General features: G+C 42.8%; 5 protein-coding genes across 7 annotated transcripts; 2 read left to right on the plus strand and 3 right to left on the minus strand.

The window, feature by feature from the left end:
• The first annotated feature begins 1,326 nt into the window (after positions 1-1,326).
• ENOSF1 (enolase superfamily member 1) lies at positions 1,327-24,717 on the plus strand. Of its 3 annotated transcripts, XM_081252041.1 has the most exons (16): positions 1,330-1,540; positions 5,138-5,246; positions 9,462-9,577; positions 11,275-11,361; positions 11,712-11,738; positions 13,694-13,766; positions 13,876-13,914; positions 14,344-14,426; positions 15,209-15,243; positions 17,480-17,567; positions 19,071-19,205; positions 20,032-20,073; positions 20,881-21,010; positions 21,251-21,350; positions 22,945-23,026; positions 23,640-24,717. In XM_081252041.1, exons 1-16 carry the CDS (start codon positions 1,457-1,459, stop codon positions 23,739-23,741), a joined length of 1,332 nt encoding a protein of 443 aa, XP_081108167.1. In that variant the 5' UTR covers positions 1,330-1,456; the 3' UTR covers positions 23,742-24,717. The 3 variants fall into 3 exon arrangements, with proteins under 3 accessions (XP_081108166.1, XP_081108167.1, XP_081108168.1); XM_081252040.1 differs by having other exon boundaries at positions 1,327-1,540; positions 22,945-24,717; XM_081252042.1 differs by lacking the exon at positions 1,330-1,540 and adding an exon at positions 1,553-2,139 and having other exon boundaries at positions 22,945-24,717.
• A 101-nt stretch (positions 24,718-24,818) lies between these two features.
• TYMS (thymidylate synthetase) lies at positions 24,819-36,858 on the minus strand. The gene is made up of 7 exons (XM_081252043.1): positions 36,548-36,858; positions 34,658-34,731; positions 32,103-32,277; positions 29,180-29,281; positions 28,271-28,446; positions 27,439-27,510; positions 24,819-25,228 (listed from the first exon to the last, which is right to left on the minus strand). The coding sequence occupies exons 1-7, from the start codon at positions 36,756-36,758 to the stop codon at positions 25,091-25,093; spliced, it is 948 nt and encodes a 315-aa protein (XP_081108169.1). The 5' UTR covers positions 36,759-36,858; the 3' UTR covers positions 24,819-25,090.
• A 9,222-nt stretch (positions 36,859-46,080) lies between these two features.
• Positions 46,081-72,674, minus strand: CLUL1 (clusterin like 1; the record flags this gene model as incomplete). Its single annotated transcript, XM_081252336.1, has 7 exons — positions 46,081-46,269; positions 50,807-51,021; positions 59,661-59,798; positions 63,719-64,151; positions 66,068-66,235; positions 71,258-71,406; positions 72,569-72,674. The coding sequence occupies 7 exons, from the start codon at positions 72,672-72,674 to the stop codon at positions 46,081-46,083; spliced, it is 1,398 nt and encodes a 465-aa protein (XP_081108462.1).
• Positions 72,675-78,968: 6,294 nt separating this feature from the next.
• Positions 78,969-86,086, plus strand: LOC308626725 (endothelial differentiation-related factor 1-like; the record flags this gene model as incomplete). Its single annotated transcript, XM_081252130.1, has 2 exons — positions 78,969-78,976; positions 85,488-86,086. 2 exons carry the CDS (start codon positions 78,969-78,971, stop codon positions 86,038-86,040), a joined length of 561 nt encoding a protein of 186 aa, XP_081108256.1. The 3' UTR covers positions 86,041-86,086.
• Positions 86,087-105,187: 19,101 nt separating this feature from the next.
• Positions 105,188-105,706, minus strand: CETN1 (centrin 1; the record flags this gene model as incomplete). The annotated part of the gene is made up of 1 exon (XM_081252619.1): positions 105,188-105,706. One exon carries the CDS (start codon positions 105,704-105,706, stop codon positions 105,188-105,190), a length of 519 nt encoding a protein of 172 aa, XP_081108745.1.
• Positions 105,707-144,179: the final 38,473 nt, after the last annotated feature.

Raw genomic sequence — 144,179 nt, forward strand, 5'->3', positions numbered from 1 at the left:
AATAAATTGAGCATATATTCCAGCCACACACCCCCAACCCCCAAAATCAAGAAAGCAAAAAATAGGGGTGAACAAATAGGTAACACAATTAAGTGTTAATAAATGTTGATCCGTATGTAAAATTATCTCTATCTAAATGGCAAAGTGGGTAGGACAGGGAAAAGAAGGGCTATTTCCTATTAACATTTGAATTTCAGGCTTCCCTTGGAAATTGTGAAGATGCAGCAATCCGGGCTCTAATTCCCACAGGGCCACAATCGGCTGGAGCTAACTGGCTGCCCCTTAGCTGCAGAGACTGCCTCTTGCCTCACGCCACCCACCCCCCAAACTTTTGCTTCCTGGTGTCCACCCAGCCTCTGTAGGCGTTTGAGTTAACCATCTCAGTCTTTAGCCAAAGGAATTCATTCAGCGGGGTTTTTGCATCCTTGAGCAGCAGAGGTGACCTGGGTATCCCTGAAAACATCCTTGCCATACCAACAGGAACATATATTAATGGAATATCTATACAGCACTGCTTCCCAAACATTTAATTTTCAAAGCAGTCCCCAGAAGTAGGAACTGAAAGGTGGCCTGCTGTACTATAAGGCAAGGGGTCAGTGACCCCCGCCCCCCAAAATGGTATAAAAACTTACATGGGCACATTGGAGGGGGCGGTGTCCATAGCCTTCACCATGCTGTCAGGGGGATCCTATAGCTCTGAACCCCAGAGTCCCTGCAACCCAGAGGACAGAGCCCTGGGTTTGCAGCTAGAACTCTCAGCCACTTAACTAGCTTTGTGGCCTTGGGCAAGTCTCTTAAATCAATCTCTCCGAATCCCCATTCCTTCACCAATAAAGTGGACATGACCTGCCTACCTAGTAGGGTTGGGCGGATAAGAGGTCATGTATTTAAAGCACTCTGCATCAGCAAGGGTGTAATAAATGGTGACCCGCCTCTAAATTTATCAGGTGGTAAACAGGCTGAGGTCACTTAAAAGACCCTTAGGATCTTCTAGCCCAAGGCTGTCCTGGCTGACCTTCCGACTGAGGGCAGGCGCTGAGCTGACCCGAATCTGCTGCTAGGTGATGTACTCTGACTGGACTCGCACTCTCGGGCACTGCTCCCGGTAAGGTCACTTTTCATGTTTCTACTCTGGGCGGAGCAGGGTCCTGCGGGGTCAGGTCACTTTTCATGTTTCTACTCTGGGCGGAGCAGGGTCCTGCGGGGTCGCCGACGCGGAGTGAGGTGGGTGGAGAACCCGAACGAGTCCGCCTGTGGTGCAGCTCCCCCAGTACGGGGCGGAAACTTGGAGTCATGGGACCCTGAACTGGGCTGGCCACTCCAGTCGGGCCAAGTTCGCCAAGTTCTCGAGCGTGGCCACGCCCCCCGGGCCACGCGGCCAATCAGCGCCCACCGCACACACACACACCCGCCTCTGTGTGTCCCGCAGAGTTGGCAGCCCCGGGGTGCGGGCGATATGGTGCACGGCAAGATCTCTCGGCTCTCGGTCCGCGACGTGCGCTTCCCCACGTCGCTCGGGCGCCACGGCTCGGACGCTATGGTAAGCGCTGCCTAACCGCCGGAACCCTCCTGCCCCTCCGACGCTGGGCCCTTTAGGCTCGGGGCACCCCACGGGCCCCAGGAAGGTTCCCAACCTTGGAACCGTTGCTTTTGTAAGTGGAGAGGTCGGGAAGGGGAATGAAGGTATCTAGAGACTCTCCACCCTCCTAGGTTTTTTTCTTTTTTCTTACTGTTCCTTTGCTGACGTTTAGTATTTACTGTTTTTACATTTACAATTCTCATTTTGCTGGAAATGCGAATTGTATTTGCAAAACGATGTTGTTAGGTTCCCACCAGTGAAACCCTAAAACACAGGGCTAACTTCTCAACCAGAAGGAGACCAGGAAGCCCCGGGCAGGGTGTTTTAGGTGGTGATCCTGTTTCCGCCACAGCTTGCTGTGTAACCTGGAAAATCTCCTAACCCAAGAGGCCCATCTGCGAAGTGAAGGAGTCACAGTCTGGCTGGAAAACCAGACGAACAAATTCGCAGTAACTGGGTTGTGTGAGAGGGGGCTCTCATGAAATTACCTGAAAACATGATTATAGAGGATGTGTCACATAAAGAGTCAAGTAGATGTCAGCCTTTGGAGATGCAGTAAAGTAAGCACTGAAGGGCATTTTTACTCCCTGAGAGTGTTAGCGGGACAGCCCACGCCGCCACCACCTTCTAGTGCAGTGGTTCCCAAATATGAGTCCTGTGCAGGGTCTCCTCCAGGCCTGTCCCCACTGGATCCTCACTGCCCCTCCCGGCCCACTCACACATGGCACACTGGAAAAACAAAGTTGCAGGGTCTGTAATGAATGTGTGAAACATCCATGTTAGGATAATGATTATCTGTTACTTGTATGGAGGCAGGGGAATGGGTACCCAAGGACTTTCATTCACACTGTAAAGTTTTGCCTCTTAAGCTGGGTGGAGGGCACCCTGATGTTTATTACATTCCCTAGGCTCTTTGTGTACCTGAAATGACCTCTTGTTAAAAAGTGCTAAAGTTACTTAAAGAATGTCCTTTATTCTGAGATTAGGTTCTTCCTGCTTTTAAAAACCCTTATTTGTCCTTTCTTATATGATGTTATGGTAAATGACAAAAAACACCCACTGGGCAATCCTTTGTGGATCTCCAAACAAATGTTTGAAATTTTACTGACTCGTAAAATTCAAATACCTGATCATGTGCTATCGCCTCTGCCTCTCTGAGGTGTAGCAGCTGTGGGGAAACCACACAATCTCTCCAGGCCTGGGTTTTCTCATCTGTAAAATGGGTATAACAGTGTCTGCTTTATACATGTAAATGAGATGTGTGTAGAGAGCCTGACACAGAGAAGGCTGGCAATAACTGGCTGTAATTACTGTTTACATATGAAGAAACTGAAGCAGAAGAGTGCTGACCTCCACTTTTCTCTTCTTTGAATTTGTGAAGTGTTAAGGTTACTGGCTTACCGTGGAATAATTTAGGAAATGGAATTTGTCTCTGGCCTGAGTGGTTTATGACCTCTGGGTCAGGAGAGAGTATTATCTGACAGCTGTATTTTTTTTGTATTAGTTTCTGCTTTATAACAAAGTGAATCAGTCATACATATACATCTGTTCCCACATCCCTTCCCTCATGCATCTCCCTCCCTCCCACCCTCCCCACTGACAGCTGTATTGCAAGCTCATAAATACTGAAGTATTATCTCCCACAGATATGGTGTGTGTTGTACGCTGATTTCCAAGTGCCTTCCTTTTATTTTATTTATTTATTTATTTATTTATTTGGCCACCCCGAGGCATGCAGGATCTTAGGAGATCTAACTCGTGCCCCGTGCAGTGGAAGCACAGAGTCCTAACCACTGGACCACCAGGGAACTCCCCCCAAGTGCCTTCTTAATTGCAAGTCTGCTTGTCAGTCCTCAGCAGTACTGCCATGACTCTGAGGATTGCTCCCCGCACCCTCACTGCACGCAGCACTCAGCAATTCACCTCCCTCAGCACTTAGCAGAGCGAGCCTTCCTGATCACAAGTAGGGTATTTTCATGAAGGAGCCCTGAAACTGTTCCCCATATTTGTTCAAGCAGTGGGTTCCAGTTACGAGTTCTTACCAGCCTTTTAAGAAACGTGGAGCCCTCGGGCCTGCGGTGCTCTTAGCAGCGCTTATCCAGGAGCTCACTACGGTTCCAGAGAGCCCAGCTCCAGCTGAGCCTGCCACTTCCCAGCCAGACTTTTTTTTTCTTTTCCATTATACTTTATATTAGATATTGAATGTAGTTCCTTCTGCTATACAGTAAATACTTCTTGTTTATCTATTTTATATATAGTAGTTTGTATATGTTAATTCTAAACTCCTAATTTATCCCTACCCGCCTTCTCCTTTGGTAAGCATAAGTTTGTTGTCTATGTCTGTGACACTGTTTCTGTTTTGTAAAGTCCATTTGTGTGTCATATTTTAGATTCCACATATAAGTGATATCGTATGGTATTTGTCTTTCTCTGTCTGACTGACTTCACTTAGTGTGATAATCTCTAGGTCCATCCATGTTGCTGCAAATGACATTACTTCAGTCTTTTTTACAGCTGAGTAATATTCCATTGTATATATGTACCACATCTTCTTTATCCATTCATCTGTCAATGGAGACTTCGTTTGCTTCCCTGTCTTGTCCCAGCCATACTTTTCCTCTCCATTCCCCGTTGTCTGCTGAGCTCCCTGGAGCTGCTGTCCAGACCACTCTCTCCCGCCTCTGCCACCCAGTCCTGTGCCACTGTGTCGCCACAAAGACTGAAGACTAATGCGCCCTTGGCCCCACCTCTGCGCATCAGCCTCCAGCCATCCCTCTCATCTTTCCCTTTATTCTGTAAGGCGTGTCCTTCTCCAGAACTGACTTACGCCTGTGTCCCCATACCCACCTTTCCTGACTGCCAGGGCCTGTTCCCTTTTCATTTTAAGTCTCTCCTTTTCTAGTGGCCCCTCTCCATCCCACATGGACAGGGCTTCCCACTTTGGAATAGTCTTTACTTGGCCCTTACACCTCTCCACCCCGTTTCTGTCCCTTCCCCACCAAACCCTAGATTACTGGCCCATGCCTGTTGCCTCCATCCCATACATCTACTTCCTCCTTAACCTGAAGTCGACCTGTGTCTCCTTCCTTCTCTTGGAACTGCCCTTTCTATTTCTGCTTCCAGTGTCCTTCACCCTGGTCTACATTTCTTGCTGTCTGCTGCCCACCCCTCCCTCGCTGACCACTTGCCTTTCTGGCTGCTCCTTCCTATACTGACCACCTTCTTCCCTTTCAAGGCTCAGGCCTCAATGCCTTTCCTGTCTCATCACACACTCCCATTAAGACCCCCTCTGTGTTCATGGCTTCAGTGACCATTTTTATGCCAAAGACTCCCAGATCTCATTCCTGGATCTTCACTCTCACCTCAAGTCCAGCTGCCATCCTTCAGGAGGACATTCCTTTTGTCCATTCAGAGCTCCTGTGTTTCCTTTGGGGAACATGAACAGTCCCCTCTGGTGGGAACTCTTGTTGGTGTTTTCTGTTCTTACGTGATGTCATTCCCGGGTTTATTTGGGGATTTCTCACGTTTGCGGATTTGGGGGGAGCATTTCCCCTGCAGCACACAGACCCTGATTACTCAGCTGCCTACGTTGTCTTGGAGACGGATGCGGAAGATGGACTCAAGGGCTACGGAATCACCTTCACTCTGGGGAAAGGCACTGAAGTTGGTGAGTTGAACATCCCTTGAGGTTCCAGAATGCTTAAGTTTCATTTACATTCCAGTTCTGACCTTATTTTCCTCCGTATTTACACTGCTTGAAGTGAGTAAAAACAATGTTTGACGTTTTATTTCATTGGGATAAATTTTTAAATAGCAGAATTTGACTTATCTCCTTGTAGTCGTCCATAGACTGCAGGTGAATCCTTGAATCTCAGCAGATTTCTCTGCAGAGCTTTGAGGACCTGAACTGCGTGAGTGAGTGAGGGACATGACGTAGGCAGGCATACATTCACAGAACAAGGCTTATTGTTGTGTGCACAGAGTCTACTTGCTTTTTTGAATATTCCACACCGAGTTGGTTTCAAGTTCACTGCTCTTCTGGGCAGAAAAGGCTGTAGGTCCTGCCCAGTTTCAGAACTCTCATCTGGAAGAGCAGATAGTGAAGAATGCACATTGAGCCATGAGTAGGCTTGTCTTTTCTCGGAGCTGGACGAGGGCTCGGCAGTCTTGAGCGTCCACATTTTTGGAGATAAGGAAACTGAGGCCCAGACAGCTGCTCGGTTAGTCCTGACTGCCTGAAGTGCTCTCTCCCCGGAATATTTACATACAAATTATTTGCTTGTTTTTTCTTTTAAATGCATAATTGTTTTTTTTTTAATGCACGCACAGTGTACAAAATTCAATATGTACAAAAAGAAGACCTCTGACAGATCAATTCCAATGGCTCATTAGGAGCTGAAGCTGAATTATGATAGGTTGAAAGGTGAGGGTCCAGGAAGGGAGGAAATAGATTCTCTAACTTTGGTGGTGATGCGATACCTCCCTCATGGATATTTGTACTGTCAGCCCTTGCCTAGTTGTAGAAGAAAAGTCTTGACCCACTGAACGATTTTAGTATCATCGAGCAGATAAAAGGTTGTGTGTGTGTGTGTGTGTGTGTGTGTGTGTGTGTGTGTGTGTGTGTGTGTGAGAGAGAGAGAGAGAGAGAGAGAGAGAGAGAGAGAGAGAGAGAGAGAGACAAGGGAATCTTTCTTGAGCGTTATGTGGATGCCATCAGGCTGTTCCAGCTCCTCCCAGGGCTGCCATCCAGTCATCCTTCAGCTGGGCCTTCCGCAGACGCCTCCTGTGTGCTATGCACTCTACCAGGCACTGCAGAAATGACTTTACAAACAGAGAGAAAGGGGACAGAGTCCCACGTACAAGGAGAAGGAAAGCACAAACTTCTCAGGGAGACAGACATAAAAGAATCAATAGTGCAGTGCGAGAAGGACTGGTTTTTTTTTTTTTTTTTTTTGAGTACAAGCTACACGGAAAGAAGTTTAGTTCATTGCCCAGGAGGGTCAGGACGTCTTCAGAGCAGTGGTGAGGTTTTGAGATGAGCCTTGAGGGGTAACTAGGAATTGGCTGGGCAGAAGGAGGCACCTCGGCAATGATTCCCTGACCCCCTCCCCCTAAGTCAACCATTCACTGTTGATGTTTTCCCCCAGGCAGTGACCGCTGACCCCCACAGGTTGCTGAGCTGTGTATCAGCTTCTCCTGCAACTTTAATTCTCTGGTGTAAGTTGAGCACTTTATGAAGCTGCTTTCTCCAGCTATACAGGGCGGCCCCCAAAGTTTGTACAAAACTCAGCAAGCTTACAAAATGTGTTCTGGGACAAGCCATAACAACCACTCTCTGTTAACAGCCAGGACCTGGAACTGGGCCTGCAGCGGAGGGATGCTGCACTGTCACGTGGTCCCTGGGACAGATGTGTTGCTGAGTTCACTGTGTGGGGACCTCCCTGACCCCTCCCCTCCCCTCCCCTCCCCACACTGTCCCAATGGATGCCTCGAGCAGGAGAAATCAATTTCCATCTCTCTGTGCCTGGAACAAATGGCTCTTTTGTGGTGATGGAGGTGGCTTCCGCCTGTTTCAGACCACAGCATGACGGAACCCATTTTAATTTTAACCTTGTTGCATTTTTCAGGTGACTCACTGCCACTGCCGTCTCACTGAACGTGTTATGTGGTGTTCAAATTAAAGTTGAAAAAAATTCCATTAGCTCATCACGGTTCTTCTGCAGCCTTTATCAGCCTACTTACCTAATCATCTTTTATGATCCAAGAAAACAGAAAGAAAACAATGCTTTCCTCATTACTGTGAAGAAAGCGCCTATATGTGAGACAGCGGGGAAAGTTATGGTTGATTTTTTATGTATAAATGAGACCAATATAGTTTATTTTAATAGGAAAAGAAAAAGAGGTGAAAAAAGCATAATTTTTAAAGAGAAAAAATGGTCATAAGGGTTCTTGCCAGCATGAGAGTTCAGACCCACGGTCCTCCATAGCCTTTACTGACTTGTCCCTCCTGGGCAGGAGGTGCCAGGAAATGAGTCCTGGACAGATGTAGTCACAGGAGAGAACAACCCTGGCCTCAGTCAGCATGGAGCTGCCTTCAAGGCCGAGTGTTTCCAGACGGATTTCCCACCCATCGCTTCAGACGTGCACACCTGAAGTAGACTTCTCCACACTGGAGTCAGACCACCACCACCCAGATTTCTGTGGAAGGCACCAAATTTTAGTAAACATCCTGCAGTGGCCTCAGTTTGAGCGAGGAGAATCCACATCCTCTAGATGAATGTATTAGTGTTGCTTGCGCTTCTCTTAGAGCTGTGAGAGATGAGCCCATCCTCAACATTTGTTAAATGTGTTTGCTTTGTGATGCAAACAGCCCATGGTTTTCAGCAACCATCTATCTCAGTAGAACAGAGGTTTGATGCAGATAATGATACGGACTCTCTGAGTCGCTGACTTACTCTTCAGATGTCTTTAATCCAAGAGCACCAGCCATCAAGGAGTGAGGAACCCTCTGTCTTCTTACAGTTCTAGGGAATGAGCACCTGAACTGGAATCAGTCTGCATTCCATTAACAAAAGCCCTAGAGAACACGGAAGGTGTGGATCAGCCCTAAATGCTCTATGTGAGAGCCAGTGCGAATTATCTGAGGGCTGCGTCACACAGAGGCCAAGCAGATCCTAAGAACATGTTTTAATACTTTCAAAACATCTTTCTCCTAAGATCTGACTGATAGTAAAACTGTGCCTCTACAACTACCCTGTGAAGTGATGTGAGAATTTTAATATTGAAGCAGTGGCTATACCAAACAAAAGTTGATCAAAATTTTTTATAATAAATTCATTGCTTTAGGGCTAAGTTGATGACTTGGTTTGATTATTTTGGCCATTTACACATAGACTGAGTGTTTTATAGACTGAGCAAAGGATAGAAGGATCTTTCCCATACAGTTTGTTACTTTACTTGTTCATCTGACATAACACAATGGAGTCTTTTTAAAGTAGAACACCAGGGCTTCCCTGGTGGCGCAGTGGTTGAGAGTCCGCCTGCTGATGCAGGGGACATGGGTTCGTGCCCCGGTCCGGGAAGATCCCACATGCCGCGGAGCGGCTGGGCCCGTGAGCCATGGCCGCTGAGCCTGCGCGTCCAGAGCCTGTGCTCCACAGTGGGAGAGGCCACAACAGTGAGAGGCCCGCGTACCGCAAAAAAAAAAAAAAAAAAAAGAAAAGAAAAGATAAATAAATAAATAAATAAAGTAGAACACCAAAAATAAGTTATTGATGGTAATGCTGACCCAAATGAAGATTAACTTTGAAATTAGTTATGAAAAATGTAGTCTATCACAAGTCAGTGGTAAGAAATTTAATGTTTATGAAAAATGTTTTCATGTAGTTTAACATTTTACATGTAAGTATTAAGCTAATTGCAAATACATTTCATTTTTAATAGAGTTATGCTGTGAATTCAAGATACTTTCTATACTTGACAATGATGAAAAGGCATTTTTTAAAAGAATTCTATAAGAGTCTTATTCCTTAGGAACAATGAATTAGCAAGGTTTGGTTTTGAAGCTGACATATGGACACTTTACAAAGTGAACAGGAAAATGATTTGGGAACATGATTTAAACTTTCAGATTATGGCTCTGTCAATCAAAATGGGTTTGCTCTTTTCAGAAATTAAGCTCAGTATATAGATTAACAGCTATTCTATTGTGTGCTATTAGTTATGACAACCATAGAAGACATATTTGGGGCAATTTTTAAAGGCATGTACCTTTTGTATTTAAAATTATTTTCATTAATGCCCACATTAGATTGTTTGTGGTGCTTGCATGTCTTAATTTATTTACACCAAAACTAAACAAGAATTAAATCCCCTTTAATAGTTGTCTGTGCTGTGAACGCCCTGGCCCCCCACCTGCTTAACAAGGACCTCAGGGACATTGTTGGTGATTTCAGAGGCTTCTACAGACAGCTCACGAGCGACGGGCAGCTCAGATGGGTAAGGGACCTGTTTTGTAAAACACTTCTATAAATAACTCAGGTCTTATGTCCTTTGATTGCAGCATTTGTGAAAATAGAGACAGGTTTACAGTTTTAAGGTAAAACATTTTATTCAGATAAATTAGGGCTTGAGCCATTTGGGCAATCAGTATTTTGAGGTAATCTGTTCCTTTCTGTAAGACTTGAATCTGGACATATTTGGATCCTGAGAGCTATCTCTGCCCTTATGGACCTCATCTCTGCTCCCTGGATGGGGAGAAGTAGTCTAGACCCTCTAGAGGATAAAGTGCTGAATGGGCAACCTTTTTAAGGGAGACATAATATGAGTAGAATTGAAGTTGTGGGAGGCGGTTTTATTAAGGACAAACGTAAGAGAAGAGCAAAGGTTAAGAAGAGAAAGACCAGAGCACCTTTATGTGTCTAGGGCTATATTTGAACCCTAAGTTCAAAGCATGAAGAAAATGAGGTTTTAGAGAGAGGACTTTATCACAGTAAGGTCAGTCTAGCAGCCAAGACCTTGCCGATGTCTCCTGACATCAGCTCTGTCTTTTCCTAAGTGCTCAGTCTCCTGTCCATGCACAGAGAAAGGCACATTGTCCACATTGCCTCGAATTTCATTCTTAACTTCTGCCAACCAAGTGAAACTTGCTTTTAAAGCATCCCTTCGAAGGAGTTCCCACTGGTCAAATCTGGGACAATTCAAGCATCAAAAGAAGTGTGGTGGTGATGTTTACCAGTCACTGAATAACCTAAGACTCCGTGAGTCTGTTCAGATAGCAAACAACCAACCAACAAGGGAAACTTCGTCATTACAATCAAATACACACTAATATAACAGGAATGGTAACATTAGAAAACCACCATATTACAACCATACCTGTAATTGATTGAGGTAAGAATCACCAATGGATGCTAAAACTTGGGGGCAATATTAATCTCCTTACTTAGAAAGGGAAATGGTAACCACACAGTGGGGAAGCCTAAAGGATACTGCTTACCCAAGTGCTAAAAGATAATAGCCCTAACAAAAAAATGTGGTGGCAACGTTGCAACCTAATCATGATGGGGCTGCAGACCAACCCAGATGGAGGAACACTGTGTAAGTCAACTGGCCTGTACTCTTTGAGAATATTGATATCATTTTTAAAAAGAAGAAAACTTGCTCCAGATAAAGAGAGACTAAAGTGAAATGTCAGCTAAGTGCAATATGTAAATACAAGAAAGTACATTATCGGGACAATTGGTGAAATTTGATTATGGACTGTCTTTGTAGGTAATAGTATTCTATCAATGTTATATTCCCTGAATTTGATCCTTGTTCTTTGGTCATGTAAGAGAATGTCCTTGTTTTTAGGAGCTACATTCTGAAGTATTTAGGGTTAAAGGGGCATGATATTTGCAACTTACTCTCAAATTACTCAGTGAAATAAGTTTATATTATATATTTTATTTTTCTGTACATATGTGTATATGTGTGTATATATGTATATGCAAAGAGAGAGAGAGAGAAATATATAGAAGTTCTTTGTACTATTCTTGCAAATCTTCTATAGGTTAGAAACTATTGAAAAAGAGCTTACCCTCTAAGTGAGTTTCCATCGCTGCCTTTTAATTCATGAAACATGTCCCTGGCTAGAAGACCTAAATATCTTTTTCTTTTCTAAGAAGTGCTGGTGTGTTTTGCTTCCTAACCAGATCGGTCCCGAGAAGGGTGTGGTGCATCTGGCCACGGCGGCCGTTCTCAATGCCGTGTGGGACCTGTGGGCCAAGCAGGAGGGAAAGGTAATCCTCCAGACAGCACCTCTGTGACCCTGCAGCACAAACACTTCCTCTACGAGCAAAGGCAACCGCACAGCAGGCTCCCAAGTGACATACGGAGAATTGTTCGATTATTCGTCTCCGCTGAGAGGTACTGGCCACAGTCAGGTTGTTGTTGGAGGTTAGAAAGGGCTGAGCAAGAAGGGGCGGCAGAGACGAGGGGCTGGGAGGCAGCATGAGCCGATGGGCAGGCAGGCAGGTGTTAGTCTGATAGTGGGAATTTGCCACTAGTGCATTTACTGTCAGAAAACAAGTGGGTACTTCACACGTTTTGGGTACTTCACACATTTTACAAATCTTTTCTTTTCTTCAAGCCTCTGTGGAAGTTACTTGTTGACATGGTAAGTAAATTCTTTAATATTCTCATTGTTTCTGTAAATGAAATGGATTTCATGGATTACTTGCCTTTTGATAATCAGTAAATACATTCAGCACTGTCTCTGGATCAATCACTGTGGTGCTGATCAAACAAAACCCAGTAAAGTCTAATATTCTTTTTATTTTTTGGCTGTGTCGGGTCTTTAGTTGTGGCACGCGGGATCTTTGCCACGTGCGGGCTCTTCGTTGTGGCGTGTGGGTCTTTTCTCTCTCCAGTTGTGGCGTGCGGGCTTCTCTCTAGTTGTGGCTCGCGGGCTCCAGAGCGCGTGGGCTCAGTAGTTGTGGCGCACGGGCTTAGTTGCCCAACTAGGGATTAAACCCGCGTCCCCTTCATTGAAGGATGGATTCTATACCACTGGACCACCAGGGAAGTCCCAAGTCTAATATTCTTTTTCTGGTATTTGAAGTAACAAAGAGCTGTGCTCATGCAGGCAGGGAGGTCCGATGGTCCCGCCTCCCCCACTGTGGCACTTGCTTCCACATGTAATACAAATTCTTGAGTTTCCGTTTCCTAACTGTGAAAAGGGGATAATCATAACTTCTCTAGAAACTCCATAGAATTGGTTTAAAGGCAATTGAGAAAAGTGCTTTACAAACTCTGATGAGCAAGATGTTATTATTAAAATATTATCTGGTCACTTTGACTCCAAGAGTAAATGGCAGATCAGACTCTTGAGCAAGGAGCCCACGGTGAATTCTAAAGATGTGCCCCTGCCGTTTCCTTTCTCCTTGACCTGTTGATATCAGGGATGAGCACCTGGCTGCCAAGGAGGAAAAAACTCTGGGCAGGTTAAGGGGAGTGAACTTCAGACCCAGGCAGACCTGGCTTTGAATCTGGACTCCACCACTTCCTGGCTGTGTGACCTTGAGCATGCCACTTAACCTCTCTGAGCATCATCTTGCTCGGGGCGATGCCTTAGATGGTTGCTGAAAATCTGGTGGTTAACAAACGAAGGTCCTGGGACTTCCCTGGTGGTGCAGTGGTTAAGAATCCACCTGCCAGTACAGGGGACACGGGTTCGAGCCCTAGTCCAGGAAGATCCCACATGCCGCAGAGCAACTAAGCCTGTGTGCCACAACTACTGAGCCTGCACTCTGGAGCCCACGAGCCACAACTACTGAGCCCGTGTGCCCTAGAGCCCGTGCTCTGCAACAAGAGAAACCACCGCAATGAGAAGCGTGCGCACCGCAACAAAGAACGGCCCCCACTCGCCGCAGCTAGAGAAAGCCCGCACCCAGCAACAAAGACCCAACGCAGCCAAAAATAAAATAAATAAATTTACTAAAAAAAAGAAAAAGAAAAAACAAAGAACCATGGCCTTGAAGACTGTTGGGCCGGCAGACATTGTCTCTTCTCTGGAGGAAAGCGAAAATGAGAGGCTGTAACATCATCTCTCTGACATGGTTGCGGGTGGCATGGGGACGCCATCTGAAGGGGAAGGACGTGGACCTCTTGAGCCACCTGCAGGCTCAAGGTTGGCCTCTCAGAGGGGTGCTGGAGGTGGCCCCCAGAACTGAATGATTTGGGGCCACTAGGAAGGTGCCTGAAATCCCACCTGTGGACTTTTCATTCTTTTGGATCCTGTTCCCTGTTTCAATGCCAGTGGTCTTAAAAGAAGCAGAATCTCAGCATTGAGAGCTTTTATGATACTTAAGGGTTACAGTGGAGTACTATTGGTCACAGTACAACCTGCTTCCAAACTGGCTGACTTAGATTGGGGTGGGGGGGTCTCGCCAGAGACCCAGCCGAGAATGTGGGCCTCCCCAGTGAGGCCAAAGCCCCGACTTCGGGGAGGGAGGAGAAGGGGACCCAAAGGTCCTTTCCTGGACAGAATAAGCCCATGTCCAGCAGATTCTTAGAAACATAATCCACTTGTGAATTGATGTGGGCCTTTCCTACCTGCTGTCTTGCTGCCAGGACCCCAGGAAGCTGGTATCCTGCCTAGATTTTAGGTACATCACCGACGTCCTGACAGAGGAGGAAGCCTATGGTGAGTCATCCCCAGGAACTGGGAGCTTTCTGGTCCATTCTTATATGGAAGCAATGGGGCCGAGTGCTTTGTTGTCTAAAAGAGTGATAATGCTTTTTATTTTTTCCAGAAATCCTGCAGAAAGGTCAAGTTGGGAAAAAAGAGCGAGGTGGGTTGTGAGGAAATTCTCTTCATTATTTTTGCTATCATTGTGCACTTTTGAGTGTCCCCGTCCTTGAGTGTCCAGGGGCTCGCATCATCCCCCTGCAGCAGGCCCACGGACAGACGGTTGAGTCTAGATGCAGCGGCCTCCTGGTGTGACCTCTTAGGTTAGAGTTCACTTTGGCCACTGCTGGGAGCAAGGCTGGTTTTAGGGTTACACCACACGCCACGGGCAAGGCCTTGGCCAGCAGGACGTCCCAGGGGGTATCCCAGGCCCTGGGTGCGACATCCTTGGGATCCGCACCGCCTCCGGGTGCCTGTGCAGGGCGGGCAGGAGAACAGCTGGATTCCCTGTGGGCAGCGCCTTAGCCACGGGCAAGTCTAAAGCTGAAGGTCCCGCAAACACAAAATGTTGACGAGCGTCGTGTTTCCACAGAAGAGCAAATGCTGGTGCACGGCTACCCCGCCTACACAACATCGTGCGCCTGGCTGGGCTACTCGGACGCCACACTGAAGCAGGTGGGTGCTTGAACCTGGTTTTCTAGACAGGCTTTCTGGAGAGACGTCATGTTTTCCTCTTAGCCTTTCTGAATCGTTAGAGATCCCAGGCCTCGCCCTGGAGGTCCTTGGACGTGAGCAAAAGGAAAGCCGTTTCCGTTGTGGACGCTGGGCCCGTGAGCTGGTGAGCCCCACCTTGGCCCTGGAGGGGGAAGCTGATTCCCGGGCAGAGGCAGCAGCGTGACGTGGTGCCATGTGAGCCCTAACCGTGCTCCGCCTCGGCGTCCTCACTGCGAAGTGGGGAAATACTAGCTGTCCGGGGGCGGGGGTTGGTTGTGAGGATTCCGATGAATGCTGCCGTGGTGTGATGCTCGCAGCACATGGTGGCACCTGGTGGGCGGTCAGCGCCTGCCTGCTTGACTGCCCTTTCCCATCACCCCGCGCTCACCTGCCGCTGAGAGCGAGAGGGAGGGGAGACTAGCTTCCGTTCGTTACTCTTTTATCCACTCATTCTGTGGATGCCACAGAACATCCTGGCTTTAAAAAGAGGGACAGAAATGCTCCATTCCCCAAGCAGGAATGTTGTGACCATTAACGAAATGGTTCCCATAGAGATGAGGAAAGGAAGTCACCAAGCGGTCATGCTCTGTTGGCTAAGCTGTTTCTGCTCTGAATTTCAACACATGGTGGTTCTTCTGGTTCACGGTACAGCCGTAGCGTTTGTGGAGCCCAGTCAGAGGTGGCCACGGTGCTGCTTAGACTTAGGGGTGTGGGTGGTGATGGCTCTGCTTCTCTCCCCACAGCTCTGCAGCGAGGCGCTGGAGGACGGCTGGACCAGGTAACTTATTTGGGTGAACTTGACTCTCCAGTTAGCGAGAGAGGCTGGTCGGTTGAGAGGAGCCAGGATCCAAAGGTACCAAGGAGGCCAGGATTCGCCCAGAGCAGTCTGGTGTGTAAGGACACACCAGGGAAATTTCAGCTGAAGCTCTTTCTCCAAAGACGAGCTCTGAGTCTAGTTAGAATCCTGGAACATCAGAGTTGAAAGAGATCATTGATTTCCAGCCCCGATCTAGAAATCTACTCTTTACTATAGTAACAAGCATTGATTCAGCTTCTACGTGAAAACCTCCAGAGGCAGCGAGCTTGTAGGGCACTTGTGCATTGTTGGAAGGCTCTGAGTGTTAGAAGAGCTTCAGTGTAGCGGACCCTTTGCTTCCCTGTAACTTCCAGCCACAGGTCGCAATAATTCTCTTCGGAGTTCTTCTCCCAAGAGCCTGGTCCCCCTCTTCCCCAGGCCACCTCCTCTCCAGACTAAGCCTCTGCCTTCTCTTCTGTCCTTCTCCTGCGTGGTTATGGACCCCTGGGCATCCTGGGGTTTCCTTGGGGTAAACTACAGTGGGCAGTGGCCCCGAATCCCGAAGCTGTGCAGGACACAGGGACTATCACCTTTTAATCTGGTCACTGAGCCCATCCGTGCGGCTCAAGGTAGACATTGTGCCTGTGAGCCGTCACCAGGCTCTCTGGGCAAGTCTGGCCACCCGCCTCCTGCCACTCCAGGTGTGGTCTGTGGAGCAGCAGCACTAGCGTGCCCTGCTGCTGCTCACGGTAGATTTAGAAAACCATTTGTATAGGTTGCTTAATAAGTAAGGACCAAAAACAAGATCTCCCATCAACTTTAAAAAACAAGTGCAGATGGGCTTCCCTGGTGGCGCAGTGGTTGAGGATCTGCCTGCCAATGCAGGGGACACGGGTTCGAGCCCTGGTCTGGGAAGATCCCACATGCCGCGGAGCAACTAGGCCTGTGAGCCACAACTACTGAGCCTGCGCGTCTGGAGCCTGTGCTCCAACAAGAGAGGCCGCAATAGTGAGAGGCCCGCGCACCGCGCTGAAGAGTGGCCCCCGCGTGCCGCAATTAGAGAAAGCCCTTGCACAGAAACGAAGACCCAACACAGCCAAAAATAAAATAAAATAAAATAATTTAAAAAAACAAACAAACAAAAAAAAAAACAAGTGCAGAATCTTGGGCCTCACCCCAGACCTGCTGCATCAGAATCTGCATTCTAACAAGATCCCTGGGTGATCTGCGTACCCCGTGAGCTTCGAGAGGCACTGAACTCTGAATCCTCAGCTAAGTAAAGGGTTGGGGACTGAGAACTTGATGGAGGCAGCATGAAGCAGTGGAAAGAGGCTTGGTATGTGGGGGATTTGGAATCAACAGTATGCCTTTTCCCTTCATCTCCTGCAGTGCCTGCCTGCTGTGTGACCATGAGCACATTGTTCAACCTCTCTGAACCTCATTTTCTCTATATAAAATGGGAATAATAATATCTCATGGTTCTCCTCAAAGTTGCTGTCTCTGAAAAGGACCAGCACAGCTGGGATTGGTAGCAGGTGCTCAGTAAGTGCTGGCACCTTCCCTCCCTCCATGTACCCAGGAAAGGCTGGAGCAGACACCGCTAGGAGTCAGAGAAGGCCAAGGAGAGATTCCTAGGCCCCTGAGCATGGGAAGCCCAGCATCCAGAAGCTAAGGCTTCCACCCAGGATAGAAAGGTCATCTTTAGTGTGTTTGGTGCTGAGCGCAGGGGAGAGAATGGCACAGGCTGTGAGAGGGGCTTTTTTGTCAGCACAGAGGGTGGGTGTTGTGGAGAGGAGGACCTTGGGCCATCCTGCCTCCAAAGCAGCAGACTGGCGTCCGTGTGTAGGACAGAGAGGCTGGTGAGTGAGGGAGAGGATGCCAGCTCACCCGCCAAGTCTGACTATGCCTTTTCTGTTCTTAACTCCTCTTCATGGCACAGCAAAAACTCAGTTAATGTTATTAAAGATCTAGCTGCTCCGTCCATTGCTGGACTTCAGGACAGCAGGTAATTTAGAGTTACCCGATACTGAGTAAAAAGATACACTTACAGGGTTATTTTTGAGTGGCTTGTCTGAAGATTGATTGGGAAAGGGCAAGAGTTTACTGGAAAATGTGACCTGTGAATTATTGACAGAAACAGTCACTTCTGCAGAAAAGCCACGTATCTTTGCCAAGTCAGGGGACAGATCTAAGTTACGAGACCAAACTTATTTTATAGGTTTAAGGTAAAAGTTGGTGCTGATCTCCAGGATGACATCCGTAGATGCCGACTCATCAGAAACATGATCGGCCCTGAGAAGACGCTGGTAAATAACCTCCCTGCCACTGAGAAGTAAGCAGCTGTATTTGAGAAGCCTTGTCTAGGGCCAAAATACAACTTGTTTCAAGCAAGGATTAAAGAACATTGGGAATTTTAACACCGTATGTCAGAAGTACAGCTTTGAGCTCTTGGAGCAGGCAAATTGTTTAAAAAAACAAAAAAAAAACCCAAAAAACTGAGGGGGCTGATGGATAGGTTTTTTTTCTGCAGAACTAATTCAGTAAGATCAGGTTTAGGGATTGTTCCTTTGTGCTAGGACAGATGCGCCTGAGCAAACAGGTCTCCCATTGGCGACCCCGGTATGTCAATCATTCAACCCTCCTTCTTAAATCCGCCAACCCGCCTTCAGGTAGGTGGGTCTCAGGGAGCCATTGCTCAAGAAATGCTGGAACTTTTGCCGAGGCAAATGTTAAGGATCAGTCATTCCTATGTATTTTTATAAAACATTTCTTCCTATGTGTAAAATATTTTCATAAAATAGTCACAGTAAGATGTTTTTATATCTTTTTGGAGGCATGTTTCATATATTAAAATAGAAGTTTTGAGTCCTGGACCTAAGATCAAAAGTCCCATTATTTATACATGAATTAATGCTACTTTTGTCTTGCGAGGTCATTCTCATCTAAATAATTTATGACAGGAATAGATTCTGGGCACTGTCCTCTGGTTCCTACAGAGTCCCACAAGGGACCTCTTATCACTCAGCACATTCTACTAAAGAAATCCATCTCTGTGTCTGGCTTCTCCAAGTGTGATGATATCGGGGATGGAGAGGCCCTTTCTTGTCTCTGCACACCCAGCACCTGGCTTCCTGGCAGTCTCACTGCACACACAGGGCCCAGGCCTTAGGCCCAGGCCTTAAGAGTGAGAGGCCTGGATTTGAACTCACCATTTACTTATCGTCCTTGAGCAAGTTAATTCTCTGCGTATCAGTTTTCTTGTCTGTAAGATGGGTTAATGTAAACTGCCTCATAGAGTTCTTATATTAAATGGGACAAAATCCATTAAATGCCTAGCGGAGTAGATGCCTAGTTAATGGTAAGAGTTTGGGTTATTTATTATTGTGCCAAACACACAGTAGGCAATAGCCAATAAGTGACTATTGAACAAACTCGGTATTAACTGTGCATGATTCAGAATGTGATAAAACAGTTCCTACAAATGATGAACCCTGCAAGACAAATGTATTTGGGTGGTTTCTAAATGTAGATCAGGCTGGAGCTCCAGGGCCAGCGAGCACTTCTGGGCCCAGGCCAGGGCACTTCTGGACCTCACAGTGGCTCCCCGAGTGACTTGCATCTCCTCTGAGACAGTACCTGGAGCCAGAGTTCATCTTGGTGGCTGCTCTCGGGCTCCTTTTGTTATGGGTGTGTGCTGGGCCCCAGCAGTCAGGGGCACCGAGTGACAGCGTTTCCTCCTGGGAGCCACAGCCTGCAGCAAGGTCAGCAGCGGGCACACCTCCCCATGAAGGGTCCCTCCGTCCTTTCAGATGATGGATGCCAACCAGCGCTGGGATGTTCCCGAAGCCGTGGAGTGGATGGCAAAGCTGGCAGAGTTCAAGCCCCTGTGGATTGAGGAGCCCACCTCCCCTGATGATATTCTGGGGCATGCCACCATTTCCAAGGTAAAAAACCTGCTGCTACTGCTAGAGTGGTGGTCACAGATCCTAAGATTCCTGGGCTTATTCCCTTTCACAGTTCTATTTATTTTAGAGAAACTAAATTGCTACAAGTTGAAAGGCTACCAGCAATCCAAAGGTTAACAGACCTGATTCCCATACTTTGTAAATACAGAAATCTGACTGATACTCAAATATTTTACTCACCCAGATTGAAACAAAGTGTAGATTCCTCTGGCTGATTCACAAGCAAAGGTTTGCTTAGCTAATGTCAAGGTCAGGCCTCCCCATGAGAAGGCTGCCCATCCGTTTCCACAGAGCCCTTGAACCAGGGCGCTTCCTGGGCAAACTCACCTGAATTCGGGCCGGCTTCTCTCCCTTTCATATGTAAGAATATGTGAGAAATATCCTGTCTCTCAGGGAGAGTCTCCCATTAGCCGGATTCACAGCACAGCTCTATAAGCCAGAGCGCCAGGTGGGTCACTCATAAGGAGAAAGTGTAACTTCTGGGAGCCCTATATTTTTGCATCCTGACAGAGCAAGCTCCATGAGCAGCCCTATTTAAACCAAAGGCTGCCGGATGGGTGAGAAATCAGGGAGGAACTGGTTGTGGGATGGAACACGTGCTGGGGTCAGACAAGAGATGGCCCAGTGCACCCCCCACCCCCTCTACCACCTTCTGCGGCTCCTTAAACTTCACACGGCTCGACGGCAGGGCTGTTTCAACCTTCTTCAGCTCTAAATAGCTGAAGAGCTCTAAATATTTTTAAACATTAGGAGTCTCAGTTCAAAAACTTAGGCAAATAACATCAGGTTGCCTTATATTTCACAGGCACTGGTCCCCCTGGGAATTGGCGTTGCCGCCGGAGAACAGGTAAGAGATGTCTCCTCAGGGTCAGCACACACTGGCCACCGACTGGGGACACTGGCATATGCTAGGCTACATCACCTCTGTTGTTCTGAGTTGGGAGATTTTCTTAATCTTAGAAATTGGGTCACCTTAGACCACTTCATAGTCTGGAGTAACATATATATATAGTAAAGAGCTTGCATGTTCTTCTACAATTCCTATGACTAAGGTCATTTATCTTTTTCAAAGTAGCTCATCGGAATTTACAAGGCAGCAATTTAAAGCTGCAGGGGCCTAATAAGCACCATGTGGTTTTAAGAAAGCCAGCTTCCAAACTGGGTAAACATGATAGCGTTCCCTTTTTGTGCTTATAAACGAAGCATAAGCGCCTGCCAAAGCCCGCGGCAGGCGGCCCACGAGCGGAGCTGTGTGAGGGAACAGATTCTCGGCTTTCCCAGCAAAAGGAGCAGCGCCGTTCTGCCACGCTTCTGTTTCGTCGCCCGCGCCACCTGCTCATCGCCATCCCCTTATTTCATCCTGATGCTTCATCTCCCACTTAGAGGTGGTGGTTATGCACTGATAGGTGGCGAGTGGTGTGACTTTTACATGACACACACATGGTTCCGCCAGCAAATCTGTAACAAAGTGATCAGAAGGTCCCCGCCTGGCCTGTCAGGGCTCACCTCATGCCAAGTGAGAACAAAAAATGAATACAGTCTGGGCTTCCAGGAGGCCACCGATGAGAGACTCAGAATGGGCGCAGTGCCAGGTGTATAGATCCTGAAGGCCGAGGCTGACTCTTCTGTTGGTGTATTTTAATTCTATTTCCAGTGCCACAATAGAGTGATATTTAAGCAACTCCTACAGGCAAAAGCCCTGCAGTTTCTCCAGATCGACAGCTGCAGGCTGGGAAGTGTCAACGAGAACCTCTCAGTGCTGCTGATGGCCAAAAAGTTTGACAGTAAGGGCACCGCGGGGTCACGGACCAAACACCATTTCCCTGCCTGGTTCCCTCTGGAGTTCCCCATTTTGACTTTTTTCTAACTCTCATTTAGGCTTAATCAGGGAATCTCTGATGATTTTCATTCCTAAATATTAATAATTTGATCACCTGCGGGCAACAAGCAAAGCCGCAGGTTCTCCTTCACTTCTCCCTCGCTGCCCTACTTGGCACTCAGTGGGAATCTGTCTTCACTTTTAGTTCCTGTGTGCCCGCATGCTGGTGGAGTTGGCCTCTGTGAACTGGTGCAGCACCTGATTATATTTGACTTCCTATCAGTCTCTGCAAGCCTCACAGACAGGTCGGTGATGTGGCATTAACTTCAGTACTGTCTCTCAATCCAAGCCAGACCCCTGGCCACTGGCACATCCCGCAACTCAAAGGCAGTTTGAGACCCACTACTGCATAGTCTTTTTTCTTCTAGAGGGTGGTTTCCTGGTAGCTGACTTACTGTTTTCTAGGTACATAAGGGGGGGTGGGGAGAGTCTGCAACCAAATGGAAACCAGAAACAGCTCCTGTTTCTGACTTTCTAAAGCCCCGCTTTCATCGTATGTATTCTCTCTGCTTCTGTCCAATTTCTTCCCAACACTGGAGTCTTCAGGATCTGGCTGCATCTTTTAGTTCCATCTGATTTCTCAACATGCGCCAGGTGAGCTTTAAATTAGGACAGTCTCCTTCCAGTCACCTGCAGACATACGAGTTTATTATGCCTTTCTTTCCTCCAAGAATTAAATGCGATAGCGCAGTAAGATCACTAGGGGTATACAGTGAAAGCATGAGGACACGCGCGGGAAAGGTGAACATCAAGTTCAGGATTGAGAAGTGGTACCTGTGAGGGTCTACAGGGACTTCAACTATAAAGTAATGGTTCTTTCTGCAGCTGGGTATTTAAACCTGAGATATTTTAAACTAGAAAAACGAACACTCCTAGGTTATTCTGCTTTTGCCCCCTCATTTCAGTTCCTTAAAGCAGGACTAAGGGAGGGGCTCCAACCAACCTTGACAGGGTCCTGCAAAGTTTTGAGGAATGCAAAAAAGAGGGTCAGCTCTGACCCACTGGACACTATGCCCACCCATGAGTGGGTGAGAACCTCATACCACCCCCTGAAAGCAGACCTCACTGCTTGGGAATGCCACCATGCAGGAGGGACAGCCACCAGACACAGATGCTGTGTGCTGTCACCTGCTTTGTAACCCTGTGTGTGGAGCACCGCTTCCCTGTTCATTCTTCAGGGCCCACTGTCCTCTCCCAAGGGGCCGGTTCTTCATCTGTAGCCTGTTCTTTATAGATTATACACAGTACATATTATAGTCAACAACTTGGTATCTACGGCTATTGAAACCACAAGGCCCCCTCTTACCAGTTCCTTTGTGTCCCCAGCACTGGACACAGGGCCTGCTCATCTCAGCTGTTCATTAACCAATGGCTGAAGTAAGGCACTAGAATTAGGTCAGTTGCCCCAAGTCACAAAACTAGACAGTAGCTGACACCAAATTTGAACAGATTGGCCTGATCCTAAAACCTGTGTTCTTCTAAATCATTTGTGTAGCTGGAAGGGACCTCATTTGGTGACTTTAATCTGTTCACCTTTTGGCTAGAGGCACCCAAATAATCCCAGATACATCTAAGTCTAAATTGATGCCTTTTGGTTCACAAAACCTTAAGTTAAAAGATACTTCACAGTTCATTTCATCCAAGCCCCCACACTGCTTTACCTTACAGAGAAGAACCTGAAGTCCAGAGGCTGAGGGACTTACATAGAAATACATGGTATCAGCCAAGCCTTGGCAGAGTCCACCCTTTCTTAGTGGTGCTTGCCCCTTTGCCCTAACAGCACCACATGAACTATCTAACCGAAGGCATTGTTACCCCAACCCGATTCCTTCCTCCCAGGATGTGTGAACACGTCGACCACCTGCACGAGCACTTCAAGTACCCCGTGATAATCAAGGCAGCTTCCTACATGCCTCCTAAGGTGAGTTTGGCCAGGGAGGCCCCCCAAGAGGAGGCGCTGCCAGCCCTGCCCTACTCTTCTCAGGAGCTAGACCCCAGAGCACAAAGCTTTGTCTCCTTCAAGTCTGTTTTCAATATCTAGAAACAAATGGCTCTTTAGTTAGTCAAATTCCCCAGGCCTGAAGGTCAGGATGCCCCTGACAAGGATTCTCTCAGGCCAGCCTTTCCTCACCAGCTGGACCTGAAAACATGCACTCCTTGGGCCCTTCCTGCCCCAAACTAAACTAAACTAAAAAGAAAAACCCGGCACCATCTAGCAAGTTAGTGAAAGGTTTTGACTGCAGTTGTGTTATCTGTGCCATTTATCCCTCTGTTCAAGAGATTGGGGCTCATTTTCACCAACAGAGGTTGAACCATCAAAGGAAGTGTGAATAGTTAACTAATCCTGAGAAGCAGCCAATACAGTGCGTCCCTCGCCCCCATTTCAAACAACCTGCAAACTTATTTTTAAAATATTAATTCAGTTGCCTCTGGCTTTGATTTAAAAGCATTTCTAGGAACAGCAGAAATAAGTAAAATAAATGACTTTTGTTCTAGGTGGTTATTAACATGATTCCATTTTTTGTCTTTGATAGGATGCTGGTTATTCAACAGAAATGAAGGAGGAATCTGTAAAGAAACACCAGTATCCAGATGGTGAAGTTTGGGAGAAGCTCCTTGCTGCTCAAGGGAATTAGAGCTGAATGCTTAACAGCTTTTGCTTTAAGTGAAAAGGCTTAAAATTTCTTGGGTATGGTTTTACAAAAACAGAAAAAAAAATTCATCCTACCAATCAGAACAAGTTCAGCTGAAAGTCATACTAACCTCAGGCATCATTACTTGATCCTTTCAGCAAAAAACACATTCTCCTATGTAATCTTTAAACAAAAGTAGATCCAACTGTCTCAAAGTCCAGGAAGATGTTAAAATTTCTATCACGTGCTGGTACCTAGACATTAAACTTTGAAAATAAGCAGCCATGTTGGAATAATTCCTTAATCTTTTAAAAAACACACTTGTCATAAATTAGCATAATAAAACAGTCGTGCAGCACTATGGGGTATCTGATATGCAGCAAAGGTAAAAACATTTCACTGATCAGCCCTGAGGTGGTTTAGCATCTTTCTCTTGCTCAGTCTAAGCACGTTATTAGAGAATTCACACCATGCTGAAGCTAATGAGGGTAAAGGGATATTTCATAGACTATTTTTATAACCCTTAAAGCCTTTATCCCAAATAATCATTGTATTTTAATGATAAAATGCAGCTAGAATTAGATGAATCATAGAAAAATAGGGTGAAATATAGCTTGGTCAGCATTTCTAAAATATACCTTACCCATCTAAGCAGCATCCAAAAGAGAACACAGCATAGGTATGTTAAATCTGTTTTAGGCAGGAACTGAGCAGATAAATGGCAACATGGAATTAAAAAAAACAAAACAAAACATGAATGCAGAACATTACAGCAAGATATAAAACAAATATAACTATATGTTCATAACCACACTAGAGGGTTCAGTTAAATCTGTTTTAGGCAAGAACTGAGCAGATAAATGGCAACATGGAATTAAAAAAAACAAAACAAAACATGAATCCAGAACATTACAGCAAGATATAAAACAAATATAACTATATGTTCATAACCACACTAGGCATTATCATGACTGATGGTGTTATCCAGCTCGCTCCAAGTTGGGGCAATAGTTATACATAATTCTTGAAGTTCACTGACCATTTTCATAAAAACATTATGAAGTTTGAATTAAGAGTATATAAATTTTCTCTTTCCTGTCTTTATTCACAATCTCTACATTTACACACATCCTTAGTGAGTTACCCTAACTCCAGGTCTTTTACTACTAAGAGAACCAGCACAGTTCTATTTGCCAGTGGTAACATCCTTAAAAGTTAATGAATAATAACTGATAGATCACCAACAGGTTTTGACCTAGTTCCTTGGTTTTGACCTAGTTCCTTCTCCTTTAGAGCAAAATGAACTTTCACCTAGGTGTAAATATCCTTCAAACAACTCCTTCAAAAGCACTCTAAACAGCCATTTCCATTTTAATGGTCGGGTGAGGATTGTAGCCTTCAATCTTAAAGTCTTCAGCCTTGAAGTCATCAATTTTCTCAACGTTTCGAAGGATTTTGAGCTTGGGGAAAGGCCTTGGTTCTCGCTGAAGCTAGAAACAACATAAGGCCATTATTTTGCCAGATCCATACAACCTGCTTTAATTTTGCTCCCTGTGTCCCTTCATGAAACAAATAACAGTATTTTACCAATAAAGTATCAATATTATTTTGCAGGGTTGGAATACCACAGATACCTTGTCCCTGGTTATTCAATGCTGCTGACCAATTCTCTCGCCCACGTGGAGAGTGAAGGGTGTTCAGTAGAATCACATGGTGTCAGGAGCCTTGGTGGCTCACCAGGTTTAAGTTCTTATAATCGACTGCTCTTGGTAAATTTGTTAAAGACAGGGCCTAGTCTTTTACTTTAATAAAAAGTAGCTACAGAATGGTTACTTGAGTCCCTGGAACCCTAGCCCAACCGTCCCTGGCAGAAAGGGCAAAGAAGATGACACGTGTTGACAACTAACAGAAAGGGATGCAAGCCAGGACTCCTGGGATGAACAGACAGCAGCAATGAGGACATGGACACAGGTCACGACCACATAGTATTCCGTCCAGCATGGCTGGAGCAGACTGCCAGAGAGGAGCATCTGGATGAGCCCTGGGTCACCCTCTAATCACAGCAGCCAAGCTCCTCAAAGACTTGCCAAACCCAGACCTAATCCAGAAGGGGCTAAAGGTTTTTGATTTGAATTTTTTTCCTCGAGGTTCATTAAGCACACTCATATTTTTATTGCCATCTTAAATCATCCTTTGTTGGAAATACATAAGACATGACACCATAAAATGCCTAGAAGAGAACATAGGTAAAATATTCTGACATAAATTGTATCAATGTTCTTAGGTCAGTCTCCCAAAGCAATGGAAATAAAAACAAAAATAAACAAATGGGACATAAACTAACTACAAGCTTTTGCATAGCAAAGGAAACCATAAACAAAACCAAAAGGCATTTCTCCACAGAAGAAACACAGCCAATAGGCACATGAAAAGATGCTCAACATCGCTGGTTATTATAGAAATGCAAATCAAAACTAAAATGAAGTACTACCTCACACCAGTTAGAATGGCCCTCATTAAAAAGTCTACAAATAACAAATGCTGGAGAGGGTGTGGAGAAAAGGGAAACCTCCTACACTGTTGGTGGGAATGTAAGTTGGTGCAGCCACGGTGGAAAATATGGAGGTTCCTCAGAAAATGGAAAATAATATTACCATATAATCCAGCAATCCCACTCCTGGGCATATATCCAGACAAAACTGTAATTCAAGGATACATGCACCTCTATGTTCACAGCAGCACTATTCACAATAGCCAAGACATGGAAACAAGCTAAATGTCGATGGACAGATGAATGGATAAAGAAGATGTGGTACATATATACAATGGAATACTACTCAGCCATAAAAAAGAATGAAATAATGCCACTTGCAGCAACATGGATGCAACTGGAGATTATCATACTAAGTGAAGTCAGAAAGGGAAAGGCAAATACCATGAGATATCACTCATATGTAAAATCTAAAATGACAGAAATGAACCTATCTATGAAACAGAAACACGAACACACAATAGACTGGTGGTTGCCAAGGTGGGGAAGGGGTGGGAGTTCAGGATTAGCAGATGCAAACTAGTATATATAAATGAATAAACAAGGTCTACTGTATAGTACAGAGAACTATATTCAATATCCTATGAAACCATAATGGAAAAGAATATGAAAAAAATGTATATACATGTACAACTGAGTCTGCTGTACAACAGTAATTAATAAAACACTGTAAATCAACTATAGTTCAATTAAAAAAACAACAACAAAAAACATCCAAAAAACAAATCCTTTGTTGGCTGCTGTAACTTATGGAAGTGAACACAGACTTTTCAAAGTTCAGACCTAAGTACTGTATGTTAGCATAAAACTAAGGGAACATATTTGCATTTAAACACTCTTCCAAGTAAAAGAATGAATTAAAATGCCACCTCTGGGAAGGTCCTAAACTTTCTGGTCCAAAGATGGCTCCTCCTCTCTGGTACTAGTACTTAATACCTCACAGCACGTGTCATGTAAAGTGTCTGTGGCCATTGAGGCCTGTCTCCCTTGTCCCTGCCTGCCCACCACCACCCGCAAACCTGGAAGCAGGTCCTCTTATCTCTGTCACAGCACCGAGGAGAACACTTATTACAGGAGGGATGTTTTCCATATCGACCTTTTATCAAGAGAAGGTACCAAACCCCAAAGTGTGACAGTTACATTTCTTACCTGAATTTTCAGCGGCTCAATGTGATTCAGGTAAATGTGTGCATCTCCCAAAGTGTGTACAAAGTCACCTGGCTAAACCCCACGGGAGAAAGCAGAACAGTAAATGCTTTAGTCTGAATTCCTTTAAAACACATCATGTAAAAACACATGATACACAGTATGCAGACATCCCAAAGCTTTTCATAAGGAATTTAACCAGCGTCAATTTTGAGAAAAGTTGATTCATCAAAGTTATAATAAATAACCTATACGATCCTGTTAGTTTATACAGAGCAAAAGGACAGGAAAGCTCCGAGGAGGTTACAGAGTAAGCCAGTTAGTTCCTCATTTACATCTATCACATTTAAAGACTAATTGGAGACGAAATTCTCTGCAATGAGTTTTCCACGTTACAGGATCTAAGAGCTCAGTGCTTGGGACTTCCCTGGTGGCACAGTGGTTAAGAATCTGCCCACCAATGCAGGGGACACAGGTTTGAGCCTTGGTCTGGGAAGATCCCACATGCTGTGGAGCAACTAAGCCCGTGTGCCACAACTACTGAGCCTGCGCTCTAGAGCCTGCGCGCCACAACTACTGTGCCCACGTGCCACAACTACTGAAGCCCATGAGCCTAGAGCCCGTGCTCCACAAAAGAGAAGCCACCGCAATGAGAAGCCCACGCACCGCAACAAAGAGTAGCCTCTGCTCACCCCAACTAGAGAAAGCCTGTGCGCAGCAACGAAGACCCAATGCAGCCAAAAATAAATAAATAAACTAATTTAAAAAAATCATTAAAAATAAGAGCTCAGTGCTTTAGGCTGGCAAAAGCCGTTCCTCCCCGAGAGGAGCCCACCTTCAGGCCCGTGATGTGTGCGATCATGTAGGTGAGCAGGGCGTAGCTGGCGATGTTGAAGGGCACACCCAGGCCCATGTCTCCTGACCTCTGGTACAGCTGGCAGGACAGCTCATCGTTCACCACGTAGAACTGGCAAAGGGCGTGGCACGGGGGTAGCGCCATGAGAGAGAGATCTGAGGAGCCGGCAGAGGAAAGTCAGGAGGGGCAGTGGTTTTAAAGAACACAGCTCTAGGCAAAGTGAAACAGAACCAACTCATACAGCGGAGATGGTGAGAAAGAGCCACTGGGCCAGCGACCCCCGTGACCCTCACTGACCGTTCCAACCCCAGGGATGGCATAAGGTCGACGACAGAGACCTGTCCATCAGCGTGAGACTTCTGTGGATGCACGCTGACAACTGAAGCCATGCTCTTCCATCCGAGCTGAAATGAATTACTTGTGCTACCACCATGGCACCAAACCACAAGTATAGGAGGAATGAATTCATTTGCAGGGGCCACAGGATATTGGCCACTCAGGCACACCCTCCTGTATTCAAAATCTCTATCATAAATGCAAATATTCCACTCTGGGTATTTACTACACCTTGGTAGAGTTTAGTTTTACAATATAATTATTTAAAATATTCATAATAGTGAGGGGGAGGTGATCTGAAATTCCATCTGCCCCAATTAAAAATGTTAAAATTTTCATGTGTATTTTTATAGGCAATTTAAAGCCCATAAAATACAAATTTCATCTGGGCCCAACCTCACCCTCTGAAGGTGAAAATGGGACCACGTGCGACATGGCCAGGGTCACAGGGGCAGCCGGGCAGCCTGGAGCAGTTCCCAGGACCACCTCCCACCCACTGCCTCTGCAGGAGGTACCGTTAAGACATGGCAGGGTGACTGGGACGAAATCAACCTTTTGGATTCCAAGCACACAGGATGATTCTTCTGTCGTCAGGGTTGGTTTTGATTGTGTCAATCACTTTTTGCAGTTGATCTACTCCTTGATCTGAATAATCTGCAGAATTGGCAAAAAGAGAGAACACCTCACACGTGAATCACAGCATCCCATGAGAGGGTCTCAGAGGTCATCGACCACACTGTCCTCCCACAGCCTCCCCTGGCCCACAGTTACACGATAGCCAATGAACAATACAAATGTCTTATATTTCGTCGGGTTATATTGAGTCTTGGCTCCTAGGTCTGTCCTCTGGAACCATAACAATGTCTATTTCTTTCCTTTTTTTTTTTTTTTTTTTTTTTTTTTGCAGTATGCGGGCCTCTCACTGTTGTGGCCTCTCCCGTTGCGGAGCACAGGCTCCGGACGCGCAGGCTCATAGGCCATGGCTCACGGGCCTAGCCGCTCCACGGCATGTGGGATCTTCCCGGACCGGGGTACAAACCCGTGTCCCCTGCATCGGCAGGCGGACTCTCAACCACTGCGCCACCAGGGAAGCCCAACAATGTCTATTTCTTACCTACTTAAGAGTCCTTTAAATACTTGGCCGTGGTGCCCCTCCTCCCCCTTCTCCTATCGCTAACCTTCTTCAGCCTCAACAATCTGTTTCTTCCAGTGGTCCCCACAGGACGTAGTCTCTATACCATCAACCAATCTTGTCATGCTCCACTGCCAGGCACAGGGCTGGATCTTCACTAATTTACCCTACCATACACGGTTCAACTAACAGAGGATGAGAATTCCTTTTTGTCATCTAGACACTATCCTTCCAACACTCCCACCTAAAATTACAATTTAACAGCCAAATACCTACTGACTGTAAATATCAGGAAACCTCTAATTATTATACCACCTTATACTTTTGTCCCATTTCTGGTCTCTGGACTTTTAAGTCCCTGTCTCCTTCTGAAATGAACTGGAAGCCGAGATGTGCAGAGCTTCACACCCCTCTGGTTAAACTTCCACTTATTGGAGTCAGACTATCCTCAAGTCCAGTAGTTCTAAATTTGGGGAAGAAAGTCCTATCACCATCACAGTTCCAGAAAAGTAATATCAAAGATTTAAAAAAAGAAGAACTGGGCTTCCCTGGTGGCGCAGTGGTTGAGAGTCCGCCTGCCGATGCAGGGGACACGGGTTCGAGCCCTGGTCTGGGAAGATCCCACATGCCGTGGAGCGGCTGGGCCTGTGAGCCATGGCTGCTGAGCCTGCGCGTCTGGAGCCTGTGCTCCTTAACAAGAGAGGCCGCGACAGTGAGAGGCCCACGTACCGCAATGAAGAGTGGCCCCCGCTTGCCCCAACTAGAGAAAGCCCTCGCACAGAAACGAAGACCCAACACAGCCAAAAATAAATAAATAAATAAATAAATTTTAAAAAAAAAAAATAAATAAAAAAAGAAGAACTGTGAAAGAACAGTTCTGTATCTTAATTGTGGTGGTGGTTACATAAATCTACAGGTGCTAAAATTGCACACAAATTTATAAAGCTGGAGAAATCTGGTAAGTGCTGTGGGTTTTACAAATGTTAATTTATGTGAGAGGTTACACTTTTTTGGGCAATTTCCTGTGAACCTATAATTTTTTCAGGGTAAAAATTCAAAACAAAACAAAACAAAAACTCTTGTACTGAAATCCAACAGCTAAGCATTCATACAACTCTAAACTAAAGCCATAATTTCATCAGGTCCCTCAAGGAAGAATAAATAATTGAACACGAGGCAAGATTTAAGGCACAATTAAGCCAGGGATGTAGCCTCACATCCTGAGGATGTCCTAGGACAGAGGCTACATTCCAACAACAGAAAGACCATTCACCTGCAGAGAAATTGTTTGGCCCACAGAGCATTTTTTTTGGTGTGTGGCAAAATTTACATAACATTAAGTTCACCATTTTAACCATTTTAAAGTGTGCAGTCGGTGGCGTTAAGTACATTCCCAATGTTGTGCAACCATCACCACTATCCATTCTAAATCTTCATTTTCCCAAACTGAAATTCTGTACCCATTAAACAACTCCCCATCCACTTTTGGTCTCTGTGAATTTGCCTATTTCAGGTTGGCATGGCATTTTGAACTTACCAAAGTTGCCACCATTCCAAAGACTTAGGCTTTTATTGAAAAACCCAACAACATCAGGCCCAAATCCCTCCAGCTGGCTAGAGCTGAGGTGTGACTGTCCCCTTTAGGTGGCACATGCTTTCCAGGTAACTGGTTTTTGCCCAGCCAACAAACTGTTACTTCCTGTGTATATGCACATGTGTGGTGTGTGTGCGTGCACACACACACACACACACACACGCACGCACGCCCCGAGGTAGGCATTTGCTTTTGCAACCCCTGACCTAGGGATGGGGGGACAGGAAGGGTCAAAGGACCTGGACTGGATTCTGTGACACTCAGCAAGTGGAGCCACCAAGTGACAGAGGAGGGTGGGCGTCCAGGGGTGAGATGTTTCACCTTCCTCCATCCCACCAGGACGGGGAAGAGAGGGTGACCACAGACCGCTCCCCAGCACCACTACAGTGTGCTGGGCAGCTCAGTCTTTAAAAGGGGAGCTCAAGGCCGCCACAGGGCAATCCCTGGGACTCTTGTCCCCCACATGAACTTCCAACCCTACGCCCAACACAGTGACCAACCACCAACCGGGTCACTATCTGCTGATGAACAAGGTATGGAAGGTGCTAAGACCCAGCAAGTGCTAACCACCCTGCTATGATCTGATCTGATCCTCCACCTGAATCTGAAGCGCCCCTCACAAGGTCCAAGTTATACATCCACTTCCCCATCACCGGCTTCCTATCCCCCAGGCTTCACTTGCAACAATGGAACAAACTCAGGCTGTGAGAGGCACTCAGGAAATCTGAGGCCCCACTCCATCTCCTCACCTGAAACCATATCTTTGTATTCGGCCCCAAAATGCCTCCACTGAAAGCCATAAACTGGGCCTAAATCCCCTTCTGCTCTGCTGGAGAATCCCAGGCTGTCCAAGAAGTCTCGGGAGCCATTGGCATCCCAGATTTTCACTCCCTTGGAAGACAGCTCCTTAGCATTTGTGGATCCCTGGAAGAGATGGGAGACAGCAGCATCCGGTGAATTCCGTGCCGTCAGAGTTGATCCCCCAAAAGCCCCCCAAGTGGGCCTGTGCTGACAGACAGGGGACAGCACCTGACACATCCCATCATTAAGCAGGCTGGTCCCAGTCCAAACTTTCTGAGGGCCCCCAGGATGGTCCAATCCTTCTTTGCAATCACGATCTCAAATCTTTTTTCCTATTCCCCTCAACTAAAATTCGAAACACCTCCAAGTCCTTTCATTACTTCCATCTCCTCTAACAGTTTTGTGTTTCTTAACTTAATGTGTTCTGTGTCTAAGTGTGATGCCCCAGGATGAATCTAATGCCTCATGTGCAATCCGTTTGGTGTATCTTAGACCTGGTATATCAAATATTTCCACCGATTGGCCTAATCAGTCTTAGCTTTTCTGGCAAATATGTCAGTCATACATCTTACAAGTGCCACTATCAAGTCATGTTTACCCCCAACCTATACTTGCAAAGTTAAGGTGTGGGTTTTGGGGAGGTTTTTTTTTTTTTTTTTTTTTGGTGCAGGTACAAGCTTTATTTTCCTCTTATATATTTTACCTCATTAGATTTGGCCCATGTCATCCTAACCTGTATCCTGATGGTGCATCCAGGTCAAGGACAGACCCCACTGGCCTCTGGGTATGATACACTGTAAGGTTCCAAGCAAGGCTACGAGGCCATACACGCCTGGGCCCCATGCCTGCCCTCTCCTCCTCCCTTCTCTGACCAGCTTCCTGACCCCTCTAGCCTCACCATCTGCACCCAAAAAAGAGCACAGCAGTAGTAACCACCACCCATATTACTGTGAGTAGAAAATACAAGCAAAACGCTTGGCACTCAACCCAGTATTAACTATTGCACAGACCATACGTCTCCATATTGCCCAAAGATCCCAGCTGAAGTGCAGGTAAACTCTGACCCCCCCCTTTTTTTGCACCACACAGCACGTGGAACTTCCTCAACCAGGGGTCGAACCCGTGCCCCCTGCAGTGGAAGCATGGAGTCTTAACCACTGGACCGCCAGGGAAGTCCCTAACTCCTGTATTTTTGAGTCACCCATGGAGTGATGATCAGAGGTGAGTCTGATGTGTTCCTGACAAGGATTTATTAGAATCCTGCACTCAAGCTTTAAAACAAGCGAATACATTTTATTTCTGAGCATCCCAGTTCCTCCCTGTCACTGAGTTTGTACTAATTTTTTTCACTTCCAACAACTCATTTCTCGACCTTCCGCATGTGGCTTCAAAAGTCTCCCTTCCCATCCATTCAGACTGGGCTCTAGCTGCTTTACAAACATCCTCTTCTGAGATTTGCACTGATGTATTTGGAAGTAGAAGCTCACTGTCAGTTGAGATAAACCAATGCAGAAGAAAATACCCTGAGAATACAGAACTAAGGGAGACTGGATTGAATCCAAGTCTAAACCTTTTCTTAAAGGTGTTAAGAGGTCTTGGGCCTGCTTTGGCCCAAGACAATACAAGCCACATAAGTGCCCTGTAGAAGGGATCCCAACCTCTAGCCCAGCCCAGAACAGAGCCCATTTCCTCAGGTGCCCTGTGACCAGCACTGGCCAGAATATCACTGGCCTGAACCAGGAGATGGAGCAAGGGGAAGCCCAGGTGTGGCTGCTGCCCATCACCACGGCACTCTAGCTTGTTACTCAAGAGACCCTTCCAGCTTATCCCAACACGAGAGCACAGTTGGGATCTATATTCAGTCATCACTCCATGTTGAGTGCCTACTGTGTGGCAGGCTGTGTCTCAGGGGATGCAATAGCAGACAAGAGAAATTCTCTGCCCTCATGGAGCTTCTAATACTTTTCTAAAAGGAAAAAAAATTTTTTTTAATATATCTTCATTAAAATAATTTTTATTTATTTGATGGTCTGCCTTCGCCCTTGAAGGGGGTAAAGGGGGAGGGCAGACCTTATACATAAGGTATTTCTCTGTAGAGAAAACAAAGGAGAGGTGGGAGGAGAGGGTGGGGAGGTAATCACAGTTTTAGATCCGAGGCAGAGAAAGCTCACTGAGCAGAGACTTGAGGGTGAGGGAGCGAGTCATGCTACGTGGAGCAGAAGGTTCCAAGGAGCAAGACCAGCGGGTGCCTGGGCCCTAGGTGGGAATGTCCCGGTGTGCTCAAAGATTAGCAAGGAGGCCAGGACGGGAGGGGCAGAGTGAGCGGGACTCTGGCAGAGGCCAGAGCTGAGACAGGATGGTAAGGACCTTGGCTCCTACTGAGTGAAATGGGAGCCACTAAGGGCTTTAGGCCGAGGAGTGACATGACGTGACTTTTAAAAGGATCTTGCTGATGCTGTACTGAGAAGAGATTATTGATTTCCAATAGCAGCAACTTCTTTACCTTGATAAACCACAGCAACTCCTCCAAAACACCCTTCCAGAAAACACGTTTGGTTGTAAGCAGAGGAAATTCATCTGGAAAACAAAGTTTATCGTATAATTTCAAGATGGGAAAACAGAACATGCCATCCAACTTTCTCTGTTAAAGCAAACTGCTCCAGGACATAAGGCCCTGGAGTGACCACAGAGAAGCTGGAAAACTGCAACCTCTGCCACGTGGGCACCCCCGGATCAGAGTGGAGCTCCCAAGGCTGCAGCCCCAAGTCAGTGACACAATTCAGACCGAGACCACCTTCCTGTGCCCCTTGACCACCAGACACAGGAATTCCACAGTGATTTGGGGCAGGGAACAGGCAGGGATGCCCGTGTGCACAGGGAAGAGCTACCACCCACTACCTGGTTAGCGTGAACCCTTCATCACAGAGGTGCGAAGACAACACATAGAATGTGACCTAGGACAAAGCCTGAAGGCTCCTATTCCATGATTATCCTGCCAGGGATAACTTGCTCAAGACCAGGGAATAGTAGATACTGCCCTGGCTCAAAATGAACAGTTTCTAGATAGTCGCAAAGAAAATTAACCTCTATTTTTTTAAGTGTAATAAAAATAGTTAACTGTTTAAACACTTGATATGCATGATCCTATTTGATCCTCAAAACAACCCTCCTTGAGGCTCCATTATGACCTCCCTTTTTACGGACACCGGGAGGTAATACGTAAGTTTGCCTCAAGCAATAGAGAAAACTGTAAAAGCTTCTCTCTAAATTTGGTACCTATTCAGTTAACATTATCACTTGTACAGGTGATACTCATGTAACAAGAACAGATTCTTCAAGCACCTGCTTCCCTCCATTTTGAGGATGATTTCCTCCATTTTGAGCACATGGGGACGCTGAAGATGGGAGAAGTTAAGCCACTTGCCAAAGGTCTAAGCAGAGGGGCGGGAGTAGAAACGAGGTCTGTGGCTCCCCGGAGGCCACTGCGCTGCAGCTGCAGGAAGGTGGATCCCTCTGCTCAGATAAAACTCCCTAGGTTGCCCAAGCCACATCGGCCACTGCAGCCCCATATTTTCCAGTCTCTCCAATGGGTGCGCGGCGGAGGGTTTCTCCCCTGACCTGGGTCAATCTGCTTCACCAACAGTTGGTCTCCCCACTCACAACCGCCCTCCACACCTGTTTCAACTTTCGTCCGGTGCCGACCCCCACCCCGCCCCTCTGTCCCCTGAAAGCCCGACCCTAACAACCCCCTAGACACACTTCTTCCCAGGAGCCACCCTGTTTTAAAGACAAAGACAAATAAATATGAACTCCTACTCGGACTCTCGCGTTCCTGTTTCAAGGTTTAAGAGGAAAGCTGGCTCGCGGGACCAGATGGCAAAACTGTCGTGAACCACAAGTTCCCGCCCCTGCTTTTCGGCTCTCTCCTCCCAACGCAGCCCCGCCCACGTCATCTTCGCTCCAATTTTTAAAAACTTTGCAAAGCGGAACAGCAGACGCGGAGGGAAGAGGAGAGGCAGAAAAGGGGCGCCCCAGCCAAGGCCCCGGTCAAGCCCGAGCAGATCCTCTCCCACTCTCTAATCTGGGGCAAACGCTGCAGGATAGCGCCCGCTTTGAGAAACAGCATAACTGCGTGATTAAGAGCCAGAGGACCCGGTTTTACCTCCCAGCTCTGTCCCTCCAGTTCGTATGACCCTACGCAAGTCATCTCTCTAATCCGAGCTTCAGTTTCGGCGTCTGCAAAGTGGGGCCAAGGCCGCTTCCCCTCCTCGCGGGGTTGAGGTTGACTAAACGCCGACCGCGGGGCCCGGCCTGTCCGGAAAGCTCTCCCCACCCCAGCTCCGCGCGCACCGGGCGCGCCCGCCCTCCCGCCCCCGTGGCGCGTCCGCCTCACCTCTCAGGCTGTAGCGCGCCTGCATGCCGAACACCGACAGGGTGCCGGTGCCCGTGCGGTCATCCTTCCGAAAGCCGCAGCGGAGGATGTGCTCAATTTGCCCCAAGTACTGCAGCTCCCCGTGCGGCGGCGGCGGCCGCGACTCGGCGCCCTGCTCCTGCGCGGCGGGCAGCGACGTTGGGCGCGGCAGCTCGGAGCTGGCGGCAGGCATAGCGCGGCAGCGGGCGCGGCAGCGGGGACAGGACTGCAGCTGGCGAAGCGACCCAACGCTTTCAACGGTCCTCTTTTCCCGCCGCCGCTCCTGAGACTCCGCCTCTTCCGGTGACGTAGGCCCCGCCCCTCGCATCCCAGGGGCGCGGTGGGCCGCCAGCTGGGACTGCGATCGCTTTTCCGAATCGCGTGATCTTTATGACATTTTAAAAGTCAAGAACCTTTGACCTAGAAGGAAATCCTAAAGCTATATCTTGGTGCGTTGCCTGAGACAGGCCGCTCTCGTTGGAAAGATTCAGGGTCGACCGCGCCTTTCGGTGATCAAGGGGACCCTAAAACGATTTACACGTGTTCGCGCAATCGAAAAACAAACAAAACCCTGTTATTTGAGGTGTTTCCTACAACTGAGGGGGGCTGCTGCAAGTGATTTGCATTTCCATTTTCCCCCATCCTCACTCAAGGCCGGCAGCTGGAGCAAATAGAATAAGGCAGCTTTTTTACTTGATTAATAACAGCCAGCCGTTTTCAGTTTTGAATACCAAAATTTTAGTTTTAGTGTAACGTTTATAATATAAACACTGGTGGGTAGAAAATATTTGATAATGAGTTTAAAAGGTACTAATACATGTACATGCAACAGCAGTCTTTTGAATCACCTGTTTATTGAGCACATAGTAGATGCTCAATAAATTTCTTGATGTCGCTGCGTCTAGGGTTACTAAGAAGGAGGTGTGGGCTCTCTCTGAAACATACTGAACACTTTCTTTCTATTCAATAAAGTCGATGGTTTTTCTTTTTTCTCCCCTCTCCTCCCCCCATCTCAACTTTATTGTCTGTGGAAGATTCTGGAATCTTTCTGTTAAAGGGCACTTCTCAAACTCAAGGTTAAAATTTTTGTAACAGGAAAACATTCTGGGAGGAAATAAATATCTTTCACCTGCAGCTCTGCCTAATCTGCTTGGCAAAAACAATGTTACATTTGTGTTTTCTTTTGGGTGGAATGTTCTTGCTCTTTGGTTGTATGAGTGCTCACAAAGGGTAAACTGAAATGCACTGGATAGCAGATGTTTTAGATATATTTAATCTATCAAACCTATCTAATCCGTCACCTGCTAGGCTGGCCTTTCCCAGGTCAACTAGATTCACCCTTCCCCTCCCCCATCACCTTCCTCATCCCGCCCCCCACGCCCACACCAGTGTAATAATAGTATTAAAAAGTCACCTGTATCTGCTTTGGGGATGATGGCCGTCCTGTGTTGCGCTGTACTGCTTGGATGGGGTGGACGCGGTGGCTGTCTCCAGACGCGACGGGCTTTTTTTCTGATGGTCATTTGGGCAGAGACTGCTCTGTGGGAAACCTGAACTCAGAAAACAGGCTTTAGACAGGGATGGGGACTCAAGTTGTCTGCCTTAGCTTGAGAGCGCCCCTGGGTGTGAGAAGCTAAAATGCGGTGTGGAGGTGCAGTCTTCGCTGCGAGGGATCGCCCCGCACATTAATTACCGCAGGGCTGTAGGTGCCTGCGCAAGGCCAACTAAATGCAGATAGATATTCCCCCAACCCCACGCCGAGCAAAAGTGTCTCCACACATTTCCAACCATGTGCCTGGTCCCAGGCTGAAAATCTCCCAGATTGCCTAGTTGCAGTTACTCTCTGTGTTTATTTCCCTTTTGTTATTTTGAGCTGAGTTTAATTGTTCCAATCGAATATCACTTGTACCACAGGGCGAATCTTGGGACACAAGTGTAGACTCCCCCGCCTGCGTGGAGACTCCTCTTCCATTGTAATACTTGGAGGACCTTGGTTTCATGATAATGGAGAGAGAACGGTTTCCTTCCCGGTTGCTGCTCCATAAACGAATGATCCTCTCAGACAAGCGTATCATTCATTCATTCATTCATTCATTCATCCAACAGCGTTTACATCATAGTGCCTACCACGAGTCACCAAGGAGCAAGATAGACAAGGTCACTCTCACAGAACTGACACTCTAGCTAGAGGAGCAATTCCTAAGTCTGAGAACAAGACATCTGCAGAGAGCAACAAGTGCTATGATGATTACATAACTGGGTTCAGAGAGACCACTTTAGATCCCACCATCAGGTGAGGCCTCCCTGAGGAGGTCACATTTGAGCTGAGACCTAAATAGTGAGAAGAAACCAGCAGGGGATGATCTGGGGAAAGAGCATTCTAACCTCGAATGCATTATACCAGCAGCTTTCACAGCACTCACATCTATAAAAACGCAAAATAAGGATGATATTGATGCTGAATCCTATCTCATTCTAGGAAGAAATAATAATTATTAATGGATCCATTAACTTACTGGAGGAAAAAGAGCTTTTTCTTCTCATTAAGAGATCTATTTCTGTTAAAAATTTCGCTGTTTATGTTTAATAGCCATAGAAATGTGTAATATATTTATTTTGATCAATTATGTACAATAAATTACAATGATAACTCAATCCAGAATGAATATTTGATACCTAGATTTTTGTGTCCCAGGAAATTTTTAATTTTCAAAATTTAAAAATATTTATATTTTATTGATCAATAAAGATGTTTAAGCATAAAATATATTACATTAGAATAAAATTCTCTGAAGAAAATAGAATGAAAATATAAGAGTTTAAGGAGAAAATGGAATGAGATAAAATTTCTTACTGTTAAAGAAAAACTTGTTTATTTGTTTAAATGGATGATATTGGATATCAAATTGCCATATGTAGATTCCATTGGGCACATTTCAAAAAAGGATGAGATATTTTTAAAGATGCTACTATTTACAATACATGGGAAAATTAAAATTCCCTATTCTTTCAACTTATATTGAAAAATCATGTGGAAGAGCATATATACATTTTTCAGTTTCCTTTTCAGTGTGTATGAGAGCAAGAACATTTGAATATTATTGGTCTGGATATTGATTCTTCTTTACACGACAAATTCTCAAAAATGTTGGCACAATTAGGTAAAGGAAAGCAGGAAACTAAAATTTTTGAGAGCCAACTATGAGTCAGATACTAAATAATAGTATTATTTATATAGTCAAAGCTACCATCTACCATCAATTGATGCTTATCATTATGGATTATTTACTGTAGTTCTCACAACTACCCAATAAAACAAAAACTATTACTTTTATCATTTTAGAGATTAAAAACACAGAGGTTCAGAGAGATTAAGGATCTTGCCTAGTCAAATACCTGTGAAATCTGGCAGCCAGGATTAAAATCCAGGTCAGCCTGCAGGAATAAAGACACAGATCTACTAGAGAATGGACTTGAGGATATGGGGAGGGGGAAGGGTAAGCTGTGACAAAGCGAAAGAGCGGCATGGACATATATACACTACCAAATGTAAGGTAGATAGCTAGTGGGAAGCAGCCGCATAGCACAGGGAGATCAGCTCGGTGCTTTGTGACCGCCTGGAGGGGTGGGATAGGGAGGGCGGGAGGGAGACGCAAAAGGGAGGGGATATGGGAACATATGTATATGTATAACTGATTAAATTTGTTAATTAAAAAAAATAAAAAAAAAATCCAGGTCAGCCTGCACGGAAGGGCTTTTCTCTGCCAGATGCTTTGAGGCCAATATCTTCCTTTCCTTTCTTCACTCTACAAGGTTTTGATGGCACGTTGGCTATAAAAGTCAGGTTCCCTTTATAACTTATTTTTTGGCACCTTCTCTGACAAATATATCAAATGTATGGCTGAATAGACTCTTTATTTGAGATTTACTGTACATTAAGGTATCCAGGATTCTATCAATAGTATCCTTTTTTTAAAAAAATATAGGCTTCAGTTATGATAAAAACAGCTTTGTCTTCATTTGGAATTGACTATATTCGATGGGCTGCCTTTGAACTCTAAGTCTCTCTGACAAGCTTTCCTACCAAATAGCTCGACTGGGTGAAAAATGCTTTAAAGGTTTCAAGTCCTCTCTTTATATTTCTTTTTATAATTTGAAAGACTGACTATAAATATATCCCCAGTGTAATCCTTAGTGACATATACTGGCAAAAGATTCTCCTTTTGTATTGCACCAAGGTCCAAATTCTGAGGTTCAGTACGTGTCAGTCAAAAACACTTTGTGTTTTATGTAAAATCTGTATGGCCTTGTTAAAAAAAGAGCACTGTTGTGTTAATTTTTAAAAGAAACTATGCAGTACACCCATATGCATGGCAGCACTCTCCACAATGGCCAAAAGATGGAAGCCATCCAAGTATCCAACTCCAGATGAACAGATAAACAAATGTGATACTCATGTGCAATGGAGTAGTATTCAGCCTTAAGAAGAAAAGGAATTCCAGCATATGCTACCATGTGGATGAACCTTGAGGACACTACCCTAAGTGAAATAAGCCAGTTGCAAAAGTACAAATACTGTATGATTCCACTTATCTGAGGTCCCTAGAGTAGTCAGAGTCGGACAGATTGTGGCTGTCAAGGGCTGGGGGACAGGGGAGAAATGGGAGTTATTGCTTAATGGGGACAGAGTTTCAGTTTGGGAAGATGAAAAAAGTTCTGGAGATGGTTGATGGTAATGGTTGCATAACATTGTGAATTTACTTAATGTTACTGAACTGTGCACTTAAAAATGATTAAAATAGTAAATTTTGTTATGCATATTTTACCACACAAAAAAAAATCTATGCAGAAGCTATAGATCTTTACTAAACAAAGGAATGAATTACAGATATTTTTCAAGAAGTCAAATATTTTATATTGTAAAAGCAAATTAAAAAAAGAATCTTTGTTAATTAGAAAGTGGCACATTTGTAGTAGAAGTGATAGAACACAGACCCCTTGGTGATTTAATATTTAATTTACAAACTATGAATATACCATAGAATACAGTAACATTTACATTTGATATTTTAAAAAGGAATTTTCATTTTAACTCAATTTGAATAGTTATTAAACTGCCATTTAACATAAGAAAATTAACCGTACTTTACAATATATAACTGACATACTCTCCTGCAGCTACATTTCCTGCATTATCTTATGTATTTCTGGATTTTCAGGTCTCAGCTGAAGAGGTAATTCTACTTGCCGCATATAGGATGCATCAGTTCTTACCTTAAAAAAGCATCAATAATCAAAATATTAATAAATTACTTATAGACTGAGTGCATTTTTTCTTGGAATAAAGTCCGGAATTAGTGACAGAATAAATACCCTTGGCTTTTGAAAAAATGAATACATTGCAAAATAACAGAAAACTCATCTGTATGGATTTGATTTTTTTTTTTTTTTTTTGCGGTCCACGGGCCTCTCACTGTTGTGGCCTCTCCCGTTGCGGAGCACAGGCTCCAGACGCGCAGGCTCAGCGGCCATGGCTCACGGGCCCAGCTGCTCCGCGGCATGTGGGATCTTCCCGGACCAGGGCACGAACCCGCGTTCCCTGCATCAGCAGGCGGACTCTCAACCCCTGCGCCACCAGGGAAGCCCTGTATGGATATTTTTAATCACACTATTCAAAGGGATCTTCTCAGTTCCCCTGGATTATTAAACCTCTACAATGGCCCCTGCCTCTGATGTGAAGATACTCATTCTGTATTCTATGTGCACATAGTATTTGTTCGATAAACTTCTATTGTTTATGACACATTACTTTATTCAAGGTGTTTCTTCCCTATGTGTGCCTTTCATTCTGATAATGACGGTAAGAACCAATCACCAAATGCTTATTGGATACTTGGGATGTGCAAGACATTCTGTTACAGCCTGTAACTGTGGATCCCAACCACAGTTACAGCTGTGAAAGTCTGGAATAGGGAAATAAACACATCCCAAACCAATCAATAAAGTTAGGCATTTAGGATGCTAGATGACTAGATGAGAATTCCAGAGGAGGGTTCTTAATATATGTTCTACCCTATAAATGGGATTCATGTTTTAACAAGCTACATTCTTGGAGTAAGAGCCTAACAAATATTCATATATTTGAATGGAAATGACAGGGTGATTCTTTTCCCCCATCTTTCCTGTTATTTTCCTTAGTATGTTGCTATTTCACTGTTGGCAGATTTGAGAGCTTGGTGTGTTGATCTAATCAGAACACACAAAATCTTACCCACTGAATTAAATAGGATGCACAAAAGAAGAAATTCAAGTAGTAAGCAAACTTGGAAAAATGTACATTATAATCAAAAACATAAAAGTTGTAATAGTAAGAAAAGTTTTCATTTATTAGTAAAGTTTTTTTTCAATTGAAATGTTAGGATATGAGAAAGTTGTACTTTAGACATTGCTGCTATCAAATTTGGCAATATATATCAATAAAATGTTAACCTTTAAACAAATAATTCAATTTTTTGGAATCCATCTAAGAAAATAAGTGGAAAATGTGAATAAGAAAAAATAGTAAGATGATAACAGTTTTGTGAAGATGGTGGGACTGCGGATAATCTTTGTCTTCTAAATTTTGGGGGGAATTCCCTGGTAGTCCAGTGGTTAGGATTCTGTGCTCTCATTGCTGGGGCCTGGGTTTGATCCCTGATGGGGGAACTAAGATCCCACAAGCTGGGTGGCATGGCAAAAAAAAAAATTAAAAGAAAAATAAAGTTTTGGAATTTGTGATTTTGTTACTTTTAGAATTAAAGAACTATAAATTAAAAAGAAAAAAATTAATACTGCCTTTATGAAAGATCATTTTGTGAGCCGTATTAGTAAATAATTTGTTCACTAACTCAATTTTTCAACATATTTTCCATTGTCATTGCAGCCTCTTCATTCCAAAATCTGTGAAAAGATTTTATTGAAAATATTTTTATTATTCAGTCATAAATAAATCATCAATACCCATTTGAACACTAGCACACTGTTTCTTCCCTCAAAATCCTGCAGTGTCTCACCGCGGCCTACTGAGTTTGGGCCCTAGGTACAGCTGCCCAGCTTCCCCACTCATTTTGTGAGGCAGACAGTATCCTTTCATGCCTTTTTTTTTTAATATAGAATATAGGAAGGTGTTTAAGCCCTTCCTATATTCTTTTTTTTTTAATAAATGTATTTATGTTTTGTTTACTTATTTGTGGCTGCATTGTGTCTTCGTTGCTGCATGCGGGCTTTCTCTAGCTGTGATGAGCAGGGGCTACTTTTCGTTGCGGTGCTCGGGCTTCTCACTGTGGTGGCTTCTCTTTGTTGTGGAGCATGGGCTCTAGGCACATGGGCTTCAGTAGTTGTGGCTCGCGGGCTCAGTGGTTGTGGCTCGCAGGCTCTAGAGCTCAGGGTCAGTAGTGGCGGTGCATGGGCTTAGTTGCTCTGCGGCATGTGGGATCTTCCCGGACCAGGGCTCGAACCTGTGTCCCCTGCATTGGCAGGCAGATTCTTAACCACTGCGCCAACAGGGAAGCCCCCTTCCATGCTTACAAGTGAAGAAAGAACACAAACTCATATGGGGGAGGTTCCCGGATAGAGGGAGGCACAAAGGGCCCTGGTGGGAGTAGATTCATTTAATAGGACTTCTCAGCATCCCTAGTATCTAGACACTCCAGTCTTTCTGGCCCCATTTGCTCACATTTTCCCCTATTTTTGGAATCTTTTTTGGAATATTCTCACCTTTATATTTTGACCATATATATATGCACATATGGTCAAATATATTATTTGATCATGTATATATAATCAAACATATATATGATATATATCATATCTATTTTGGTGGGGGGTGAAGGGAGAAGAGGGGGGGAGGGAGGGAAGGAGGGAGGGAAAGAGAAAAGAAGAGGAAAAGATGAGGGGGATAGAAGACCGATGGAAAACAAAGAGGAAAAAAATGGAAATGTACCACACTGAGAAGTTTCTCCTCCATGGTAAAGTAAAGACACTGCCCTCAACTCCCAGAGGGCCCCCTTGGGCACTCACTAAATGCTGCCTCCTATTACTGTTCTGTGTGTCTTGTATCTCCCAAGTTCATCATTTTCTCCTCTACCGTACCTGGGTCTTGTGCCTTCACTTAGTAGATGCTAAAAAGATATTGGTTGATTGATGTAACTTAAGCAAAAACTTCTCCAAAATTCAGAGGTAAAGGGAGAGGCAGCAAATCCAGTAATATCCAGCTTAATTATACACTGATGGTGACCTACTAACAAGATCCCTTATGAATAATAACTTAGAATTAAAAATTATTCTTTTAAGATTGACCATGTTACCAAAGGAGACTATTATGTACAGTTTTAATTGTGCCACTAATTTAGAAGATCATCCTAAGTTTAACAGAGATGGTGACTAATGTATGCCTGAAATGTCATTCATTTATTTTCTCTGCAGACTTAATAGATTTACATTTTATCTCAATGTAGGATTATCATGGAATGGAAGTACTTATACTTAGGTTTAGAGATGCAGAACACGTTGATACGGTGTTCAATCTACATTTGCCTAGGTATTTTAGCAAAATAACATCTTCTAATTTGAAATCTTAAAATTATTTATTCACTATAGAAAATTGTAAAAATATCAGAAAATGGAAAGGGTTTAAAATAAATCATCCATTTCCCATTGTAATTCCTGACAATCCTTTTTATTTTTAATGCAGATTTTAGATTTTTTTGATCATTACATTTATAGAGTTTTGTACTCGCTTTTTTTTTTTTTTTTTTTTTTTGACCAAATGTCCTAACAGGAACCAGTATAATGTGGCAATTTTGAGTCAGAGAGAACTGGTTAAAATTTGGCTCTACCACCTGCTGACTTGAATAATTCATTTAACCTTGGATCCTGAGTCTCAAGTTCCCTTTCTGGAAAATGGTAATAATAATATCTACCTCACAGATATGCTTAGAATAAACCCTTGTTCCAGTAGTTGTCATGTTATGATTTAAATTTTATAAATATCTTTAATGGTTTCATAAGACTTACTGAGCATATTTAGCCATAATCTTTTAACCATTTCCTTGTTTATAGACGTTCAGATTGTTTTTAACATTCTAAATAATTTTGCAAATATAGATCTTGGGGTAGGAACTTTTATTCAAATTTAGATTTATTCCTTCTGATTGATTCCAGAAGTGGAATTAATATATCAAAAAGAAATTTTATGACTCTTGATATGTATAATTGAATAGCTTTTCAAAAAGGCAAAAACAGTTTATGTTCCCGGCAATAACATATGGGAATTCTCATTTCATCACATCCTATCAGGGTTTTTTTTAATTTGCAAATTTAATAGGCAAAAATTGCTATCTTGCCTTAGTTTTCATGTCTTTGATTATTAATGAGGTTGAATATATTTTCAAGGTATTTTAAAACTAGTTTTGTCATTTTTCCCTTTTATGAATCATCTATTCCTGTTGACAAGCATTCCTAATCAAGCACTCTGCTTACCAAGATTTAAAATGTTCCTTAAAATGCTGTACAGCTTTGGCCAGCATGTAGCTAATGAAGTTAGAACTCTCAGCACTTTCTTCATGAGGGATGGTGAGTGTGAAATTAGGGGAAGGCAGAATGCTTACCTCTGTCATCGTTACATCTCGTTTGGAAAAATTTCCTTCATGAACACCTGGAACTACCTAAGAAGAAGGATTATACAACAAAAGATTACTAAATTCCAGCACACATTCAGCATTAATTTAATACCACATTAGTCAGGATAGGCTAAGTTGTGCTGAGGTAACAAATTAGCCCCAGCATTCCAGTGGCTTCTTATAATTTATTTCTCACTCATGTTACATGCCCATCACAAGGGCTCTGAACCACCTAGATGCTCAGGACCCTGGCTGAGAAAGGAACATCATCTCACATGTGCTGTAGCACATGTAATAACGCACAGCTTTCTTTACATCCTCAGCAGAGAAAGAGAATGGATAATCACACACAGGCTCTTCTCTATCTCAGTCTAGAAATAACTCTTTTCATTTTTGTTCCCATTTCATTGGCCAGAACTTAACACATGGCACCACTTAACTGCAAGAGGAGCAAGAAAGTGTGAGTGAGCGGATGGAATATTTGGTGAGCGCTACTGTCTGTGTCACAAATACTAATGTGATGTACCAAGTTTTGTACTGAGTTTCCACAGGAAATTTACAATTTATGGCTGTATGTGTGATTTTTGTAAGAACCAGTCATCTGAAATGCATGTCGTTTACTTTCTTAATGAGTTCTCAAGGGCATATACTTTGATTTTAATAATTTAAATGAAACTGTAATGACATGCAACTTGATGTAACCATAAGAGAACTATTTTGGGGCTTCCCTGGTGGCACAGTGGTTAAGAATCTGCCTGCCAATGCAGGGGACACGGATTTGAGCCCTGGTCCGGAAAGATCCCACATGCTGCGGAGCAACTAAGCCCATGCGCCACAACTACTGAGCCTGTGCTCTGGAGCCCGCGAGCCACAACTACTGAGCCCCTGTGTCGCAACTACTGAACCCCGTGTGCCTAGAGCCCGTGCTCCACAACAAGAGAAGCCACTGCAATGAGAAGACCGCGCACTGCAAAAAAGAGCAGCCCCTGCTCGCCACAACTAGAGAAAGCCTGCACACAGCAACGAAGACCCAACGCAGCTAAAAATAAAATAAATAAATTTATATAAAAAAAACTATTTTGAAAATGTGTTCAAATAAATTTCCCTATCAAAAAAATTAAGCAGAATATTAAGAAGCCAAATTAACACTGGTGATTTCTTAATTCTAGTTTATAAAGCTAACATAACTTTCCCCCTTTTCCTTTTGATACATATAACACACATAAAAACTGCATAAAGCGTTTACGTCTAGTTCAATAAACAATTATAACGCTAACATGTAACTACAACCTAAAAAGCATAACTTTTTTCACCTGCTGGAATTTGTATATTGTTTTACAAAAGATTCCTCTTCAGCATGTGCTGTTTTACAAATTTGCACTTTCCATTACATGATGAACTAAGAGCTGTTTAAAGAAAAATAAGTTTTACAAGCGGTTCAGCAAAGTGGTTAAGTCCAAGGATTCTGAAGAAAAGCTGTTTGGCCTTGAATCTCAGTTCTACCAGTTACTAGCTGTGCGACCTCAGACAAGTTGTTTAACTTCTCTGTACCTCATCTGAAAAATCTGTAAAACAATCATACTCATCTTATAGGAACACAGAGTATTAAATGATCTAATACACGGGAAAAGTTCTTAGAACATTGCCAGATGAATATTGAGTGCTCTTTAGCAGTGATTATTATTAGAAAAATGTATCATTGAAAACCATAATTTTATTTCCTATGGAGTTTTTTGTATAGAAGTGTCTTTGTTATCAATACCATACATTTTAGTTAAATCAGTTAATGTTACTCAGAGCCACTAGAATGGAAGCAAATTGAAACATAGAATGGAAATCCTGACGACGATAAAAACAGTTAAATATTGGCTCTACTTTTCTAAAGATTGAAAGCACTGCTAAAATTTTTCTTAAAATTTTATTCTGGGCTTCCCTGGTGGCGCAGTGGTTGAGAGTCCGCCTGCCGATGCAGGGGACGCGGGTTCATGCCCCGGTCTGGGAAGATCCCACATGCCACGGAGCGGCTGGGCCCATGAGCCATGGCCGCTGAGCCTGCGCATCTGGAGCCTGTGCTCCGCAACGGGAGAGGCCACAATAGTGAGACACCGGCGAACCGCAAAAAAAAAAAAAAAAAAATTTATTCTTTCCCTCATTCCTTACAAGAATTTTTCCTCTTTAAACTAAAAGTCTATATTTGTGAGAATGATCAAATATATCACATTATTTTACTCTCCTAGGGAATGATCTATCTAATGAAGTAATAGAGAGTCAGCAGGAATTGATAGTGGCTTTCAAAACCTTTTGACTATGGTCTACAGTTATAAACACATTTGTCATCATGACTCAAAAACACACATTTCTTAGAAAACAAACTTATGGTTACCAAAGGGGAAAGGCAGCGGAGGGATAAATTAGGAGTTTGGGATTAACAGATACATACCACTATATATAAAATAGATAAACAACAAGGACCTACTGTATAGTACAGGGAACTACATTCAATATCTTATAATAACCTGTAATGGAAAAGAATCTGAAAAAGAATGTATATATAAAAGAATATATTGACATATATATAACTGAATAACTTTGCTGTACACCTGAAACTAATGCAACATTGTAAATCGACTATACTCAAATAGAAAAAGAAAAAAAACCACATCTTACATATAAGTTATACACATATATAAACACACATCATGGAAATGAAAGTTCCATGACATATGCATCTGACTTATTAAATGCAATGCACTCTAATATTTTTTCTTCTGGTGTGTCCTATTCTGCTTTTGTTTGTTTGTTTGTTTAATGTGCTGGTTGTGACTCTCTAAACTTATTTCTCAAACTACAACCTTGTACCTTAAAAGAGATTGAACCACTAGGATACAGAATGTCTTAGGTCAGATTGCCTAGAAGCCGAGCCTGAGATTCTGACACAGTTATTTATTAAGGGTGCTTTCAGTAAAACTTTTAGGGGGATGAGGCGAGCAAGATAGAGAAGAGGGAGAAGCTAATCTGGGAGGTGGCCTTCAGGTGACCTCCAGCCTCAGCCTGACCCTGCAGGGAGCTCTGGAGCATAAGTGGCCCCAAGGACAACCCTTTGGAGAAGGCTAGGGGTGAGCAGTTAGCAGCAGCACCAGTTGGAGTTGGTAAAGGGATCCCGGGGGACTGTTAACATTACATGCTACACAAAATATTGTACCTTCAATTGCTCTGCCGGTGATTTTTGTATCTGGGTCTTTCTAGGAGCCCACCAATACCAACCTCATCAGAAATCACTTGCCTGGTGCATCGTATATTAATGTAATATGGTGTGTGAAGGGGGTGCATCAGGGAAGAAATTCAATCACTATTTTATGTTATGCAACAGGAGTTATTGATTGCAAGTGGGAGACATGGTATAAGTGCAACTTAAGATGGCAATGTTTATATGTGAATGTTAATATATAACTGTGGGGCTTCCCCGGTGGCGCAGTGGTTGACAGTCTGCCTGCCAATGCAGGGGACACGGGTTTGGGCCCTGGCCCGGGAAGATCCCACATGCTGCAGAGCAACTAAGCCTGTGCGCCACAACCACTGAGCCTGCACTCTAGAGTCCGTGAGCCACAACTGCTGAGCCTGCATGCCACAACTACTGAAGCCTGCACGCCTAGAGCCCGTGCTCTGCAACAAGAGAAGCCACCGCAGTGAGAAGCCTGCACACCGCAACAAACGGTAGCCCCCGCTCACTGCAACTAGAGAAAGGCCGCGCACAGCAATGAAGACTCAATGCAGCCAAAAATAAATAAATTAAAGATAAATTAAACAAACAAACAAACAAAATATATATATATATAACTGTGTTTAATTTTCAAGGTAAGTCAGTACCTTGAGTATAAGGAACTTATACTCATTGTTTTACAGACATCAATTTTAAGGTAGCTATTATTATTCCCATTTTCCAGATGGAAAAACTGAGGCCTAGAAAGATTACAGAACTTTCCCAAACTTATTCAGCTGGTAAGTTTCAGAGTCAGCCTTTGATCTCAAGTTGCTTTACCTGAAAGTTTTCTCCCTTAAAAACTACATTGGCGGGCCTCCCTGGTGGCGCAGTGGTTGAGAGTCCGCCTGCGGATGCAGGGGATACGGGTTCGTGCCCCGGTCTGGGAGGATCCCATATGCCGCGGAGCGGCTGGGCCCGTGAGCCATGGCCACTGGGCCTGCGCGTCCGGAGCCTGTGCTCCGCAACGGGAGAGGCCACGACAGTGAGAGGCCCGCATACCGCAAAAAGAAAAAAAAAAAAAAAAAAAAAAAACTACATTGGCCAGGTTTCTTCACAGTTACTTGTATCTGCACTACAGCTCTAAGCAGAATTAGCCATCTCTGGATTAGAAAGTACTTTGTGTTTTAAATTGGTTTTCTTTATAGAGTTTCTTGTTTTCTAAAGACCATGCACAAGTCAGCCTGAGTACAATCACAATGGAAGTATGAATATCCTTCTAGAGCCTGTTTTCAAATTCAGATGTAATTAATAAGTAAATTAACAGAAAAATCAATGTATGCACACTTAGTCTCCATATCTGCTCTTGAGTCTCTCCATTACCTTTATGAAATTGAAGATGTTCTCGGTTCCTAGGGTCTGGTTTGCCAGTTCTGTCACCCAGCCAAACTGCTCTCTCATCTTCTCCATCAGATATGTAGTGTCCTCCAAGTGATGCTGGGTCATCTGGAGAACCTGGGCATATTGCTGATTGGATATGTTGACCAACTCAAGGGCCTCATCTACTTTTGTGTATAGTTTAGGAACATCAGGACAGTCTAGCAAAGAAGAAAGTAACATGGTAAAGAAAAAGGTATGTGGGACTTGGAGTTGGGTGTTGTGGATTTAAGTCCCAGCCCTTAAGCTTTCTACTTCCAGCCTTTTGACCTTGAGTGAGTTTTCAGCCAGGTACAATCGGCATGAATGAAATAACACTGCAGAATGCCTGCTCACAGAGCCAGCATACACTGAAGATTTAAAATGTTCCTTTTCCTTGTCTTCCTTTCCATAGTGTCTCTGAAGGTCATTAGGGCTGCTCACTTATACTCTCATCAGGACACATGGGAGATTGCACTTTTCTGCCACCTGGAAGTTGAGCATGGCCATATTCAAAGTGACGTGTCTTACTGCTGGAGGAATCCTTTAAGAATGGTTTAGGATTTATCACCCTCCCTCCCCTGACAGTGGAACTAGTTTTGCTCCATATGGTGGAGGCTCCATCATCCTGAGTGAGGAGATGTGCAGCAGAGCTCCCATGCAAGCTGTAATTGACAAGACACAGAGAGAGAGAAAGAAACCTTTGTGTTTATAAGTCACTAAGATTCTGCAGCTCTGTGTTATTATTGCACAACAGTCCTTCTGAACTGAAACAGGGTTAAAGGAATTTATAAAGCTGCGCTGATGAGCATCTTGATACTGTGTAAAGATTATTTATCTGCAGACTACAGAAGTGTCTATGTGTTAGGGCATCTGGGATCATAAAAGATTGTTATTGTAGAAAAAGATCACAGGCTCTTTCGACTATGTCTTCTGCTGTTTACTAAGAAATCATGCCTTCAGGAAGATAGGGGTGGGGGAGAATCCACCAACCAGAAGCTAGGTGACTACCTCATCTCAAGTCTTAAAAATCAGTTACTGTTTCTTTTTGGGATGTAGATATAATGCAAGATCCTCCAGCCTTCACACTTTTCCAAAAATTGTGTTGGGATCTTCAGGAGAGGGAGACCTTTGTACTTGCAGGTAAAAAAATTTGCAATAGTGTACATTTGAAAAGTAATTCCAGAAAATATTTTGAAAACAAAGAGAGTCACAGTTAACAAAATACAGTGTACATTTGAAAGGAGATCCAGATACTGTTTTAAAATGTCTTCATTTGCAAGTTTAGAGTTGTTAACTTTTAGAATAGTGGTGTAGTTTTTTTTTTTTTTAATTATGGGGGAAGAAGGTGGTGACTTCCCTCATGATATTAGGCAAGGAGAATTCTACAAGGGACACTCATTTACTCTTTTAGAGAGTGGAAAAAGATTTCCTTAAAATAAAGGTGAAACTATGTGCAAAACACAATCGCATGAGAAAGGAAAAAGTAAAACTATCTCTATTCATAGATGACATAGTCATGTATACAAAAAATCCTAAGGAATACATACACACACACACACACACACAGCTATTAAAGGTAATAAGTCAGGGCTTCCCTGGTGGTGCAGTGGTTAAGAATCTGCCTGCCAGTGCAGGAGACATGGGTTCGAGCCCTGGTCCGGGAAGATCCCACATGTTGTGGAGCAACTAAGCCTGAGTGCCACAACTACTGACGCCCGTGTGCCCTAAAGCCTGTGCTCTGCAACAAGAGAAGCCACCAGAATGAGAAGCCTGCGCACCTCAACGAAGAGTAGCCCCGCTCACCAGAGAAAGCCTGCCTGCAGCAACGGAGACCCAATGCAGCCAAAAATAAATAAATAAATAAATTTTGTTTTTAGAAAAGTAATAAATCAGCAAGGTTGCAGAACACAAGATCAATATATGCATATCAGTTGTATTTCTATACACTAACAATGAAGAATCCAAAAATGAAATTAAGAAAATTCCACTCACAATAGCATAAAAAGAACCATATGCTTATGAACAAATTTTTTAAAAGAAGTGTAAGACTTGTATTGAAAACTAAAACACACTGTGAAAAAAAATTAAAGATGACAAATAAATGGAAAAACATCTATTTTCATGAACGGGAAGACTTAATATTGTCAAGAAGGCCATACTCCACAAATTGACCTATAGATTTAATGCAATCCCTATCAAAATCTTAACTGCCCTTTTTGTAGAAACTGACAAGCTGATCCCAAAATTGACATGGAAATGCAAAGGATCCATAATAGCCAAAACAATCTTGAAAACGAAGAACAACATTGGAGCACTCACACTTCCCAATTTCAAAACTTACTACAAAGTACAATAATCAAGACAGTATGAGGGGCTTCCCTGGTGGCACAGTGGTTGAGAGTCTGCCTGCTGGTGTGGGGGACGCGGGTTCAAGCCCTGGTCTGGGAGGATCCCGCACGCTGCGGAGCAACTGGGCCCGTGAGCCACAACTGCTGAGCCTGCACTCTGCAACAACAGAGGCTGCAATAGTGAGAGGCCCACACACCGCAATGAGGAGTGGCCCCTGCTCACTGCAACTGGAGAGGGCCCTCGCACAGAAACGAAGACCCAATGCAGCCAAAAATAAATAAATAAATTTATTAAAAAAAAAAAAAGACAGTATGGAATTGGCATAGGATAGATATATGGACAAATGGAAGAGAATTGGGAGTCCAGAAATAAGCCCTTACTTTTGCTGTCCATGAATTTTCAACAAGAGTGCCAAGACAATTCTACACGGGAAAGAATAGTTTTTCAACAAGTGAAACTGAGACAACTGGATATCCAATTGCAAAAGAAAGAAGCTGGATCCCTACCTCATACCATATACAAAAATTAACTCAAAATGCATCACAGACTTAAATGCAAGAACTAAATATATAAAACTCTTAGAAGAAAGCATAAGCATAAACCTGTGTGACCTTGGATTGGGCAATGGTTTCTTAGATATGACACCAAAATAAAAAAGAAAAGAAATAAAGTAGACTTCATCAAAATAAAAAACTTCCATGCTTCAAAGGACATCATCAAGAAAGTGAAAAGACAGCACATAGAATGGGAGAAAATATTTTCAAATAATATATCTGATGAGTGTTTGGTATCTAGAATATGTAAAAAAAACCTCTTACAACTCAACAATAAAAAGACAAATAACAAAATTAAAATATGGACAAAGAATTTGAAGACATTTCTCCAAAGAAGACATGCAAATGGCCAATAAAAACATGAAAAGATGCTTGATATTATTAGTGATTAGAGAAATACAAGAAAAAATCACAATGAGATACCACTTCACATTCACTAGGTTGGCTAAAATAAAAATGATGGGCAATAACAAGTGTTGTGAAGGATGTGGAGAAATTAGAACCCTTGTACATTTCTGTGAGAATGCAAATGGTAATCCACTTTGGAAGAGAGTTTAATAGTTCCTCAAAATGTTAAACATAGAGTTACCATATGACCCATATATATTTCATGGTATATACCCAAGAAAATTGAAAACATATGTCCAAACAAAAACTTGTACACAAATGTTCATAGCAACATTACTCACAATAGCTAAAAAGTAGAAACAAACCAAATATCCATCAGCTAATGAGCAAATAAACAGAATGTGGTATATCCATATAATGGAATATTAAGCAGCCATAAAAAGGAATGAAATTCTGAGAGATGCTACAGTATGGATAAACCTTGAAAAAATTATGCCAAGTTAAAGAAGTCAGTCACAAAAGACCACATATTGTATGATTTCATTTATATGACATACCCCGAATAGGCAAATTCAGAGACAGAAAGCAGATTAGTGGTTGCCAGGGGCTGGGTAAGGGAAAGGGGCAGGGAATGGGAAATGACAGCCAATGAGTATGGAGTTGCTTTTTTGGGGTGAAAATGTTCTGGAATTAGATAGTGATGATGGTTATACAACTTTGTGAGTATATTAAAAAACACTGAATTGTATACTTTATGGTATATAAACTATATCTTAATGCTGTTACTTAAAAAAAAACACTCACATGATCAGTGGGACCCACAGTACCTTAAGGCATTTTTTTAGTCACCATATAGACATGAGAATGAGTGTTTCAAGAAAAGGAAGAAAGAAAACCCACATTTAACAGGTGTCTCTTATGAAATGTGACAATATGCATCTATTAGCTTTTGTTGCACAACAAAAATATATTTATTATTTCTCATGTTTTTGTGGGTTGGTTGGCCTATTCTTATGTCTGAGCTAGCTCAGTTGGGGCTGGATGGTCTAGACCCTCACATTTTGAGGGTTTCAGCTGGCATGGCTGGGACTTTTCATCTTCCAGAAGGCTAGCCTGGGCTTGATCACGCAGTGGTGGATAGGCTTCCAGTAGCAAGAGAGGACAACTTTAATTCACAAGCACATTTCAAGCCACTCACATTTGCCAATATCTTGTTGCTTAAGGAGAGACCCATGGCCGAGCCCAGATTCTCAGGTTGAAAAAACAGACTCCAGCTTTTGATGGGAGGAGCTGCAAAATACTGTGGCTCTTTTGTCTTTAATCTAGTGTGCATGTATCACCTTCTGCCTGTGAGTTTCCAGTTTATACCTGTGGTTGTCAAGCAATTATTAATATTGCCTACATCACTTTCAAAAGAGATCCAGTTTAATTGATAATTATATGGTCTCATGTAACAGAAACTGGGCTGGAGACAGATATTCCTTGGTATAAATTCCATGTGCCTACCTCCTATATTAAGAAATAAAATATAACCCAAACAGATGAACCCCCACTGTGACCATTCCACATCAAACTCCTTTATCTTGAAACTACTATTTTGAATTTAGGTGTATACATCTAGTACCAGTAACTGGTATGGGAAAAGAGCTACTTACAGTGAGTCCATTTAAAATTGGGACCAAAAATGTATGGTAAACAATGAAAAAAAAAAGATTTATAATGTTTTGGAACATATTTCATTTATCTTATATTTTTCAAATATAAGATTATAATTACAGCTGTATGCTTAGCCTTAGAACAAAGAATGAGTCAAATGTTGATAAAAGAGGCAAAATCATTGTTTGACAAAACATACAAGAGTTGTTTGTAAAACACTGGAAGCAACTTAAATGTGCTTCAGCAGGAGAATGGATAAATTGTAATGTGCTTACACAGACTAACATACAACAATGAATTCGTGAAATTAGAACCACACGCATTCACATGACTAAATCTCCCAAACTGTACTGAGTGAAACACCAAGGTGCAAAAGAATACATAAGCGATAACATTTATACTATTAAGAAATATTATCCAAAACTTGGAAACAATGCAGAAGAGTGGCTGTGTGTCCTTTCAATGTCACACACAGTACTGTCTAAGAGGTCCACCCAAAGATTACTTAATTCTCTAGGGAAATGATCCTTTGTTGGATTTACTATTCACTGTTGATTCGGGCCAGACTCCACGAAATTAGATGTAAATTACAGATTGAAAAGTTGCAAATAATTTTTGTTGAGTAGAGACAAATTATTTTGGTCTGATAGAAATCATAACTGCAAAAGTTACAGTTTTATTGCCCTTCAGTACATTAACTAGTTTTATATCTAACTTTGCAATCTTACTTCAACATTCTGTCTATCCTTGACTGTAAATACTTCAGTCTCTCCTGTACTCCTTTAAACCAGCTTAATCACTCTGCTCATTCCCTTATTAATGGAATAAATCAATCTTTTTTTTTTTTTTTTTTTTTTTTTGCGGTATGTGGGCCTTACGCTGTTTTGGCCTCTCCCGCTGCGGAGCACAGGCTCCGGACGCGCAGGCTCAACGGCCATGGCCCACGGGCCCAGCCGCTCCGCGGCATGTGGGATCCCCCCGGACCGGGGCACGAACCCGTGTCCCCTGCATCGGTAGGCGGACTCTCAACCACTGCGCCACCAGGGAAGCCCGGAATAAATCAATCTTAACATGCTCATTTTGTACTTGTATGAGTCATATTTTTAAGCTTAAAAGTTATACTTTGACAATATAAAAACTAAAAACATGTAAAACATTGCTATGTATGGTATACGTGTGTATGTGTGCTATATATAAACATATGATAAAAGTATAAAGAAACACAAGGAAAACAACAAGGTCCTACTGTATAGCACAGGGAACTATATTCAATATCCTGTGATAAACTATAATGGAAGATAATATGAAAAAAGAATGTATATATATATATATATATATATATGTATAAGTGAATCACTTTGCTGTACAGTAGAAATTAACACATTATAAATCAACTATATTTCAATAAAATAAATTTTTAAAAAAGAAATACAAGGAAATAATAAGCACCAAATTCAAAATAGAAGTTTCCTACTGTGTGGGGAATATAGTCAGTGATGGTGACAAAGGTGGTTAAAAGTTACAAACTTCAAGTTATAAGTTAGTACTAGGGATGTAATATACAACATGATTAATATAATTAACATTGGTATATGTTATATATGAAAATTGTTAAGAGAGTAAATCCTAAGAGTTCTCATACAAGGAAAAAATGTTTTTCTTTTTAAAAAAAATTTTTACATGAGATGATGAATGTTTACTAAACTTACTGTGTTAATCATTTCACGATGTCAAATCATTAAATTTATAAGTGCTGTATGTCAATTATGTCTCAATAAAACTGGAAGAAAAAAAAACCCAAAATGATTTCCTTATAAGGGGATAAAGAGGATGTGATGTGGAAGGGGCACAGCGGGGGCTTCATCAATTTTGGTAATGTTTTATTTCTTCATCTAGTATAAGGCACATGTGTTTCTATTATTTTATTCTATATACATCTATCATAAAATATAAGAGTTTAAATTGTATGGGAGGGCTTTCCTGGTGGTGCAGTGGTTCAGAATCTGCCTGCCAATGCAGGGCACACGGGATCGAGCCCTGGGCCGGGAAGATCCCACATGCCCCAGAGCAACTAAGCCCGTGTGCCATAACTACTGAGCCTGTGCTCTAGAGCCCGCGAACCACAACTACTGAAACCCATGTGCCTAGAGCCTGTGGTCCGCAACAAGAGAAGCCACAGCAATGAGAAGCCCACGCACCGCAACAAAGAGTAGTCCCCACTCACCGCAACTAGAGAAAGCCCGCACGCAGCAATGAAGACCCAAAGCAGCCAAAAAAAAAAAAAAAAAATTGTATGGGAGCACATTAGGACAGCCTTTCCTCTGTGTTTTACCTTTGCAGCAATCAATTTATACTGCATGTATACTGTGTGATGATGTATACTGATTATTTGATATGTTTATACTGTATTATCTGATTTCTTATATATTATTTTTCTTTTTTCAGTTTGTTGAGAAATAATTCATATACATCACTGTATAAGTTTTAGGTATACAACATGATGGTTTGGCTTACATATTCACAATATATTCTGAATTGATTACTGTTGTGGGTTTAGTTAACATCCATCATCTCATACAGATACAATTAAAAAGAAAAAAAATTATCTTTGTGATGAGAACCTTTAGGATCTACTCTCTTAACAACCTTCCTATATATCACACAGCAGCTTTAGCTATAGTCATCATGTTGTACATTACAGCCCAAGTACTTATTTATCTCGTAACTGAAGTTTGTACCTTTCCTTCACCTTCTTCCAATCACTTCCCACCCACCCCCATCTTCTCTATTATCTTATGACAATCAGGGAGAGATTATTCTTCAAAGCTTTTAACTGGAAGTTAAAGATAGTTAATGATACATAGGTGGCATGTTTGAGTGGGGCTATTTTTGTAAGAGGTCAGTATATTAGTGTATATTTTTCTCTTGTAAAAACTTCTGTTGTCTGTATGCAACCTTGTAACTGTGACTTGAAAAACAAACACTTGAATAATGAGAATCATGAGTACTTCAGACATTTTATTTAATCCTCAAAACACCTGTGTGAAGTAGCTATATTAATTTCATTTTCCAAATGATGAAACAGAGCTGCAGAAAGTCACCCAGGGAGCAATTCTGAAGAAATAAGACCCTCATCTGCTCTAATAAAAAGGTCCAGTTTATATTCAATCTCTTGCTCCAAATCTTAGCCACATTTTTTAGAATTTCCTTCCCTTAGGGCTTTGGCAAGGTAAAAAGCAGAAGCACAGGAATCAAAAGCTCTTCTTGGATTTTGCAAGAAAATTTGCGTTCAGACCCTAGCGGATGGGAAGTGACTTCAGCTGGGGAGGGGAAGGGACATGGGGGTTGGAGGAAAGGCGGAAGGGCCGGTGGAGAGAATTTTTCACCTGGGGAAGCAAAGAAAACCGCTCTTGGTCAGATCTGGGAGGAGGCGAAACGCGCTGCTCAGGGCTTGGTAGGAGAAGCTACTATCTGTATTTAAATACTAATTAGTAATTAACCCACCATCTGGAAAGAGTTAATGCCACTTGAAAAAAAACTTACTTGGCTAAAAATTTGCTTACACATTTTGAAGATTTCTTCATGGGTGGTTTTCTTTCTCTGCAGTAAGAAGAAAGAAGTTGCCCTAATTTGCTCTGAGTTCTCTTTTGCACTCAAGAGTGTTCGCTTGGTCTTTAACCATAAAAATTTTTCACGGGAATAATGAGGGAATTTTTAAAAGGGGAAGTGTAAGTTGACCTACTTTTGAATAATAAACGTTTATAAACCTGCCCTGAACACCCCCAGACGGCAATGAGCACGCCAAAAAGAGCTTGAAGGGAAGCAAATGAATTCACGATGCCTGTAAAAGTGCGATTTGAGACCTCTGACCAGAATACAATCGAAACCCTGAGAACATAATAATCATTTACCTTCCCGTAGGTAATCCTGACATTTTTGGCATCTTGCGTGAAATTGGAAACATTCCGACGAGTTCTGGCGAAGTTCTCCGCACAGCCCTCGGCCCCGCACAGGCAATGCCGTCCTGCTCAGGCCGCCGTGGGCGGAGTCTGCAAGTAACAGCATTTTCACATCAGTGTCGTTAGAGAGTTTGAACTTTAAAGGCATGGATAGAATGTCATTTCTCTTTCTAACCAGCACTTGCAAAATTTTTGTTCTGTATTCAATCGTAGGAGTGCATACTGGTGCAACCAGTTGCTAGGACAATTTGGCATCTATTAAAAAGTGCATGTATCCTTTAATCCAGCAGTCTCATTACTGTCATTATTACTCATCATTACTATTATTACTACTTGCTTCCCCCAAACCCCACTCCCCACACAGAGGTTAATGCATATAATTTTATTTTCAGGAAGGAATCATGAGGAATTATTCATAGTAACTCTACTGGAAGAGAGACTTGATGGGGTGGGAGAGGGCAGCTTTCATTTCTTTTGTTCCTTTGTATATTTAAATTATTTTAAATTTAGTGTGTCTTATTTTTATCATTATTATTTCTGATATCATTGGGGTTAACTAGATAGGGAATTGTAAGCCACTTTTCTCTTTGGGCTTCTATTAAAATTTTTTCTAGTAATTATTTTAATTTTTTCAAGCTGTAATTCGAATGTGTATTGGAGTTCCAAAGATATTGGAAATGTCTGTTTCTTAAACTGGGTGGTAGGTATTTATTACTATTCTTTTTGCGTTTCACATATATAACGTTATAAACAGTAGGTCAAAGATTTAGGAAAACATCTAAAGCAGATCAACTTTTAAGAAACTTTTTTTTCCCCCTGGAATAATTAACCATCCATATAAAAATGATGATGTAAAAAGAAGTCATCCAAAAAAAAAAAAAGAAGTCATCCAACAGCAAATTGACAATTGCCAATTGAGTGTTTCACATTAGGAAAATGTTTTATTAATTTTTAACCTGATGATATTCTGTTATATTAAATCCTTGATGTTAAAAAATGAAACATTTCGAGATAAATTGTGAAGTTTACTGGGACTTCCCTGGCGGTCCAGTGGTTAAGACTCTGCTTCCACAGCAGTGGGGCAGGGGTTCGATCCCTGGTCAGGGAACTAGGATCCTGCAGGCCGCGTGGCACAGCGAAAAGCAACAAACAAAAAATGTGAAGTTTATTGTTTAAAAACCTACGAGGCATTTGCTAGATCCTCTGGTGGGTAAGGCAGCCATCCCCTTTGTTGAATAGAAGTCATTTTCTCCCATTCCCTATAGATTTAGTGGCATCTCCTCTCACCCCAGAGAACCCCTGTGAGTTCTACTGTAGAGCAACTCTGCATTATGTGCTGTTAATTTTGTCTTCTCTCTTAGACTCTGAGTCCTTTGAGAGAAGGGATTTGGTCTTGTCATTTTAATCTTGTCATTCTTCCATAACTTCCTCTGTCATTTCTCTTACGATATGGTAGTGTAATTGTTCACTGACCTGTTTTTCTTTCTCTGGACTAAACTCCTAAAAGTTAGGAGCTGTGTCATCTGTGTCATAATCATTGCTTATTCACAGCATCTAGACGAATACCTGGTATATTCAAGGATGGCAAATTGAGGGCTATATGAACCAATTCCCCATGCTATACTCATGAGAGTAGCCCATCGCCTACCTTTGGCTATGCCAGAACAGAGCCTGAGGACCCTTCTAGGCAGTTACTTCTAGTAAATCATCTACCCTCCCAACTTTCCTGTTTCCCCCATAGAAAAATTAAGGACAGCAAAATTCTCCAGGGCAGGATTAAAACCCAGAACTCCCAGCTCCCAGCACCCAGCACTGTGTGAAGCTACTACACCACAGTTTTTTTGAATGGATCTCATCTATTCTCTCCAGGGATTTGTAAGCCAAGAGAGGACAATTGCAAAAGCTATCTTATTCTGTTTCAACAGATTCAGCAACTGAAGTCTGGAAAGAACAAAGTAGGAAAGAAATTCTTTCATATGGAGACTAAAATGAAACAACACTCAATAAAATTTAAAAATATATTAAACAAGATATTTTATATTTTTATCACCTTTTTCCTTTTAACAGTGTTCATTATTCAATTTTAGCTACTTTTCTAATTTTGGCTCTTAGGATGATCATGACAAATAAAGCCTATCTGTGAAGGCTGCCAGATACATAGTTTACACTCAGAAGATATTAACCACTGTAACTGACAGGAGGCAGCTTTCCTATTGCTATTGTAACAGATTCCACAGATTTAGTGCTTTGAACAACATAGATTATTTTACAGTGCTATAGGTCAGAAGTCTGAAGTGGGTCTCAGTGGGCTAAATGAAGGTGTTGGCAGGGCTGTTCTCTTCTGGAGGCTCTAAGGCAGAATCCATTTCCATGCCTTTCCAGTGTCTGGAGGCCACCCGCCCCACCACCCCACCCCACCCCACCCCACCCCACCCCACCCCGCCCCTTGGCTCCTATTCCCCTTCCTCTATCTTCAAAGCTGGCAAAGTAGGGACAAGTTCCTCTCATGAGCCTGTCTCTATTGATTCTTTTCTGCCTCCTTCTTCTACTTTTGGGAGCCCTTGTGATTTCATTGGAGCCACCTGGACAACCCCAAATACTCTCCCTATTTTAAGGTCAGCTGATTAGCAACCTCAATTCCATCTGCAACCTTACTCTCCCCTGCTGTGTAACCTAACATTTTCACAGGTTCTGGGGATTAGGATTTGGGTATCTTTGGAAAGCTATTATATTATTCTGCCTACTGCAAGGGGCAAAGGTTTATTCTCATTAGGTGGATTTTCTAGGGGCAATAGGTTTATTCCTCACCTACCACCAGTCCAGAAAAGTGATGGAAACCACACGCAAATACCCCACAGCCCCTGCCTGCCTATTTTTGATAAACTGTCCTCATGTACTCATCTGGGAAGAGAATCTCTCCTCTGTTGAGCTTGCTGTCTGGTTAGGGTAGGGACACTGGAGAGAGAAGAGTATAAAGGTGTAACAAAGGCTTTTTTGGTTTGCTGTTTTGTTTTTGTTTTTACTTTCTGCACTTGCAGGGGACCCTGGATCTCCAGATTATCACTGAGGTGATGGTGGTGCAAGGAAGGAATTGACTAGTTTAGATTCCTCATGTAAGTGGGATATAATATTTGTCCTTCTGTGTCTGGCTTATTTCACATAGCATAATGTTCTCCAGGTTCATCCATGTTGTCACTCCTGGCAGGATTTCTAGAAGGAGCCCATTTCATTTTCTGTTAGAGAAGAGCATCCCTGTCCTTGACTTAATGTTCCAGAGAGATAAGTCCAAGGAAACACAGATTCTACCTGTGGCCCACACGGCAACTCTCATTTCTGAGATGCTGACTCCCAGGCTCTCCACAGAAGCCCAAAGAAGTTACCTCCTTCTGCCTTAACAACATAAAGCAGCATTGCTTTTTCCAATATGGAATATCAGAGGGCGTGAGTGGTATTGGAAGAAGGTGATTATTATCATTTACAGAAATTTCTACAGTCTTGGGTTTGTCTCTGAGTATTTTCTCTGGTTTTGTGCATAAATGATGTGATCTAAGGGATTACAGTAGTGACGCAGAGGAGGTCATGGAAGGTACTAAATGTGACCTGGTTTTACATAGCACTAAGCTTTCTTCCCAAACTGGAAGTTGAGGAGCCTGGACTGATTTTAAAGAAACCCCATGATGTTCAGGCAGAATAGAACCAAGCATCTGCCTGAGTTTTAATAAAGGAGGCAACTGTCTTTTTCAAGTTCTCACCTTACCAGCATTTTCTTTTTCAGCTTTGAAAATTTGCTTTAGAAACAGAGAACAGCCCCACAGAGCTCTCAAAAAAGACGGGGGAAGGCTAGTGTTTGGCAGACCTCAAAGCTTTTTCTAAGAGGCTGTGAGACTTTGATTATCCATAAACCATCACTCTCAGAAACATTGTACAATGACTTAGAGATGGCTACCATTTCCCAGGTTAAATAAAACTCAACTTTAGTATAGATATCTAAATAATCTTTTAATACTTGCCTTTGTCTTGTTTTGATAAATCCTCGATTGCCTTCAGCATCTCAGTAAATGTTGCACTGACACTTTGATAAATAGAGAGACTGAAATTACAAAACAGCTGGAAGAAGCTGGGAATGTCCCAGCTTTGCACAGGATGTGCTTTTTTTGCTGGCTCTTTGGAAAAAGCTGGAAAAAAGTAAGGCTCCATGAAGTCTGTATCTGACATGAAATATGATTGAAAAGCCTGGTCAAATTTTTGCTGCATCTGTTTGAAGACGTCAAAACTCCTGTTATAGAGAAATCCCACATCCACAGTCAGTTGGCTGAACATGTTCTCTATCTGGGTCAGTTGTGCATCTTCCTCAATGAACTTCTCACCGATGGGAAGGTCTTTTTCATTATCTTCATGGAAAGGAAACAGAAACTGATATATCTTCCTGAAAAAATGTTCAAGCTGCAGGGTAGGATGGGGGACAGAAATGAAATAAATTAATTTTCTTTTGGACTATTTTTTTATTGTGAATTTTAATGTCAACTTACAAGTAGTCATTCCAAATCAAGAATAGTTCTGGGCAAACTAGGAAAAGGTGATCCACTTTAAGATAATTTATTAACATTCATGTACCTGGCTTTGACTTTGACTATGGAAATAGGGTCCGAAGTTCCTCCTGGTTTCTGTTTGCCTACCAAGGCCTAAGAAGGCCAAGTTTTCAATATTATTGACAAGCCACAGTCCTGATGTACTGGTGGTGGTTGTCATGCATGGTTTTAGACTGTGCAGCCTGAAAACTGTGAAGAAGGCTCTTGTCTTTCACCTCTGCCTTAGTGCCTTAGTTCTTTTTTTTTTTTTTCCTTCAGTGGCATGCCATTTGTGTCTTTATGCTCTCCTCTTTCTCATCTCATAAATTAGTCCAGGGAAAAGATCAATACATTCATACTGAACTACAGATGCTTAATACAGCTAAATAGGTTACTTCGGGATGTTACATATTACCAGTGATCAAAGCCCTCCTTGGCTGTAGTCAAAGAAATGAAGCTCTAATTATAGAATTTCCTATTCAGGGGGAGATCTTCCAGCAGTCACACCATGTACTACTTCATCTATGTGACACATAAGTTCATGCCAGAACATAGTTGCCCTTGTATGATAGTGATATGACCCTGTTGTATGTTTTGGAACATAGCAACCATCGAACATCACTGTGGGAGCACTCCCCACCCCTGCTCAAGGGCTGTTCAAAGAATTCTCCAGGGATTATTAGAAGACTCATGCCTTTCTCAAAAAGTAATCTGGGTGGATCATCTGCCTCTCCCTCGGCCGGCTTCTGTTTACCTGAACCCAGCCACAAAAATGAAACTTTAAAGGCCCAAGAAATTGTCATAAGGTCACACAAAAGGCACAGATAGGAATGGTCCCCAAAGCTCCTGACTTCCAGCCAGTGCTCATTCCAGTTTACTCTGGTATGTTAGAGAGTGGCTATAAAAATAGAGCAGATGCAATTAACAGTGGAGGCAAATTAACTTGGCATATGAATTATCCTAGGGGTTGTTCCTTCTGTAATTGGGGTTGGCACTGCCAAGACAGGCGCAGACTCTGATTACTGCATGCTCTGATATGGAGAGGGGAATTTCTCTGCGTTGCATACCCAGCCCACTTCTTGAAGGGGAAGGGAAATTCAGACCAAGAGAAGAGGAGTCTTTTATGGGTCAGAGCTCATCCTATTCAGGTCACCACCCTCTGTGATTCCCTCTGCCCAGAAGAGAGCCAAACGGGACAAAAAAGAAAATATGCCAGTCCTACAGGACGTGCATGGATGGGGGTAAAGGGGACGTGAATGTGGGCAAGTGTGTGCACGGGCATGTGTGTGCTGCCACAAGAGGGCAAGCCCATTGAAGGAGAGACTCAGGAGGCAGAGGACGCCTTCAAAGGCTTGGCCTCCAGAGAAAACATTAAAGCAGGTTGAAATCAGAGACTATAATACTATTATTCAAAATGCAATTCAGCAAACATTTACTGAATGCCTACAATGCTTAAACGAAGGCAGATAAGATATGGTTCCTGCCCTCAAAGAATCTAGTGGGAACCTGTCCATAAATAACAAATACAAGGCAGAAAGAGTCAGGGTATTTCTGAGAGATACACACAGTGTCCTGAAAGGGAGGGACAAGCACTGGATGGCTGTTCTAACTTAAAAATTATATATCCACAAGTGATTCATACATAAGCATGAATGCTAGATTCTAGGTTGCAAAGGGCCAATATCAGATCATCCATATCTATTCTAAATATTAACATAAGTTAATTTTTAAAAGTAAGCTGAAGCACATACCTTAAGAACTTAGAAATCTTGAGCTCTATTTTTCCCTTACCTTGTTTTTCATAGAGGACCAACTGTTTTGGCAGGTTGCATAAAATCTCATGCAGTTACTTTCCAGGCAAGATTTGCATTCATCCCAGGAACCTGTCAAAGACACCTGGCATAGCCTTTCTTCCTCTTCTAGATGTTCTTGAACTTCATTCATAAGTTTCAGGGCCTCCTAATTAAAAAGTAGAAACACACACCCTATGTCCATTTCATGACTCTATGTGTTGTACCTTAGTTGATTTCACTCTTTACAAAATGTGCGTATTCTAAACTAAACCTCTGGGAGTTCCCTGGTGGTCCAGTGGTTAGGACTCGGCACTCTCACTGCCAAGGGCCCGGGTTCCACGATCCCTGGCTGGGGAACTAACATCCCACAAGCCCTGCAGGGCAGCCAAAAATTAAAACAAAACCAAAAAATACTAAACCTCATTCCTTCTTCAAGCCCTTAGCGTCTGACAGATCTACGCTGAAGCTTTCTGTTAACTGAAGAGCACTGCTTGACCTCTACTGAAGACCGGGCAGTTCTTATTCACCTGTTCATTCGTACAGTCAATAGCTGTTTATTGAGTGCTTCCTATGGGATGGACATTCGCTCCCTGTGGGTGAAGCAACAATGAAGACACAGCCCCTACTCTGCTGAATGACTGTAACTGATCTGTTTACTTGTCTGTCTTCACTTCTGGTCCTTAAAGGATGTGGAAGATGTGTTTTTAAGGCTTACAAAGTTGACACATTTATTTCCTTCATGTATGCTGCTTTTAATTTTTGTATGTTCTTAAACACGGCAAGGAAGCACAATTCTTGTGTATCAAATCAAATCTTGTATATCAAATTCCTATGTACTATATATCACAATTCTTGTAGTGAGTTGCATTCTAATGTTGCATTCTGAGGGGCTTCGTTCTTCTCATCCACATTCCAAGCACTCCCCCTTGTGGTGCCTGCTGTACTCGGCCAGCTCCCGTCCAGCAGAAGCGACACCTGTCCCTGAGAACGTCAACCCTGCCCCCAGAGCTCCCCCCAGGCCAGCCCCACATAGACCCCCACCCCCACCCCGTCTCCCTGCAAGTGTGGGCTTCTGCAGACCGGCTCCCTCCAGGCCTGAGAAGTAGTTCAGGGGATTTAGGGGATATAATGGACCTGTCGGTAAGGAGAAAGCCTCAGAGTGGATGAAGACTCCCTTAAGTGAAAAAAAAAACACGAGGGAGCACAATTTCTAACACCAATGTAGTATGCACTTTTACCTATAGGAAAAGAAAAAGAAATCACCCTTTCCTGGCATATTAAGTCCAAAGAAACACCTGGGCACTGACAATCCCCCCACATTTCCTCTGCAGGGCTCGGATTTTTCAGCTGCCCTCATGGCAGGATTCTGGGGCTAAGCTGGGTGTCATTTGCTATGTCCCACATAAGAAACCTGGCAGGGCTCCAGTCTGCCAAATGCACCTCATGATCCAGACAGGTTTAACTTGTCTCTTTGGGCTTTGCAGAACAATTTTGGAATCCTACAACTTCTCAACGAAGGTTGCCTCACCAGGATGGGCAACAGTACTGCCCAGATTTTCTCAATTAGTCTTTTAAATATTCTGCCCATTTTCACTATAAACCAAAATCCCAATATGTCCAGTTACAAACTACACTCACTGTGGACCCTTGGGCAAATTATTTAACATCTCCGAGCCCCTGTCTCCTTCTTAGCAAATAGGAATAACTGTAGGATCTACCACTTAAGGTTTCGTATTAAGTGAGATGAGCAAGCAAGGCACATAGTCCGAAATCATCTGATTTCCTTCCACTCACCTCCAAGAGTGTAACAAGAACCAATGACCAAATCACATGGCCCAAGTTTTGGTAACAACTGAAATGTTGCCATGGAGGAAGTAGGTCTCTGGTTCAGGAATGCCTTGTCCATGCCTTCTGCTTCCCCCTAAATGTCCCACCCAGTGATAGATTCCATACTTAGAACTCTCTTCCTGCAGTTCAAAGTCCCGCACAAACCTGGATGGGGGTGAGGGGGGTGGGGAATCACTTGAAGCTGCTTTAGGGTTTCCCACTTTAGTAAGAGCAAGTTTCAGATGCTTCCACTAAATATAAATAGGGAGAAGCTGATGAGGAGGATCGAGATTACACTGGATCACCTGAGGATGGGATGTGTTTTGTTCTGGGAGACTTGGGGGCACCCACCCCATATTTGTCAATTCGTAATTTGTGTGAAGTATCCTTTATTTTAGATTGAAAATAATTTTAGGAAGGGAGACTCAGGGTTAAACAGGTTTTTCCTTTTTTAAATGAATTTTTAAATGAGTACCCAAACCTTAAGAGTATAATTCAATGATTTTTTAAAAATAAAATAAGTAGGTCTTAAGAAATAATAAAAATTCTACTAGCTCCTGGGATTCTTCAGGGTCAGAAATGGAACTAACACTTGCTAACCTGACCCACACCAAGCATTCTTTCCACAGTATGTGCTCCCTCCTTGGCTTTCCAGGAGGCCCGGGGAAAGGGAGAAAAACAGAAAGTCACTGGGTCTTCCACAGGCACAGCGCCAGTGGACTTTCTCCTGGGTCAGTCATGACAGGGTTACAACACTGTAAAGCAACCATACTCCAATAAAAATTTAAAAAAACAACAACAAACATTAATTAACATCTCAAAACTCAGTTTCCTTAGCTGTAAAATGAAAGTGATGGTTTACTCAGATGTTGGAAGGACTGCAGGTGATAATGTGTTTTATAAAGGGCCTGTGAATGATATCTAGTGTGGTTATTCCCGGTGGCCAGACTCACAAGCCCACCAGGGAAGAACACAGCTAGAGGGGCTTCCACATTTTCCTCATGAGGAGCTGGTTTTCATTTCCTCAAGATCTTTTGATCTCTGCCAAAAGGGAGGAGGGCTTCCAGCTGTTGGTCAAGCAATCTCCTTTCCCCGACAGGGACCCTGTGCAGTGCAGGGAGAGGGATGGCTGCAAAATCAACCAGCTGGTGACAGGCTGACTACAGCTTTGGGGTCCCAGCCTGTGGTGTAGCCCTGCTCCAGTGGATCAGGGGACACCCAGTGGCCACCGTGAATTCCAGCAGCTCCGGAGCTTGGTAACCCCCAACTTTATAGGTCTACAGGTCTAGGTGTAGATCAAGGTCTAGAGAAGAGATATTAGAACTTGTATTTGTGTTTTTTAAATTTAAAAATCAACTATGGAAAGGAGAAATGGGGAGTTGTTTAATGGGTATAGAGTTTCAGTTTTGCAAAATGGGATGAATTCTGGAGATTGGTTGTCCAATAATGTGAGTGCATTTTTAAAAAAATATTTCTTTATTTATTTGGTTGAGCCAGGTCTTAGTTGCAGCTCGCTGGTCTTAGTTGCGGCATGCATGTGGGATCTAGTTGCCTGGCCAGGGATCAAACCCGGGACCCCTGCATTGGGAGCATGAGTCTTAACCACTGTGTCACCAGGGAAGTACTGTGAATGTATTTAATATTATTGAACTGTACTCATAAAAGTGGTTAAGATGGCAAATCTTATGTTATGCATATTTTACCACAATTAAAAATGTTTTGTTCGTGCCCCGGTCCAGGAGGATCCCACATGCCGTGGAGCGGCTGGGCCCGTGAGCTATGGCCGCTGAGCCTGCACGTCCAGAGCCTGTGCTCCGCAATGGGAGAGGCCACAACAGTGAGAGGCCCGTGTACCGCAAAAAAAAAAAAAAAAAAAAAAAAAATTTCATGAAAATAAAATTTAAAAGTAATTTACTCCCAATTTTAAAATTTAAAATATTTTCCAAATTATTTTTGTTATAGTTTTGATATCCTCTATAAGAGTATGTTGGAAAATAAATTAAAAAAAAATTTAACTGTTCTGAGTGTTATGTTAATGGTTAATGATATTAAACTATGAGCCATGCAATGTCTATAATTTAGAAATGTACTGAGCTTTATACTGTAACATATGAACAGTTTTTAATATGGCCCATAGACACTTGAATATAATGTATATTCTCCATTGATAAGATACATAGTTTGGACAACAACTATTAGGTAAAGGTATTTGAATTTAAAAAATTGATGAGGCTGATGTACTATTTCACATGCACTGGTGCTTGTGTCAGGCCATTGTGTGTGGCCAGCTGTGCGTGAGGACCCTGTGGAAGAGACACTGGTTGCCTCTCTCTTTGTTCACTTGGAGCCAATTGCAATGACTTGCCATTTAAGAGAACTCGGGTAAGTGATGTTTTTTAACTACTTTTAACTAAATCTGCCCTCACAAAATGAACAGGAGGCTTTAAAAGTTTCTTGAAAAAAACCGCCAGCAGATTAAAAAATATGAATAACTTAAGCTCAGGTAGATAAGAAGCAAATGGCAGGGCTGCCACTTTTTCATTACAAACTCTTTGGCCTTGTGTCAGTAAAAATATGTTGATCTAATCAGATTTGGCAATAAGCTAAAAAATTTTCAAAATATCTAGATTATTTGAAATATGGACTTAATCTACCCAAGCTAATGATGATCCCTAAATGCATTCTGTGCCTTGAGATAATAACGGTAGCAATTCACATGTCTAATTTAATAAATTAATTAAAATGCATATATTCAGGAGTGGATGCTAACAGTAATTATGGTAATAGGGATGGGAAAGAAAAAAACTTTGGAGGCCACTGATGTAGCCAAAAACTCCTACTTTTTTTTTTTTTTTTTTTTGCGGTACGCAGGCCTCTCACTGTTGTGGCCTCTTCCGTTGAGGAGCACAGGCTCCGGACGCGCAGGCTCAGCAGCCATGGCTCACGGGCCCAGCCACTCCGCAGCATGTGGGATCTTCCCAGACCGGGGTACGAGCCCGTGTCCCCTGCATCGGCAGGTGGACTCTTAACGACTGCGCCACCAGGGAAGCCCAGGGAAGACACTTTTGACACAATATCCCAACTCAAAAGGCACCAATAAAGCATTTTTAAGAAAGCAGCACTTCCCAAACAGAGCCGAATCCCCCAAATTCCCGAGTTTGGAGTCCTTCGAAGGCCTAATCTACAAGGAATATGTTCTTTGAAGAAATCTGAAATTTTCTTCAAGCTCTTCCTCCAATAAGGGCTGCTCTCCAGAAAATCTATGATTAGGGTAAATAAGTAATTCCTCCAGTGCACTCAGACATGCACTATTTATGGTCCAGATATAGTTAAGGACAGGTATGATTTTCAATGACTGTACCTGCTTTTCTTCTCTGCATTTCTTCAGGGTTCTCATTAGGTTGCTATGTTCCTCCTCTCTTCTTTCCATCAGGATTTTCATTTGCTTCATGCCAGTCAAAGCCTTCTTCACCTCTTCATCTATATCTATCTCCCCAGCCTTGGAAAAACCTAAAAGATTACTATGTAGTTGTAGTTTTTTCCTGTGAGATCTGATCAGATTACAATGTATCAGAACACAATGAGTTCACCAACTTTTCATGTTCCCCCAGCAGAGGCTTAATTGTTTTTTTTTTTTTTAACAGCATCAAACTTTGAAAGCAGATCACAATGATTTGGGCTGTCAGCTGCCACATGGACACGGCTACCACCCGGGTGATACCTTCTGTTCCTCACTTCTGAACTTCTAGCCAAGTCAGAGTTCATTAAGCCTATTCTTATCATTTTCCTCAGGGCCTGTTTTCATTTATCCAATTGTTTTTCTTTCCCTTAAAACTCAAGTGTGTTTATATTAGAAGAAAACATTGAATTTTCTTCACAGACAATTTATATTAAATGCCCAACTGGGAACCTTAAACAGAGTGAACAATTTCCTTTTCTTTCAGCTTCAGTTACCTTCCCAGGAGGCATAAAACCTAGAAAGCATCTTGTATAATGCAAGATTCTTTAATAACATACTGGACATCTCTTACACCCCTTTAATAAGCCTTTAGTGAGTATGAAATTCATGATTTGTCATTCTCTCTTCACAATAGCCAATGTGGCCACCAAAAGAGCTTAATCTGGTCTCCAAATTTAATTACAGATCCCCAAAAAGAAACATTTAAACTGATTTATTTTCCTAACTGTTAAGTACTCAAAGCATATCTCATCAAGCAAAGGCCACAAGTTAATGAGCACAGACCAACCAGATTCAATATCATTATAACCCATTCTTTCACTATCTCAAGAATAACTGCATGGATTACTTTAATTGTTTAAATTTTTCAAATGCTAGAAAAGAATTTCACTGTTCATTAAAACTGTGCTCAGAGGACACCAAACATCTGGATGAGACCAAGCAATGCAACCCAAAACGTTGGCAACTTTTATCTCTGTGATGGCAAACATCTGGATATGTGGACCATTCTCAGAGACGCATTTGGAATTTTCTATTTTTATCCAGATGCTTGGCGTCTTGTCTACTTGGCTTAAGTGCCTGGAGAACATCTCACCGTGAAACTAGAGGGCATCCTGAATATGGTTATCTCTCAACTGTAAATCACCGTAAATGCCAGCAGGACATGCAAACAGGCACACGGGACACAGCACAGATAAAGAAACCAAACATTACCCTTCAGGCCTCCACGGATAGCAGTTTTGTCCTTCCAAGTAGGTGCACAGTGACAATCTTTCAACCACAGCAGATACACAATAAACACCAAGAGTGGCAGCTTCATGTTTCCGCTGTGACTGCAAAGGAAAAATAAACCTGCATCAAATGCCTTAGGTTAAGTTAGTTTCTACTGGCATCAACTGAAAACACATGGTGATCCGAAGCATTTTTCTGTCAGTTTTTCTTTATGACTTTAGACAATGTATGCTGATATGGCTGAGACATAAGGAAACCTGAAATCTAAATAAATTTTTTAAAAAGACAGCCCAAGTCCCTATTTTGTTTACATTCTTCCTGACAGTTAAATAAGGTCATCATCTAAAGCATTTGAAATTTAGGGCAACCAATAGCATGGATAACAGTCCCATAGAATCCAAACTATATTTTATTTCCTTGTCAACAGTAAATATCCCCAAACACAGAATTAGATATGTCAAAGGGACTGTTTTTTTTCAAAATTCAGAGCCCACAAGTAAGTTTTAACCTAAATGGTTTACTACTTACTTTTTTATGAAAGCCAAAACCCCTCAGATTTTTCTCATACATCTTATAAAGTCCATCAGGATGTGTGAATCATGCACAGTTAAATTTGTTTCTTCTCAGATAATAAATTTCCTTTTATAAATTTAAAATTTAATCAAATTAAATTATTTGATAAATATTAGTTGCAAACATTCCAAATAAAAATGTTATATCTATAAAATAACTTAGATTATCTTAATTCTTTCCAAAGGGGATATTTATCTGCTTTATGTATATTTGTTATTTAAAAAAACCCACTCCATTATTTAATCAACATTTGGAATATCTTTTAAAAATACTAGTAGTTACAAAGCTATCACATTTTATATCTACGGTTATCATTTGAACTAATTCTCTTTCTATTAAGACCCTATTTACCAAATGAAGTTTTAATATATTTACCACCAACTTTGCAGGCTCTCCCCAGTGAGGCTGTCACCAGCTTCTGGAAGAACCTTCACTTTTCTCTGATTTAATTTTTGTCTGTGTCAGGGATTTTGCCTTGTTCTATTAATTTGATGACACAGTTAGTTCTTAATCCTATTAACCTAGCATTTTGAGATTGAGTATGGTTTAAAATGTGGTAGGGTTTAGAAAGAAACACTAGAGGGCGGGCTGTCTACACGATCAGGAACAATGACCTTGAGTTACTTTATCTTACACAAATTTTTTTTTTTTAATATGGAATGCTTCATGAATTTGCATGTCATCCTTGTGCAGGGGCCAAGCTAATCTTCTCTGTATCGTTCCAATTTTAGTATTTATATGTGCTGCCGAAGTGAGCACACACAAATTTTTTTTTTTTAAGATTTTTTTGATGTGGATCATTTTTAAAGTCTTTATTGAATTCTTTACAATATTACTTCTGTTTTATGTTTTGGCTTTTTGGCCTCGAGGCATGTCTCGCGAGGCATGTGGGATCTTAGCTCCCTGATCAGGGCTTGAACCCACACCCCCTGGAAGGCGAAGTCTTAACCACTGGACTGTCAGGGAAGTCCCCACAAATATGTTTTGATAGGACTCATTAAAGCCTTAAAATATATATATATATATTTTTTTTTTTAATTTGAAATTTATGGGACTTCTCTGGTGTTCCAGTGGTCAAGAATCTGCCTTCCAATGCAGAGGATGCAGGTTCAATCCTTTGTTGGGCAACTAAGCCTGTCCGCCACACCTACTGAGCCCACATGCTCTGGAGCTTGCATTCCACAACAAGAGAGCCTGCCTGCTGCAATGAAAGATCCCACATGCTGCAACTAAGACTGGACGCAGCCAAAAAATAATAATAATAATGATATAATAAAATAAATAAAATTGAAATTTATTCTATGTATATTCTTTTATAGGCCAAACAAATTTCTTTCATTGAAAGTATAAGCAACAATATGAAATAAAGTAAATGCTTAGTTAAAACATTTTGAGATAACTAATAAGGACCTACTATATAGCACAGGGAATTCTACTCAATACTCTATAATGACCTATATGGAAATAGAATCTAAAAAAGAGTAGATATACATATATGTATAACTGATTCACTTTGCTGTACAGCAAAAACTAACACAACATTGTAAATCAACTATACTCCAACAAAAATTAATTTAAAAATATTTTGAAGATTATTTACATAGTGGTTTGGCATTTTAAAAAATATATGCAAACACATTTTAACTAAAGTGATAAAATTGAGCATATAAGTGACTATTTTACTACAATTTGATAATTGATTAGCTGAACTGAAAATTCAGCGAATGATTCATTTAAAAGCAATTTAGAGAGTCACCATAGCCAGGTGTTGTCTGGGTCTCTCTGACTACTGAAATCTCAAGATTGTCTTGGGCCCCCTTTGCAAGTTTTGAGGAATTAGCCAATCAATACTTATTAGATGCTTAGCATTTTCTAAGCAGGTCACACTGTTTTGAACTGGTTCACCTGCCTTTCAGGGCCCTTAGAAGTTGATCCTTGTGTCTAAGCAACCTGCAGTCTGGAGTTTATCTCTGCTCTGCTTGGACATAGGGATGGGCAATTACAGGACACACGTGAAGTCCTGCCTACACCCCATTTCAGCTGTTTTGACTACCTGCTGATTCTCTGTTGTTGTTTTTTTGTCTGGTTTTTTTTTTTTTTTCCGGTACGCAGGCCTCTCACTGTTGTGGCCTCTCCCGTTGCGGAGCACAGGCTCCGGACGCGCAGGCTCAGCGGCCATGGCTCACGGGCCCAGCTGCTCCGCGGCATGTGGGATCTTCCCGGACCTGGGCACAAACCCGTGTCCCCTGCATCGGCAGGCGGACTCTCAACCACTGTGCCACCAGGGAAGCCCTGATTCTCTGTTTTAGTGGAAAACCTCTTAGCTCTGTTGGAAAACAGATCAGCTCAAAGCAAAATGACCTATTATTATTTTAAGAAGCCTCACATCATTTTTGAGCAACTACAATCCACACCTACAAACAGATGTGTCCTATCCTGAGAGGTGATTGGTTGGTCAAAGGAAGAAGCAGTACTTTGGGTATTTTTTTCAGGAAGAGGAGAGCACAGTTCTGGGAAAGTCAATCATAGGAAATTGTGCAGCATCAGTTCAAACTCTGACCCTGAGAACCTTTCTTGTTAGTTTGCTGTTGTCCAAGTTTGGACCCATTTGAAGTCCTGGCTGGCATCTACAAGCGCTTTTTCAACAACCCACATTTGTTGAAAGTGGAACCAATGTCTAGGAGAGACTGGTGGTTCATTCTCTAGTGGTAGATTTTTTCTGTATTCCATGTTCCCCCTTGAAGTGTAATTTCCGAGAAGACAACTTTATTGCTAACTAGTACTAATTACTTTTAAAATATCCTGAAGCAGGGCTTCCCTGGTGGCACAGTGGTTGAGGGTCCGCCTGCCGACACAGGGGACACGGGTTTGTGCCCCGGTCCGGGAAGATCCCACATGCCGCGGAGTGACTGGGCCAGTGAGCCATGGCCGCTGAGACTGCGTGTCTGGAGCCTGTGCTCCGCAACGGGAGAGGCCACAACAGTGAGAGGCCAGCGTACTGCAAAAAAAAAAAAAAAAGTCCTGAAGCTTTCAAAAACTTTCTTCCTCTAATTGTTTCAGCTGTTTTCACAGATGCCATTTTGTTCTTAAGATTAGGCAACACTTCATGTGAATCTGGTTACTTTCATAATTATGACATCATTACGTTCAAGATTTAAGTGGGTTGTAAAATATTATAGCTAGTCAGTAACTAAGGACAGCTAGAAGCAAGGTCATCTTAATTAAGAAGGACAACAAAAAGAGGCACAGGGTATTAACTGAGAAATAGAGAAGTCAGACAGATGGACTTCAAACTGTCAGGTTTATTGTTGATAAGTTCAGGCTTGGACAGAGCATCTTAGATGTGTGCCCATAATGGACTTGCTACTGATCAGATCGGCCCACCCTGCCACTGACATAGCCAGACAACCTCTGGGCTTCCCTTCGGGTAACTACTTGGCACAGAGCAGGCCAGAAAGCCTGTGCCACTTGTGCTGTTTCCTCTGTGGAGCCCAACTCCAGGATACAATGTCTGTGGTCCCTGGAGCTGTCTAACCCGGCAGCCCTGCATGTGTCCTGTGGATAAGCTGGGATTTGCTGTCTTGCGCCAGTGAGGTCGGAAAGGGGAGGAAAGAGAGCGAAGCCTTAATGCTCTCGCCACAACTTGGATTCTCCCGTGTGTCAGATAACCCACTCCCACTTGGGAGGGAGTGTTACTCCAGCAGAAGTCCCTCCCCTTCCCACCAAAAAAAAAAAAAAAAAAAAAAATCAAGGAGGGAATGCATAAGAGAAGTAAGTAAAAGAAAAGAGCATAAAGATCCAAATAAATGACTTATGTAGATTATAATTAAAGAGTGGGTAATTATTAGTCAAATCCATTTTACCTGCCTTCGCTAATCAAGGTCATTTTAAGACTTGCACATCCTCCAAGCAGCAGGCAGCCGAAGCAATAAGATGTTTGTCCAAGTTATTTTCCAGGGACTTGGAGTCAGCTGTGTCTAGTTGGAGATGAGATGGATAGGACCAAGCTGAAGTGGTTAACACTGGTTAGGACCACCAACCCTGCAACTGGGCATGCGTGAGTGTCCAGTCAGTGACGTTTTGATGCCAGAGGGCCAAAAACTCCACCCTCAGACCATGTTAATTACCTCCAGTTTTTTTTTGTGTGTGTGTGGTACATGGGCTTCTCACTGTTGTGGCCTCTCCTGTTGCGGAGCACAGGCTCCGGACGCGCAGGCTCAGCGGCCATGGCTCACGGGCCCAGCCGCTCCGCAGCAGGTGGGATCTTCCCGGACCAGGGCACGAACCCATGTCCCCTGCATCGGCAGGTGGACTCCCAACCACTGCGCCACCAGGGAAGCCCCGCACCTCCAGCTTTGAATGTGCAGAGGCCTTCATAGAACGATGATGATTACCACACCTTTGCCCAAGCACTTTCCTCATGCTCGCCACGTTCCTTACCCGTCAGACCATCCTGCTTCTTTATTCTTCATCTCCCAAATACCCCAAGGCCTTTGCACCCCAAAGGGGGAGGATGGTATGAGACTTGTTCTCCTGTCTCCTCACTTGACTGCCTTGTGAATAAACCTTCTCTTTGCTGCAAAACTTGGCAACTCAGTGTTTTGGCTTGCTGAGTGTCAGGCAAAATGAACCTGGTTCAGTAACAATAGTAATAATTTCCCTAGCTCTGTTTCCTTCCATCCTCCCTCCCTCCCTCCTTTTCTTCCCTTCTTCTTTCTTTCTTTATCTTCATCTATTCAGCCATTCATTTAATAAAATTAAAGATATAATTCACATCAAAAAGCAAAATTTTGAAGTAGTCTGTGAATACTCTTTTTGGGCAAATGTTGGCCACCTCTAAAAGAGAGGACCAATGGTGAAGTATAAAGTTCACTGATTTAAGAATCAGGTTCTGTCAAAATCCTTGCCTCGTGGTGGGCTCTGGATTTCTCTGTGTCTTCAGCTAAAAATGAGAAATTATTGGAAGAAATAATCTCAACTCTTACTCCCAGCTCTAAATATCTGTGATTATTATTCATGTATTCTCATCAAGCTTCAACACAGTTTGAGTCAATCTGTAAAATAACACAGCCACCTTATCTCTTGTATAGAGTTACTGAACAGGTCAAATTAGTTAATACAAACGAAAATGATTTATTGAGCCACAGAGCACAATGTAATTGGAAGGCAGACCAACAACCACTTTTAAAAAATTCAGACTAAACTAAAATGATTGTTTTAGGCTCATATAACATAGGCAGCAAAAGTAGGCATTGAATCCAGACTTCAAAACCTTTCATGAAAAAGATCAACCTTGAATATAATATGAAGAATTTATATCCCATTTAACCTCATCATGAAATCAGAATTTATCAGAACAGACCAGCACCACAAAAATTTAATTATTGATCAGGATGTATATAAATACCAAATGCATTCTAGAATTTCCATGACACCTAGCATGGTTCTTCTCTTGCGTCCAGGGAGTTCAGTCTTGGAACAGCTCATTTATCAACAAATGTATGTTGGGCAGCCTTGTGTTCCACACACTGAGGTTCTACGGACGCTGGGGAGAGACAGAATAGATGGTCCCTGCCCTGTAGGAGCTCCTGTTACATTCCAAGGGGAGGGAAGTGGACACCATGCAAATAAGTACCTAAGCAAGAATGTGTCAGAGCGTGAAAGCTGTTACAAAGAAAATAAAACGGGATAAGGGGATTGCCTGTGTTTTGGAAAGTGGGGGCAGCTTTAGGCTGGGTGGCCAGGAGAGGCCTCTCTGAGGAGGGGACGTCTATCTAACACTATCCCTGAGAGCAGGGCCCAGTGCAAAATGGAAAGGTGAGGCCCCTCAGTTCAAAAATGAAGAATTTCAAGATGCTAACAGCAGAGCATTAAACCAATACGGGGCCGTAGGGATCAGGGGGTGCAGGACCCATGCACAAGAAGCAAGCCCTGCCTGAAAGATGGAATAGCAAGTGCAAGGGCAGGAACAAACCCTGAACGTTTGAGGAACTGAAAATAGGCGCACGTGGCAGAGGGCAGAGAGAGGAAGGGGAAGTAGGATGCTAAGAGGCAGAAAGTGCGGATCATGTAGTGTGGCAGGGTCAGACATGAACAATTATTTTTAATAATGGGATCACTGTGGAGGATTTACAAAGGGCAATGATATGGTCTGACTGACTGGTTTTGACAGACCACTGTGGCCGCTGTGAAGGACCGATTATGGGGCAGTGAGGTGGGAGGGAAACCAGGGGGGAGGCAGTTTCTATCACCCCGACAGATGGCCACACAAGGGTGGCTCCTTGGGCGGAGTGAGAAGTGTTCAGACTTGGGACATATTTTGGAAGCAGGACTGGATTGTGAGCTGAGGGAAGGAGAAGAACCATGGGGGATGCTGGGGTTGTGATGCGCTAAGGGTGTCCAGCGATGCCCTGCCCCAGATGAGAAAGCTTGGGGCGTGTAGCCCTCCCTTACTTCCCACAACTCCTGACTTGCAGCCTGGATTTCACTCTCTCTGCCAGTGGGAAGTTTTGTTGTTAACCGCATCACGGAGCTACTGATCACCAAATCCACGGCTTACTTTTTGTCCTCTTTCTTGTCCTCCACGTGGCATTTAGCACAGTTGACTAGCAACTACTTTTTTTTTTAATATAAATTTATTTATTTATTTTTGGCTACATTGGATCTTCATTGCTGTGTGCGGGCTTCTCATTGTGGTGGCTTCTCTTGTTGCAGAGCATGGGCTCTAGGTGCACGGGCTTCAATAGTGGTGGCTCGCGGGCTCCAGAGCGCAGGCTCAGTAGTTGTGGCGCACGGGCCTAGTTGCTCCGTGGCATGTGGGATCCTCCCAGACCAGGGCTTGAACCCATGTCCCCTGCATTGGCAGGCGGATTCTTAACCACTGCACCACCAGGGAAGTCCCGCAACTTTTTTTTTTTTTTCTTCCCTTGTGGTACGTGGGCCACTCACTGTTGTGGCCTCTCCCACTGCGGAGCATAGGCTCCGGATGTGCAGGCTCAGTGGCCATGGCTCACGGGCCCAGCCACTCCATGGCATGCGGGATCTTCCAGGACCGGGGCATGAACCCGTGTCCCCTGAATTGGCAGGCAGACTCTCAACCACTGCGCCACCAGGGAAGCCCCCACAACTATTTTTTAAAGCAGCTGGTCTTTCGTATTACTGAACCATTCTCTCTGGGTTCTCCTCTTACTTCTCAGACTGTTCCTTTTATTCGTAGCAGGATGGGGTTCACCTTCCCCTTCATTCTTTTAATTCCACCTAGTCTCACTGGGTTCTCCAACTTCAAAATCTCCTTTATCTCATCCATCCCAACCCCTCCACAGGAAGAGGGTCTTTTAGGATAATAACAAACCGCAATTATGCTGTGAGAGGCAATGTATACTGCTCCCCCTGCAAAGGTGTGATGACACAGGCAGGCGGGAAGAGATCCCTGGGGTGAACCAAGCCAGGACCCCAGAGAAATGGAAAAGAGGCACATGTAAGGGAGACCAAGGGCACGTGACGTGGACGCAGCACTGACCAGAAGTGATCTGAGAAGCGTGGTCGACAGGTTACATGAACCTCTGGGTCCAGGCACATTTCTTTCCTTTTTTTTTTTTTTAAATAATTCTACAGCATTTCTATTGATTGATTGATTGACTGATTTGCTGTGTTGGGTCTTCATTTCTATGCGAGGGCTTTCTCTAGTTGCGGCAAGCGGGTGCCACTCTTCATCGCGGCGCACAGACCTCTCACTGTTGCGGCCTCTCTTTTTGCGGAGCACAGGCTCCAGACGCACAGGCTCAGTAGTTGTGGCTCACGGGCCCAGTTGCTCCGTGGCATGTGGGATCTTCCCAGACCAGGGCTCGAACCTGTGTCCCCTGCACCGGCAGGCAGACCCTCAACCACTGCGCCACCAGGGAAGCCCCAGGCACATTTCTGACTAGTTGCAGGTAAGAGTGAGCTGAGGCTGTTTGCCCATCCATCCTGCTGTAGATCCCCATGGCTGCATTCTGTATTCTTTCACAGTATTTGCAGAGTGCCGGCTGTGTGCCAGGCACTTTATCAGACGTTAGACACCTGCTCGGTCTTTTTCCTGACCCTCTTCCTCTGTCTCAGCCTTAGATGTTTATATTCCCCAGGATTCTCTTCTTGGGGAAAGTGCCAAGCCACCCTCTTTGGCTGATGTAACCTGGAACCTCAGACACTCATAGCCAGCCTTTTACTGGCTGCCTCTCGGACTGCATGGCCCACAGGGATTTCAGACTCAACAGTTCCTAATACAGCTTTTTCTCCTCAAGCTTGCCTTACCATGGGATCCCTGTCACCAGATCCAGACATTTGGGAATTATCCCAGACTTCTCTCTCTTCTTCAATCCAGCGGCCAGCCCAAGCAGACTGCCAGACGATATGTTGTATCTGGGCTCATGGAATGTCAAGACCCATGTGAGTTAATGGCTCGAGAAGCTTTATTATTATTGATAAGCTAAAGCACGTAGAAGTCAACAGACAGTCAGAGCAAACAAGCAAAATTACATATAACTACAAATCAAGTTTTTCTTTAAATTCTGGTTACATTATTATGACCCTGGCAAATGTGTTTTAATTTGGTTCTTGATCTCCATGGCAACAGGATAGGTAAAATACCATATGTATTTGATAACAACTGTAGCCTATACCAATGACCTGTGGAGGAATAAATCATTCTATCAGTTGGATAGTACATTTCAGCCTCACCTTCTGATACATAACTGCCTAAGTAGTTGCAAGTCCAGATTAAATAATAAAATACAAACAGGAGCATATAAATAATAGAATATATCACCTGGCTTGTTGAGTTTATCTGAGCAAACTGGACTTTTTTGTTTAAGGTCATTTACTTTTTTTTTTTTTTTTGGCTGCGTTTGGTCTTCGTTGCTGTGCGTGGGCTTTCTCTAGTTGCGGCGAGCAGGGGCTACTCTTTGTTGTGGAGCAGGGGCTCTAGGGCGAGTGGGCTTCAGTAGTTGTGGTGCATGAGCTCAGTAGCTGTGGCTCGTAGGCTCTACAGGGCAGGCTCAGTAGTTGTGGCTCACGGGCTTAGTTGCTCCATGGCATGTGGGATCTTCCCGGATCAGGGACCAAACCCATGTCCCCTGCATTGGCAGGCGGATTCTTAACCATTGTGCCACCAGGGAAGTCCAAACTGGACCTTTTCTATATGGAAAAAAAAGAATTCTTCTTGGGTACTGACTGCAAATTTTTAGAAGAATTCAACACACCTAAAATATTAAAATGGGCAAAGAAATTATACATGTATCTTGTAGATAGATCAGGAGCCCTTACAAATGTTCTTTGGGTTATTGCCAGATTTTTATCCAAAAGGAGGCAACAGACTTGCCAGGATGAATTATCCTTATTTGAGTATTGAAGGAAATTGTGATTCTGGAAGGCAAAAAAAATAGGGAACATTTTGGGTTATGTGTAAATTCATTAAAAAGTAGAATAAAAAAAAACAAAAGTAAAAGAAACTATTCTGGAATTATTCTAAAATAGGTGATGTAAAATACCATGTGTGTTTTCCTGAAATGTGTCCTTCAGCATTTTTATTTTTGAACTTTCTATGGGTAGAATGTTCTTTCTTCAAATTAGAATTAATTTTAAAACTCTTTCAGGAGCATGGATACAATCATGCATAATAATAATAGCACATTGCAGAATAGGAGCTCAAGCAACTAACAAAACAGAATTTGTAAAACATCAGAATTTTTAAAATGCCAGATCACAACAAAGATCATTCAAAATTTAGTTAAATATTTAAAATGATTGTACTGAGAGCTGTTATCTCTTGGCAACATAAATATGTTGTCAAGTTTTACTTTAGAGTTTTAAATTCACAGTTTGCTTATCTTAAATTGTTTTATTTTAAAAGATACCATCCGATTATTAATAAAGTATATGTATACATATGTATAAGACACATACATATATGAAACAAAATAAACCCTTTTTGTAGTACTTGGTGGCTGCACGTGCTTTGGGGCTCATTTTTTACTAACAATGTCAGGCTTCATCCCCTACAGCTGGTCACTGCATTCTATTCATTTTGTCGCATTCATTCACTCAAAAAGTATCTAGGCTGTATACAATTCTTCACAGCAGTTTTGTTCATCATAACCCCACACTGGAAACTACCCACATGTGCTTTGGTGGGTTCAGTGGGTTGAACAAACACTGGTACATCCATGGAATACTCCTCAGCAAAAAAAAAGGAGTGAAATATTTATACACACAACTTAGATGAGCCACAAGCAAATTATGCTGAGTGAAAAAAGCCAATCCCCAAAGGATCCATGATACCTGATTCCATTTATGTAACATTCATGAATACCATAATTATAGAGATGAAGAACAGATTAGTAGTTTTCAGGGGTTAGGGATGGCAGATAGATGTGGCTATCAAGAGGTAATATGATGGCTTGAGCATGTTGATTATGGCGGCGATACTACACATACACACGAGTGTGTATATAACTGATGAGATCTGAAAACACTGTGATTATATTAATGACAATTTCTTTGTTTTGATATTTTACTATAATTGTATAAGATGTGAACATTGCAGGAGGCTGGGTGAAGTGTACATGGGGTTTCTCTATACATTTCCTTGTAACCTCCTGGGAATCTATACTTATTTCAAAATTAAAAATTAAAAAAAATATCTCAGATTTGTCTGCACTGTCCTGGGCATTGTCCTCCTTTTTGATTTCCTTTACAATATTTGTCCCCTCTTTTACATCTCTACTGCTGCCCTGTTTTAGAACCCCTAAGAGCAGGGATTGTTGTTTTATGGTCTAATGAATCTCCAGTGCCTAGAACAGTGTTTGGCAGAGAGAGAGAGAGAGGCAGGCAGTATGCGTGTGCAATGAACAGAATTGCTTAACATCCTTACATGTCCTGAACCCAGTCTATTTCTCCACACTATCTCCCTCTGCTGCCTTCCCTATACTTAGTGCTCCAGCTGCCCTAACCTGCTAACAGTTGCATGAATACATCCTGGTTAGTTTTCTCTCCATGCTAGACATTGCCCCTTCCAGGTCTTTCTCCCACTTATTTATCCTTCAGTGTTCAGATCAAGAAGCACTTACTCATTCCCACTCTCTGGGCATTCTTGAGCATGCCCTCCTGTATCACACCATTCTACTTGTGTATATACCTCTATTACTTCACTTACCTCCTTTAATTCAGTAGTTTATTTACCTATTGAATCAGTCAGGGTTTGTACAGGAAACAGAAGGCACACTCAGATGAAATCATGAAACTAACTTTACAAAGGGACTATTCACAGAAGCGGGCAGAGGTAAGGAAATTGATTATTGGCTAAGGGAGCCCTGCAAATGCTGGAGGCTTGGAGGAGAGAATTACAATCACAGAGCAATGGCCAGAGCTTCAAGCCAAAACAATGCCTCCCATTGGCTGAACTCAACCAGAAGCCACAGAGCAAGACAGCCCCAGAGATGCAGCTCATAGAGATCAATCCTTGAGGCGTAGAGCAAGGCAGAGAGAGGGAGAGAATGGATCTGGGGGAGACAGTGGCAAATAGAGACCAAGTGACACATGTTTCTCTCCCCATTAGATGGAAGGTTCCTGAGGGCAGGACCATTTCTCATTCGTTCTTGTAGTCCCAGCACCTAGCACAGGGCTTGACCCAGGATAATCATCCAATAAATCCTCGTGGAAGTGAATTACAATGTTAGGGCATATACTATATTTAACTTAATATTTATAGGAAAGTAGGTGGGAAGGCAGGCAAGCTGTTTACAATCTATCTTTGGCCCATTTTAATTTGCTTTCACATGGAACTGTTTTTATACGTTTCTTGATGTCATATCTAACTTAGATGACAATAGCACAACCAAGACAGAATCCACTGGAAAGGCTACTTTTGGTCATCTTGCTTTGCTGAGTTCAGTCTAATAGCTCCAAAAGCAACACGAACCTGAAAATAGTTGTATCCATGTGGGGCTATCAGCATAAGACACAGGGCGTGAGACACACAAAATATTTCAATTAGGGATACTTGTCTACTAATTGTACAACATCATCTCCAGATCCTGGCCCCCAGCAGGCAATGAATAAAAGCTTGCTGACTGTCCAGAGTCAGGCAAGCCATGTAGATTTTTGAGGCATGAAAGAATCCAGATACTCTATCTAATGATATACATCAAGCCATCGGGTAGGGTGACCAACCATCCTGGTTTGCCTGGGACTGTCCTGGTTTTAGCACTGAAACCCTTCAGCCTGAGAAATCTTCTGTCTCAGGTCAGCTGGGACAGTTGGTCACCCTACAATTAGGGTTAATTTAAAAATATAGATTTAGGGGGCGGGGCCGCGGCGGGCGCTGGAAGCAGCCGAGCGACAAGGGGACATCGCGTCGCCGGACCTCGAGCAGCTGCCTCGGAGCCACCGGATTGACCACCTGCCCCGCCTGCCCCACCGTGGCTGAGAGTGACTGGCCCAAAAAGGGCCCCATGGCCGCCCAGGCCAAGTCCAAGTCCTCCTCTCTAGCAGCTCAGAGAGGAGGAGAATATGTGGAGGCTTCCAAGAAATGGGCTGCCGGCCAGAACAAACAGCATTGGATCACCAAGAACACAGCCAAGCTGGACCTGGGGACTGAGGAGCTGCACCACGACTGGGTGACCCTGGAGGTGGGCAAGGTGATCCCGCAGGGTCGGCAGAGCAAAGGGCTGACGCAGAAGGACCTGGCGACGAAAATCAACGAAAAGCCACAGGTCGTCGCTGACCGTGAGAGGGGCCGGGCCATTTCTAACAACCAGGTTCTGGGCCAAATCGAGAGAGCCATCGGCCTTAAGCTCCGGGGGAAAGACGTTGGGAAGCCGATCGAGAAGGGACCAAGGGCGAAATGAACACAAAGCTTCGAAATCAGCGCGTTCCGGCTGATCTTGTCTGGCTGGTTCCGCGTGACCACCGGCGCCAGCGTGGGTCTCTTCACGCGGCCACACGGAACACAGGGCGGTAGCCCTGCCCGGGAGCCCTCTCTACCCGTACCTGCTGTCAGACTAACAGACAAAACCTTGCAAAGTGTTTGCTTCTCCTGATTATTTTCCTCCCTGTCCCCGTCCCTCACGTGGGGTGCGGAACGCTGCCTTCCTCTCCCCTGGGGTCTGCCCCGTCACCGGGGTGGCTCCAGGGAGCTCGGAGGGGGACCACCTCGCACAGGGTGGGCAGCCACTGTCTGGGAGAGGAGCTACGTCTCCAGCCCGGCTCGTAGAGAAGCTAATAAACATGTTACCCTTCCAAAAAAAAAAAAATATATAGATAGATAGATAGATAGATTCCTCAGATATAGCTTCATTGAGGCATTATTCAGAGGTGATAAAGCTATTCTAGCTCTTTCACAGTTATCTTGAGTTTTGTAAAACTTAGAATCTGCTTTGACTGGGATCTGGTAACTTTGCTTATGAATCAATTAAGAAGTCCTAAGAAAAACCCTCCACTGACAGTATTTTCTTAACCCCAACCCTTACAAACATACTTAATCTAATTGGTTCCTCAGGTGTAAAATCAAAATGTACTCTAGCATATTTACAGAAATAACAAGACTCTCTTTCCACTAATTTCCTCAGGTTTCTGGATATATTTCCAAACACCTTGCCAGCCTTGTCTGTAAACTGCAAGTCTCTTGTTCTGATATTCTACGGGAGGAATATGCACTCACAGCTATTGTACCAGCGGCCATTTCTAACTTTTTTTTTTTTTTTTTTTTTTTTTGCGGTACGCGGGCCTCTCACTGTCGTGGCCTCTCCCGTTGTGGAGCACAGGCTCCAGACGCGCAGGCTCAGCGGCCATGGCTCACGGGCCTAGCTGCTCCGCGGCATGTGGGATCTTCCCGGACCAGGGCACGAACCTGTGTCCCCTGCATCAGCAGGCGGACTCTCAACCACTGCGCCACCAGGGAAGCCCCCTAACTTTTTTATTTATATGCCAAGTGAGAAAGCAGCTGAGAACTAGTTAAGGCTTTTTTTTTTCTTCTGGATGTAGTATATTTCATTTTTTTTATTAGTTTCTGCTTTATAACAAAGTGAATCAGTCATACATATACATCTGTTCCCACATCCCTTCCCTCTTGCGTCTCCCTCCCTCCCACCCTCCCTATCCCACCCCTCCAGGCGGTCACCAAGCACCGAGCTGATCTCCCTGTGCTATGCGGCTGCTTCCCACTAGCTATCTATTTTATGTTTGGTAGTGTATATATGTCCATGCCTCTCTCTTGCTTTGTCACAGCTTACCCTTCCCCCTCCCCATATGCTCAAGTCCATTCTCAAGTAGGTCTGTGTCTTTATTCCTGTTTTACCCCTAGGTTCTTCATGACATTTTTTTTTCTTAAATTCCATATATATGCGTTAGCATATGGTACTTGTCTTTCTGACTTACTTCACTTTGTATGACAGAGTCTAGGTCTATCCACCTCATTACAAATAGCTCAATTTTGTTTCTTTTTATGGCTGAGTAATATTCCATTGTATATATGGGCCACATCTTCTTTATCCATTCATCCAATGATGGACACTTAGGTTGTTTCCATCTCTGGGCTATTGTAAATAGAGCTGCAATGAGCATTTTGTTACATGACTCTTTTTGAATTATGGTTTTCTCAGGGTATACGCCCAGTAGTGGGATTGCTGGGTCATATGGTAGTTCTATTTGTAGTTTTTAAAGGAAACTCCATACTGTTCTCCATAGTGGCTGTACCAATTCACATTCCCACCAGCAGTGCAAGAGTGTCCCCTTTTCTCCACACCCTCTCCAGCATTTATTGTTTCTAGATTTTTTGATGATGGCCATTCTGACTGGTGTGAGATGATATCTCATTGTAGTTTTGATTTGCATTTCTCTAATGATTAATGATGTTGAGGCTTTTTGCAGCAAGTCTTTATCCTCAAACTTTTGGCTGAACTGTGGAAACTCAGTATTGCAATAAAACTGCCTGGTTCTGGAACCAGATAAACTCCTTTTATTAGTGAGAAACATCGTCTAGATACTGATTTATGTGTCCTATATGGAAGTACAGGAAAGATTTAGCCTGTATATAGTATTTATAATTTATGAGACATTTTTAGAAAAAAAATTGGCAAATGGATTGCCTTGAATCTTGGTGGGAAAGGCTAAAGCTACTGAAGTAAATTAAAAACAAAAATCCGACTGCTGTATATACAGTAACAACAAGTGACAGTTTGCAAATAAGAGGAATAGTTACCCCTATTCCAGTCACCAAAATTAAGATTTGCCTATGTGATGTGACACTAAGGGAAATAATTTCATTAATACTTTAATTAAATTATTTATTAAAGTTAATTTAGATCAGCAGTCCCCAACCTTTTTGGCACCAGGGACCGGCTTCGTGGATGACAATTCTTCCATGGACCGGGGTGTGGGGAGGATAGTTCAGGCGGTAATGCAAGCGATGGGGAGCGGCAGGTGAGGCTTCGCTCACTTGCCTGTCACTCACCTCCTGTTGTGCTGCCCGGTTCCCAGCAGGCCGTGGACCGGCACCAGTCTGCTGTGGCCCGGGGGTTGGAGACCCCTCATTTAAATCATTATTAATTTTTATAATTGTGACAATATGACAATTCCATGATAGTGACAAAAATGTCACTGACATTTTTGGTGCTAAAAATAAATCCTTTAAATAGTTTTGGGGGGTATACTTTAAATTAAGGAACTGTGTGATATGTGAGTTATATTCTTTTTTCTTCCTTTTATTGAGATATAATTGACATACAGCACTGTATGGTTTAAAGTACAGCATAATGATTTGTCTTACATCCATCACTACCACAAGAAGTAATGATTACCACGAGAAGTTTAGTGGAAATCTATCATCTCATATAGACACGAAATTAAAGAAAAAAATTTTTTTTTCTTGTGATGAAAACTCTTAGGATTTACTCTCTTAATAACTTTCATATAAAACATGCCGCAGTGTTAGTTATATTTATCATGTTTTACATCACATCCCTAGTACTTATTTATCTTGTAACTGGAAGTCTGTACATTTTGACCACCTTCATCCAATTCAGCCTCAGGTAACCACACATCTGATCTCTTTTTCTATGAGTTTGTTTTTTTTGAAGTATTGATATAATTGACCTGCAACACTATATGTTATTTCCTAGTGTACAACATAGTGACTTGATATTTCTGTACATTACAAAATGATCCCCACATCATTTAAATAATTTGAAAAATCAACTATTTCTAAAGCTTTAAAAAAATTTCCTTAAGCATCTGAAGTCACCATCACCTGAGAAAACTACAAATAATGAGAGTTACCTTAATTGAACATCTTACACTGTGTCAGGCACCGTTAGACATTTTACATAGAATCTCACTTAATCCTTTCAACCCTGTTATATGAGTATTACCAACTCCACCTCACAGTTTAATAAAACGAGGATCAGAGAAGTTAAGTAATTTGCCCAATGTTACAAAACTGTTAAGGTAGAGAACTAAAATTCTATCTAAACCAGATCTTTTTGTTCTCTCCACTGTATCACACAATTCCCTTAAAAACAAAACCAAAATCACTTAAAAGTGTGTAAAAATACTATTCCAGTGACTGTTATTTTGCTTCTCTCTCTATAATTTTCATTGTATGTTGCTAATTAAGAGTGACGTTAAATAAGAAACCTTATATAGCATTATAAGATCTATACTGATGCTCTTTGTGTATTATAGAAGTATTCGTACCTTGAATGTTTGCTGAATGGTACTGGCTAATTCTACTCATTTATTAATTTGCTCATATATTTCCATTTCTGAAAATGTTGCCGAAAGCTGTTAAAAGGGAACAATGGGCATATTTTTAAAGTTTAGTAAATCAAAACAACATGGGCACATGCTAAAGATTAATTTGGGATCATTTACATATATGGCAATCTAAAACAAAAAAAGAGGAGGTACTTTTTTTTTGAGTGCAGAAAAAGGAATGCAACCTATTTCTTGCAAGGGCATAGGCGCGGGTCTCATTTTCTCACACATGGCTTTGTTTTCAAATTCTTGAAAGTGCAGAAATTCTTTTAATTTAAAGGTGAGCCCATGGAAAATCTGGAACAGCTGTAGAAAACCGTAGAGGAACGCAGTGCCACAGCCACTTTTCCAGTTTGTGACACCACCCCAGGGAGATCTGACCCTCTGCTCAGCACTGTTCTAAATTATCAAAGAGGCACCCCTGTCCCCATTGCTACAAACGAGATGCTTCCATGGAATTGATAGTCTCATTAACTGCTCCTGCCTAAAGGTTGTAAAGTGCAGAGAGGAACTCAGATAACCCTTTAGACACGAGAGAGACTCCAGGCTGTCCAAGAAGAAGGCTCAGAGCGGGTCTAAACTCAGCCTACTAGATAGTAAGTCTTGGGAAACAGCCATATCTCAATCCACTCTCCCAGGGACCTCGCAGAACATCACCACGACTTTCTGCAAGGTCATTGAAAGTTTAAGTGATTTTTACTATCCCACATTCCGACGTGTCCTTCTCTGTCGATTCATTTCCCATGGTGGTTCATCATTCTTTATTTATGGCACCTTTATTAGTTAACAGCATCTCATCTCTCCTAGTAATTGTGCTGCTGCATATTTTTGGAAGCTTCTGCGGTCACTGTCAGGGACTGAGGGATTTTCATCAGTGTTGAAGGGAGAGTTTGAAAATCCTGTTCTCAAATGAGACAGGTAAAAAATGATCTTATTAGGATTCCTGTTTTCAATGTCCAGAGAAAAGTCCCAGGGAGAGAAAAACAGATAACAGAGCCTTGCATTGTCCACTGGTGAGATTTGTACATTGAAAGTAGGCTAAGCTAGAGTAATCGGCTTAATCTAGCCATAAATAGTGTATGCAGCTCTTCATTTCATTAACATCATTAACCAGGCCCCATCAGGAATGTGGATTGAAATCACTGGGCCCTTTCACGGTTTCCTCTGATACTGAATTTAGCCACCTGCGCGGAGAATGCCATGAACTGCCTGACACTGATACACGAGTGTCAGAGTGATTCTTTTGCTACCTGTTTTTTTTTGTTTTTTTTTTTTTGCCAATAGTTTTGTAGGGATGGGTTGTCTCCTAGCGTCTACCTCCTCCTCTCGGCTGTTTTGATAAAGAGAAGAGACGTCCTGGAATAGCCCAGGAGGTGGCCTGAGTTTTGCTGGCAGCCTCTGAAGTAGCCACCACTGTTTGCACGTTCCCCAGGAAGAAGAACAGGGGGTAGCTTTGTTCTGCTCACATCGGAGAGGGCCCACATCCACGGGGTTTGCGTGACCAGACAGTGGCTTTCTCTGGCTTTTGGTAAGGAGAGAAATTTCTTCCTCCTAAAGGACGTCATGCCTCACCCATCACTCATATGCGGGCACGTGCTGCCCCCTGAAGACGTCTATGCCACTAGCTGGAAATCAGACCTGTTAGCCCAGAGCGTTAGTTTCCCCTCCACCCCTAGCCCCACCTGTGACCCCCCAACCCCTCCCAACCCCCGGTGGGGGAGGGGAACCTAAGAGGCTCCCTGGACTGCGGAGAACCAGCCGTCTGGGTCTGCAGCGAGCAGTGGCCATCTGGCTCCAGCTAAAATGTTGTCAGGAAGGAATATGGGCCTACTGTGGAAAGAACATCCCGTTTTCCGAAAGAAGCTAGGAATATAGAATCTTGCATGAAATCCCTGACTTTTCAAACTTGGCAAGCTAACTCGGTTAAAAAAGAAAAACAAAAAAAACACTCTGATGGCAGGCCCATGAGTAATATATACAATGCTTTGTGCAAATTAGAAAAAAAGCACCCCTCTGGACAGATAAAGCAGGGGCGGGGGGAAAGGCAGTCAGTGCATGTGTGCCAAGTAAAAGGTACTTCTGGGCAGTGGTTCCCTGTGCCAGGCGCTGGGTTTAACGAGAGCGTCCTGGCCGGGGTTCAGCCTCCACTTGCCCGCTGGCTGCGCGCTGCGCGAGGTACACCGTGCATAGCTGCAGGCGGCTCTCCTTTGGCCGCCAAGTCAGTCTCTACACGCCAGATTCTGCCCCTGGGCCTCGGCGGGGGGTGGAGGGGCGGGGGGCAGGCAGATTCACAAACTCTGGGTGATGGGGGAGGGAGCAAGAGAGCCGAGCCGGGAAGCCAACAGAAATTGCAGGCCTATCCTTGCTAAGGAGCCATAAAATTTTAAAATAGTTTTTCTACACTGTGTCCCAAACTTGCTCTCAGTGGTCCTGGGGGGTGAACGGTGAATCAGTAGGAGAGTTTATCTTTTTTGTTTGTTTGTTTTGTTTTTTTGGGAGAGTTTATCTTAGACAGCATTTTTCTGAGGTTACTGCACTCTGTATGTGAGGAGAATGTACTCATTTATCCACTTTGTCTTTCTTAGTACACTTCGTCTACGATTATTTTTAACATGTTCCCTCTATTGGTCTAGTACGGATCAGATCCCTTTATAGAACTTATTTCTAACTCTGACAACATCCTGAAAAGATGTTGTTTTACAGATAAATATACTAAGGCTCAGAGAAGTCATTTTTCTGCCAAAACCAGCTAGGAACTGGCTCTGTTCTGGGCTTCAAACTTAGGTCTGTCACTAGGAAGCTATTGCTGCCCTAAGATGATATGATGACTCTGTTACTTCTGAGATTCCAAAGGCTTTAGCTTTTCTCCTTAATGGCACCTAATCAAGATCTGTGTTATTCAAGTACATGATGCATGGAAATCTCCTATTTGGTGCCTTCTCCCTCCTCCTTTTTATTTCTTGATAAATGCAAGAACAGGGACTTCCTTGGAGATCCAGTGGTTAAGACTCTGCGATTCCAATGCCGGGGGTGAGGGTTTGATCCCTGGTCGGGGAACTAGGATCCCACATGCTACATGGCCAAAAAAAAAAAAAAGCAAGAACAGTTCTTTTACCAAGCAAAGGATGCATCTGTGTAGTGTATAACTTTGAAAATAACAACATCACCAGATGGACATATCCCAGTGAGTGTTGATCTTTCAAAACACTGGGTTGCTATGTTGATTAGAGACTTATTCCAGCCATACTGTCATCAGTCACCACCTTTCTTCTCTTTTGGAAGAAACTTCAAAGCCAGTTTACAAACCATGCAGAGAAATTAGGCTCATCATTTCAGTGGCATTGATGGTTTATATGTCAAATGATAACATCCAGCTTTTCCAGCCACTCCGTCCATCAGATTTGACTACAAGTCACTTGAGGCTATTTCCAAAGTTTAAGTCCAGTCTCAGTGGACATTCTCTTGAGAATGTTCCAGAGAATATGCTGGAGGTGTTTAGATTGTCTCCAAAAGAGAAGTTCCAAAAATATTCTGAGCCCAGCAGTATCATTGGTTAAGCGTGACTTTTGAAAGGGACACATGCATTGGAGAGTGGACAGATCCTGACAAGCTGATTAAATTAAAGAGTTAGGGTGGTGGGCAATGTATACATTTCAAGTCTAGACTTAGGAGTCAGGCAGACAGGATTCAAATCTTCCTTTTACCACTTACTAGCTGTGTAACCTTGCACAGATTACTTAATCTCTTCATGTCTCAGTTAATGCTTTTGTAAAGTGGAGATAATTATTGAATATGTAGAAGCTCCTAGAACAGTGGGTGGGACAGAGTAAGTGCTATTTAAGTGTTGGCTATTGTTAAAATCACACATAGCACTTTATAGCATCACCTCGAATTATAAATGTATCAGGCAAGATCCATAATAGGGCAGACATTTTCTTTTCTTTTTTTTTTTTTTTTTTTGCAGTACGTGGGCCTCTCACTGTTGTGGCTTCTCCCGTTGCGGAGCACAGGCTCCGGACGCGCAGGCTCAGTGGCCATGGCTCACGGGCCCAGCCGCTCCGTGGCACGTGGGATCTTCCCGGACCGGGGCACGAACCCGCATCCCCTGCATCGGCAGGCGGACTCTCAACCACTGCGCCACCAGGGAAGCCCGGGCAGACATTTTCTATAAGTGTCATCACCAACTGTAGTAATAAAATGTTCTTATGTAGGATAAATAATTTTGTTTTGTTGTTAAAATCAAAGTGGAATTTGTCACGTCTAAAGGTTCTCTATTTAAATACATTGCATTTCAGATATAATCTGTAAAAAACTCGGAGCACTATGCTGTACACCTGAAACTAACACAATATTGTAAATCAACTTTACTTCAATAAGAATAAATAAATAAATAAATAAATACACTCCATTTCATTTTACATCCAGGAATCCCAAATGAAAATAGAGATGCCTGGTAAGGTATCACAATATCAATAGCTTGAAATACCTGTGGCATACTGGCAAAATATTCATCCAACCCATATCTCTGCACCTTTATGACAGGAACATAATCTTTATGCAGTGCAGTCCATCTTTGTGCAGCTTTGGTTGCTGAAAATTCTTCATGATACGAAATTGAAATCTCTTTCCCTTATCATTCCTTCTCTCTGAAACCCCTTGGAGCCCTGTGGAACAAGTCCTATTTCTTTGGAAGTCATATTTCTCGAGAGAATTTTCTTTTCAGGAGAAACAGCCTTAGTTATTTTAAGCCATTTCTCTTAGGATGTGGTTTTGTATCCCCTCACCCTATTTATCTCACTGCTGTCAACAGGCCTTGATTTCTTCAGTTCCTTTTAAGATGTAAAACCTACAAGTGAGCACAGTCCTCCAGACCATAGAAATGAGTCTCCTTCCTAATTTGGTGAATTGCGCTTTAATGAATGTAGCCTGGGAACACATTCATTTTTATTTTAGTTTAGTCCTTACTTTGACAGCATACTGCACACTAAAGTGCCAAAAGAAAAGAACTGATTACCCAGAATCCTGTATCCAGTGAAGGTGTCCTTCAGGATGAAGGGGGAAATGAAATTATTCTCAGAGAAACAGAAAAAAACTAAGAGAATTTGTCACTAGCAGATCTACACTAAAAGAATGGGCCTAAATAAACTGATTAAAAGACAGATATTGATAGAGTGGATTAAAACTATATACCATCTATAAGAAATTCAATCCAAATATAATGGTATAGGCAAGTTGAAAGTAAAAGGATGTAAAATGATATATCTTGCAAACATTAATCAAAGGAAGCAGAAGTGATATATTTATATCATATAACATCGGCTTCAGAGCTCATAAAATTATCAGGGACTGAGACAAATGTTATATAATAATAAAAGGGTCAATCCCCTGAGAAGTCACAGCAATCCTACATGACTGTGCACCAAACAACAGAGCGGCAAAATACATGAGGCAAAAACTAATAGAACTGAAAGGTGAAATAGACAGATCCAGAATTATAACTGGAGACTTCAATATCTCTCTCTCAACAGATTGATAGAATAAGTGGACAGAAAGTCAGCAGGGTTGTAGAAAAACTCAATATCACCAACAACCAACAGGACTTAATCATCATTTAAATAACAGATATGCTAAGGGCACTAATGGAAAAAGTGGACATTATGAAAGAACAGATGTGTATGTAAGTAGAGAGATGGAAACTCTAGAAAACAGTCAAAAGGAAATGTTAGAAATCAAAAACACTGAAACAGAAATGAAGAATGCCTTTTTTGGGCTCATTAATAACCAAGGAAAGAATCAGTGAGCTGAAAGATATGTCAATAGAAACTTCAAAAACTGAAATGTAAAGAGAAGAAAGAATGAAAAAGATAGATCAGAATGTGTAAGCGGACTTCCCTGATGGCGCAGTGGTTAAGAATCTGCCTGCCAATGCAGGGCACACGGGTTCGAGCCCTGGTCCGGGAAGATTCCACATGCCGGGAGCAACTAAGCCCGTGTGCCACAGCTACTGAAGCCTGCACACCCTAGAGCCTGTGCTCCACAACAAGAGAAGCCACTGCAATAACATATGTATAAAGGGAATACCAGAAGGAGAAGAAAGAGAGAAAGGAAAAGAATAAATATTGAAAATGATGATGGCTGAGAATTTTCCAAAATTAATGATGGACACAAACCACAGATCCAGGAATCTCAGACAGCACCAAAAATCTGCATGTAATTATCAAACTGTAGAAGTGGTGATCCTTTTGTAATGTATAGAAATATTGAGTCACTGTGTTGTGCACCTGGAACAAAGAGTGTTGTAGGTCAATCATACTTTAATTAATAAAATAAATAAATAAATAAATAAATAAATAAATACCATACTATGTTACCATAAATGATAAAATAGGGTGTATTTACAGACCCTATGTTTAAAACATCTTTTTATTTTTATGAATCTCCTTTATACTTTTAAATACACATTAGCTAAACACCATGGTGTTTTAAATGCTTGTTATTTAGTTTAAAAATGTTCAACTATCTCTTAATATTTAAACTTAAGTTATGAAACTATAAAGCAATGACATGTACCAATGACATTACAATTAAAGCCTTTCATTATCAAATTTTAAAAAAACTGCAGAAAATCAAAGACAAAGAGAAATTCCCCAAAGAGGCCAGAGGCAGAGTGGGGGAAACACCTTACTTTTAGGGAAACAAGGATAAGAATTGTACTGACTTCTCTTCAGAAACCAGGCAAGCAAGAAGAAAGTGGAGTGAAACATTTTTTAAAAAATATTTTTTAAAATTAATTAATTAATTTATTTATGGCTGTGTTGGGTCTTCGTTTCTGCGCGAGGGCTTTCTCTAGTTGTGGCAAGTGGGGGCCACTCTTCATCGCAGTGTGCGCGCGGGCCTCTCACTATCGCGCCCTCTCTTGTTGCGGAGCACAGGCTCCAGACACGCAGGCTCAGTAATTGTGGCTCACGGGCCCAGTTGCTCCGCGGCATGTGGGATCTTCCCAGACCAGGGCTCGAACCCATGTCCCCTGCATTGGCAGGCAGACTCTCAACCACTGCGCCACCAGGGAAGCCCTGGAGTGAAACATTTAAAGTGGTGAAAATAAAAAACATGAACTTAGAATTCTGGGTTCAGTGAAGTAATCCTTCAAAAGTGAAGGAAAGGGCTTCCCTCGTGGTGCTGTGGTTAGGAATCCACCTGCCAATGCAGGGGACACGGGTTTGAGCCCTGGTCCGGGAAGATCCCACATGCCCTGGAGCAACTAAGCCCGTGCGCCACAACTACTGAGCCTGCGCTCTAGAGCCCTGGAGTCACAACTACTGAAGCCTGTGCGCCTAGAGCCCATGCTCTGCAACAAGAAGCCACCGCTCTGAGAAGCCCGTGCACCACAACAATGAGTAGCCCCCACTCTCAGCAACTAGAGAAAACCCGCGTGCAGCAGCAAAGACCCAGTGCAGCCAAAAATTAAATAAATGAATAAATAAATTTTAAAAATAAGTGAAGGAGAAATAAAGACTTTCTCAGATAGGCAAAAATTGAGGGGATTAGTAGACCTACCACATTAGACCTGCTTTGTAAGAAAGAAGTTCTTCAAGAGAGAAGGAAAATGATTTAATTCAGAAACTAAGATCTACATAAAGAAAAGAAGAGCATTAGATTTACTGTGCGATTTTACATCTATGTGGAATCTAAAAAACAAAACAAGTGAACACATGTAATAAAACAGAAAAGAGTCATAGATACAGAGAACAAACAGATGGTTGCCAGAGGGGATGGGGGTGGTGGAGATGAGTGAAATAGGTGAGGGAAATGAAGAGGTACAAACTTCCAGTTACAAAATAAATGAGTCACGGGCATGTAACACACAGAGTGGGGAATATAATCAATAATAATATAATATTTTTGTATGGTGACAGATAGTAACTAGACGTATCGTGGTGATCATTTTGTAATATACAGAAATATCAACTCACTGTGCTGTCCACCAGGAACTAACATAGTATGGTAGGTCAATTATACTTTAAAAACAAACAGATTGGGACTTCCCTGGTGGTGTAGTGGTTGAGAATCGACCTGCCAGTGCTGGGGATGTGGGTTCGAGCCCTGGTCCGGGAAGATCCCACTTGCTGCAGAGCAGGTAGGCCCGTGCGCCACAACTACTGAGCCTGCGCTCTAGAGCCTGTGAACCACAACTACTGAAGCCGGTGCGCCTACAGCCTGTGCTCCGCAACGAGAAGCCACCGCAATGAGAAACCCGCGCACCACAACGAAGAGTAGCCCCCGCTCACCGCAACTAGAGAGAGTCCACGTGCAGCAACGAAGACCCAATACAGCCAAAAATAAATAAATAAATAAATTTATACAAAACAATATAAAAACAAACAGACAAACAAACTCATAAGAAAAGGACCAGAGGCAGGGGGTAGGGGGAGGGTGAATTGGATGAAGGTGGTCAAAATATATAAACTTCCAGCTATAAGATAAAAAGTACTAGGTTTGTAATGTACAACATGATTAATATATGCTTAACACTTCTGTATGTTATGAAAGTTAAGAGAGTAAATCCCAAGTGTTCTCATCACAAGGAAAAATATTTTCTTTCTTTTTCCTTTATTTTGTATCTATATGAGATGGTGATGTTCACTAAACTTCTTGTGATAATCATGTCATGATGTATATAAGTCAAATCATTATGCTGTACACCTTAAACTTATGCAATGCTATGTGTCAATTATAGCTCAATAAAACTGGAAGAAAAAAAAGAAGAGCATTAGAGAAGGAATAAATGAAGGGAAAATAAAATCTTTTATTTTTCTTGTTCTTAACTGATCTAACACCAATTAAAAGACAGAAACTGACAGAGTGGATAAAAAAAACAATACCCAACTATATGTTGTCTATAAGAAACCTACTTGAAATATAAAGACACAGGTCAGTTAAAAGTCAAGATATTCCATGCTAATAGTAATCAAAAGAAAGCTGAAGTAATAATATTAATTTCAGATAAAGCAGACTTCAGAGCAAGGGAAATTATCCTGGGTCTAGAGGGGCATTAAATAATGATGAAAAGGTCAATTCTCCAAGGAGACATAAAATTCTTATGTACCTAAAAACAGAGCATCAAAATATGAGGCAAAAACTGATCCATGTGTGAAGAGAAATAGATGAATCCACTATTATAACTGGAGACGTTAACACCCCTGTATCAGAAATGGACAGATCCAGGAGGCAGAAATTCAGTGAGGACATAGGTAAACTCAACAGCACCATCAATCTACTGGATATAATTGACATATATAGACGAGTGCATCTGAGAACAGCAGATGACATATTCTTCTCAAGCTCACGCAGAACTTTCACCAAGATGGACTACATTATGGGGCATAAAACACACCTTAACCCGTTAAAAAGAATAAATCTCAAAAAGCATGCTCTCAAGCCACCGCAATGAGAAACTTGCGCACCGCAACGAAGAGTAGCCGCTGCTAACGGCAACTAGAGAAAGCCCGTGCGCAGCAACGAAGACCCAACACAGCCAAAAATAAAAAAAAAACACACAAAAACAAACAAAAATCACAGTGCTTTTAAAAAAAAAAAGCATGCTCTCAGACCACAGAGAATTAAATTAGAAAAGATAGAAAAATAGGAAAATTGCAAAATATTTGAGATCAAACAATAATACATGGGTCAAAGAAGAAGTCTCAAGAGAAATTAAAACATATTTGGAACTAGATAAAAATGCAGTGGGGGGACCTCCCTGGTGGTCCAGTGGTTAAGACTTCACCTTCCAATGCAGGGGTGCAGGTTCCATCGCTGGCTAGGGAGCTAAGATCCCACATGCCTCGGGGCCAAAAAACCAAAACATAAAACAGACGCAATATTGTAACAAATTCAATAAAAGACTTTAAAAATGGTCCATATCAAAAAATCTTTGAAAAGAAAATGCAGTGGGATACAATGAAAAGTGGAGGGAAATGAATAGCATTGAATGCATATGTTAGAAAAGAAGAAAGATCTACAATCAATAGTGTAATCTGCCACCTTGGGAAACAAGAAAAAGAAGTGGTATATCTGAGGAAATTCCTTGGTGGTCCAGTGGTTAGCACTCCATGCTTCCACTGCAGGAGGCATGGGTTCGATCCCTGGTTGGGGAACTAAGAACCCGCATGCCTGGGATCTGGCACAAGCAAGGCTACAGGACCCAAGCTAGCTGAGTGAGAAGGCCCCTGTCATCCATCAAATTGCACCAGAGTCCCTCCCTCAGCTCATACCTGTGCCCACGTGGGGGTAGGTGGTCCTTTATGACTAGCTGTTGGAAGAGTAAAAATGCTGAAGTTGGTTCAGGGATACGTCAGCTTTGGTACAACGAACCATAGGTTCATTACACTAAAAGGTAGACCAGAAAGATACCAGTGAAAGAGGAAACCCTTCCAATGGACAGAATTTCTGATAGAGCAGAATCCACTTTGTGTGGAAAGAAAAGTGACCTGAAATTAGAATACATGTGGGCTCTGACAGTGGTGACCAATCAGTTGGCTGATTGTTCAGGACTCTGGAAAAGGAAACATCAAGGATAAAAAGATCTGGAAAAAAAGGCACATAGATGGATTTATGGCAATGGGTAGGAAGTGTAAGGAATTCATATTAACACCTATCAGAGCATTTCTATCATATAAGAGATGCCAAACAACTAGGAAGATAGAATGACTTGGCCAGTTGATGCCAGTCTACCTCTGTCATTGCCACCCCCCAGGGCTGACACAATACGCACATGAATGGAGTAGTCATTGGGCAGAGATGGAGGCTGTGCGTGGGTCCAGCAGCTCGGACTCCCATTCACGAAGGGTGATATAGCTACTGTGGCCACCAAATGGGAACAGCACCGTCCCCCAAGGAGGCCAACAGGCCTCCTGGTGTCAAGTAGTCTAACTGGATCCCTTCCACCCTGGAAAGATGAGCGACTCATCTTGACTGGACTTGACACATATTTTGGTCAAGGGTTTGCCTCTCTTGCTTGTGGAGCTTCAGCCAGGACCACAGCTGAGTATTACTGACATAGGATCCCACATAACATTCCCTTGGACCGAGGCACCCACTTTATAGGAAAGGAAGTGCAACAGTGGGAATTCAGGCCCAGAGTCTACTGGTCCAATAACACACAGAAGCTTTTGACCTGATGGAGCAGTGGAAAAACCTGTTGGAGATGCTGCTGAGGGGCCAGCTTGGGCATCACAACCAGTGAGGATGCCTTGCCACCCTCCAGGATGCAGCACACACTCAAAATTGATGGCCATTATATGGTGTGGTGTCACGTGAGTCCAGCAAATCAAGGACAGAAGTCATTCTTACCCCAGCTGCCAGGCATTTACCCTTTAATTTGTGCTGCCTGTCCCCACAACTCTAGCCTCTTTGCATTTAGAGATCTTGGCTCCCAGAGGGGGAATGTTCCCCTCAGTAGGCACAGCGAGAGTCCCATTAAATGTCAAACTATGCGCGCCACCCAGTTACGCTGGGTTTCTCGTGCCGAGAGGGCGGCAGTCCAGGGAAGTTGCCACCACCATGAGTAACTGCTCCTGGACATCAGGAGGATGCAGAGCTGTGGGCAGAACATGGGGACAGTATGCTTGGCACCCAGGTGACACACTTGAACGTCTCTTGGGGCTCCTGTAGTCAATTTTGAGGGCAGAGAGATGTGTGCAGCAGCCAGAGCCTGAGAGGGGCACGGTGATTAGGGGCCCAGACTCCTCAGGGATGAGGATCTGGGTCATCCCACTAGGCAAGTCACATGTCAGCAGAGGTGCTGAGGGTGAGGGGAATCCAGACTGCGTGGCTGGGACGAGCACTACTTGTGGTCTCGAGACCAGCTGCTGTGACAGAGGCTGTAGTTCATCCCTCTAGATTTCCTTTTATAAGTTTCCCCCAGGAAGAAAGACCCATCAGAATCCTGAATTAGCCAGTAGATCTAATTGGTACAAGGTGTGGGGTGTAGTGGACACCGTGGGGCCCTGCCCAGATCTCCCCTCTGGCCTGTCCCTCAGAACTGAAGTCATCCCCCAGGTGCTGGCAGTCTTGACAGCTAATAGTTTGCAACTGAATTCCCTCTCCCAGAGATTGATTGCCCTTGGCTGAGGACAGCCACCTTGCTCAAGGTCATACCCCCTTCCTAGGGACAGCTCATGTCCAGTGACTGTCAATCAATGACAAGTTTTTTTTTTTTTTTTTTTTCGGTACACGGGCCTCTCACTGTTGTGGCCTCTCCCATTGCGGAGCACAGGTTCCGGACACGCAGGCTCAGCGGCCATGGCTCACAGGCCCAGCCGCTCCACGGCATGTGGGATCTTCCCGGACCGGGGCACGAACCTGTGTCCCCTGCATCGGCAGGCGGACTCTCAACCACTGCGCCACCAGGGAAGCCCAATCAATGACAAGTTTTAAAGGCCCAACTTCCTTGTCACAATTTGGGTCATCTGTAGGGTCACCCTTGCTCCAGAGCTCCCCATGAGATCAGCTGAGGCCTCTGTTAGTGACCATATCATGGCCCAAATTCTCCCTCTGCCCAGTCTTGGTTTCTTTCCTCCTCACCCATGGGATCCAGAGAACTCAAATAAACTTCTTGTACACAAACTTAAGACTCAAACAGCCTGCTTCCCATGGAAACCAACCTGCAACAATTTAAAGAGTTGGACCTATCCCATCCTCAATCTTCTCATCTTAGACATAACTAAGATGTATTTAAGGAAAAAAAAAATTCCTTTACTGTCCTCTGCTCATTTGGGGCATTAGCTCCCTTGATAGCAATACAACCTTGAGACTGTCATAATTTTATCCTTGGCCTGATGTTCTTCTTTTCACCTGTTAACATGTATCATTAGAAAGCAAGAGTTTATCAATAAGCTCCCTACACAGTTTCTTTGGTATACTTCCTGCTTCTTTATTGGGGCCATTTGTAATAGCCCAGGGAAAACTACTTTCTGAGTTCTTCCCAACCTTTATAGCTGAGTTTACTCATCTGCAAAAAGGTGTTTTTAAATTTTCATTGCACTTTTTGTGTTCTATTTGTGTAAAGACTGGGATACATGTCTGACCCAGCCAGACATGTATGATTTACTTCCCTTAAAATTCAAATGTCAATCTAGGTCTGCTCTAGTTGTTCGCCTGCCCCCGATTTACCCTCCGTCTCCTGGAATACGTGCTGATTGAGAAGCAAAACTAGTAGTCCATTGAGAGGTTCTTCCTTAGCAGTGAATGGGATTCAGAAATATTCTGAAGCCCCTTCCTGTGTGTAGGACGGACTGTGTCTTTAAGGCAACCCTTTAAGTCCTGGGCTACAGCCTCCACAGTTGACCCCATGGTGTCTGGGCAGCTTGATTCCTGGGCTTCAGCCTGGGTTCCTGGTTTTCGCTTCTATCCTCTGCTGGGCCGGGAGCCAAGACTGAACCCAGTCCAGTTGGCCAAGGCTCTGACCCTTTCTCCTAGTTCCTGCCAACTTTCTTTGTTTCTGTTTTTTCTACCTTGATCCATATGTAGATCCTTGGGCCAAGACTCTGGTCATCAGGATGCCAGGAACTCTTGTTTTCCAGAATGCCACACTCCTCCCCTTGCCCTCAGATCGGGCCCCTCACTGATGCTGGTCCAAGCTGCACCTGTATCCCCTACAACTGCACCTGAATCCACACTAAGACCTTGAACCTGAACTGTTAGCATTTGCAGTCTGGGTGAGTTCCCCTGCCCTGTGCCAGCCGCCTCAGCAAAATCCTTTCTCACAGTAAATGCCTACATACCCATCACTTCAGCTAGTACTGCTGCTTTGACAAATTAGTCCCTGTTAATGAGAATTAAACCCAGAGTAGTAGTTTTCCTGATTGGATTAACAATCCTCTGAAGGGTAAAACTGCTGGCAAAGCAAGTGAAAAATTTTCCAGAATTTCAGCTTTTATTTTAATGGGACTTTGTATGAAGACTTAATTTAGTTGTGACCAAAATATCTTGCCTGCTTGCTAGTTTTGTTGCCTGTTATCAAAACATTTGTCCAGGCCTCCATCTCAGCAGATAGATTTCATTATCTTCCCACAGTTATATTATTTAACTTTTCTCTAACTTCATATTTGTAGATGTTCAAATGGGTAGGTATTTTATTTCAAAACAAGACAGGTTTAATTTATAACAGAGAACAAGTAGTATTAACGCATACACAAGCCACAACAAGTAGTTTCCTGGGATTATAAAATAGAGAACTACCTAAATGCCAGACATTCTGGCATCAACTCTATACCAGAGGAGGGGAAATTAAGTATTAAGAACCAAGATGTTCTAAGAATTAGAAGGTAGACAGTGGCTTGTAATAAAGCAATAATAAAATGACTAAGGTTATAGTATAACTCATCTAATAACTAAAACACTAGTTTATCTCTCCAAGGACAGATAAGTAGCTCAAAGTGTGTTATAGATATTTTTTTTACAACTTCCTAAGCTAAGATCTTACATTTATAAATATTTACTCAAAGTCATTAGTTAGCTTAATCTCTTAAGCAAATCATACTTTGCTTGGGCCAATATTAAATTCTGTTTTTATTCTGTAGCCCAAGAATACATCATGGCCCCGATAATCCGCAGTAGATAATGTACACACAAATCAAGAATCATTTGCATGTGACAAAGCCAGAGAACAGTTTAAATAGCACAATTTACCACCAGCCAAAGGCAAGCCTATCCTTTAGAGCAGTACCTTTCCTGAGCCCAATAAATGGCTGCACTGTTTTCCTTCAAACCAGTATTCAGTTAAGTGAAAATCAATGGCTAGGATGACCTGCTGGTGATTCCACCTTATCATGCGAGAACAATGACTTGAATTTAAGGAATAATATATGAAGCAAGATAATATAAGACTACCAAAGAAGCGACAAGGGAACTGCTTTGCTGTTTGTCCCAAGAAGCTGTCTTGCCTTCAGTTTAATGGGTGTCCACCAATCAAGGCAAATGGTGGATGGAAAGAAGTTTCAGGATCTTTGATTCGACCTACACTCCTCCAGGTCTGCTCTTGGGAATGAAAAACCAAAACTCACATTAAAAGCATCTTTAAAATTCTATAATTGAGCTAGAGATTTGGAAATAGAACTATCTAGACCAACTGGGGGTAACAGGAGAGACCGTGCTGGCCTCTACCTCAAGGTTTCACACAACAGAAGCAGGGAACCCAGCAAGTCAACTCAATCTCCCTACACATGCTTGTGGGAGAAACCGACTTTAATAGAGGCTGGTCTTTTTCATGATCCGAAGAAACTCTTCCTCGTTCACTTCACCGTCTCCATCCCGATCTGCTTCGTCAATCATTTCCTGCAGCTCCTCATCAGTGAGGTTTTCCCCCAACTCGGTGGCCACGCGCTTTAGGTTTCTGAAAGAGATCTTCCCAGTTTCATCATCATCAAAGAGCCTGAAAGCCCTCAGGATTTCTTCCTTGGTGTCTTTCTGGGCCATCTTCTGAGTCATCACAGCCAAGAAGTCATTGAAGCTGACTTTCCCTGTGCCTTCCTTGTCCACCTCGGCGATCATCCTCTTCATCTCCTCCTTCCTGGGTTCAAAGCCCAGCGCCCTCAGGGCCACCTTCAGCTCCTTCACGTCGATGGTGCCGCTGCCATCGGCATCGAAGAGGTCAAACGCTTCGCGAATTTCTTGCTTCTGATTTTCAGTGAGTTCGGGCTTAGGCTCCACCTTTCTTTTCTGGCTGATGGAGGCCACGTTTGACTTCTTGAAGCTGGAGGCCATCCTCTGGCGGCGGCGGCGGCGGCGGCGGCGGCGGCGGCGGCGGCGGCGGCGGCGGCGGCGGCGGCGGCGGTTGTTACCTTAACGCTTGTCGTCACCGCGCTGGAGCTAGGGCGCCACCGCCAGGAATGCGGGCTCGGGGCCTCGGCTCATTCATTCCCAACCGCTTCCCTTACGCGCCCCCAGGGAGATCCGGCTCAACTAAGTCCGCCCCATCTTCGAAATCTGACATAGGTTAAAACCCACAGTTCCCTCGGTTATTACCGAGTTTCCACGACCTGAGAGACCTGAGCTGGTAGCCACCAGCCACTGTGGTCTTCTATAACGTGCTGGCACTTGTTCCTTCCAGGCCATTTGCCAGCATCCATAGGACCAGGTTTATAGGGTTATTTGGAAGATTTTCCTCTCTCTTTTCCCACACAAATTAAAACAAACAAACAAAACAAAACAAAAAAACCCTCTGGGTCTGAGGTTACCTAAGGGTAAATTTAGGATAATCAAGATTGAGTTTGATCCCTTGTCCTAAAATGCGGGGAAGAAGGAGGAGAGAATATTAAAAGTCACACCATGTATTCAACCCATAACTGGAAAACAGATAAAATGGAAAAAGTCATGTAGAAAATTTGTAGAAGTTTGTATCCTGACATTACACTCAACAATGATAAAAATGTCACTAGCTTATTTGGCATACGCTGAGATATGAAATGCAATATCTGAATGTAAGATTTACTTTCAGTGTTTCAATTTGACGTGCTCAGTATAATTGCACTTGAGTGCAGTCATCATTTCATTCAGTAGGCTTTGATTTGGAGAGAGGGGGGCTGCAGAACTGTATTCTGGTATTCTGGAATTTTAAAAACGCTACCAGCATATTACTCTACTGTTTGTCATCCAATTGGGGTTGTGCTGAAGCCTACACTCTCATTCCCCTGCTTCGGCAGTGGACACAGGAGGAGGGGATGCAGGGCATGTTGGGACTCAAAACGGCCTCCTGAGAACAAAGGGGCAAGAGGAAAATGGAAGCTTTTCAGGTGAAAAGAAAGAACAAATTCATCAGTTAAACCCATAAGGGAATTGTGTTTAGAATTGCTCTGTAGGTGCTAGGACTCAGCTATTTTTGTCTGACCTAAGGCTGGACATCTTCAGGGTTTTCCCTTCACATGAAAAAATGAATGTTTCTTGCTAAAGAATTAAAAATAATTCGAATAAACTGTTGTTGTTTTTGATGGTAAAAAAAAAAAGAATTGCTCTGTATTTCTTTAAACAGTTTAAAAAAAAAACCCAGAAAGCTGACAATTGTAGCATTCTTTTTTTAAAATAAATTTATTTATTTTATTTATTTATTTTTGGCTGCAGTGGGTCTTCGCTGCCACGTGCGGGCTTTCTCTAGTTGTGGAGAGCAGGGGCTACTCTTCGTTGCGGTGAGCGGGCTTCTCATTGCGGTGGCTACTCTTGTTGCAGAGCACGGGCACGTGGGCTTCAGTAGTTGTGACACGAGGGCTCAATAGTTGTGGCTTGCGGGCTCTAGAGTGCAGGCTCAGTAGTTGTGGCGCACGGGCTTTGTTGCTCCGCGGCATGTGGGATCTTCCCAGACCAGGGTTCGAACCCGTGTCCCCTGCATTGGCAGATGGATTCTTAACCACTGAACCACCAGGGAAGCCCTTACAAATGTTTTTAAAGTTAGTGATCAGATATTGTTTACATGACATGCTTAATTAGCCAGATCTCACTACCTGCCCCAGTCTATATGTGACATAATGGACAGAGGGGCTCCGCACAGGGTTTCTAAAGGTAAAAGCACCTTATCTGGGACATTCCTCCCAACAACCCCCCTTCCTGGCACTTGTTGTGGATGGTGTCAACTCAAAGCAGGCTTTGGCAAGTAGACACTGCCATTGCCCATCTTCCAACCTTGTAAATCCTCCTGCTTTCTTATCCAGGTCAAAAAGCCTGGGATCTTATCTCAAACCTTATTATTTCTGTGACCCTGAGAAAGCCACTTAACCTCCCAGACTCAGCTGAAACTTCTGCAAAGTAGGCATAATAATAGAGCTTCGTACTAGGCTCCTGTGAGTGTTGAATGAGCTACTCCAGGGACAGTTACTACAGGGAGCTACTCCACGGGCCATACAGGGCTGGGTGATTCTTAGTTGAATCTGAATTCCTCCCAGATATTTTGCATTTCTTTTGACACCCACTCTTCTGCCCAAATTCATGCCAAGCTATGATGTGTTGGGAAAAACTGAGGGATAGAAGCTGCTTTATATAAAGCTATATTTGGGCCAAGCTGAGCTCAAAGCAAAACAGTTGTCATAGTTTCCAGATGTGTGCAATCAGCAGTCACAACTAAGGGCCACCAAGAGCTCCCTTCGTAGAAAACAGCGCCCTCGGCCAGAGTCAGCTCTTGGTGGGGAGTTACTTTATGTTCATAGTCTGTGATCTGATTTTAGAAAAGAAGGGATGCTTACATTGATTGTGTGCCTAGCACTGGGCTTGCTTCTCTCATCTGCTGTCTCATTTAATCTTTGTCATCAATTTCTCATTTTGCAGGTGGAAAAAAAAAAAAGAGGCCCGGGAGGACCTGTCATGTATCCAATGGTGCACAGCCAAAACACGGTGGCTCTGGGATTTAAACCTTGGCTGGTCTGAGTCTGATGCTGAATCTTCGTTCACCACACCATGCTACCTTCTCCAAAAGTTGAGATCATTACCAAAATTCAGTATCACTGGGAAGATATGATATTGATTTTCTTCCCTAAGCCTAACAGGAGTTAAGCATCTTGCCTAGAAAGATTTAACAGGATTTTGTGGGATCTCAGACAGGGTCCCATTCGGGGGTGAGTCACTGAAAGAAAGAGCAGTATGTCTGGACTTTTGTTTACATTTGTTCTTCAATTCTGCTTCACCCCATCCCCTCTGGGTACAAGTTAGTGGGAAGCAGTCTGGGCAAAGTGCTTTTGGTTGGCATTAGTCAGAGTCTATATAATGCTGGTGAAAATTGGCTTCATTGCTTTAAAGTCACTTTTCAAGTTTGAAGAAGACCAACATAAAGTAAATGAGATGTTCTGATAAATCAATGGTTAGGAGTGGTTTTGTTTTGTTTGTTTTCTACTCTGAACATTTTTTGTACCGTGATATCCTAGGTAATATGCTAACTCAGTTGTTGATTATCTGAGATGGGGAGAGGAGGGAAGATAGTTGTTTAGATCTGGTCATGGAAGTTTAGCAGCTGGAAGGGGGGTGGGGAAGAGGTGCTGGAATTCCACAGCAGGGTCTGGAGTCAGCGAGAGCAAGAGAAAAGACCCACACAGCTTGCTTATTCTAATTATTTGGTTTTCCATCTGACTCAAATGGCATGAAAAAGGTGAGGCTCAGGAGCCTTTTAAAATTTAAGTTGCTCTCAGCAAATTCAGCAAATTCCAGGTGCCACCCAAGGCAGAAACATGCATAATAAAATTTCTTTATTGCTGCCTATTTACTTTCCAACAAATGCGGAACAGAGAGAATGCCAGTGCTTGATACTTCTGCATAAACAAGATAACTGTGTGTGTGTGTTGGGGGGTGACTCCAAAACCAACAATAACAGAACTAAACTATTTATTCGTGAATATGTGGAGCCATTTACAAGAAATGGACTCAGCATCAACAGTTTTACAATCCCGGTGGTCTCAGAGTGGGAATATGTAGTCCAGTCCAGTAACTCAACCCAAGCCTTTTTGGCAAGCCCAGGAACAGACTTAAGTGTCCAGCCAAGGACTACATAATTTCTCATTCCACGAACCCCAGAAATAAAGAAATACTCCTCTCAGATACAAAAGCAGACTGTGTTTTAGAAAAGAATTTACCAGAATCTCACACTGCTTCTCAAACTTTCACCCAGATACTCCTAATAGCAAAGGAGATGTAAAGCACTCCCTTGGGATCCGGGGAAACATTTGGAAGAAGCCTACAGCAAGAATGAAATGTCTTTATGATCCTTTGTTTTGTCTTTTTAAAAAGTGAATTTTGGGGCTTCCCTGGTGGCGCAGTGGTTGAGAGTCCGCCTGCCGATGCAGGGGACACAGGTTCGTGCCCTGGTCCGGGAAGATCCCACATGCCGCGGAGCGGCTGGGCCCGTGGGCCACGGCCGCTGGGCCTGCGCGTCCGGAGCCTGTGCTCCGCAACGGGAGAGGCCACAACAGTGAGAGGCCTGCGTACCGCAAAAAAAAAAAAAAAAAAAAAGTGAATTTTGCTTTCTGCTTCATTGCAAGTTTGCTGGTCTTAGTATAGTTTTAAATGACTGATCATCGAGGAAATTTGATTGCTTTCAAAAAAAATGCACTGTGCTTATTTGCTGACTTTAAGTATACCTCCAGGGGCTAGGAGAACCTTGTATGTTTTAGCAAACTTGGATCTAACGTGGAGTTTGCAGTGAAAAAAAATAAAGATGGACGATGTTTCCCACTCCTACCCAACCAAGATCTGCTCCACTTATACATCATTTGGATTTGGGTGTCAAAGAAAAAGAAGGAAGGAAAAGTGTGAGGAGGAGAAGAAGGAAGATGAATGAATCTCCAGAGCATTTGGAACTTGAGAGGTGGGGCAAAATGAAATGCATCCATTGAAAGAATGGCTGCCCTCTCTTCCCAGAGCCCAAATCAGCCCAACTTAAGCATTGCTTTTGTTCTTTTTTTTTTAAATCTTTGATCCCACATGCTACGGAGCAACTAAGCCCATGCGCCACAAGTACTGAGCACAGGCTCAGTACTTGTGGCGCATGGGCTTAGTTGCTCCGTAGCATGTGGGATCTTCCTGGGCCAGGGATCAAACCCATGTCCCCTGCATTGGCAGGCTGATTCTTAACCACTGTGCCACCAGTGAAGCCCACATATGCCTTTTATGAAGAAAGGATTTTCATTAACAAAAAATTCTGAGAAGTGGATTTTGACTAAAAATCAGTTCTGTGCTGCAATATACGTTTAAAAAGAAGCTTCTGAACTAAATTACAGTTTGACTGCATTTCAAAGTTTAGCAATTGTGTCAGCAAACAAAACATCAAAGGAAACCAATAGGTCATGTTAGTCTCCTCTGAAGCAGCAATTAGAAATCCCTTCATCAACAAATAATCATATTACAGCTCCCTCCTGTGAAGCCTCTAAATAGGAAAGGGGTGCAATCTGGGCAGGAGGAGATGATGTCTCCCTCATCCTTTCCAGCTGGCAACTGACCATCCCCGCGGTGGTTTTTCGTTTAGATGTTGGTGAAAATGTCTATTGAAACTCGGTTGGTTCACCACCCAGAGTTGCTGGCCCCCCTACTTGCCTTCATGTTCTGCATTTGCTACTTTGCATCTACAAAGCTCTTTCCAAATTCCTTTGGTTTCTGGATCATTCTTATCTGAAATCCATGTTCTTTTGTTTTTTTCCTTTGGCATAGGTCAGGGTTTCTTTTGCCCTGAGTACTGTGAATGGGACAAAGCTTAAAATGAAAAAGAAGTGGTTTACTCGTGGTATTATTTTCAGTTACACCTTATACAAAATGTTTGTCTGCCAGGGTGATTTCAGGCTTCAGTGCATTAATGGGAGCCTATGGCTAGTTAATTTTAAAGCTCTCACATCCTCTAAGAATTTCACACAGGCATTTTCAATAATATTTTAAGGATAACAGATGGGAATGAGGCAAGGGGAGAAAGCTGGCTTTCAGATATAAACTCACATTTCAACCTCATCTACCAAGTTGGGTTGAAAAAGATGAGGAGGATGCATATTTCACTCCAGACCTCTTTGTGACTTTATCAAAATCGTGAATATTTAGTGAATACTAAGAAAGTGATAGACATTATTTAGCCTCTCCTTCTGCTTTAAAACTGTAAACATCCTAATTTCCCAACACAGTCAAATTTTAGAGACTAAGACATAAACAATTTTATGCTTACATATTGTTGAAAATAAAGGAAAGAATGCCTTAGAATCCCCAGTTCATTTGGATTAATGAGAAAGCACAAAAACAAATACATACATTTAGCATGGGGGCACTGCAGACATTTACAAGGCTAATGGCTAGATAAATGGAATAAGATTAAGAACATGTTCAGAAACTGTATTCTTCATCTTAGTGAAGAGCAGCTAACAGGCAGGGAGATGTCTCTCCTGCATCTCAGCCGGGGCAGCCCCAACAGGAGAAGCCGGAGATCTTGCAGCTCTAGGGTACATTTTATTTTTTTTAATTAATTAAATTATTTATTTTTTAATTTATGGCTGTGTTGGGTCTTCGTTGCTGCGCACCAGCTTTCTCTAGTTGCGGCTAGTGGGGACTACTCTTCCTTGCGGTGCACAGGTTTCTCATTGCGTTGGCTTCTCTTGTTGCGGAGCACGGGCTCCAGAGTTCAGGCTCAGTAGTTGTGGCGCACGGGCTTAGTTGCTCCGCGGCTTGTGGGATCTTCCCAGACCAGGGCTGGAACCCGTGTCCCCTACATTGGCAGGTGGATTCTTAACCACTGCGCCACCAGGGAAGTCCCTAGGGTACATTTTAATCTGAGACAAGTTGTCTAGATTATGTCAGTGGTCTGCATATAGGGGGTGATCATACAGCCCAGGTGCACAGGCATCTGTGTGATGAGAGTAGCCCAGAGCCCTGGGTACCACCTTCCAATGCCAGCCCCGCCCACGAATGGTCACGTGACCTCGGGCAAGCTAAGCCTCAAATTCCTGGAAAACGGGGTGGAAAAGCAGTTAGCTCATAGTGTTGCAGTAGTGATTAAATGAGATAATCCTTGGAAAGTGTTTAACACTATGTCTGGTCCATTGTAAATGCTCAGGAAATGTAGCGCATTATGGTTTACGAAGCACTTCTAATATTATATATACGTATCTGTTTCACTTCTCAAAAAAGCCTGCGAGGTACAGGTACATTTTATTGTTGTCATTTTCTCAGTGAAGCACCTGAGGTTAGAGATTCTCAGCCATTTTCCTATTCACACAGCAAGCAAGCAGCAGGGCAAAGACTCAGCCCAGGTACTCAGCTCAACTCCAGTGCTCCTCCCTTACAATCCTCCCCCTCATCCCCCCCATCCTCCCTCCCCATCCCCACCCCTGCCTTTTAAGCACAAGGCAGGTGAACTACTTATTTTAGACCTTCTAAAGTCCCAGAGAATAGCAAAGCTCACAGTTTCCCTCAATCAGATCTAGCGTAATGGGTAAAGCATGGGCTTTTGAGGCAAACAAACCTGGGTTCAAATCCCAGCTCCACCACTTCCAGGTTGTGCTGCCCCACCTCTCTCTCCCTATCTCTTCCTTCATGATGTGGCACCAACGTCCCCTTAGATCACTGTAGGCACTTTGAAGGAATGTTATACTCAAGGCTCTGTCCAGTATGGTCACTTATTAGCCATTAGTTACAAAGTTTAATTATTCAGTGGAAATGTATTTAGTGTTCCATGGGCTATTTCATTCTTAAGAATTGGTGTGATCGGTGATATAAGATAATCATATCTGTAAAAGAATGCATTGTTTCAGCTTAAAATACACTTTGGCAAGGCAAGAATGTGTATATTTAATAAAGAATTTGGAGGAGCTCTGTTTGGATGGCAACACCACCCAGTTGATTCAGTACCAAGTTGTTAGACTGTTCTTTGGTGTCATGGACTGAGCCACATGGTGCTGAGATTCTCAACGTGATTGTCATGTAGACCATGGGTCTGCCAACTGTTTACTGACACCTAAAATTTTTATTCACTGTCTAAACAAATCTCTCCAGTTTGATGTTTACAGCTTGTGATGATCAGACTTATCTTTTTTTAGTTCCCCAAATAACAGTTGCTTCAATAAAAGAAATTTATTTCTGTCTCTAGTACAGTCCAAGCTCACATGGCTACTCAAACATTCCCAGGTCGCCAAGCTCCTTCGATATCATTGTTCCAACCCTCCCAGGTGGTTTGCTCTGGTTTCAGGTCTGAGACAACTCTCCACCAGCATCGTAGCCAGAAGAAGGGGGATGTATCACACTGTTTTGAGCAGCACTTCTAATCCTCTCAGCCCCACCTAACCACTCCTGGCTGCCCACAGCTGTGCAGCCTTTGCTATTTTGCACAACTGCATCCAGGCAATGCCTCATCTTAGTCCATACTCTAGGTTTTCCACTTTCTGTTCTGGGGCTTCTCAGACAGTACAGGAAGTGCAGCCTAGCGGTGTAGGAGAATTTACACCTTGACCAATGGCAGTCGGTTGTCAGTTGGTGTTTCCCCCTTTGTGTCTCCCCATCAGAAGGTCCTGTGGGACTGAGCGCCGTTCACCGATGATAGTGGCCCGCGCAGTAACGCGTTCTTGCATGGGCTCTCCCTGCTTCCTCCTCACACCCCTCCTTGTCACCTCACTCCTGCTCCCAGAAGCCACTTCCCAAATAAACCTGCAGTTGAGCTTTACCTTCAGATTCTACTCTCAGGGGAACCTAGGCAGAGAGAGGGGAGCACACTGTCCTATGAACAGGAAGTTGCCCCCATTCCTTCTGTCACACTACATGGGCCACATGTAGCTGCAAGGGAGGCTGAGAAATGACTTCTTTATTCTGAGCGGCCACGCTCCCACTTAAAAAATCCATTGGAATGGATGACATCTCTGCACATGCTTCATATGGATATTTCTCTTAGTTAGATGAATTTGAATTTGCACAATACATCGTGGATGGACCACAGAGGTGGGACCTGAGTTTTTGTTCAAGCTCTTCCACCCATTTTCTGTGTTAACTTAAGCAAGTTGCTTAAGTCTTCTGGGCCTAAATTTCCTCATTTGTGAAATGGTGATAGTAATAACTCTTTTCTCTGGGTAGTGGTGAGAAAAATGAGATTGCAGATGAGAAAGTGCTTTAAAACAGAAAAAAGATGATGAGATATAGGTTAGATTTGGTTACAGCCTAAATGTAAACAATAAACCAGTGGCAGAATGTCCCATTTCATTCTGTCATTACATTGCCAGACAGATACACCTACAGCACAGGATCCAATTCACCCCAGAGGTGGGCGAGCTTGCCCAGCCCACCATCCCGGGAAACAGTGATCAGCATGAGATAAACATTTGCTGCTTAAAAGGTTGTCCTAAAGTGGGTTTTTGGAGATACTCTCTCTTAATGTCCTTCTCTTTCAAAAGAGTATCTACCTCTGGAATTTATCCTTTAAAAAATAATCATAAAGAGAAGAAAGCAGAAAAATGTTTCTCATGATATCTGTTACGTGAACCTAAGGGACAAAACTGCATTCCCTCTCCCCATCAATAACCTACACTTTCAAACATTAAGGATTCCTCTGGACTATTTTAAGGAGCAAATTTATTAGTTCTATAGCGTTTTGTAATCCTGAGGTATTTAGGAAAACTGCATTCTTTGGATTCTGAAACCCTGGCTGTTTCCCCGACCTACTTCAAACAATGCAGCTTTTGCTGATGGGGCACTCCGTGGGCCAGCAGTGTTGTTGAATTGTAAGTAAATAATCTTGAAACAAATCCATGGTTGACACGCTGTCATATTATGTTTACTGCTCCAGAGGAGGGATTTATTCTGAGGATATTGAAAAATTCCATTGCTGGTTGGGAGAAGTGACAATTGGGATCACCCATAAATTAAAGTGACTGCCCTCTGTACCATAGATATGGTCCAAAACATTGAACATGCACTAAAATGTCATATGCGAAATAGAACAGCACTGGATAAAAATATGTTACGTCACTAAATAAAAACAGATACTGTAGAAATGACAGAAGATTAAATTGCCAAGTCTGGCTAGAGCCAGCGCTGTTCTTCTCCCAGGAGTAATAAACATGGGAGTTCTAAAGTGGAGCAGAAAAACGAACTTCAGCTCAAGTGCATCCTGCTTTGGTTTAGCATAGATTTCATGATGTAATATAGGTTGCCTTTTTTTTTTTTTTTTGGAATGACTTAATATTTAATGAGTCAGATACCTCTTTTCTTGTAAGAAGGACATTAGCATTGTAACTTTCTAAAAACCGGTACCTGCTCTGCCGTCTCCCCCATGCCTGGCTCTCTTGGGGGTTGGCCTGGCTTTGCAGATGGAGGTGTTGGTGAGGGATGCCGTTTAATGTGACATAGGGCTAAAGGGTGAGGAAGGCAACCACCATGGTCCTTTATCTCAGCAGAAACTTCTCTAGGCTAACTCCATCTAAATCCCAGCAACGTGCAATTACAGAAAATCAGGAGCAAAACTAGGATTAAACTACAACATCCCCTTGTGCGCATAATAACCTTCCTCTGATACCGTCTACAGTCTCTTAAATAGTGAATGTGTGCTTTTTGGAAACGATTTCTCTAGGTATAATGATGACCATAGAGACACGAGAAAAGAGTTCTTCCGCGATTGTGGAATACTCAGTAAGGGCCAGTTCCACAGGGTGGAAGGAGTCAGAATCCCTGCAAATAATCGTAGCTCTCTGCCTGCAGTCAGGGAGTGTCTCCTACAGAAGGCCCCACTGGAGCCCACTCTGGCGGGGTAGTTGTGAATTGTCCAGGAGCAGAAGACGTTCAGGTAGAGGGAACAACACACACAAAGGAGTAGAAGCAAGAAAGTGAACAGGAAGTCCAGAGCCACAGGTGGCCTTCCTGGGAGAGTACTGGATGTGTGTGCGTGTGAATAGGAGGGTGCGGCTGGCCAGGGATGGAGGTCTACGGGGCGCCCATGCGTGGAAGGCATGGGGGTGGCAGGTACCAGCCGCAGAAATCCTGGGAATGAGAGGCGGAGTCATGGAACGGGATGGTCTGGGGGAGATCCGGGTGTCCCTGTCGTAGACCAACCCCGGCAGGCGGCTGCTGGCGGGTGCAGCACAGCAGGACAACCATAGCGCTTCATCTGCTTGTGCGCTTTTTGTGGCCAGCCCGCAGGCCCAGGTCCACTGCAAGACTGTGAAGGGCAGCAGCAGCAGCAGCAGCAGCAGGAGAGGGAACAGCCTCTCACACAGTTCGTAGGATCTTCCATGGCCCCCTTCAAGGTCTCACTTCCGCCCACAATACCCTGCCTGCCTGGCTGGACCTTCATGCCTGCACATTGGATGTGTTCTAGCCAACTAGACTCTTCCCCATGAGTAAAAACTGGCAAGTCCCCATTAAATTTGCTCCCCTTCCTTTTTTTAAAAAAATTTTTTTTTAGTATTTATTTATTTATTTATCTTTGGCTGCGTTGGGTCTTCATTGCTGAACGCAGGCTTTCTCTAGTTGCAGTGAGCGGGGGCTACTCTTCGTTGCGGTGCACAGGTTTCTCATTGTGGTGGCTCCTCTTGTTGTGGAGCATGGGCTCTAGGAGCACGGGCTTCAGTAGTTGTGTCATGTGGGCTCAGTAGTTGCGGCTTGCAGGCTCTAGAGCGCAGGCTCGGTAGTTGTGGCACCTGGGCTTAGCTGCTCCACGGAATGTGGGATCTTCCTGGATGAGGGATCAAACCCATGTCCCCAGCATTGGTAGGCAGATGCTTAACCACTGGGCCAGCAGGGAAGCCCTCCTCTTCCTTTCTAATCTACTCTTTGTTTTATTCTTTATATCAAGGAATGCTTACTGTTCAGTTAATCAGTAAGTACCGTTATTGTTTCAGTTCTTGTGAGAGATTTCTCCTCCTCTACCCCCTCCGCCTCCTCCTTTTTCTCTATCACACACAACAGAAGGGAGAATAGTATAAATGAACCCCCATTAGCCTATCACCCAGCTTCAACACTTACCCACTCATGGGCATAACCGTTTCATCACTACCCCCATCCATAGGTCATTCTGAAGCTAGTTCCAGACATTTCATCTATAAATAGTTCAGTATAAACTAAGAAAGATTTGATTCCTGTGACAATCTGGTGTCCCTATCCCAGCCCCCTGGCCATATTTAAAAGTATTATTTTTCTGTTCGTTGCCATCAGAGTGTTTGTTCTCAGTGAGCAATTTATTGTAAGGCTATTTACCACTTGAAAAAGCATTATCTATGCTAACTGTTTATGTCACATATAACATTAGAACTAAAAATATTACAATAATATTAGAACAAACACCCATGTGACCATGACTGAGCTAAAGAAAGAGAGAGAAAGAACATTACCAGTGTGTTTTTTTTAACATCTTATTTTTTTTAACGTTATTATTTTTTTAACAACTTCATTGGAGTATAATTGCTTTACATTGGTGTTAGTTTCTACTTTATAAAAAGGGAATCAGCTATACATATACATATAGCCCCATATCTCCTCCCTCTTGCGCCTCCCTCCCACCCTCCCTATCTCACCCCTCTAGGTGGTCACAAAGCACCCAGCTGATCTCCCTGTGCTATGCAGCTGCTTCCCACTAGCTATCTATTTTACATTCGGTAGTGTATATATGTCTGTGCCACTCTCTCACTTCGTCCCAGCTTACCTTTCCCCCTCCCTGTGCCCTCAAGTCCATTCTCTAGTAGATCTGTGTCTTTATTCCCGTCTTGCCCTTAGAATCTTTTTTTTTTTTTTTGATTCCATGTATATGTGTTAGTGTACGGTATTTGTTTTTCTCTTTCTGACTTACTTCACTCTGTATGACAGACTCTAGGTCCATCCACCTCACTACAAATAACTCAATTTCGTTTCTTTTTATGGCTGAGTAATATTCCATTGTATATATGGGCCACATCTTCTTTATCCATTCATCTGTCGATGGACACTTAGGTTGCTTCCATGTCCTGGCTATTGTAAATAGTGCTGCAATGAACATTGTGGTACATGACTCTTTTTGAATTATGGTTTTCTCAGGGTATATGCCCAGTAGTGGGATTGCTGGGTCATATGGTAGTTCTATTTTTAGTTTTTTAAGGAACCTCCATACTATTCTCCATAGTGGCTGTATCAATTTACATTCCCACCAACAGTGCAAGTGGGTTCCCTTTTCTCCACACCCTCTCCAGCATTTATTTTTTGTAGATTTTTTGATGGTGGCCATTCTGACCGGTGTGAGGTGATACCTCATTGTAGTTTTGATTTGCATTTCTCTAATGATTAGTGATGTTGAGCATCCTTTCATGTGTTTGTTGGCAGTCTGTATATCTTCTTTGTAGAAATGTCTGTTTAGGTCTTCTGCCCATTTTTGGATTGGGTTGTTTGCTTTTTTGACAGTGAGCTGCATGAGCTGCTTGTAAATTTTGGAGATTAATCCTTTGTCAGTTGCTTCATTTGCAAATAATCTCTCCCATTCTGAGGGTTGTCTTTTCATCTTGTTTATGGTTTCCTTTGCTGTGCAAAAGCTTTTAAGTTTCATTAGGTCCCATTTGTTTACTTTTGTTTTTATTTACATTTCTCTAGGAGGTGGGTCAAAAAGGATCTTGCTGTGCTTTATGTCATAGAGTGTTCTGCCTATGTTTTCCTCTAAGAGTTTGATAGTGTCTGGCCTTACATTTAGGTCTTTAATCCATTTTGAGTTTATTTTTGTATATGGTGTTAGGGAGTGTTCTAATTTCATTTTTTTACATATAGCTGTCCTGTTTCCCCAACACCACTTATTGAAGAGGCTGTCTTTTCTCCATTGTATATTCTTTCTTCCTTTATCAAAAAATAAGGTGACCATATGTGTGTGGGTTTATCTCTGGGCTTTCTATCCTTTTCCATTGATCTATATTTCTGTTTTTGTGCCAGTACCATGCTGCCTTGATTACTGTAGCTTTGTAGTATAGTCTGAAGTTCAGGATCCTGATTCCTCCAGCTCCGTTTTTCTTTCTCAAGATTGCTTTGGCTCTTTGGGGACTTTTGTGTTTCCATACAAATTGTGAAATTTTTTGTTCTAGTTCTGTGAAAAATGCCATTGGCAGTTTGATAGGGATTGCATTGAATCTGTAGATTGCTTTGGGTAGTACAGTCATTTTCACAATGTTGAGTCTCCCAATCCAAGAACATTTTACCAGTGTTTTGAAGCATGTTTTTTTCTTTCCCTTTTTGTCTCCTCTAGTTACCCTCTATCCTGAAATTTGGGCTAATCATAGCTCAGTGAGTGTGTGTGTGTGTATTCACCATATGTAAATTTGGACCTCTAAACAATATATTGTTGCATTTTGCCTATTGTGAACTTTTCATATAAATACGATTACACTGAAGTATTCTTCTGTGACTTCTTTCCACTACAACATTATATTTTTGATATTCATCCATGTTAATGCATGTCTAGCTGTCAACCATTCATTTTCACTGCATTATAGTATTTCATGATAGAGTCTACTGCAAATTATTTATGCATTCTATTGTTGATTGACATTTGGGCTGTTCTTAGTGTTTTTCCTCCCAGAAAGCCTCCTAAGAATATTATTGTACTGGTCTTCAGGGCATATGTTCAAGAATTTCTCCAGAGTGGAATTGCTTATGTATGTGAATTCATCTTTACTAGGTGATGCAAAATTGTTTTCTAAAGTAGTGTATCATTTTACATTACTACTATCTCTGTACAATAGTTCCCATCAACACTTGGTCTTGCCAGACTTTTGAATTTTTGTCCTTTGGTCCGTTTAATCTTTTTCCTCAATTAGTAATGAGAGTAAGCATCTTTTCATATGTTTATGGGCCCTTCATATTTTCTTGTCTATGAATGTCTGTGTTTTCACTTTCTTGGGGTCTTTTCCTTGATGACTCATAGGAGTTCTTTACATATTTTGAATACTAAAACTTTGTTGGCACATGGAGTATCTGCAAAGAAGGCTGCCAGCAATTTCCCCCATTCTTGTAGGCACATGCCCCCTTCATCAGGAACTGAGATCTGTATCTCCTCCTCTTGGTTCTGAGCTGACCCTGTGTCTTGCTTTGATCAATGAATGGAGCAGCAGTGATACTGTGTGACCCCGAGGCCTCAGCCTAGAGGCCTTACAGCTTCCATTCCACCCTCTTGGAAGCCAGCTGCCTTGTGAAAAGTTCCAGCTCTCCTGCTGGCAAGAGAGGCCATGTGGAGAGAGAGGTTCTTCAGGATGAGAGATCGTGCCGGGGGAAAGGGAGGACCAGGCACCCCCTAACCTTTCCAGCCACCTCAGCTCATATGGTGTACATATGTTTGAAGCTGTTTTGGAAGTTCTAGCTCCAGCCAAGCTCCCAGCTGGATGCATGTGTGACCTCAGCTGATGCCTCTGGAAGCAGAAGAACTGGCCATCTGAGCTCAGCCTGAATTCCTGACCCACAGAATCATGGGCAATAAAATAATTTTTTCCAGCCAGCAAGTTTTGGAATAGTTTGTTACACCATAGATAATAGAAACAATTTATTGTATATGTTTCTAAAAGTCTTCCCCCAATGTCTGGCTGTTTTACTCTCTATGTTATCTGTTCACTGTCAAAAGTTCTCACTTATATATAGTTGAATTTTCCAAGAGTTTCTTTTATGGTTAGTGCTTTTAATATGTTATTTGAGAGATCTGTTTCTACTTTAATTTAGTGTATTTTCTACTAAAAGTTTCAAAGTTTTATCTTTCACATTGAAGTTTCTTAATCTATCTTGAATGGGGTCCATTTTCCTTTTTTTCCATTTGGAAAACTGTTTCAGCATCATAGTTTGAATGGTTGTATCATTTTCCCAAGTACGCCGAGTCTGCGGCTGGACGCTTAATTCTGTTTGTCTGTCGCTATACCTGAATCTCTCATTGTTTAAATTACTACAGTTTTACAGTAAGTCTTAATCTCTGGTAGGGCAAATCCCTTTTATTTTTCATGAATGTCTTGGCTATATTCTTGACTGTTTGGACTTCCTTATAAATTTTAGTTATCATCTTGTTGAATACCATAATGAATTCTCTTTGGGATTTTGATTGGATTTGCATTGACTCCATAAATCTTTTTTGGGGGGCGGATTTATGTCCTAAATATTGTGTGTTTAAATCTATAAACATCTCTCTCTTCATTTTTAAGAAAGTTTTATTTAAAGTCTTTTTTTAAAAGTTGCATGATTTTCTACATATGCCTTGCACATCTCTTGTTGGACTTGTTCCTAGGTAGTTTATATTTCTTGTTGCTAGTTTTAATGGTATTTTTTCTTTTATTTGAATATTCTAACTGGCAGTAGCTGATGAAGAGAAATCCAGTTGGCTTGGTATATTGATTTAGTATTTTGGGAATCTTGCTAATCTTATTTTAATTCTAATAATGTGTAAATTTCTTTGGATCTTCCATGTACAACTATATCATCTCTGAATAACAGTTTTGTTTTCCCTTTTCCAATCCCTATAATTAAAAAAAAAAATCTAATCTGGACTTCCCTGGTAGCACAGTGGTTAAGAATCCACCTGCCAATGCAGGGGACATGGGTTCGATCCCTGGTCCGGGAAGATCCCACATGCCACGGAACTAAGCCCATGCGCCACAACTACTGAGCCTGAGCTCTACAGCCCGTGAGCCACAACTACTGAGCCTGCATGCCACAACTACTGAAGCCTGCGTGCCATAGAGCCCATGTGCTGCAACTACTGAGCCCACGAGCTGCAACTACTGAAGCCTGTGCACCTAGAGCCCATGCTCTGCAACAAGAGAAACCACTGCAATGAGAAGCCCATGCACCACAACAAAGAGTAGCTCCTGCTTGCCACAACTAGAGAAAGCCCATGCATGGCAATGAAGACCGAACACAGCCAAAATAGATAAATTAATTAATTTAATTAAATTTTAAAAAATCGAATCTGTTGCAAGGACCTTCAAGTGCTATGTGAAAATCCTTATCTTTTTCATGATTCTAAAAGGTTTACTTTTTAAGTTTCATGATTGATTATAATGTTTCCTCTGTGTGTGTGTGTGTGTGTGTGCGTACTACAATCAGATTGAAGATATTCTCTTATCCTTCTAGTTGGTTAGGTGTTTGTTTTATAATTCTGAATAGTAACTGGATTTTATTATTTTCCTGCATGTTCTAAGAATATGTTTTCCTCTTTTAAACTGTTATATTACTTGACTTTTTAATATTGAGCCCACCTTACATTCTTAGAATAAATCTAACTTGGTCATAATATATTATATTTTTCATACATTATTGGTTACAGTTTGCTATTATTTTGTTTAGGATTTTTGCATTTATGTTCCTGAGTGAGATTAGCCAATGCTTTTTTTCTCCTATTGTCCTGGTCAACTTTGGGTATTAAGGTTAAGCTAGCATCATAATATAAGTTTGGGATTAATTTCTCTTTTTCTACAATCTGAAAACATTGTAAAGCTTGGAACTTTTAAATCCTTGAATGTTTGGTAGACCTCAACAGTAAAACAATACATCTGGTATTTTCTTTGAGGAAACATTTTTAATTACTTCAATTCCTTTTATGAATTCAATTTCCTTAATGATTTCTTTTATGGCTCATTTTCTTTAATGTATATAGAAATATTATGATTTTGATCATTTAAATTTTTGTAGTAATTTGTGTATTTCACTGACAATTTTGAAATTTATTGGCAGAAAGTTGTACATAGTATTATTACATAGTGTTTTAAATCTCTTCTGCTACTATTCCTAACATTATTTATGAATGCCTTATTTTTTCTATTCCTAACATTATTTATGAATGCTTTATCTTTTTTCTTGGCCAGTCTTGCCAGAGATTTGGCAATTTTATTAGTCTTTTCAAATAACCAAGTATTGGCTTTGTTGATCCTCTTTAGTATAGTGTTTTCTCCCATGAATTTCTTCTATCTTTATTATTTTCTTCCTTCTACTTTCTTTTTTTTCTCCTGATACTCTTTTTAACTTCTTAAGCAGCATGCTTAGTTCACAAATTTTCAGGCTTTATTCTTTTTTTTTTTTGGCTGCTTTGGTTCCTTGTTGCTGTATGCAGGCTTTCTTTTAGTTGCAGTGTGCAGGCTTCTCATTGCGGTGGCTTCTCTTGTTGCAGAGCATGGGCTCTAGGTTCGTGGGGCTTCAGTGGTTGTGGCACATGGGCTCAGTAGTTGTGCCTCACGGGCTCTAGAGAACAGCCTCAGTAGTTGTGGCACTCGGGCTTAGTTACTTCGCGGCATGTGGGATCTTCCCGGACCGGGGCTCGAACCCATGTCCCCTGCACTGGCAGGCGGATTCTTAACCACTGCACCTCCAGGGAAGCCCCCAGCCTTTATTCTTTACTGCTGTATGCATTTAAGGCTATAACGTTTTTCTATTCCCCTTTAGAATATTTTAATGTTTAATAATTAGAAATAATCATTAATATTAGATATTTAAAACTTTTATTAATGTTAAGCAATATTTGCTGTCACTTTGTTGAAATAGTTAATACACTTCATCATATTTTAAAATTTTGATTTAATAGCTTATGATACAACTACTTGAAAGTAGTTGTACTTGTTCTAAGTTCAGTTTATTTCTATACTTGATGTTAATGACTATCTTAGCTGAAAAAGATACCTCACAAAATATATATAAATACCAAATGAAAAATGTGCATCATTGGGTGCACTTACAGATGATGGTATCCATTTTTTTAAGTTCCAGGCACAAATTATGCAAAGTTTTTCTTAATACGTGGTTAGGAAATTTCCATCTATGCTGATCTGCTGATCTGAGGATGTTGTTTTATCTATATTTGACAAGTGGTTCAAAAACCACTGACGTTCTTCATCTGGAAGAGTTAAAAAAATAATCTTTCCCCAAGTCTAAGCAGGCAGATAAAAGAGTTCTAAGAGCTGAAACACATCTTTTAGGCAAGAAAGTTACATAATCATGGAAAGATTTCTAAACATACTGTGCAGGAGCTATCTTTTCTCTAGTTTTTTTATCTTGGACATAAAACATTTTACTAAGTTTTAGTTCAGCTGAAGCCTCCTACTGCCTTGTGGGTATTTCACTACATTTCATCTTTTTTTTTTTTTTTTTGAGGTAAGGAATACAACTTTATTCGGAAAGCCGGCAGGCCAAGAATATGGCAGACTAGTGTCTCTGACGTTTCATCTTTTTAAAAACATTTTCTTTATTTTTATTTTTGATTGCGTTGGGTCTTCGTTGCTGCACACTGATTTTCTCTAGTTGCGGTGAGCGGGGGCTACTCTTCGTTGCAGTGCGCAGGCTTCTCATTGTGGTGGCTTCTCTGGTGGAGCACGGGCTCTAAGCACGTGGGCTCAGCAGTTGTGGCTCACAGACTCTAGAGCTCAGGCTCAGTAGTTGTGGCACACAGGCTTAGTTGCTCTGCAGCATGTGGGATCTTCCTGGACCAGGGCTCGAACCCATGTCCCTTGCATTGGCAGGCAGATTCCTAACCACTGTGCCACCAGGGAAGCCTGACATTTCATCTTAATCATGGTTTTCTGATGTCAGAAATCTAGACAGTGGATTGTTTTAAAAAGCTAATTTTTATTTATTATCATTATTTACATCTAACTGGCAGGTAGAGAAATTGAGAATATGACCATCCACTCTCCCTTTGTTTTGATCCAGGTGACCTCAGCATTCACTTACACCCCTAGATAACTGAGTGTTTCATGGTCATTGCCATACAGGGCATATGCAGTAGGCTCTCAATAGGTAATGGATGGGCGAATGTATGAATGAATGAATGACCTTGTGTTTGACTTCCTCCCTAGACCATGATTTGACGGGAGGGACCACTTCTTATTCATTTCTGTATCCCAAGTATGTAGCATAATGCCTGTGCATAGTAGGTGCTAAATATTTTCGGGAAGAAAGGAAGAAAGAAACAGAAAGGACAGAAAGGAGAAAAGGAGAGAGAGAATAATTGTGTATGTTCTTGTCTGGATGTCTTAGTTAAAAGGAATGCTTGGTAGATTTGGCCAGTTCAACTTTGACCTTATTTAAAGCCTTTCCATGCTTATTTTTCATGAGAGCAGTCAAAAAAGATTCTCAGGATGGCGATTACCTCTCTCTATGTGAAAATGCTTTCCCAAGGGCCAGAGGAACAAGTGAATTCTATTTTCAGAGAGTCTCAAGGCTACCTCTCATTGCCTCCGGATTGGAAAATATTCCTTTGTCTTTCATATTATTCTTTCACTGTCTTTTAAAAGATAACAAGCCAGCAGAGGTTTGTGGCTGGATGACACTCCTCTGCCTCTGCCCTGGAAGTCCCTGGAGGGTTCAGATATTGTAATACTCAGAGTTAGAAGGGAAAGTGAATAAAGCCTAGTGAACAAATGGCTGCAAACATTCAGCACGGCATGTTTACATGCAGGATGCACACTCTCACGAGGATACTTCACCTCATGCCAGGTTGTTTAATCAACGCCTCTGACCAAGTTACATGGTTACCTGCAGTGAGATTCTCATAATACTTTTAGAAACCAACCCACCGTGAGCTCTCGCTGTGAAGGTATTTAAATAATTAAAAACATTCCTCTATCAAAGGAGTCTCCTTCTGACAGTGGAATCCATAACTTCTGTAGCTTTTCTTTTCAAAACACTTAGATGAAAGAGGTGGTTGTGTTTTGCACGGCCCCAACAATTAAAAAAAAAAAAATGAGGCCCAACTTTGTTCAAAACCTTATGTGATGAGAATCTTAATAATCATAGTTTGGGGCACCCAGCTTCTTATTGGGATAAGATGTAAAGTTTTCTCAAGGAGGAATGAATGGTATAACTGGGCTACAAAAGATGTTTGTGTTTTTTTGTTTGGATCTTGATGAGCTGCTTTTGTTTACACAGGAAGTCACTGGACAGGAAATCTCAGCAGTAGGTTGGTTCCAGGCTCAAATCTCTGAAGATCAGTGAGACAGGAAACAGAAGTGCCTGAATGCCCGCACACACAAGCATCACGTCTTACTCATCGTGGAGGAAATACAAACAGCCTCAAGAAAGGCCCTGAGATTTAAGACAGGACACATCTGGAGGGGGAGGTCAGGAGTAGGATGTGAGGATGTCCCAGTGAGGGAAATACCACCCTCTGAGCATTTTTTTTAAAATGACAACCATTACAACAGCAATAGTTTCCAAGATTGAAGCTACTGAAATTCACCCAGACAGGTCCAGATGGTCTGAAGCCCTCTCAGAATGAAAGGGCCCTGCCGTGGAGCTTAGAGATGTTACTGATGAAATTAACATGTCTCTGGAGCTATCAGAAGAAGCAGGCACCATCTCTGTCACGTTTTGTCCCTGAATTGTCACCCACAGTGAAAACTGGATGGTATGGAGAAGACGGCGTGTTGTCATGGCAACAGAAAGAGACGGTCATCTAGGAACCTGGAAATGGAAGCTTCTGTCTAGCACACTGGGAAATTCTGATGTGTGTAGCAGGTGATTCCTGCCACAGAGCAGACTTGGATCCCGCCAGACGAAAAGCTAACTCTTTGCAGTCGAATCCTCCATTCTCCAGGCAAACTTACAAGAAAAGGCGGGCCCTTGCCTGCGGGCCAACTATGACACTCTCCATGGCACACATCGGCTATCATAATTGAGAGATGTGTTCCCGGTTCATAAATCATTTTTCTGAAGTTTGGTTAGTGTAGAGTCATTCCCCGATTCCGACACTCCTGAATGAACTGATTACAGCAAGGTTTTCAACAAAAAGTAAAATATGAGGCCCAGCCTTCAGACCTCTGTGACCTCATGACCTCAGCTGCTCAAAAGGCTCCAACTGACCAGAAGGAGTGCAGGGCACAGCTGTGACTCCAGACACCCCGAGAGCCCAGGAGAAGACCAAGGGGGCATATTTTAAAGTCAGCTAGGTTTCTTCAGTTTGTAAAAATTCTCCACTTTGTGCCTTTTCGGAGCTTTGATTTAAGCTTTCAGTGTTAGTACCCTGGACACCCCATCTTCTTTTAGTCTGATTTCCTGCTCACCTTTATGGAGCACCTCCTGTTTATAAAGCCTTTCATATTCATAATCTCACTTGGCCAACATAAACACCCTGGGGTGTAAGTGCTGTCATTATTCCGATTTCATGGATGAGAAAAATGAGGCTCAGAGAAGTGAAATCACCTGCACACACTCTCTCAGCTTGTAGGCAGTGGAGCCAGAACCTGAACCTGGATGTTCTGGTCTGATTTCTGTTTTGATGTGTTGGTTATACCCTTAAACCACTGATAGACACAATTTTGTTTTTCCCCTCCTTTTTTTTTTTTTTTTTTTTTGTGGTATGCGGGCCTCTCACTGCTGTGGCCTCTCCCGCTGCGGAGCACAGGCTCCGGACGCGCAGGCTCAGTGGCCATGGCTCACGGGCCCAGCCGTTCTGCGGCATGTGGGATCCTCCCGGACCGGGGCACGAACCCGTGTCCCCTGCATCGGCAGGCGGACTCTCAACCACTGCGCCACCAGGGAAGCTCTAACTACAATTATTAATGTTAATTTTTAGGAAGATACTGTGATGGTCAAAGCTTTAGTATTTATGATAATTTTGGTTGACTACTTTGTGATGTAGTGCTTTTCAGGTTTAGCCCTCAATTTAATGTATTTTGGTTCTTTTTAAAAAATAACCTTTTTATTTTGAATAATTTTAGATTTCTAAAAAGTTGCTTAGATAGTAGAGAGTTGTGTACCTATCACCCAGTTCCCCCCATTGTTAACATCTTACATTACTGTGGTTTATTTGTCAAAACTTAGAGACTGACATTGGTGCATTATTGTTAACCAAACTCCAGACGGATTTGGATTTCATGAGTTTTGCCATTAATGTCCTCTTTCTGCTCCAGGATCCAATCCAAGGTCTCCCATTACGTTTGTTGTCATGTCTCCCAGTCTCCTCTGGTCTGTGACAGCTTCTCAGGCTTTGTTTTTCCTGACCTTGACAGTCTTGAGAACTATTAACCACGTACCCTGCAGAAAGCCTCTCAATCTGCGCTGTCTGATGTGTTTCTCATGATTAGACTGGGGTGATGTTTTTATGGAATGAATAACACAGAGGTAAAGTGCCCTTCTCGTTATATCATGTCAGGAGGACATGAGATTTGTATGACATCACAGGGGATGTAAGCCATCACTTGGTTAAGACAGTGTTTGCCAAATTTCTCTACCGTAGAGTTACTATTTTTCCTTTCTCCCACCTATTCTTTGGAAGTGTGTCTAACCTATCCTCATGGCAGAGGAAATGATGGTTGGAATTAAGCTCTACCTCCTGGGTAGATGGGTTGTATCTACATACGTTGTTTGGGATTCTTCTGTGAGCTTTGTCTCTTCTCATCCCATTTGTTGATTTATTCAATCATTTATTTCTATCAGCATTGACTCATGGATATTTATTTTATAGATTGGGTTATAATCCAATACTATGCTATCTATTTTTTTGCTCAATTTTTCCAGCTTTGGCCATTGGGAGTTCTTTTAGGCTGGTTCTTCTATCCTTTTGACATGCCAACCCACTTTCTTTTTTTTGGAGGCAATTCCTCACTTGCTGCTACTACACAGTGCTCCAGGTTCATCTTATATTTTCCCTGCCCAGCCCTGGAATTAGTCATTTCTCTGAGGAGTCCTGGTGCCATTTATTGGAAAATCGTATTTAGAAACCATTGTCTGTTCATTGCTTTTGGGGTGTCATTACTTCTAGGCCCATTTAGCAGACAGAACTAGAGCCCCCACACAGAGATATGTACACTAACTCACATTTCCATGCATGATAATTGGTTTTTAACAGACAACACAGAAAAAATAGCCCTAAAGTAGAATTGTATCATTGAATTTTCTAAAACATGATACTAATTTTCAATTATATCAACCCGTTATACAAAGCTTTCTGTTCAAATCCATTTAGCAAACCTAAATATTTCCTGACGTTAAATCAGTTGGTTCCTGCAATTTAAAGTGTTGCATTTCTGTACGTGCATTTGAAAATGGATTAAAAACCCACTGAAACTCTTAAAAAGAAGCGACAAAATCTCTTTCCAAGTTTTTAAAAAGTGAAGATATCAGTTTTATAAGTGACACATATACTACTTTTGGAAACAGAAGTCCATAATCATGGAAATATTTCCAGAAATCCAGCTTCACAATGCTTTTTTCATAGCACAAATTGCATTTAGACAATATTTACTTTCTCATTCATTGTGAACGTATCACCTTTATGATGAAGTGACAGAGTAAAAGAGCTTATTTTAATTTATTTATCTATTTCTTTATTGTGGTAAAACATATGTAGCATAAAATTACCATTTTAATCATTTTAAAGTGTACCGTGCAGGGGGAATATTCATATTGTTGTGCAACCATCATGACCTGCCATCTCTAGAACATTTCATCTTGCAAACCTGAAAATCTGTACTCATTAAACAGTTAAGTCCCCATTTCCCTCTCGCTCCAGCCCCCAGCAACTACCCTTCTCTTTGCTGTCTCTATGAATTTGGTTACTCTAAGTACCTTATATAAATGAAATCATGCAATATTTGTCCTTTTGTAACTGGCTTAGTTCATTTAGCCAATTTCCTTCCTTTTTAAGGCTGAATAATATTCTGTTATATGTATGTATCACATTTTGTTTATCCTTTCTTCTGTCTATGGACATTGGGTTGTTTCCACTGTTTGGCTATTGTGAATAATGCTACTATGAACATGGGGGTACAAATATCCATTCAAGCCCTTGCTTTCCCTTCTTTTGGTGGAATTGCTGGATCATATGGTAACTCTAATGCTTAATTTTTTTAGATTTTCTTGGTCATTTTTCCATCTCACTACAATCTTATTTTTATAAAATCATCGCAACAAAGACATCTTTTTAAAACCCTGAAATATACTGAAAGTGAACACAGAAATTATTTTTGCGTAAACAGAGTGTGTGTGAACCTAACAAACTGTGGGAACATGGGTTCCAATAGCAGTTTACGTTAAGTATTAGGAAATCATTATTTTTCTTATTTTTAAAATGGAATTTTAATAAAGGCAGAAATCTTATTGTTTTCCTTCTCACACACCACAAGGCCACTGCTCTAGATGGCAGAGGAGGGAGTGGTGGTAGGGGATGGCCCGAGTCTCATTTTTGGTTTGCCTGTCCTGCCCTCTCCACCTTGCAAAGTTGTCACTAACTGTAGTGGGGGATGGGTGGACGAGTCTCGGGTCTCCCTCCCCCTGAGGGCACGACAACCAATCCCATGAATCACTCAGGTCGTATTAACCCCTTGGCATCCCAGACCCTCAGCCCAAAGCAGCTTGCTCAGAGTTCATCCATTTTCTTAATTTTCTCATAAGCAAATATAGCAGAAGCCTCTGAGTTCTGGGGGCACCTGTGTCAGGACTCACAGTAGGAATTTGCTCCGTGAATTTGCCCCTGGGATCGGTGCCACCTGTCAGTGTTGATACACATTCAAAAATTGCTAGTAGTTTTGGATTAATTGACGTAAGTAGAAAAGCTCCTGCTGGGACCTACATATAGGACTTTGGCTGGCTATACATGTGATAAAATAGTGACAAGCCATTCTCACAGCTTTCTTATGGAACTCCTTAGCAGTGACCCATGCAGAAAACTGCACAGTCAGAATGACAACTCCTTCTGTGCCTGCTGCTCTGGATACGTGCTCAACTAAAATTTAGAACCAGTACAGGCTTGGAATTATTCTACAGTCATGCATCTAAGCCTGCTTATACTTCATTTGGAAAGACAGCCAGTTTTAGACCGTTTAGTGCAAGCACACTTATTAAACCATCAGACAATCCACGGACTTGGGCTAGATTTCCCTCAGACACCCTTGGTGTTTCTCCTGTGACAGGGTCTGCCAGGACACTTATCAGCCCCTTTCCCCCCCAGGTCAATGCTGACACGCTTCTGGCTGAGAAAAAAAAAATTTTTTTTTCTCATTTCAACTTACTCATTCGGCAGAATCACCATGCCTACGTGCCGGTTCAAAGAGAAGGGAGAGAAGGGGGCATATAAAAAAGGGAAGGGGAGGAGAACTGCTTTGTAATTAATCAAGATTAATTAATATCAGCACTTCAGTTTTTACCCAGAAAATAACATTGTGCCCCACAAACTGACATTGGGGGTTTCAACTGAGAATGTAAGCCTTTTTAAAGCAGGGAAGAAGAAGATGTTGACGTAAAAGAAAGTACAAAATAAATTGAGCTTTTTTTAAAAAAATAAATTTATTTATTTATTTATTTGTTTGTTTATTTTTGGCCACGTTGGGTCTTTGTTGCTGCGCATGGGCTTTCTCTAGTTGCGGTGAGTGGGGGCTACTCTTCGTTGAGGTGCATGGGCTTCTCATTGTGGTGTCTTCTCTTGTTGTGGAGCACGGGCTCTATGTGCACGGGCTTCAGTAGTTGTGGCATGTGGGCTCAACAGTTGTGGCTCGCAGGCTCTAGGGCGCAGGCTCAGTAGTTGTGGTGCACGGGCTTAGTTTCCCCACGGCACGTTGGATCTTCCCAGACCAGGGATCGAACCCATGTCCCCTGTATTGGCAGGCGGATTCTTAACCACTTCGCCACCAGAGAAGTCTCAAATTGGGCTCTTAATTGTTGCTTCTTGCTATGAATGCACGCCTATGGATTAAACACTACACTGATTCACAAAAATCTATTTTCAAAACTATTATTACCTAGGTGGAGATAACTTCCCCAGGTTTTTTTCTGATAAAAGTAACTTTCTGTAACACAAGGAAGATTGCAGGCACAGACTGACCTTTGGTTCATACATTCAGCACTGGACACATGATATACCCAAGCAAAGAGCTGGAGGACGGATCATTTTGGGCTGGGGGATTAAGAACAATTTTGGGGAGGAGGGAACATATGAGATGGGACTTGAAAGGATGGTAGAAGGAGGGCATTCAAGGCTGCTGAGATAGTTTGGGCAAACGTGGTACAGAGCGTCAAGAGCAGCACCCATATCTATCCAGGCTGCCTAGAGTGTCAGGTGTGTAAAACATCTGATAAGGGCTGTTGGAACCAGAATGCAGCTGCCCTAGGAGTGTGAGGTGAGGGGATGGTGGGGGCCCATTGCAAATTTTTTAAAAGTTAATTAATTAATTTTTGGCTGTGTTGGGTCTTTGTTGCACGTGGTCTTTCTCTAGTTGCGGCGAGTGGGGGCTACTCTTCATTGTGATGTGCGGGCTTCTCATTGCGGTGGCTTCTCTTGTTGCAGAGCACAGGCTCTAGGCATGTGGGCTTTAGTAGTTGTGACACGTGGACTCAGTAGTTGTGGCTCGCGGGCTCTAGAGCACAGGCTCAGTAGTTGTGACGCACAGGCTTAGCTGCTCCGCGGCATGTGGGATCTTTCCAGACCAGGGATTGAACCCATGTCCCCTGCATTGGCAGGTGGATTCTTAACCAGTGCACCACCAGGGAAGCCCCCATTGCAAATTTTTGAGCAGGAGAGTGAAAACATATTTCTATTTCTAGGACAAAGGGTCCTAGTTTTATGGCTCCTCTGAGGTTGAGGGGGAAAGCCAGTCTGACACAAAGAACCCCAGAACCTTTACACTGGTTTCACGGAGTCAGGCAGAGGCAAGACAACGTTCCAAGCTTAACTTTAAGAAGTGAATTTTGACAAAGCGTCGTATATAACGTAATCCCATTTCTAAGTCTACGTTTGAAAATTTGCTCTCAGTTCATCTTCCCATCATCGTGAAAAGGCACAGGAGCCTTATCTAGAGGGACAGGAGGAGCTAGCCTGTCGCCAGGACTTTTCCCCCAGTTAAGAGATGCTTGTCTTTGTAGGTATCATCCAGTGATGTTCATTCTTGGGGCGCTTGGCTTCCCACTTTCTCTTCCTGAACATGGTGGAATCCAGTTTGGAACTGAGTACCCCTAACATATTGGCACCGAGGCCGTTGCTAGGGTCCATACATATCTCCCCCAGTTTCAGCTTCAGTAGATCAGAACTCAACCAAAAGTACATAAGTGTGTCAAATCATAGCGGGAAACATGAAAGCAACACCAGTCTCAGGCAAAATCGAATGTGCCTCATCACCAACTAGCTTTACCCTTCAGTCATCTAGTTATAGTGGCTGTCTTCCCAACATCCATTCCCCTCTTTCCTGATATCCATTCCAATGTTAATTTAAATATCCACCCACCCAAGTGCAAGCTTCAGGGGAAAAGATTACATCCTTGCATGAAAGAGCTGGGTGTATGGCTCAGCTAATCACATAATCTCAGCCTCTGGTCAGTATTCCTGGTCAGAGATTGTCACATAGTCCTATTTTGGGTAACAGGAAGTGAGGAAAACTTTGCTGGGTCTTCAGAGAAGCATTACTGGAAGAACTGGCGGGCAACAACCAAAATGGGAAAGCCAGGAAGAAACTGAAATTTATGGGAAAAGGTAGTTTTAGGTATGATGATTTTTATTCTTTCACTCAACAAATATGGCATGCTCATCTTGTACTGGGAACCAAGTTCCTGCCCTCAGGACACACAGACCAGTGGGGAAGCCTGGCACATACATAGGTCGTAGCAATAAAAAGAGCTGATTCATCACTGTGTGCCCTGGGTTCTGTGAGAGGACTTGTAATTGAAAGGATTGGGAAGACTTCTGCGTGAGTTACCTGCTGGGATGAGACTGAAGGTGGGGTTGGGTGGATGCTGCAGGCCCGTGGGGCTGCAAGAGCCAATGCATGGGGTACTCACGCGAGCTAAATAAGGAGCGAAGATGTTTAGAAGGAGAAGCTCTTACCCAACCTTCCTCTGCAGGCCCTAAGTGGAACAGGGGATGTGGTCATCCTTGGTAACTGTGACCAATGTCAGTATCTGGACGAATAGCTCAGACCTCCAAAATTACACGCTTCTCCTCTAGGGAAGAGTGAGTGGGGAAAGAGGAATAGCTCCTGTTTGTTGAGTTCCTACTGTGTGTCAAGAAATGTGTTAGATGTTTTACATATCTTGCCTATTATATTTAATAATCAGAACAATCCTCTTTATAAGAAAGATGCAGTTGAAATTCTGATACGTTAAATCATTTTCCTAAGGTCACACAGCTAGTAAGGGGTGGGGTAGGAATCGGAATCTAGGTCATTCTGGCTCCGAAGCTTGACTCTACACTTACTTTTGTAACGCCTGTAGAATCAGCTTGAAACTTCAGTTTGAATGAAACCACTTGGTATTAATTAGAAGGAGAAATTGGCAAATGCTGTTTTAAATGCTTTGAACAATTCTCTGAGGAGCACATTAAATACCCGAAAGCAAAGCAAAAATGTATATTAATAAGAACACAGCCATTCAAAAGGCAATTGTTCACCATCAGTTCCAAAAAGAATAAAAAGAGGGGAATTCAATTTCCCCACTTTTTCATGCCAAGAGCTCAGGCTCCAAGTTTCCCTCACTGCTCTTTCTTCACCTCTTCTCCTTACACATTACACGTTACAGCTTCATTCCGTAAGATGTAAGTGGTATTTATAGGAAATGCTGATCACTGCCAACAAGTGAATACTCCCATTAAACACAATTTAAAACAACCTTCTCTCCAGTTGTTTATAATAACCTCTTGGAAGTTTGAAATTAAAATCTGTATCCTATCCAGCCCTTTTCCCGCCTCTTACATTACGCCAAGCCAAGAACTTGCCCTTGAACATACTTCAATTCCCTGGCCCACCACCCTGACATGCTCTGTAGCTAATTATCTCAATCGCTAAATATTAGTCTTTTCTCTTGTCTTCTCAGGTTTCCTGGACATGATTCACTCTCCCTGGGTATTTCATTATTTATGTCAACGAACAAACTCTGTCCCTCCAGCAGACTCTTTTCCTTGCCCTATCTTCCCTCAACACCTTTGCAAGAAAATGTGTGTAGAGCTTCTCTTCTTTCACAGGAAGAGACCCAAAAGTTGAGAGAGTCCAACCTCCTCATTAAAGAGACAAGGTCATTGAGACCCAGAGAGAGATGTAATTTACCTAAACTCACACAGCTGGGAAGAGGCTGTGACAAATTAAGAAGGTGGGGACCCTTGGGTTCTAGTTCAAAGCCCTTTTCACCACCCTGCACCACACCCATCCCAAGAGCTTGTCAATTTGGTGTCAGATTCCATCTGTCCAAAGAAGAAGGCATGTCCGTTTTCATTGATCAAGTGAACAAAGCACAGGGGAGGTCCAGGTGCAGTTGCCGTGGGAAGTTTGTCTCATGACCCAAATGCCACATGTGTGCACATTATTCTGCAACAGGGGCTCCTAAACCCAGGTAACTTGCCAAAGCCCTCCCTCCAGAGCTGTTCACGGGTGTGCGCCGTACCTTTTCCGAGGACGTTTTAAGAGGACGAGGTTTTAGCCAAAACATTTCAGAGCGAGAACTGTAAAGGCAAAGCTTGTGAGGTGGGGTGGGCTGGGTGGGACTTCTAAGGCAGGGCCCGGAATTGCTGAGCTATGCGGGATCTGGGAGGGATGTGACCAGAAAAAGCTTTGCTTTGTTCCCATTGCCTTAAGATTCGTTGAGACTATTGCTGGTCAAATAGAGCAGACCACTCAGGGGAAGGAACCCTAAAAGGCAGACGTCTCTTTAACGCACAGTATGGTTCTACACAAAGCTGCCCTTGAGCTGCTTTGGATCACTCCTGTCCTGACATCTGTCAGGGCAGATATAGTCCTTCGTGGGCCTTTTAAGGCCTGAAATACTTGTAAGTACTAGAAAACAGAGGGTGAGCTTCTTGACATCCAGAGAGGTGGCCTTGGTAAGAGAGAAAAAGCCCCAGCACCTGTACTTGGTGCAACAGGGCAGCGGTTACGACTGTCCAAGGCTGGCTGGCTTCAAGGGCAAGCACATTGTGCTTGATTTAATGCTCTGCTGTCACTGCCTTGAAATTATTAATAATGTTTGAAGTGAGTCTCACATTTTATTTTGCATCGGGCCCCACAAATCCTGTAGCTAACCCGGCTGCTTGCCCCTCCCTCACCTCATGAATTTTCGCGTATAATTTCTTCTCTAAGCTGGACTAAAGGGACTACGTTCTATTCATTCTTGTTTCCTATCTGTGCTGAGAGAATTGTGTGTTATCATTAGACCACAGCTTTTTTTCTGCCTTATAAACTCCTAACTTTATTAGTGCTCAGAACGTCATTACAGACATACATCTACAGGAGGCCTTTAACTTTACTTCTAAACTTTTCCAAGCTCTAAGATTTTATAATTCTAGTTTCCTCTTGCTTGGATGCTAATTAATTTTGTAACAAGGTTATTTACAGCAACTTCTCAAAATTACTTTCAGAAAGCTTGCGAGACTGCTTTCTTTCACTATAACTGAAGATAAAAATGTCTTATATGGGCTTCCCTGGTGGTGCAGTGGTTGAGAGTCCGCCTGCCGATGCAGGGGACATGGGTTCGTGCCCTGGTCCGGGAAGATCCCACATGCCGCGGAGCGGCTGGGCCCGTGAGCCATGGCCGCTGAGCCTGCGCATCCGGAGCCTGTGCTCCGCCACGGGAGAGGCCACAACAGTGAGAGGCCCGCGTACCGCAAAGAGAGAAAAAAAAAAAAAAGAATGTCATATAAGGTGCTTCAGAATGCAAGATTGTTCAAAACCTTTTTCTATAAGATGAATAAAAAAACAGAAAGTCATTTAAATTTCACTTGGCCAATGATAAAAATTTTCTTCTAAGAATTAGCTTTTGGGCAACCTTCATGGATAAAAGAAAGCTATTGGGAATACAATGACTGTTGGGAAGGAGAATAAATAGATCATTCTATTATTAACCATGTCTGGTTAATATCTTAATAATCATTTAATATTTACTAAGGTTTTATTAATTAGGCTTAATTTTAACAGTCTTTAGTAACAGGGTACTAGTTAACTAATGTCTTGTGTGGAAGAGACCAAAACAAATAAAAAGTAAAACAACACCACTAATTAATATAGAAATGCAAATCAAAACTGCAGTGAGGTGTCACCTCACACCAGTCAGAATGGGCTTCATCAGAAAGTCTACAAACAAATTGTGGAGAGGGTGTGGAGGAAAGGGAACCTTCTTATACTGTTGGTGGGAATGTAAATTGGTACAATCATTATGGAGAACAGTATGGAGGTGCCTTAAAAAACTAAAAATAGAACTACCATATGATCCAGCAAGCCCACTCCTGGGCATATATCCAGAGAAAACCATAATTCGAAAAGATACATGCACCCCAATGTTCGCTGCAGCACTATTTACAATAGCCAAGACATGGAAGCAACCTAAGTGTCCATTGGCAGATGAATGGATAAAGAAGATGTGGTACATATATACAATGGAATATTACTCAGCCATTAAAAAGAATGAAACAGTGTCATTTGCAGCAACATGGATGGACCTAGAGATTATCATACTAAGTCAGACAAAGACAAATATCATATGATATCAGGTATATGTGGAATCTAAAAAAAATGACATAAATGAACTTATTTACAAAACAGAAACAGACTCACAGACATAGAAAACAAACTTATGGTTACCCAAGGGGAAAGGTGGGGGAGGGATAAATTAGGAGTTTGGGATTAACATATACACACTACTATATATAAAATAGATAACCAACAAGGACCTATTGTATAGCACAGGGAACTCTATTCAATATTCTGTAATAACCTATATGGGAAAAGAATCTGAAAAAGAATTGATATATGTATATATGTATAACTGAATCACTTTGCTCTACAGCAGAAACTAACACAACATTGTAAATCAACTATACTCTAATATAAAATAAAAATTAAATTAAAAAAAGTAAAAATCAAACATGCCAACATGAAAGATAAGACGCTTTTATGCAATTCTCCATAAATCTCAAATTCAGGCACTTCTAATGCAGGAAATACATTGAGTCCCCTCTCTTTCACATAACGCTGGGTTCTTTCCACATTTGGGAAAGCATAGTGGCTCCCATCATTCACTATAGGTCAAATGTGCCCATCCTCTTTGTAAGAGTTTACCGTGGACTTCTAAGCACAGATCACTGAGGGAGGCGCCACGTGTGCAGAGAAGGGATCAACTTCAGTTTTGCCTTTAAGGAGCTCATTCTCTGGGTGGGAAAACTGACACGGACACCAGCACGTCCTGCGACCAGATTGTGAGTTTTGACCAAGATGTGAGTCTGCCTTAAATCATTTTCCTCTAGTGCATGCCTAGCATAGTGCCTGGAATATCTAAATGTGGGATAAATATTTCATAACTGACTGGCTGGCTGAATGAACGAACAAATACTTATAAGTGAAGTAGTAACCAGCTTCCCTTTTTCTCATAGATACTAGCTCTCTTTAGGTGGCACCAGCGAAACCACTGAACAAACACCTTTCAGAGGAGAGTGTACTGGTCAGTATGTCAGGCTACATCAATCTGCCCTTCTATACTCTTTTCCATGTTGCCTTCAAATAGGAAAGGATTCATGACAAATGATTTAGATGTTACTGATGTTTTCAGTTAATAACATGAAAAATCAAAGGCAACCTTAATTCAACGATCCAAAATTGGCTAGACAAGGTATAGTACAAATATACAGCAGAATTCTATGCAGCTATTACAAACCCTATACAGAAACGCATTTGTGGGCATGGAAAACATCCATGAGATAGCACTAAGTGACAAAAAAACAAACAGGAGAACACATAGGCCCCCAAACAGCCTTCACATCACTTTTGAGTGTCACCATAACTCCAGATCTCCAGCAAAGGGCCTGTGTGTGGGTTTGCTGGGCCTGATCCCAGCAGCTGCTGGCTCTGACTTGTATTTTTCCTATGCTTATTGTTGTTCCTGCCCTAAAATGTACCTGTGCTCCTTCTATCCTGAATTGCAATATGGGATTAAAGATAAAATAGACGAGGCCTTAAATTCAGAGTCTTATGTTAAGAGAAGATGTTGGGCAACTGTGTCTGGGTTGACCATGGTGCTTACAGATTGAGCTGGGAAGCACTGTTGGAGCAAACAGACTTTTCCTCAATATATTTTTTTTTTCAAAATTCAAGTAGTTTATTTAAAAACTGCTTATTTTCATCTTGAAATTTTTGAATGATCATATTGCACCATGATTCTCATGCATTTTAAAGTACTTTATTTAAAAAAACATCAACTTGAGGCAGTGAAACCCCAATCATTTCATAGCGCTGATTTCACACTTAAGAGCTTATCACTCGGGACTTCCTTGGTGGCGCAGTGGTTAAGAATCCGCCTGCCAGTGCAGGGGACACGGGTTCGATCCCTGGTCTGGGAAGATCCCACAGGCCGCAGAGCAACTAAGCCCATGAGCCACGACTACTGAGCCTGCACTCTAGAGCCCGCGAGCCACAACTACTGAGCCTGCAGGCCACAACTACTAAGCCCAAGGGCTGCTACTACTGAAGCCCGCGTACCTAGAGCCCGTGCTCTTCAACGAGAGAAACCCCCGCAATGAGAAGCCCGCACACCGCAACAAAGAGCAGCCCCCGCTCTCCACAACTAGAGAAAGCCCGCGTGCAGCAACAGAGACCCAACGCAGCCAAAAATAAATTAATTAATTTAAAAAAAGAAAAAAGAGCTTATCACTCAAACCAGATAATTTCTGTTAACATATATAAATTTGTGTGTGCAAAATGAACCCTAAAATACAAGCAGGAGAGGACACAAGAAGACAGTGTGCAAAGCATTTGGTCTAAGACTCCAGGTCTCCAGCCCAGCCTCCACCACTCAATAGCAGGTGATCCCAGGGAGAATATTGCTCTTCTAGCCTTGTTGTTTGTATAAATAATAATAGCCACTTGATCTAATTCCTGGGTTGAGTCCCATATGAGAAAGTGTTTTGTAAAGTGCAGAACTTGGTAAACGTCTAAGGCATGGCTGTAATCAGAGGATGGTGAGGAATGTCTGGGGGATAGCAAACTTGGGTCTCATCCGTGCTCTCGTTGTATAATAATGGGAGACAGTCACTTAAGTTCCTCAGGTTGGTTGACGCACGTCCTCAGGTTGGTTGACGCACGGTCAAATGCAGAGTTTGCCTAGGTGCTTTCTAAAGATACTGGCAACATGAAAATTCTATTATGTTAAGAAAATCACACTGTGTTTCATTATCACTTTTAGTTCTTCTCATATAACGGAAGTTTTAAATTTGACTTTGTGAGGCTATTATGTGTGAGAGTGTCTGTGGGGGAGGGGAGTTGGGGAGCATGAGGGGAGGGGAGAGGATGGTGGGAAGAAAGGGGGAGAGGAAATGGGAAAGGGGCAGAGTGATAAGATATTGCAACAGGCATAGTAGGTTGGAAAAACAGACCACCCAGGACTGCAGACCTCTGATTATGTGTCCCGAGGAAACAGAAAACCCAGCATGGGGTGGGTGTGGATGCCTCAACAAGCCCTGCTCTGGCTGCGAGTGAATCCACCAGACTTCGCTCCCTCCACCCTCAGCTCTACCAGGAGCTGCCTCCACCACTCCCAGTACTCCTCAGACCTGATTTTGGTGTGGTCTTTTGCTTTTTCAATTTCCTTCTCAGAGAAAACATGACTTTTATGTGTTTTAGATACAGTGGTTTTGATGAGTGAAGAACCCTTTGGGAATAATTACAGACAAATCCACGCTGAACGAGGACAATTTTCTACTGAAATAGATTTCTTTCTACTGTTCCCAATTAAGATTCTGTCTTTTCCTTAAAAAACTAAAAATAGAATTACCATATGACCCAGCAATCCCACTCCTGGGCATATACCCAGAGAAAAACATAATTCAAAAGGCACATGCACCCCAATGTTCACTGCAGCACTATTTACAATAGCCAGGTCATGAAAGCAACCTAAATGCCCAACGACAGATGAATGGATAAAGAAGATGTGGTATATATATACAATGGAATATTACTCAGCTATTAAAAGGAATGAAATTGGGTCATTTGTAGAGGCGTGGATGGACCTAGAGACTGTCATACAGAGTGAAGTCAGAAAGAGAAAAACAAATATCATATATTAACGCATATATGTGGAATCTAGAAAAATGGTACAGATGAACCGGTTTGCAAGGCAGAAATAGAGACACAGACATACAGAACAAACATATGGACACCAAGCAGGGGAAGCAGTGGTCGGGGGTGGTTGTGGGATGAATTGGGAGATTGGGATTGACATATATACATTAATATGTATAAAATAGATAACTAATAAGAACCTGCTATATAAAAAATAAAATAAATTAAAAAAAAAAAGATTCTGTCTTCTGGGATCCAGCTTTAAAGTTTGCATTTTCTCCTTGTGGAGGCCAGAAGCATCCTGTTATGATTAGTATCTGGACAGCAAAAGACCTGACTGTGTCTAGCTGGGTCTTCCCAGGCTAAGAGCAGCAGGAATCGGAGACTGTGCTGTCTGGTGAGGGAGGTCAGACAAACCAGTGCATCCAGGCAAAGGCAAGCAGTGGTCTTACAGCAATTGTTTTTGGCCTGAATTATTCTGGATGGTTAACTCAGTACTTTGTTTCATCCTGCCTTTCCATGCACACATTCTGAGAAAGAAAACAAAGTGCCCATATTACATTCACAAAACATGTCCCTATAAAAGGGCCTTTTCAAGATTTAAGATGGAGAGAGCTGGATATCCTAGAAGAACAGCTCCCAGGATGGCAGAATGTAAGTGCTGGAGAGACTCTTACTTCACAGACAAGGATTCGGAGGTCAGAGGAGTTGGGTGACTTGCCTAAGTCCCTCAAGACTGGGCCAGTGAGAGATGGGACTCCTAGTCCATTTTTTTGCTCTACCACATCTCAAGGCCTGTTGAGTTAAAAAGAATTTTGAGCCTGAAACATAACATGTCAGAGATAATGTTATAGAAAGACATCATCGAGTCAACTTGACTGGCACCTAAACAAGCCTTTGTTGTGAAGTCTGAAAAAATAAGTACAAAAGCAATCATTTAAAAGATGCCTGTTGGGGACTTCCCTGGTGGCGCAGTGGTTAAGAATCCGCCTGCCAATGCAGGGGACACAAGTTAGAGCCCTGGTCTGGGAGGATCCCACATGCCGTGGAGCAACTAAGCCCATGTGCCACAACTACTGAGCCTCTGCTCTAGAGCCCACGAGCCACAACTACTGAGCCCACGTGCCACAACTACTGAAGCCCACGTGCCTAGAGCCCGTGCTCCGCAACAAGAGAAGCCACCACAATGAGAAGTCTGCACACCACAACCAAGAGTAGCGCCTGCTCACCGCAATTAGAGAAAGCCTGTGCACAGCAATGAAGACCCAATGCAGTCATAAATTAATGAATGAATGAATGATACCTGTTTCAAGAGAATGAAACCTCTAAGAACTTCCCTCTAAAAGTATATCTAGGGGCTTCCCTGGTGGTGCAGTGGTTGAGAATCTGCCTGCTAATGCAGGGACACGGGTTCGAGCCCTGGTCTGGGAGGATCTCACATGCCGCGGAGCAACTAAGCCCGTGAGCCACAACTACTGAGCCTGCGCGTCTGGAGCCTGTGCTCCGCAACAAGAGAGGCCACGATAGTGAGAGGCCCGTGCACTGCGATAAAGAGTGTCCCCCACTTGCCACAACTAGAGAGAGCCCTTGCACAGAAACGAAGACCCAACACAGCCATAAATAAATAAAAAATAAATAAATAAATAAAATAAAAGTATATCTGTTGAAAGTACATCTGTTGAAGAGATGAAAAATTGAGTGACTAAGAGCACAAACTCTGGAGTCAGACCAGCCCTGAAGTCAGTTCTGATCCTCTGTCGTTCTGCCTTTGGACAAGTTACCTAATTTCCTCAAGTCCCAGTGTCCACATTTGTAAAACGAGGAGGATCATAGTATCATAGTATCTACCTCATAGGGCTGATGTGAAGATGAAATGAAATTAAATACATGTAAACTGCTTACTACTATGCCTGATACATTACACATGCCTAAAAGATGTTCACTGCCATTGTAATTCTAGTTGTTGATTTGTATGATGACTGAATTCTTTCATTCATTTCACAGATTTTTTTGAGCTTCTCTGTGCTAGACACAGAGGATAAAAGAGTATACATGATGCAGTGGTTGCCTTTACAAATAAGAGCAGATCATTACAAGGCAGTGAAAGGGCTAAGTCAGAGCCCCCAGGAGGGGTACCTGCCTTCTCCTGGGAGGGTTTAAGGATCTCTTTCCTGGAGAAGGTGATGTCTGAATAAGTAGCAGTTAACTAGCTGAAGGTGGTGGGAAGGGTCAGGGCTGGAGGGTGACAAACAAATGTGAAGGACACTAGGCTGGGGTTAAGTACTGAGTCCACCTGCTTTTTTACGGTGCTTTTAATATGAGTTTTGAAAAAGTACAGTTTCAGTGAATTATTTTTAGTAGTTTTAGTAAATGTGTAGATTAAAAGCAGTTGCCAGGTTAAAATGTGTCCTATAAGTGATGTGTTCTTAATTTTGGATTGACCTTGTGGTTCAAGAGTGAGCCACAGAGAACTGCAATGTGGTTCATTTCAAGTATCAAAGCTACACCAAGAAAAAGAAGAGACAGAAAGAGAAAGAGAGAGAGAGAGAGAGAGAGAGGAGTTGGATGGGGGAAGGGGGGAAAGAAGGAAAGGAAGGAAAGAAGGAAGGAAGGAAGAGAGAAGGAAAAGAAAGGCTGTTCTTTGGAAGTGAGAGTTTGTCATGGAAACCATTTTCCTTTTCTGCATTATTTGTTTTGCACATTTTTCAGTGTTTAAGGTTGAGTTCATTTTAGTTTTGTAATGAACTTTGTATGGTTAGTACTCAGATTCCTTCTAATGCTGTCAATAGTGGAAATGTGATTATGTTGCAGTTACTGATTCTCACAGGCTA

The sequence above is a fragment of the Mesoplodon bidens genome, assembly GCF_964165515.1.
Source record: "Mesoplodon bidens genome assembly, chromosome: 13".
Classification (NCBI taxonomy): domain Eukaryota; kingdom Metazoa; phylum Chordata; class Mammalia; order Artiodactyla; family Ziphiidae; genus Mesoplodon; species Mesoplodon bidens.

Bases quoted from the DNA above. Each gene is read 5' to 3' on its own strand.
- ENOSF1 (XM_081252040.1), top strand. From the start codon at position 1,457: ATGGTGCACGGCAAGATCTCTCGGCTCTCGGTCCGCGACGTGCGCTTC. The intron at 13,767-13,875 runs GTGAGTCATCCC...TATTTTTTCCAG, and splicing joins GACAGAGGAGGAAGCCTATG to AAATCCTGCAGAAAGGTCAA. The intron at 20,074-20,880 runs GTAAGAGATGTC...TTCTATTTCCAG, and splicing joins GCGTTGCCGCCGGAGAACAG to TGCCACAATAGAGTGATATT.
- TYMS (XM_081252043.1), bottom strand. From the start codon at position 36,758: ATGCCTGCCGCCAGCTCCGAGCTGCCGCGCCCAACGTCGCTGCCCGCC. The intron at 32,278-34,657 runs GTAAAGAAGTTG...CATCTCTTCCAG, and splicing joins AGTTGCTGTGGTTTATCAAG to GGATCCACAAATGCTAAGGA. The intron at 28,447-29,179 runs GTTGATTTCGTC...CCGGCTCCTCAG, and splicing joins GTGTGCTTGGAATCCAAAAG to ATCTCTCTCTCATGGCGCTA.